At 43.3% G+C, this 106186-nt stretch overlaps 1 protein-coding gene across 3 annotated transcripts; it reads right to left on the reverse strand.

Moving 5' to 3' along the window:
* Positions 1-21058: 21058 nt before the first annotated feature.
* RBM27 (RNA binding motif protein 27) lies at positions 21059-81725 on the reverse strand. 3 transcript variants are annotated; one of them, XM_083181907.1, is made up of 21 exons: positions 81366-81725; positions 70234-70352; positions 68935-69071; positions 68144-68226; positions 66935-67107; positions 61694-61957; positions 57109-57339; positions 54680-54817; positions 50871-51020; positions 50217-50361; positions 44842-44995; positions 42435-42683; positions 40400-40540; positions 36568-36690; positions 32038-32112; positions 30367-30522; positions 29584-29688; positions 27983-28174; positions 27760-27846; positions 25597-25707; positions 21059-24266 (listed from the first exon to the last, which is right to left on the reverse strand). In XM_083181907.1, exons 1-21 carry the CDS (start codon positions 81422-81424, stop codon positions 24183-24185), a joined length of 2976 nt encoding a protein of 991 aa, XP_083038033.1. In that variant the 5' UTR covers positions 81425-81725; the 3' UTR covers positions 21059-24182. The 3 variants fall into 3 exon arrangements, with proteins under 3 accessions (XP_083038033.1, XP_083038032.1, XP_083038034.1); XM_083181906.1 differs by having other exon boundaries at positions 61694-61972; positions 81366-81724; XM_083181908.1 differs by lacking the exon at positions 54680-54817 and having other exon boundaries at positions 61694-61972.
* Between the last annotated feature and the right edge of the window lie 24461 nt (positions 81726-106186).

The following is a 106186-nucleotide window of genomic DNA, read 5'->3' on the forward strand; positions in this document are numbered from 1 at the left end:
AGTCACTAAGGTTTAATTTGAAAAAGTATTTATCAGTGCGGACATGTCACAATAATAAATTTTGCCTAATTTAGTTTGCATGATAAAATGTTATATTTACAATAATTTTGAAGACTTTGGGCCTAATTCAGACCTGATTGCACGACAAATTTGTTTTCAAAATATACAAATCTATGATGCACTGCAGGTGGGGTAGTGCAGAGAGAGTTAGATTTGGGTGAAATGTGTTTAAACTCAAATTTAAATTGCAGTGTAAGAATAAAGCAGCCAGTATTTACCCTGCACAGAAACAATAAAACTCATCCAAATCTACCTCTCTCTGCACATGTTACATTTTCCCCAGATGCAGGGGCAGATTGGGAACTGATAGTGGCCCTGTAAAATATTTTAGAAGTGGCAGAGCCAAATGCAATGTAGGCGGGTCCAACGGCAAAATAGCCAGAATTGAATCCATCTCTACCTGTGTGTAAGCTTTTGGTTTCAAATACACTTGGCAGTCTAGTGGCCCCAAACATTTAAGCTGCTGTGACAAACCACAATCCTACACATGTCACATTATATCCCCCTTCATTGTAAGCTCCTTAGATTGTAAGCTCCTTAGAGCAGGGCCCTCCTCCCTCCTGTTCTCACAGCACTCTTCTTGTATTTCAGCTATAGCTCTCTTACTCACCTACCATCTATACCCGCATCTATTCTCATTCACTTTCTTATATCTCAGCTGTATTGTGTACTAAGAATTGTGCTTTAATTGTGTTATGTCTAGTTCTGTGTACCCTGTACTGTTCTTTTGTGTTCTATATGTACAGTACTGATTGGTGCAATCACCATGTGGCGCCGCTGATTGGCTGCCTGGGTGCTGCACAGCTCAGTAATGATATGTTCTCCATATCTGTGTCCCTCATTAGAGTACATCTAGTATATATATCAGTACTGTTACTGGCTACCTAGCTGGCTGTGCAATCACCATGCGGCGCCGTTGATTGGCTGCCTGGGTGCTGCACAGCTCAGTAATTATATGTTCCCCATGCCTGTGTCCCTCATTAGAGTACATCTAGTATATATATATATATCAGTACTGTTACTGGCTGTGCAATCACCATGTGGCGCCACTGAATGGCTGCCTGGGTACTGCAAAGCTCGGTAAATATGTTCCCCATGTTCGTGTCCCTTTTTAGAATGCATCTTGTGCATATCTGTATGTGTGATGTACATCTGTACTGCCATTGTTCCTTGTACTGATAACCCTTTCTATTGCAGTATGTGCATTGTTATTTTTAATGTCTGTAAAGCGCCTTGAGTCCTGTTGGAGAAAGTGCGCTATATAAATAAAACTTACTTACTTACTTCATCCCACTGAGACTTAACACAGACCCCAAACCTCCATCAAGCAGACAATCAATTCATTACCATAATCCCCTAAATATCACAGATATCACCCAACCCTCCAACAGTGCAGCCCAGAAAGACCCTAGAGAATTTTATACCCCCAAATAGTGTCACTCCTGTCCCTTTAACAGATGTCAAAATGGATATAGATTGGCGCCAGATTTAGATGAGTATTTGCAGTGTTGGTTACTCTGCTCTGTGACTAGGCAAAGGTTACTTGTGTTAGGTGACGGAGCCAAAACTCTGGACAGGTGACCTCAGAGTTGCGTCGGCCTCCTGGAACTTTTCTCAGTGGCATTACACACCAGGGGCCTGGAGGCAAAATAACAATATTGCCCCTCCTTCCTTCAACACCAACAACACCCCTGCAGCTGGGCTAAATTAAGGATCTCACATGGCCACATATGAACACATGCATAGCCACATACACAGCCTCATATATACACACTAAGCCGCATATGCACAGGCAAACACTCCCCACACACTCAAAGTCCCATATGCAGTGGCGTAACTATAGCACCGCAGCCCCCGCGACCGGGGGGGGGGGGGGGGGGCGCTATGCATGTGCGGGCGCCGGGGGCTGCAGTGCTATAGTTACGTTACACCCCGCCGCCCGCCACACCAACCCCCGCAAACCCCCCCATCCCCAGTCTTTACCTGTGTTCAGTATGCGCTGGTCCCGTCTCCCTTCTTCTGCTGAGGACCACCACAAAATGGCCGCCCCCACATAGCACACAGTTCTCTGAAACTGTCTGCTGTATGGGGGCGGACATTTTGTGGTGGTCCTCATAGCAGAAGAAGGGAGCCGGGACCAGCGCATACTGAACCTAGGTAAGACTGCGGGGGTTGGTGCGGCGGGCGGCGGGCGGAGGGGCGGGTGAGTGGCTGGGCGCCCTCCCTTTAACAGCGGGGGGGCGCCCAAAATGTAGTTACGCAGCTGCCCATATGCACACACATACACTGAAAAGTGATCCTGGTGTGTGCCTTACTGTAACCGAACTCTGTAACAGAGCCCCTCTGTTAGCCTCTCTTCCAGTCTCAACCTGAGCAGCGGCAGCGCAGATGGAGGGAGGTTGTTCGAGCAGGAGACAGGCACGGACAGTAGGACCTTCTCTGTCAGGAGGCGGCGTTTGCCAGCAGTAACTGATGAGTCCTACTGTTTGATCAACTCCTGCTGCGCCTCCGCTGCAGCATTTCTTGATGTATGTGACTGGGCACTAGTGGCAATGGAGGCGGTCATGTGCCCCCTTAAGGTTAAACGCCCGGCGGCAACCGACTCCGTTGTCTCTGGTACTTCTGCCACTGCTGTAAGGTCTATGGCCAACCTACCCCTTCCCACCTGCAGTGCACATGGTTTTGCCTATTTTGAGAACAAATTTGTCCCGTGATTAGGTATGAATTAGGCCCTTTGAGTCTAATTCAGGGATTATTGGTGAGATGCACTAAACCAAAAATGTGGGGAATTTCCAAAGTAATGAATAATGAACTCTATCACTTCTGATGTCCCCAAAAGCTCTGGGTTTAGCCTTGCACAGCGTATTAACCTAATTAAAGACTTGGCTGTACCATCAAAAATGCCACTTTTTAGCTTGTCATGTCACGAGGCAACAAGTTGAAACATGTAACCTCTATTTGGGCTCAATCAGAGCAACAATCAGATTGCTCAATTGAACGCCATCTAGTGGCAGTCATGTGGAAAAACAATAGACTTCCCTCAATGTTGCTGGGGAAATGTAGGCATGCACATACAGACCATGCTAAATGGTATTTAAAAAAAACCCTCTAATCTACAAGTGTTAATGTTTTAGATCTTGGCTTTGCTTATTACAAGCACACAAAACAATAGTTCTCCTAAAGCTGTCTTTCAGCAGATGAGTTTTGATCACACAACAATGGGCTGTACAAAATAATTGCTGAGCTGCACCCGAGGGCAGTGGTTACCTGTGAATAGGACCATGTAAATTCATCCTCCAACGAGCCATCATAATAATAATAGTAGGACGTGACACAATCCACGCCATGAAGCCAGAATAAAATATAACCATATACAGATTGAGTATCCCTTATCCAAATTTCTGTTATGCAATTTATTCCAAAAACCATACATTCCAGAAAGTGGAGAAGAACATTTTTCTTGCTAGAAGCACTACTGGGAACCATCTGTAACAGCATAACTGAGGACATGATACGTAACTGGCACTACTGGGAACCATCTGTAACAGCACAACTGAGGACATGATATGTAACTGGCATTACTGGGGACATCTGTAACTGGCACTACTGAGGACATGATATGTAACTGGCACTATTGGGGACATGATATATAACTGGCACTACTGGGAACATCTGTAACAGCACAACCGAGGACATGATATGTAACTGGCACTATTGGGGACATAATATATAAACCAGAATAAGGACCTTTGTTTCATGTTTTAAAACCTTGTTTTATGCACAAATAGAATATATGTGTGTATTTCATGTGTTTGTACAACATAAATGCAAGATACCTCATTGAAAAATAAAACCATTTTGAAATACGGAATAATCCGTTAAATTCTTCTGGAGCATTTTTGATAAGTAATGCTCAACCTGAAATGAAAATAATAATAATAATAATAATAATAATAATAATATAATTAACCTTATTTTAGTTTCCAGATATAAATGTATTTGTGAAGATATTGCTACAGTAGAACTCTGTAAAAACAAGTACGTGTTTAGACATACATTAAAAGGCTGTTTTTTCTTATTAATAAATGTTGTTAACAGAAAAATATGTTAAATAATATGCAGATTTCTTTTTGGTCGAAAGTTACTAAAGAAATTATCTGGAATGTGTATATCTGGTTTGCAAATATGAACAATTAATGATGTCTGTATCCAGCTATACAGTATTTCTCTTCTGATTATCATTTTTTCCATTGCACTGAAAATTGTTATCATATCACAAGGCTTTGTTTTCTGTACAATGCTTTACTGTTTCATTGTTGCTGTGAACCTTAATAAACATACTTTTAAAAAAAAAGTGACCACAAGCACTTCCACCACAAAATGCAGGCCAGTGAATTTCAAATGTAGCCACATGATCCAGAGCTAGAGAATCTTCCTCTGCTGAATAGCAACTGAAACACGAAAATAAACTTTCTGAAGATCTATGGATGGGACCAAGCCTCCTTTGATGATAGCAGTAAAGATTTAATTCACTCAAACTCTCAGATTCCATTCTGAAAGTGTCACATTTCTAGTCTGTGATGTCCAGAGCAGTGCAATCCTCCCCAGAGCTTTTCTTGAGGTATTTTCCTTTAACTTCAATTAGGTGTGTAGACAGTTCTGCAGAAATTAATTTAATTTCAATATTAAATAAACAAACTTGTAACCTATGCTATGATGTCTAAAGGAGCCCATACACGCTCCGTTTTGAGACTCCGTTCTGTACTTTTAAAGTACACATAATTCGGATCGCATGCCTTGTGCATGCATTGTGCATGCACTGCGATCCAATACGATGTGTAGCTAGTACAAAAAGTATGTGCAGCACATTCTTTTTGTACTGTACTATGTGATGCGCGGGAGCGCGCATCGCATAGTACAGAACGGAGCCAGACACAACGGAGCGTGTATGGGCTGCTTAACACCCACTGGTCTTTAATAGAATATTAGAGCCTCTATAATGCACATACATAATGCCACATGGGGTTCAGAATGCTTTAAAAAGTCCTTTGAGTATGCTTTTCATTTTTTTTTTCATCTTAAAAAAGGCACAAAAAATACTGTCCTGATTAAACAAGAGAAACGTTTTATCTATTGCAGTGGTTCCCACGGATTCAGTATGAAATCCCGGCTGTCGGGATCCCGGCGTTCAAAATCCCGATGCCGGAATCCTGACCGCCGAAATCCCGACAAGGTGGGTACGTGGATCGCCCCCCCTTACGGGCTCGCTGCGCTCGCCACGCAGCGGGCCCATTGCCTCGCTATGCTCGACACACTAATTTATTCTCCCTCCAGGGGTGTCGTGGACACCCACGGGGGGAGAAAGTGTCGGGATTTCGGCGGTCGGGATTCCGGCGTCGGGATTCTGAACGCCGGGATCCCGGCATCGGGATTCTGAACGCCGGGATCCCGACCGCCGGGATTTAAACTGCATCCCGTTCCCACATTGGGTGCCACAAGCCTCTTCCAAATCAAGTTATTTATAGTCAGCGATAGGTACAATCAGTACAACTGTGTGCACATCACTACATAAATGAAAGGAAAGATGATAAGTAGGCGCAATTTACTTTAAAAAAATTCTCCAAATTTATCCATAGTAAAAAAAATAAACTTGGGGTACCAGGAGAATATTGCTGATACTCTATGTAATGTCTTTCTGGTGTATTGCTTCTTGGATCTTATGCAAAGGTGATGAAAATATTCTGACTTTTTCTCTTGTGGCAATTGGATAGAGTTCCCTCAAGGGTTTCAGTATCAGAGTCTAGTTTCTCTTTAAACATAAAAGTCCTTTGAAATGAGAAGTTATATTTAGATTGGGCACTGACTGCCGAGAAGGAAGCAGATGGGCTCTTCGGCCACTACCGTTGGTGCAGTATTTCATGCTGGTGTCCGTCAAGTCTACACATAGCATTCTATTCCTTTCTCATACTTAACAGATATTAACTGTTCATAGTCTCCTAGATTAACAAGTATCTGTCCTTCATCTTAAATCTCTAGCCACTGAGGATATAACGAAAGGCTTCATTTTGGTTAAATGAAGAATTATATATATATATATATTTTTTTTTTAAGTATTTTTCATTATCCCCTCTACTGGGTCTTGCACGTTGAAAACTAACAAAAGTTTTAGCAGACATGAAGTCTGCACAGGCATTTCAGTGTCATGAAATACATTAACATGTGCTACAATCTTTTACCAACAACTAGGAAACCTGTTCTTACTGCTGCCCCCATTTTGTTATTTGTTGATATGTGGAAACTTTGTTCAAAAATCACAATGGCTTTATGCTCTGCACTATACCCAAGGAACCAGTGAGTATATGAAAGCATCTATTACATATATGAAATAATACACACACTAATTTATTAAGTTGTTACACTATTTCACCTTGACAAAGGAGCGCTAAAAAGCTCTGAAACGTTGGTGTGTTCTTCTTCAATACATTATTTGAATAGTTTCCCTGGAGTGCCTTGAGTTCTTCCTCTACTGTACCATTACCGCTTCAATCATGTCCCATTGAGGCATAAGGCGCTGCAATGCATTCTACACTGTGGTAGATGAGGCACCGCCGTGTGCAATTGATCATGTTTTATATGCATCATTGACTTTTCTGAGGCACCATGTGCACTACGGCATATTGTGTTAATGTTGAATGCATTTATTGTGCCCTTTCATCACTATCACCATTTTCTGTGCCTAGCGGTCCACCTATGAGGCACCACCATGTGTACTCTGCAATTTGGCTTTAATGTCGCATGCCTCTGTTTCACTTACTCTAGCCATGGGACCAGCAGATTGGCCCCAGCGGTCTGCATGACTCCAATCCAATATCCGCTATCTGAGTCAGATACTCATTCCCCTTGGTGGATGTCTTTATCCTACAGACATCCACTGCCCTGTATGGTTCCCACTGACCAAATTGGCCATTCACACGTCAATTCCTTGCCCAGGCAATAGATGAGTCACCCCTAGCAACGCTGCCTCACTGCTCGGTACAGCGCCTGCCAGATCTGACACTCACCAGCTGGCACTGAGTCCCCTTTCCTGTGGGATAAGGTCATATTATCGACACAACTTAGGTCGACAGTCATTAGGTCAACACCGTTGGGTCGACAGGTGTCTAGGTCGACATGGGTCAAAGTCAACACAGTGTTAGGTCAATACGGGTTATGTCGACAGGTCGGAAGGTAGACATGGGTTTTTTTACTGTTTTTTTAACCGACATGTGCCGACAGGCGGTATTTTATGCCCTGCCATCCACTAGGGAGTGGTGGGAGGTCAAAAAAAAGTGTGTTGAGCGCAGCTAGACACCATGCCCGAAGCATTACGAGGGGCTGCGGTTGACTTCCAACTCTGTCCATGTAGACCTTCACCCATATCGACCTAGACACCTGCAGACCTTGCCACCTGTTGACCTAAGTGGTGTCAACAATACGATCCACACCCTCTAACGTCTATTCACTGCTTGTGTTATACAGCCTATGCACAGACCTTTCAGTGCATCACGCTGCACAGCGCTGCCAGCCCACGACACAAGAGATCCCCTGCTGATGCGACCCCCAGCCGCCCACATCGTTTCAGCAGTATTTTGCATGGTGCTGATTGACAGCTTCGGACGGACGGCCGCAGGCAGGGTTTTGCGCATTTTTCAGATGTTTTCATTTGTTAATGTCACTATTTAAGGCTGCCTGGCATTGCTGGACCTCACCCGTTGGAATCCAGTCGAAACGGCTGTTGGGTCAGCCACTGCACTGTCTTTAGTTATGATGTTGTAAATATTCATTACATTTTTTTTTACTTAATCCGTGTAGTGCTGGTCTGTTCCTGTCCTATCACCTAGGTTGGGTAAGTGTTATTTACTACTATTCTGGACCTTGCACCACCACAGATGTTAAGTACTGAGTGCTGCTGTTTTTCTAAACCTGAATATACATATATACACACACACACACACACATACATATATAAAATATATATATATAAATATATATATAGCTGTCGTGGTCGGCCTGGCACTCCCTCAGTTGGGTCCAATTCACCCTGGTGCCCTCCAGTTCAGGATTGTAGAGATCAGAAGAATCAAACAGCAACACTCACTCAGGAATTTTTAGCGTGTATATTTGTAAAAAGCAAACCAACGTTTCAAGGTCTTAGTCACCCCTTTGTCAAGGTACAAGTGCAATCAGATTAAAAAATCCCGATTGAGTGCCGCGCTTTGATTCTTCCGATATATATATATATATATATATATATATATATATATATCTATATAAAATTTTAAAGTCACTTACGAATTCCTTTTTTTTTTAAAAGAAAAGCACTGGGTTTTTTTTCAAAAAAAAATCTAATTAAATGAATCAGAAATACACTCTATACATTATTGATGTAAATTACTATACTAGCTGCAAACATTTGGTTTTTAAAGTGATGTCTATATAGGAGTTTAGAGACCTATTTTCAACAACCATCACTCAAGTGTTCCAATGGTACATTGTGTTTGCTAATCAAGTTAGAAGACTAATGGATGATTAGAAAACCCTTTTGTAATTATGTTAGCACAGCTGCAAACGGGTTTGCTCATTATGGGCCATACACACGGAGAGATCTGTGCCAGAGATTCATAATGGGAGATTCAGCATGAGAGATTTCAAATCTCTCACATAGGGCATGATGTATTAAAATACATCACCGCCCCTCACCACCCAGCCGCAGCGATGCTAGAGCATATGTATTAACAATACCTGTGAAGTGGTGTGCGGGAAGTTTCCGTCACATCCATGCACAGTGCGGCTGTCCCCGGTGCCGCTGCCGCCGCCTCCTCCTCCCCCTACAGCCGGAAGGACATCCGGCTGTGACACCGTATACTAGGGGGAGGAGGCATTTCACGGTGGACAGGGAGTGACTACAGGGGTGGATACTGCAGGGGGTGGCTGGCTACAGGGGAGCACACTATGGGGAGGGGGGGGGGGTATAGGGCTGGCTATAGGGGTGCATACTACAGGAGGGGGTATGGTGCTAGCTACAGGGGTGCTCACTGAGGGGGGGGGTGGCCACAGGGGAACACACCATAAGGAGGGGGTATGGGACTGGCTATAGGGGTGCACACTAAGGGGGGCTGGCCACAGACAAGCGCACTGAGGATGGCAGTATGGGACTGGCTATAGAGGTGCATACTATAGGGGTGTGTGAAAGATGGCTGTAGAGGTGTGTGGTTGGGGGCTGGCTACAGAAATTACTCCTGTGGGGGATGGGGTCATACTGCATCCAGGTCTGGGAGCGCAATGATATGGGGAGGGGGGGGGGGGGCGCAGCAGTCATGGACAAACAGAAGGTAACAATGATAGTTTAGAGTACAGGCAAGTGCTGACATACCTGCAGTCTGTGCCTGCAGATATCATATACCTGCAGGAATCACAACATGGCAACAGGAGCTGGGGAGTCACTGCCTTGGTGGACTTAAAGCCCTGCACATTGTCGGCAGCTTGTATGGAAGTACTGTAGTGGCTGGGATACCGCAGAATCACGGTCCGGGAGCTTGGAGGCTGCAGCAGGAAGTTATGGGAGCCGGAGGTGGTTAGAGCAGGTGGCCCCAGCATGTGAAGGTTTAGGAGATGGGCGGCCGATGCAGAAAGGTGCGGGGGGCCACCGGCGCACCACTGCCTGTCATATTGTGACAGGCAGCACGGGCAGCAGCAGTGTAATCAGTGCAGGTAGAGCACCTTCCTGCACTATGAAAGTTATTTAGCGGGTAGTGCCGGTGGAAGCTCTAATAGAAAGAAAATGAAGCTATTTATCATTTCAGAGGGTGCAGAGGATATGCAGCTCCGGCACCAGTCCAGACTTCCTCCTCGTGGTGCACTGTCGCTTAACGCTATTTCCAGGTGTTCCGCCACACTGACACACCACTGATCTGCTATGCTTACAGCGGCTGTCAGCTCTGCATGCTGACACGCCACTGAGGTCTCAGGCATGTCAGCTCAGCAGCAGGGAGCAGACAAAAAAACAGAGGCGAGTCGGGCGGCCGAGATCCAAGTGAGGCATAGTGATGACGGAGGTGGTTGTGTGACTGGCCAGGCTAGCAACTTCAGTGATCGCTAAGAACACAACCACACAGCAGAGATGTGCAGGGCCTTCTGAGCGACTTCTATGAATTTACCAACGGAGCTGTTATGCATTGGGGACCCACATTTATACCGCTGTGTGGGTTACACACACAGCGATTCGGCCACTTTGTGAGGGAGTTAGTAAAATCGCTCAGAAAGTGTCTGAATATTGCTGTGTGTAGGGCCCTTAAGAGAAGCTATAAAATTGGCCTTACCAGAGTATCTGTAGCATCACATTTGCGTTTCTGATTATACTCTCAAAATGGCCAGAAAAGAGAACTTTTATATAAAACTCGACAGTCTATTCTTGTTCTTTCGAAGTTAAGGCTATTCCATGCAAGAAATTGAACATTTCCAACAATGGTGTGTACTACTCCTTTCAGAAAACAGCACAAATGCACTAAACAGAGTAGAAAGATAAGTGGGAGGTCCCAGTGCACAACTGAGCAAGAAGTACATTAGAGGCTCTAGTTTGAGAAATAGATGCCTCACAAAATGCCAGTGTCAATGTCTACAGTGAAGAGGCAACTCCAGGATACTAGCCTTCTAGGCAGTGTGTCAAAGAAAAAGACATAGCTGACACTGGCCAATAAAAGGAAAAGATTAATATGGCCAAATGAACACTGACATTGGACAGAGGAATATTGGGGGAAAAAAAGGGTTATGGACATACAAATCGAAGTTTGAGGCATTTAAATCACACAGAACATTTGTGGGAGGCTGAAGTAAAAAGATGCTGGAAAAGTGGCCGACACCAACTGTCAAGCATGATGGAGGTAATGTGGTGGATTTGGGATGCTTTTGTACTGGTGGGAGATTTGTACAAGATCAAAGGGATTTTGAATAAGGAAGGCTATCACTCTATTTTGCATACCATGTGGACAGCACATAATTGGAGCTAATTTCCTCCTCCAACAGGATACTGACCCAAAGCACACCTCCAAATTATGCACAAAATGTTTAGTGAAGCTAGAATTCTGTCTGTAATGAAGTGGCCATTGCGGCCACAGATTTCAACCCTATTGAGCTTTTGTAGGAGATTTACCGTATGGTATGCAAGAAGTGCCCATCAAGCCAATCCAACTTGTGGCAGGTGCTTCAGGAAGCGTGGGATGAAATGTCTTCATATTACCTCAACAAATTGACAGCTAGAATGCCAAAGGTCTGCAGCTGCTGCAAAAAAGGTGCATTCTTTGAAAAATGCAAAGTTTGAAGGACAATTATCATTTCAAACAAAAATCATTATTCCTAACCTTCCAATGTCTTAACTAGATGTTCTATTTATTTTGCAACTCTCTTGAAAAAAAAAAAAAAAAATATAAAATATATATATATATATATATATATACACACACACACACACACACACACAGTGAAGTCATCTTAACTACAACCAAGACTTCTTTCGCACCCTAATCTTCGAAGACTTCAACCCAATCGAGTATTTTTGGGACTACCTCAGTTGTCATGTTTGCACTATATATCCTCCACAACACAGGCTCCAGCAGCTGTGGGAAGTCATGCAGTGAGCATAGATACTGCTACCTGTGCCAACCTACCAGCACCTTAATCAGTAACTCTTAGATCATTTTGCTGCACACAGAGATTATTCTGGCTATTAGCTGGAGATCATATTAATATGACTCAGTCATGTGTGTAAAATAACATATACACATACATATATATATATAACGTTTACACCATGTCCAGCAGTCTCTTTCCTAGTAACAAAGAACCTCTTGCTCAAACAAAATTTAAATAGATGTGATTGCTCAGCATTTTTCAGTTTGAGAATTGTAATCATCCATCCTCCCCAAAAAATAAAACCCCAATGGGGAAAAAAACATTTTATTTTGGACAATTCATTTTCCATTGTTAAATAACCTTTTTATCACCCATAAAGTTTATAAATGTACTGAAAACCACCATGTAGCATTCTGGTAAATCCACATCCCATATAGATTCATTCCAACTTAAGAGCTTATTTTAAGGTGTCTTGGAGCAGTTTGGTTCAGGCTCTGGCACCATATCCTCCATGTGCAAGAAAAAAGGGATTTTTGTAAGAACTTACCGTTCGAATCCCTTTCTCTGATATGGTCCTGGTGACACAGCTCAACATTGGGATTTAGGAGGGTCCGTAGGAGCCAGGCACCTATCCTAAAGCTTTTGGAGGGTAAGTTCCTCCCTTCTTCATCCCAGACTTTTCAGTTCAATCTTACAAAACCACTGGAATACATTAACTCAGTACAGACGCCTGCACATATTATATGCACAATTCCAAAAATAACTTTTCAACCATTTATAACATGAAACATCATGAACACTGGCATACTTACTGAGCGTAAGGGAGGGATCGCTGTGTCACCAGGACCATATCAGAGAAAGGGATTCAAATGGTAAGTTCTTACAAAAATCCCTTTTTCTCTTTCAATGGTCCTGGTGTCACAGCTCAACATTGGGACGTTCCAGAGCCGGTCCTTTGGGTGGGTACGCTCATGTCTGCAGCTCTCATCACTGCTCGCCCGAATGATGCGTCCTCCGACGCAAACTCATGGAACCTATAAAATTTGGCAAAAGTGTGAACAGATGACCAAGTGTCGGCCCTGCAAACTTGCTCAGCCGTGGCCCCATGTCGAACTGCCCAAGAGGTGGCAACCGACCTGGTGGTATGCGCATTAATCCTGGCCGGCACAGGCCTACCAACTTTAGTATATGCAAAAGGCAATGACGGGCCGCAACCACCTAGCAATGGTCTGCTTAGAAGCAGGCCAACCAATCTTGTGCACATCATACAAGACCAGCAAAGTGTCAGTCTTCCGGACACCCTTCACCCTTTCCACATAAATGCGCAAGGCGCGCACAACGTCCAAATTTCTCAATTTGTCACTTTTCCTTGAACCCTCTGGGGGTTGGAACACAGGCAGAACTATCTCCTGATTCAGATGAAAAGCAGAGACTACTTTTGGCAAAAATTGGGGTACGGTTCGAAGAACAGCCCTGTCATCATGAAATATCAGGAAAGGAGACTTGCATGACAATGCTCCCAACTCCGATACTCTCTTTGCTGACGCAACTGCCAACAAAAATACAAGTTTCCATGTAAGGAACTTAAGGTCAGCCGACCTCAACGGCTCAAAAGGTGCCTTTTGAAGACACTCCAGAACCAGCGATAAATCCCATGGAGCCACTGGTTGCTTGTAGAGAGGTTTTAAATCGAGAAACCCCTTGCAGGAAAGTTTGCACCTCCGGTAGCAATGCTATCCTTTTCTGGAAATAAATCGACAAGGCCGATATCTGTACCTTGAGTGACTGAAGGCTTAACCCAGATGAGAAACCATCCTGCAAAAACTCCAGCAATTTTGACAGTCGAAATCGCGATGTATGCGACTTCTGCCTTTCACACCACCTAATATAGGTCTTCCAGACCCTATAATAGTTAGCTGAAGACAATGACTTCCTAGCTTTCACCATGGTGTTAATCACAGCCTCTGAGAAACCCTTGTTCTTCAAGATGGCGGTTTCAATAGCCAAGCCGTCAAATTTAGCCGAGCTGAATCCATGTGTAAGAACAGCCCTTGGCTTAACAGATCTGACCTCAGAGGTAGACGCCACGAGTCCACAGACATTCTCTGAAGCCTCGAGTACCAGGACCTCCTTGGCCAATCTGGGGCCACTAGAATCACTGGGATTCCTTGGGACTGGACTCTTTTCAATACTCTCGCCAGCATTGGAAACGGCAGGAAGGCATAAAGCAGATTCCCCTCCCAGGGAATAGTTATTGCATCCACTGCTTCGGCCCGTGGATCTCTCGTCCTGGCATAGAACCTGGGCACCTGATGATTGAACCTTGATGCCATCAGGTCCACATCCGGAGTTCCCCACTTCAGTGTAATCTGTTGAAATACCTGTGGGTTCAGGCTCCGATTGCTGCGTGTGCCTGCCTGATGATTCAGGTACGCCACAGCTGTGGCGTTGTCGGTCTGAATCCTCAACGGAAGACCCTGCAATCTTTCTCCTGCCAGAGATATTACCTTCCACACAGCTGGCAGTTCCAGGATATTGATCGGCAAAGCAGACTCCTCCGAGGTCCATAAGCCCTGAAGGCGCAGGTCCAGAACCACTGCCCCTGAGACTGGCGTCGGAAGTGACTACCAGCCAGTCCCAGGACTGCAGGGACCGACCCCACTGCAGGGAATCCACCATTGCAGGGAAGACCGTGTCTCCAGAGACAACACAATGCGCTCTGACTTCATGGACTGAGTATTTCCTGACCAAGACGTCAGGATGTCCCACTGAAACACTCGAGAGTGGAACATGGCAAACTGTAGCATCTCGAAAGTCGCCACCATTTTCCCCAGCAGTTTGAGACACCTCCAAACCGATGGACTCTGAGGCCCGAGGATCTCCCGAACCAAGGTGGCTATGTCCCTGGCCTTTGTCTCTGGCAGAAATACCCGATGTAGATGGGTATCCAGGACAACCCCCAGGAACTGGATTCTCTGTGACGGCACAAGCGGAGACTTTTGTAAGTTTAAAAGCCAACCGTGAGTCTGCAAAAAACTGATGGCTTCTGCCAAGTGACTCTGCAACCTCTCCGCCGACTCTGCTTTGAACAGCAGGTCGTCCAAATACGGCATCACCGTGATTCCCTTCAGGCGGAGAACAGCCACCATTACAGACATAATTTTGGTGAATACCCTTGGCGCTGTGGCTAGACCAAAGGGCAACGCCTGGAATTGCAAATGCAGGTCTCCTATCGCAAACCTCAAGAGAGCCTGATGTTCCGGGTTGATAGGAACGTGAAGATATGCGTCCTGGACATCCATGGACGCCAAAATTCTCCCTGGTCCAAACTTAGCAGCACAGACCGTAGAGATTCCATCTTGAAATGGTCTACCCACAGATGGAGATTCAAGGACTTTAGATTTAAGATTGGTCTGAAAGACCTGTCTGGCTTGGGCACCAAAAACAGAGTGGAATAAAAACCTTTCTTCCACTCCGCTCGAGGGACCGGGATCACCACACCTTTCTCTACGAGAGATTGAGCCGCCCCCAGAAGAGCAGCACGGAGCCGAGACTCCTTTGGCAGTGGTGTAGGAATGAATCTTCTCGGAGGAAGACCTTTGAAGGGAATCCTGTAACCCTGGGATATAATGTCCAACACCCAAGGATCCCAGCCCAACAATGCCCAAGCGTCCCTGAACCTGCTCAGACCCCCCCCCCCCCACCTTGACCACAGTTGGGATATTTCCCAGGTAGTCATGCTGAGTGCTTGTCCTCACCTTTGGTGCTCGATTTCTTATGAAAGGAACCGAACATTGACTTTGGGGCCTTGCCCCTAAAGGATGTCCTCGAAAGGACGCAACCCCTCTAGGGGAGGGCAGAAAGGACGGCCTAAAAGCAGAAAACCTTGAGGCCTGTTTAGCTGCAGGAGCCGGCAGGAAAGTACTTTTGCCTCCCGTGGCCTGCTTAATAATCTCTTCCAGCTCTGAACCAAACAACAGCTTTCCTTGAAAAGCTAAAGCCTCGAAGGCCTTTTTAGATTCATTATCCGCCTCCCAGGCTTTAAGCCAAAGCACTCTCCTGGCATTGACGGACACTGTGGAAACTCTGGAAACCATTTTGAGAGCTTCCTCCTCAGCCTCAAGCACATACTGCTTGCTGAGAAGCTTAAAGCAGCTGCGGAGTAACACACCTGGATCAGCATGCAAAATTGTACACAGGTCATTGGCCCACACAATCATGGCCTTAGAAACCCAGGCTGATGCTATAAGAGGGCGTAAAGTGTAGCCCACCCCTTCAAATATTGCCTTGAGGTTACCTTCCAGCTTCTTGTCTACGGGGTCCTTAAAGGCTGCCCCACCCCTGGACAGGTAGCATCGTGGCTTTAGAAAGCCGTGCCACAGAAGCATCTACCACCGGAACTTTTTCCCAGAGGTCTGCATGAGCTTCAGGCATGGGGTATAAACTTAAAAATCTCTTAGGCATCTGCAGCCTTTTATCGGGCGTTTCCAAGCCCCTTCCAATAAATCCTGTAAACCTTCTTCCGCAGGGAAGGTAAGTTTCCTTCCACTGCCGTTTAAATACACCTTTCTCCCTCCTCTTCAGCAACAAGCAATGGCACTGAATAAGACCTTTTAGGGGTCCCCACAGTATCACCATCAAATCTAAATATCGAAAGTATATATACAGGATAGATTAAGTGCGCTGCAGCAGCTAGTTGAGTCCACACTACCCAAAAAAAGGTTCTCCTTTAAAACCTCCACCACAATCAGATATAACATACAAAATGGTAGTAGACTTATCCAGCGCTATGTATCAATCCCTCCTGAGAAATCTTCCGTCTCAGTGTGTACTCCACATGTAGGGAATATCAAAGAAAATATCTCATAGTGTAACACTGTTAGTTTATTACATACAAGACATTTAAAAAACATATATTCTTCACTGTCACAACCAGTGAGTACAATGAAGAGACTTTTCACATTAAACAGTTAAAAAGCATGTCCTCCGTTGCTAGTATGTAAAGGGGGTAATTACCGAGTCCAGGGGAACTGTTCGAAAAACAGTTCAATCAAGCGTGTTTAAGCACAATCCACAGGAGTCAGGATACCGGTTTCTCCTTTTCTCCCCGGCGCGCTGTTTCTGATTCCTGGATCGGTCCCTCTTATTCTACCGTGCAGCGGGTATTCAGGTGAAGCCCGCACCTGAATACCCGCTGCACGGTAGAATAAGAGGGACCGATCCAGGAACCAGAAACAGCGCGCCGGGGAGAAAAGGAGAAACCGGTATCCTGACTCCTGTGGATTGTGCTTAAACACGCTTGATTGAACTGCTTTTCGAACAGTTCCCCTGGACTCGGTAATTACCCCCTTTACATACTAGCAACGGAGGACATGCTTTTTAACTGTTTAATGTGAAAAGTCTCTTCATTGTACTCACTGGTTGTGACAGTGAAGAATATATGTTTTTTAAATGTCTTGTATGTAATAAACTAACAGTGTTACACTATGAGATATTTTCTTTGATATTCCCTACATGTGGAGTACACACTGAGACGGAAGATTTCTCAGGAGGGATTGATACATAGCGCTGGATAAGTCTACTACCATTTTGTATGTCACCATCAAATCTGTCTAACAAATCATTAAACCTGCTGATCCCCTTAGCAGTATCCTGCATGACCTGTAAGAAACCAGGATCTGCTTGGGTCAGAGGCAAGGAGCCCGAGGACTGCTGAGATGATGACATAGGTCTAGGGGAAGCTACCAACACATCACTCTGCCTGTCCAGCAATTGCACTAAGGCATTAACCAACCTGCCCAGGGCACTGGCCCACGCAGGCTCCGATTGCTCTACCCTCTGGGGTTCACTGCCCATGGGTCTCACAGCAGCGCAAGTAATACACAAGCCCCCCTTGGCCATCTGCTCAGGGACAATTTTCAGTGTACAAACACTGCAAGCGCTCAATGCATTAAGGGCTCCCTCCCCAAAGCCACAGACTGTTGCTCAGACATGATGTAAAAGTAACACTGTCACAGCGCACAATGTACAGGCGTTTTATACAGAGCCAATGTACTAGAGTCACTTATCTGTCTGAAGCTTTCACAGTGGGGAAAACGATGCCCAGTAAATCCAATCACTCTGCCAGGATCGGTCAGCTAGCTCAGCTGCAAGCGTTCCGAATGGCACCAAAACAGAGTGAGGGAAGAGACCAAGTCCCTGCTGCTGCGGGGTCCATGGCTTTTGGCGCCAACCACTCCCACTGCAGGATCTCCAAGTTCCAGTGTCTCCCCCTCTGCTGGGGACCACTTGGAACATGCCTGTAACACACTGCTGTCCTCTCATATAGGAGCTCAGTGTGTAAGCTCCGCAGAAAATGGCCGCAGCCATCATGGAGCGCCTGTCGCCCATGATCCCCACCTAGCGTGAAGCCGGTTTCAGAGCGCTCCAGAGCCCAGGCAGCTTCTCAATAGAAGCTGTAAGTGCTGCACAGGGAGACCAGAGTGTCTCGCCTGTGCACAGCGCTGTCAGTGTGAGGATTCAGTGAGAATCCTCACACTGTGCCTACCTAGCTAGTGTAAAAGTTAATTAAATAAAAAAACTCCTAACTAACTCTAATCCTTCGGCTACTCCAGCAGCCCTTTAGAATAGCACCCACTCCAGTGGGCACCTAACACAAACTGAAGAGTCTGGGATGAAGAAGAAAGGAGCCTACCCTCCAAAAGCTTTAGGATAGGTGCCTGGCTCCTACATCCCAATGTTGAGCTGTGTCACCAGGACCATTGAAAGAGAAATAGGATTTGCCTTGATAAAACCCTTTCTTAGAGTCCATAGGAGCACAGGACACTTTCCCTGACACAACTATGGACTCAAAGAAAGGCATTTATCAAGGTAAGACCATAAATTCTATTTTTCTCTTTTGTCCAGTAAGTGACACAGGACTTCATGGCCCCTCAAGGGCAGCGAAAGCTCCTGGTCTTTGGCAAGGACATTCCTACCAAATTGTGCATCAGCAGATGCGAAAGCATCAAATGCACAGAATTTGATAAAGGCTTGGGCAAAGAAACTGCTTTACATAACTGGTAAGCTGAAACACCACATCCACTGTAGCTTTCCAGGAAGCACCCACAGCCCTGGTAGAATGCGCCGTAACTTCACTTGGAGGAGTGATCTGTGCTGATAGCTAGCCCTGATGAATTTTCAGGTGGAGCCCATCTAGCCAAGGACTGTTTCCAATAAGCATGGTTGGCCCGCTTCCAATTATAAACCAACAAGGTATCCTATTTCCAAACTGCCTTAGTCCTGTGTAAATAATACACAAAGCTACGACCACATCAAAAGAAGCCTCAGAATCAGAGGCCCTAGAGAAGGAAGGAACTATAAGCTCCTGGTTAAGGTGGAACTTGGAGACCACTTTAGGCAAATAATCTAGTCTAATCTTTCATTTGGATAGGCTGGTACTTTGAACAGAGAGGGTAATTTCCATGATAAGATCTGAGACCCTGCAAATTAAGTAAATGGCCAAAAAATATCACACTCCAGGAAAGCGATTTGAGATCCACTTCTTCCAGTGGTTCAAAAGGAGGCATTTGAAGAGCCTTGAGAACCATTGAAAGATCCCATAGAGCCACCGGAGAAACCACTTGAGGCTGGACATGAAGAACGCCCTGAACAAAAAAAAAGTCAGATCATCAGACAAAAGAGCCAGTTTGCATTGGAAGAGGACCCCCAATGAATATAAGTGCAAGCCTAAGTCCAAACCTGCTTGAAGGAACACCAGCAGACGAGAAAAGGCCTGGGTTGGAAACATAAAGAGGGAAAAAAAGCTTTCCAAACTAGATAATAAATTCTTGCAGAAGAGTGTTTCCTGGTTGAATCATTGTATGAATGACCTGTGATGAAAGCCCTTATCTTTTAAAGGGGGGACACCTCAGGAACCATCCTTCTTCAAAGCTAGGCAACTTCTGCTGCTTTCACACCGCAAAACCTGCTCAGACCAGGTATTTTAAACAGGTCAGAACAAGTTTAACCCCTTTCACACTGCATGTAAATACCTGGTCTAAAACAGGTTTGCGGTGTGAAAGCAACAGTGTGAAAAGCGGTAAAGCCCCCCCTTCCAATGCTCGTAGAGACAGTCCGACACAGGCAGCAGCAGCGCAGGGTGTGCTGATGTTGGGAGAGACTGCAGTGGTCCAGCTGATGGAGAGCGGGCAGGGGGGCGCATGGTGAGGTGATTGGGGGCAACACCTCACCATTCGATCCCCTGCCCGCTCTCCATCAGCTGCACCGCTGGCTGCTCTCAGTCCCTCTCATCATCAGCACCCCCTGCGCTGCTGCTGCCTGTGTCAGACTGTCTCAGCGCCATCTCTCCCACCCCCACAGAGGGCGAGGAGGCAGCGTGACATCCACATCATGCTCCCGCTGCCCGCACTCCGCTGCTGCTCGGGAACCGGTGAGTCCAGGCAGACAGCCGCCTGCACCCCAGCCCGAGCTTCCTGTCCCCGCTCACTTCCTCGGCACAGAACTGCACCGTCAGCAGTAGTAGCAGCAGCAGCCCCCGCTCTCGCCGGGGCTGGACACACTGTGCTCCGGAGGACACTTGCAGAGACCCCCTGCCCCCAGCGCAAGAGGAATATATTCAAATTATCACAAGTGCCCTAATTAACCTCTCCGATATGACAATGCATTGTGTTGAGTTTTTTAATATGATCTGTATCCAGAAGTAGCAGAAAACAGACTTTTTTCTATAATAAGCTACCAGTTACTATTTGATCAAGGAAGAAGGGCTGCAATATTAACCGATGGGAAATTGCTGTAAATTGTTGTAAAAAATTTTTTGTATTATTATACACATAGCAAATTTATTTTTGTCTTGAGCTGGCCAGCACATATATTAAATCTATGATGACTATGCCACATTGTAAAATAGCAAGCTCTATATTAAATTAAAAATAGTGTTAAAGCCATGGCATTTATTTGGTTACAATCCATATTTAATGCAGAAGTATTAAAAATAAAATATAGAGAGGATTGTCAGTATAGCAAATCTTTATCTGTTTTATCTAGAAGATACTGGTTTTTTTTGGGGGGGGAGACAGTTCTCTTAATACCATAACAAAATAATCAAACGGATTTCAAAAAGACCAAATATTAGATTTGCAAAAATTTAAAATCCTCTTCACAAAATTAGTAAAATATAAACCATGTATATTCAAAACAAATTAACCCTGTATATAAAAAAAATGTACGTCAACCTATACAAAGCAGCATAAATGATAAAAATAAAAACCACACAAAAATAAAAAATAAAAGCCATTCTCTACCCAATCCCAATAAAATGACACAACACATGTTTAGCTGTAAACGTTTTGGAGTGGTTCTTTTAGTTTCGAATTCAGAGTTTATAGTATGTAGAGATGTATTATTTTTTTAGATTTTCTTTTCATTTTATTGTGTCTTTTGTTTTGAACCACTGAACCATGTTTCTTTATTGCAAAAGTAAACATGCTTTAAGAAATTCAGCTTGTAAATCAATAAAACAAACATTACATAGGATGATTTTTAAATGTATAAACAGTTAGAAATTCAACAATATTGCCTATTTTACTATGACACAAATTCACCATATTGTAAAAACTATAATACAAGTATACTGTACATCAGAAGAACCAAACCCTACCCCATGATCCTTTCACAAAATGTATATGGCTGATTTTTTGTGTTCATCGATTCTGCTCATGAGTATATTAAGTTCACACCAACGTTGTTATAAAGGAAAACCAAATCCTTCTATTTGTATTAAGTGAGGCCCTTTTATCGTTTTGCATATGCCAGTTTCTTAGATTTAGTCTTTACTCCTGATCATATGGATACCATCAAAAATGAATGTCAAGAAATGTCCCAATTACGTTATTTGTCATATAGTACCTTTATGTAAGTAAATATTAGTTGAAAGCTAGGGGCACCTCATAACGGGGTTTAATTCTAAATGTTATAAGAACAGTAGATTAACAAACCCTTTTAAAAGGCCAATATTTCCATCTGATTGGAAGATACCTAATGTCACTACTACAGGTACAACCTTTATATTATTCACACAGAATAGACAGTAAGATGAGCCAAGTTAGAAAATAGAGTTGCAAAATAGTGCATTTTAAATAAGGCACTCTAAATTGTAATAGTGCTAAACACAAATTGGTATGTGGCAGTCCAAGTCTGTTGTGGCCTATTTGCATGACTGGACTATATATATATATTTTTTTTTTCCCCTTTTAGAAAATAAGCCCATATATACCACAAAGTTTACTATATGATTTCTAAGCACACATTATATGTGTACCCATGTACAATACAGTTTGAGTTATAATCAAATTAGAATTTCCAATTATGCATTTAAAACCAGGAAGCTCTCTAAAATAGTGGAAATTGTAATTTTCATCATACAGACAATTTTATATATTTAAAAAAAAAAAACACTACAAAGTGAAAATCAAAATGCAGACTAGGAAAAAATATCTGAAAGCTAGGTGTACTTGAGTGTTAAGCAAGGATAAAATAAAAAAGATAAGTCTAGGTCTTACTGCCAAGCCTACAAACCTGCCACTTTAAAAAATATAAATAAAATATAGTAGGATGGTTTGGTTAGACCAAGCGAATGTGTGCTATATACGCACAATATCTATAGTGCAGAATACTGTACACACATGCTAGAGACCTTCTAGGTTTTGAAAACATTAAAACCAAATTATTCTAAATTACAAATCAAAAGAAGGTCCTATCGGAGTTCTCCATCAAAGCTGAAAATGCTGTATAATGCTTTGTGATAAAGCTTTAGTAACAGTCATATTTGCTGTTCTAGTCTTTCAAAATGTTTGGTCTTCTTTCTCGCCATCCATGGTACAAAAATAAAACATTTTCAGGCATCTATTCCATTGTAATCTTAGTACACAGAAAGGAGAAAGTTATGTACAAAATTATACACCTTAAGAAAACATCTGTACATAATATATAAATCATCGGTCCACCTTTCCTGGTCTTATATCATCTATAAAGATCTCAACATTGGCCACATTACAGATGAGGATCTGGCAGTGGGATAAACAAACAGTGTCCAAGCAAGCCCAATCCTAAAAATATTATAGGCATTAAAAGTGACTTTATGAGCATGAATGGACAAGACTGTAAGAAAAAGAATGGTCGACATTGTACACAGAAGGGAGCAATGGATAAGAATTTGAAACCGTTCTGTAACCAACAAATTCCATCACTACACTGCTGCAACGCACAATGCAGACCTTTTAAGCAGATTTGTTAAACAGTGAAGGCAAAAACAGTATTCCACCTCCCATCCAAAAATAATCAGGATAAACATGGCCAATTAAATAAAATGCTTCGGAATTCAGCATAATAATTCAATAGTATTACACGATGCATATTAAGACATATCTGCATACATCCAGTACTACGTAAAACCCATTCTCTATAATCCTGGCTATTGAATGTTACAGGCATTAACACTATTGGGCAAATTAGAAGATTCGCTGGGCTACGCAAATCTCAGAACACCCCTCTATCACACGTACATGAAAATAAATACATTCAAGTTATCTGGTCTAGTAGTTACACTGCCATACCATCAGTCCTCACCTCTTCCACTGATGCAGTGGCACATACACCAATGCAGACAGATGGCAAGGAGTAAGGTTTAAATGAGATTTTAAATACATATTTTTGGTTTGCTTATCTAACATGTATTTCATAACCAAAACCTAGTGTAAATGGAACACAGATTAATTATTATCCACTTGCTTCAATAGACTGGGTGGCTGATCATGCAAGCATTCCGTATAATGCTGAAAACTAGGTTTGGCACAAGTTGGTCTTAATCGTAGTTAGAACAAATGTGTTAATGTGTTCTTGACTTGGCTGCATGGGGAAACAATAATATGTGGGCATAATTTTTTATGGAAATCCTTTAATGTTTTCCAGTCAATGGATTGTTCATTTAAATAAGCACCCGAGCACAGATATAAATCCTAACAGTGGCCAGTTGATTTGCAGTGTTAAATTAGAAAACCTGGGTAACTATACAAGCAGTTTAACATAAATACTTGTGTAAGTGAGATTAAGTTGAAGCTGGGTACATTTCTAGAGATTTAAAAAATAAAACTATGAAATTTAAAGACTTTCCAAAAATATTTCTCACTACTTTCCATGTAGGACCGTGTTTTAAAAAACAAAAACACACTGGGGAAAAAAAAACAAGACACAAAAACAAAGTCTCTAGCCTTTGGCTTTCATAGAAAAGCATCAAATTCACGGATTTACACAAGGTATTTAATTCCTGTGACGAGGAGAGGAAAAAATTGGCTCATTGGTGTTTACATTTTCTTCCTTACTCATGTTACTATGGTACAAAAAGGTCAGTAAACACTCCTTAAAAATTAACTTCTATGTACAAATGTTTATTGGTATTTTCATCTTCGCCAGGAGCGAGATTCATCTTCATCCTCATCCTCATCATCGTCCTCATGAAGAAAAGGGTCTGAAGTTACTACCTCCTTAAAGACAAAAAAAAAATACATATACTTAAAATCAATCAATTGTCAGAATGGTGTCTTGGTTCTAAGCCAGACGGGACGAGAAACAATTCCTCTTAACAGCAAGGCAAGAACTAATAGCATGTTACTGCCTATCATACGCCCTTATATTAAGAAATCTCCTCTACATTAAACAATAACTGCTACACAAAAAATGGAACCAGACATTACTGTAACAAAAAAAAGACTGGTTCTAAAATGGCCCTTCCTTTGTTTTATTTGAGGCCTTTTTTTACTCAGGCCGGTAGTCTGATTGCTAATGCTGTTCTCCATTAATCTTATTTTGCATCTCTGTTTCTGAGAAGGTTAAAACGCTGAGGAATACATTTGAGAGGCTCCAGTAAACTTACTGTGCCGCAGGATGTAGTGCGGCCACCATCCATGGTTAGCTCCAGCACCTGCAGTACAGTGTGTGGCTATTTATGGTAAGGCTGGCTACTTATCTTGGAACAGCCCTGCACCCTTCTCACCATCCACTGCATGTGTAATTTCCCTTCTTCCCCCTTCATCCATTCTCTTCCCCACCTTGGGCCGAAACATTCTAGACACCTCCCTCGAAGCGCTGATACTGTAAATAGAGCCATCTATATATAGATTTGTCATCAGGTAGGTGGTGTGGTGGGAAACTTCCAGCTGTCCCTCAGAAGCATTGAATGATCTAGGGGCACCAAAATTAAGCTAATCTTGGCCACCCTACACCAACCTAAAAATGTTGTGGTGCCATTGAATAGAACCACTGTTACATATATATATTTATTATTATTATTTATATTTATTCAGTATGTAGGCCATTTAATAAAAATAAATTAGGAGTCTATATGGCAAAGAAAATTAGGATAGCAAAAACTAGTTACCTGCCCGTCAAAATGACATAAAATAACAGTAATGTCAGTGCCAGCAGCGGTACGCACCAATAAGGAGCAACATGAATTGTGTTCTAGTGAAAAATTTCCCCATAGTCGTGAGGAGCAGTGTTAGTCTTCTATTATATAGGATAATACGCATACTTTTTTAAACTAAATTAGGATAAAGTTACAATAAAACAAAATAATTAGGGAACTAAACCTCCACACCATGAGCACGCATATATATACACACACACACACACACACACACACACACACTACCAGCAGCGGAACCTTTAACGATCCTAAATATCACATGGTCTTGGTTGAAACTGAACTAGACTATCCAAATAAACGGTGGGGTCCATACTTCAGGAGGTTTAATATAAATAAATAATGCACACACACACAATCCCTACCCCCTTAAATAGTCACATTGCATATACCTCTTCCTTGGGTTCTTCCTCCTCATTTCCTGTGGAAATGGAAGGCGTCTTCGGTTTGTGCCAGCAAACTATAAGTTTTCGACCTTTAAATTTTGAACCTTGGTTAGCAGCCTAATTGAACAAGAAAAAAAAAAGTATTGCAATATGAATAACTGCTCCACTATCTGTGATAGGAATTGTAAGTACACAGAGGTTCAGCACTGGGAAATTTTTAATAGGAAGCACGGTAATGGGAAAAAAAATTTTTTTTTAACATCTGTGGTTAGACTTTTTTTTTTTTTTTAAGTACGGACTTGGCTTTATTTATTTATAGTTTCTTATATTGTGCATACATATTACACAGCGCTTTCCAGAATATAGTTGAACATTCACATCAGTCCCTGCCCCAGTGGAGCTTACAATCTATATTCCCTACCACATGCACACACACAGACATTCTAGGGTTAATTTTTGTTGGAAGCCAATTCACCTACCAGCATATTTTTGGATTGTGGGAGGAAACTGGAGTACCCGGAGGAAACCCACGCAAACACAGGGAGAATATACAAACTCCGCACAGTTAGGGCCATGGTGGGTAATGAACCCATGACCCCAGTGCTGTGAGGCAGTAATGCTAACCACTACACCATCCGTGATGGCTTTATTACTAAAAGCACCATGAGATCCTGGAGCACAATGAATAATAATATGCTCTTATATCAGAAAATACAGTAGTCTATTTAAAAGTGACGTTTCACAGGTACTTGACGGGACAGCTTTAGGTGTCTCCAAAAGGAAATTCGGTACTTGTGTAATATCTGGGCGCCCGATTTTTTCATTGTACTGCATTGCATCGCAACTCCATGCTTTGCGATTTTTCATTGTAAAGACCAGATTTTTAATTGTAGTCACCCATGGGTGATTTCATACCCCCACTATCCAACTACGCATGGAGTTGATTTTATATAGCATGGCGAGCGCAGCGAGCCACTGAGCCCGAAGCGTGACGATCGCAGAAAACATGTAAAGTAATCCGCGTGCGTTTGCCACGCTTCGGGCTCAGTGGCTAGCTGCACTATATAAAATCAACTCCATGCGTAGTTGGATAGTGGGGGTATGAAATCACCCATGGTTGACTATACAATAAAAAATCAGGTCTTTACAATGAAAAATCACATCGCATTGCATCGCATGCCTTAAGTAGTGGCATGCAATGAAAAAATTGGGAGCCCAGATAATACACAAGTACAGTAAATTCTACCTGCGCATGTGCAAAACCCTGTGCCAATGCCTTCGCTGAGTATAACACTCGCCTAGGTGTTCACACAGTAATGGGAGGGCCGGGTGGGCAGCAGGGGGAACGCTGGGCATGAGTTACTTTTCAGACCGAAGGCTGCAGAAATTCTGCAACCATCAAATGGATTTCTCTCCCGGGCGGCTGCATGTGAGGGGATGTGTTCGCATACACATCCCCTCACATAGTAGCGAGGCTGGTGGGGGTGGGGAGGCTGTTCAGCGCTTACCTGTTCTCTAGGCTGCGAGTATACGCAGCTTAGTGAACAGGTCTGAATTAGGCCCTATGTGTCATCTGCTTCCTGGAGAAATGATATTAGGGGGGTCATTCACAATGCTTCCTAACTTATAACTGTATTCAATATAACTGCACTCTACTTTCCCCCACTGTAGCCATATCAGCAGCACTGCAGGCTGCTCTAAAATAAATATTACTGATATTTGTGTAGAAACAATATATATGGTAATCTGTGTTACTAAATGGTTATAACATAGCAGAATGAGTGCGTATTTTGTATGCGAAGGACAAGAATTCCCCCGAGTGCACCTCACTACATGGTTTATAACTACATTCTTCAGTACAAATTCTACGTCTGCCCTCTAGTGCTCAAAACAACAGATCTTTCTCAGACCCATGTTACAAGTCTGTTACACATTAAAGAAAAAAACGTTTTCATTAACATTTTACCATATACAATACAGTTGGTATACATGTAATGCAGCAGGTAGATTGTGTTTATAGGTCTCATTACGAGGTATGTATGTGCTGTACATTACAAAGTACATAAATGTTGTCATGGGTTCATGTGAATGACTGAGCTAGACCGTATCACTCTAGGGAAACGTAAGAAAACAAAAGAGCCAGAGCTCTGTTCTAGAACCTTGGCTTACATTTTCAGCCTCCTGCCTCGTCTTGAACGTTAAAATGACAGTTGGTGGGAACTCCTCTTCCTTGAAGTCATCAACGTCACCAAATTTCTGTCAATGACACAAAAATAAAAATTCAGGGGATTTGAATATTTTAACTTTAAAAGAATAGACTTATTGCAGATGGCTAAAAGGATAATTTTTAAAAACCTTTATTCAAGTCACCACTTTATATATTTTCACTTACATAGAAATGTTGCAATAATTCTTCTTTTTCCATTTCATAAAAGCCAACAACAGATATCGTTTTAGGACGATGATCGACGACCATGTGATTTAACGAGCCTCTGCCCCTTCCTCCACGACCTCTTCCTCTACCTCTGCTCTGCATGGATAAAGTCTTCCCCCGGCCTGCAGGCAAGAGTCCTAAACGAGCAGCCTAGAACACAATCAGACTGGTTATAGACTGTTAGACTTAACACGCTCCCATCACCTCTCCATCAGCTTGTTTCATTAGAAGTGTCTAATGCAGGTAAAGTACAATGCTAAATTGGTTTACATTATATTCTGCTGTGCAACCTATGCAAGTTGTTTCATACACATCTTTACCGAGGACTAACTCATACCCATTAATGACACTGCATAGAAAACCCAGTGCTGCCCACCACTAGGCCACACAAAGTTTCAGGCTCTGCAGCGCTCTCCTGGCTTTCACATTAGTGATGGGATAGAATATAACAGATACTTACAAAGTGGCATACAAATAGACTACATTTTCCCACAAACAAGTAGTTCATTAATAACAACCACAATATTTGCTGTAGGTGCCCAGACTCCACCTATCACATTTAACCCAAAATTTCCCTTGTGAACCCTATGGGGTGTATTCAATGCCGGAGGGAGCTGTGACCGTGAGCAGGGCTGCCTGCTCGCGGTCACAGCTCACCCTGTCAGTATTCAATTGACCCCCCCCCCCCATATATGCGATTCCCCCTTGCTATGGTTTTGCAGCGAGGTGGAATCAGCGTATTCAGTCACAGAAAAAGAGAGACTCACGGCTAAATGCAGCCGGCTCCCTGCATTGGTCATGAACCTAGATGTTTGGGGGAATCCTCGCTGATTCCCCCGGAATGTAGAATAGGGTGAGCGGCCGGCGAGGGGTTAAACAGCGAGGATCACTTGTTTTCTGCGATCCCCACCGTTTAACCCCCTCGCTGGCTACATTGAATAGGGCCTATGTATCAAGAAGAAGAACTATGCTTTAACATGAGAGAAAAGCAAACAAATCAAAACCATCTACTTCTACTATGCAATTTTGCATCAATGTTAAATGCATTTAGTTGTTGCAGGATAATTTTAAAAATAAAATTAAGGGTGATATCCAATTAGCTGCGGCAAATTCCGGCAGATAATGGATTGGCACGGGGCTATCCAATTAGTTGATAATCTGGCACTTGCCACCTCAGGCACTCGAAGAATAAACCTTAATAATCAGCCAGCAGATCCATGATAAACACATGGGACTTAGACTGAATTCCATGTGTAATCACCCGAAAATGTACTCCTTTCTACTGGAAAAAAAAAAAAAGAAGCTCTAATTGGATAGCCCAGTAATGACCATAGGTCATTTATATCCCAGTCAGCCAGTTATTTCGGGCAACATAAAACATCAGGTCTAATTGGATACCACCCTGAGTACTTCACTGAAATGCTTTGTAAAATCTACTATGTATAATATTGAAGAGTCCTATGATTAGGTTTATGCAACTGCAATAAATTAACTGGATAGTTACCACTGAATGGATAAAATGGACATTTGTGGTATTCCATAACCAGACGCCAGCTTACCTCAACTTGTAACTGACTGAGCTTTTTCCTTAGCTCGGTTGTGTCCTCTCCTGAGGATAGCCGCTTGTGGAAGTCCATCTCTGCATCCAAAAGCTCCTTCTGTGCCTAAAACCAGAGGGGAAGCATGCAAGGTTCAGTGATAAAGTAAATTGGAAAAAGCTTGCTATGGTACTTGCTATGCGAGAGAAGAGAATACACCTAAATATGATCTACACAATCTTCTCAGCTTCTCTCGCTCATCCTGGTGACTATAGATTTGGGTGCTCCCTTGTTTGCAAGAGGGGAGCCCCTTTTAAAAAATATACATCCTAAGGCTGTTGGACCTACTGCTCCGCAAGGAGGCGTGTGTGGCCACAGGATCCGCCCACTCCAGACCATATTTCAAGCGTAGTAAATGTGTGGGGCGGCCGGTCAGGGGGAGGGAAGGTGCTATCGGGGCGTTACTTGTATTAGGGAAGCCAATTCCGGGATCCTGGGATTGAGCATTTTTCAGTCCCCAATCCTGTGATTGAAAAAATGTCCAGGAGTGGCATCCCTAATTCTAATCTGGGACAAATGTAATAGCATGCAAATTACAGGCATCTGCAGGTTCTTGGCAGGCTAGTGCAATGCCTTACAGGCAGAAATCATATAAAAAGACTAAACCAAACTGATTTTACCTTATAAATAATTGCCACTTTGAAACATCGGGCAGACTTGCCGGGAACTCGCAAATGCCTATTACATCTACCTTAATCTATTGTATTTTATACATACATCTATACACACACACTATGATCATACCTCTGTCTTAGACTTTACTTTAGATGGAGCAGAAAGCATCTTCAATTCATCTTTCACCTGAGAGATCTTCTCATCCAGTTCCTTCAGTGTTTTCATAATCTCAGTCCTCTCTTCAGCCTTCATGGTTTTATTTTTTTCTAGTCTTGATATCAACATCTAAAATCACAGATTAAAGTAATGTCATATTTAAAGGTCAAAACTGTAAGCTTTTGTTTGTCAGAGTGATGTATATATTGATGAAGTATATAAATCTGACAAAATCATAACCATGTTCAAACGGATGGAACAAGATGCTAATATGCTAAACCCATTTCTCAACATTCACGAAAGGACAACGATTTTACATAGAGATCCTACCAATAGTACACTGGACCAGAGGAACTAATTTAACTCCCTCCTTCCCAAGCCATTCTACAGAAGGAAACCGTGACCAATAGAACTGCTCTATACTGGCTTACTTTATGACTTGGTACAAACGTTAGCAACAGGTTCAATTTATGCTTTAAAACAAGTTTGTTTCATTGACCTGAAATCACCAGCATTACTACAGCATGCGCTGAAGGAGCATTAATATTTTATTTAAACAAGCCATCTTTAAGAATAAATAAAACCGGTAACAAATCGCAGACATGACCATATATGACTGCAGGTGATGGCATCCAAAATTGCCATGTGTCAGTCATTCCATGGAGGCTGTAACATTTTTGAAAGATATGCAAGGACCATGAAATCTAAAGGCACATGAAGGAAATACAAAAGGTATCTTCATACACCTAGGCTACCTATGCCATACGTAACAAGATGGAACGCTCTGCTTGTGTCGCACACAGGTATGCAAGTGTCACATGACATAGTGCAGTCTCCTGGTACATCTTCATTGCATCGTGACTAAAATGCATTTTTGGACCAAAAAAAAAAAAGATGGATGCAAGCAGAGATGCAGGATATGGTACACTGAGAGGGGAAATAGGGTTTAAATTCTGGTTCGCACACCATGTTGTGGCACCATGGTTTTCTAGGGCACTTGCAATGGTGCCCTGGGTGGGTAGTCTCAGACCAAGTTAAAAAAAAAATTAATTGCTGTGACTATCATTGTAGGTACGTTAATCGTTGCCATGCCACCTGCCAATACACATGATGATAGCCGCACTTTTTTTTTTTTTTATTCCCATGGCTAACAAACGCACTGAGCAGCGATGGCATGGCTTAGCTATTCCATATTGGCACACCAATCAAGCACTAGTGCTTCTAAGAAATTTAATTTCATTTATGGTGTGTACACACGGTCAGATGTGCCTTCAGATACTATCCACGATCCGATCAGATCTGATCGTGGATAGTATCTGAAGGCACATCCGATTTGCATACAATCTTGACTATATAGTGCAGCTCTGCACTATATAGTCAAGGCAGACAAGAATTTCTGCCTTGCGATACGTGAAAACGCATCGGAATCGGATCGGGATCTGAAGGGTTAAAACCCTGCGATCTGCATCCGATTCGATGTTGACTATATCGTCAACATCGGAAGGCAAAAAGTACCGTGTGTACACACTATAAGTCAATTTTACAATTCTGTGTGGCAAACACACTAGTATGCACATCCGTAACAAACATGACATTTAGGTCTAGCATGCTGCAGCATAGTCAACACAACCCAGCTACACATACCTTCTGATACTCAATTTGTTTTTCCAACATCTCTTGCTTTTTTTTTCTCATGTCCTGCTGGAGCTTCAGGGCTTCCTGAAAATGTACAAAGCAAATCAGTTATAACAAGTGAATGCATGGAGAAGCGCTGCTGTATACTTTTGCACTGTTCATCCGGCTGCAACCACAATCTGCTGAAGACACGAGGTTAAGGGAAGGCACTCCTGAACTTTCCGGGCGGGCCTAGAGTAGTTGTGTCTGCCTCCTTGTAAATACTGTAGAACAAGATGCTGCTATTAAACCCTTAAGTTTGAAGCCTGGGAGCAAGAAATAATCAAAATCAAACAAAAAGTTGAGGCTGCTTGACAGGAGCCCCCATAATAACTGTTCCCTCGCCTGCAGGGCAACAAATAAAAAACTGGCTGGTCTGGGGCTGCGGGCAGGATATAGTGGGGAGAGGGAGCTGCAGCTGCTGGGAGGAAGAATGTAACTGTCTGGACTCCTGCACAGCCTTATAACCCATTGTATTAGCTTGTGGAAGAAAACACTACAATGAAACCCTGATCGTACTATCCTTTTATTCTGGAAGTTTTATTAGACTCTGAATACATATTTTATGGATGTGGTTTCAAAGTAGGAATTATGTACTTCCTACTACATTAACTTCAGAATTCTTATGAGTACACAGGGGAACCGATAGTGGTGCAAGGATCCTCACATTTTAAAATTAAAATTTTTAAAAAAAAGGATACACCCCCAACCTCATACCCCTGCTGCCTCATAGCCTCAGTTATTTACTAACCTAGCACAAAAGACACAAGCAAGTACAGGGAGGGGAGTTGGGGGACACCATCAAGTTACACACAGAGTGAGCCTATTATTATTATCCTTTACTTCTATGGCGCCACAAGGTAATCAGTACATTAACTAATAAGCAAAACAGGGTACACTGTTTGCCCCGCTCGCAGATGCCGAACTCTCAACATAGTAACCAAGCTAAGCTCATAAATATCAAATGTCTCCCTTCACCCCCCACTGAAATGTGCGTTATATAATGCATGCTCTGTTGGCAACAAATTAACATTCACAATCTCGTCATTCAACCTTCTGGCTATAGCAGAAACATGGCTGACACAATCAGACAACGCTTCCCCTGCTACCCTGTCACATGGTGGTCTCCACGTCTCACACCTCCAGGCCTGGTAACTGTAAAGGTGGGGTAGGAATATTACTATCCCAATCCTTCACATACACAGCTCTTCCGCATGTTCCATTCACATAATTTGAAGTACATTCTATAAGAACTTACACTCCTTTCTCCCTGCTTGTTGCAGCTATCACTCACCTGGGAAACCAGCACAATTTCTGGAAGATGTTTCTGCCTGGCTCCCTCACTTCCTTTCCTCTGATATTTTTACCATCATGGGTGACTTCAACATCGCTATTGATAGCCCAAAATCTGCTGCTAATGCCTCTAAACTACTCTGTCTAACCTCCTATCTCAGCCTCTTCCAGTAGAATAAGTTAGTCACTCAGCAGGAGGGCCACGCCCATGACCTTTTATTCACTGAACTACGCTCAGTCTCAGAGTTTGAAGTAATAGAGCAGAGCATGCGTATTGGTGAGTTCAGAATTCAAACACAATGAAATCCCTCAATCCAACTCAAATCCGCAGAATTAATGATATTCCTTTTCAATAACTCACCTCTCTGCAACAACAGCTTGCACCTATTTCTGCATTAACTCCTCCTGAGATGGCAGTATCACACCTGACCAGACTCTTAAAAACAGCCCTTGACGAAGTGGCTCCAGTTACCCACCACACTCCACAAAAACCTAGACGCCAACCGTGACACAAACTCTCCCACAGAAAGTTGAACGTAAATGGTGTAAATCTCGCAGTCCAATGGACTTCCTCACATATAAGACTATCTACTAGTCCTATAGTATTTCCCTGGAAAATGCCAAACATACATATTTCCAAACTCTCATCTCTGCTCAAGCTTCTAACCCTAAATGTCCCTTTAATACATTTAAATCACAATTCAACCCTCCCTCAGCTTGCTTCCTACTTCAGGGACAAGATTGATAAGATTAGAGATGACTCGCGATCTGCTCAATTCCCTACCTAAACCCTCTGACACATTTACTTAATTTGATTCAACAAAATGAAGATGAAGTATCTGCACTTTTCTCTTTTTTCCACTACACTACCTTTCCTCTTGATTCTATCCACTACACTACCTTTCCTCTTGATTCTATACCCTCACAAATAAGTAAAGAGCTCAATTGTGCTCATCTCAACCTTAACTAAAATCTGTAACCTCTCTTTCTCTTCTGTTTTTTCCTTCATTGTTCAAACAAACAGCTATTACTCAGATTCTGAACAAAAAAAAACATAATTCTGACCCAAGCTCTCTCTCAAACTACCACACCATCTCTCAGCTTCCATGCACCTCCAAACTATTTGTGAGACTTGCCTACACTCCACAGATACAGCACTGACTAAAGTTGTGAATGATCTGGTCACTGCCAAGTCTGAAAACCACTACTCTACTTATTCCTCTAGATCCCTCTGCTGCTTTTGTCACCGTTGACCCCACTCTTCTCATACAAACACTACAATCCTTAAGTTTTAAAAGACACAGCCCTTTCTAGGTTGGCATCCTACCTATCTAACAGCTCCTTTAGTGTTTGTTTCTCTGATTCTACCTCCTCTTCCCTACCTCTATCACTTGGAGTACTTCAGGCTTAGCTCTTCTGCTTTTCTCAATCTATAACTCATCTCTTGGCAAACCAATCAGCTCTGTTAAGGTGGCCATACATCTACAGGTCGATTGTCAGATTGGCCTGGTTGGAACATAAACCTGGTAATATCTGAATGACAGTTTGGCAGTTTTCCAGCAATTCAAAGCAAATGGTCAACTGTCATTTGCTCTCATCCATTACCAGGATTTTGTTCCAACCAGCCCAATCTGACAATAAATCTGTTGATGTATGGCTAGCTTTAGATTTCAGTATCATCTGTATGCGGATGATACTACACGCTACCTATCTTCCCCGGACCTGTCTCCATATAGAGCAGTGCTATTGATCCGTATTGGGCTGTGAAACTGAATGCCTTTCATCTTGGATGTCATCTCGCCACCTCAAACTGAATATTTCAAAAACAGAATTAATTATATTTCCACCAATAAATAGTAGTTATCAACCAGCTATCTCTATCACTGCAGAGAATAGGACAATCACTCCTACCACTCAAGCTTGCTGCCTAGGTGGCATCCATGACTCAAAATCATGCCACATGTACCAAAAAGACATACAAAAAAATCACCCTTACCTTACACAAGACACTGCTAGAACTCTAATCCATGCTCTCATCTCCCCCATTGATTATTGCAATAATCTCCTTATTGTTTCTGAAAACTTGCTAGATCCTAACTAAGACATAGAAAACTAAAAGCCCCATACATTAGGAGCTGCAATACCATGGATTCCCCAACCCACCAGGCACCACAAACTGGATCAGTTAATCTGCAGCCAACAATGACTGGCAATTCAGCAGTAGAGCAGGAAAATTTATAAGGTTGAAATTAGCCAATACTCCAACCCCATAATACATCTATGATATATGGGGGCAATAAGTTAAAACGTACGACATGACAATTTAAGAAACACGAAGACGATGCAGACTAAGAACCGTTCCAATATTGGTGACCACATTTTTAAAGTCTGCATCTTTAAATTACTGTTTAGTGAATAATTGAGAATGGGCCACAAACTTCCATCTATAGTAAAATGATTTTGCCTGTAGAAACTGGAAGGTCACTCTAAAATATCAAGGCCTGAACAGCTCTTCGGGGACAGGTGCAGATTAAAATCTGAAGACCGACTAAAAGTTAACACAAGGCCAATCCAGTAACCAGCTAAAACCAGATTTCCCAAACCAGAATAGGATAGAATTGCAAACTGCATCAAAAAATAAAACAGTCTCTCACTGCAAAACCAAGGTCTGAGGAGCTGAGTAAAGTGATTCTTAACCATGAGTAACTGAGGCAATTTAGGGGGTGTGGCCTAAAAGCAGAAAGCATGGCCATATCACTAATAATACTTTAACAGGACAAGGGGACACCATTTTGCCCCTTAACCAGAAGCGGGTCCATTAGGGCCTTCCCTGTAGGCAGTGATTATGAAAAAAGCCTAGGTAATACTGGCCCGCTGGATTGATCCCTGTGAATCAGAGGGGATGTTTCGGGTGCTCAATCTCATGGAAAGTCATAGATCCATGAAATAGTCTATAAATTGGGATTAGCACCAATGAGTCAAGAAAGTTTGCGATGAACATGCTGCAATTAGTAAAACTTTGATGATAGTAGAAGGTAATAAAAACGCAAATAAATGCAACAATAAAATCATGCTAAAGTAAATGACCCATAGGTTAATTTCTGCTGTACAGTTAAAATTTGTATGGCAAAATCACAAGTGCCAAGACTTTTTACTTAACCAAAACTCCTTAGGAAGTACTGTACAAGATTCTAGACATTATTATACCTGCTTCTTTTTCACGGGATCCTGCACATCTGCAGGCTTTGTTACTGCTGGATTCTTATTGTCCATCTTTGATCCAGATGAGCTGTAAACCGATTTGGAAAGGCTTGGAGACTGTGGCAATGCCTATGGTTAAAAAAAAATAATAATAAAATGAAATTATTTTTATTTTTTAAGAAACATTCCATAAAAATAAAAAAATTTAAAATGCGTAAAAATTATTTCAAATTCGAATGCATACCAAGTGGGGAAGAACAAGAGTGGGTTTATCTAACCTCCATCACTACACTAAAAAAGGGATCTGCACAAGAAACAGAGAAATGCTTTAGCTTAGTGGTTCTCAAACTGTGGTTCCTGACCATCTCAGCATGGGGTCGTGACACCAAGTTGCTGGCCATCAATCAGGATGATGATTTCTGCTCTGATCTCTCAGTCAGTCTATTCATTCAGACTCCTCCCAACACTGGCTTAAACATCTGAGGAGTAATCAGGCAGGTATCCTGCCATACTCTGCCTCCCCCTGTCACCCACTGCCTCCCTGCCATCCCCAAAGCCTTTATAGTAGGTTAAAGAATATTCAAAAGTAAATATTAAAAAACACGTGCAGGACAAGGACTCCTAGAGGTCCTTGTCGCTGTAATTGCTATTGCGATCATTTCATTTTTACACAGTCACTTAACTTCTGTTTTGTGCCTTTGCCTCTCTGCTGACCACATGTGGGATCCTGCATTCATTTTTATTGTCTGACGGGGTCCCAGTGCAATAGAGTTTGAGAATACATGCTTTAGCTCATGCTCCTCTTACGCTTCCTTGTTTTGCTGGGACTGCTGTGGCATACATATGATATTTGTGCCCATCAGGATTTACATAACATTCTATTTTTGAACTGCCCATTATATTTGGTTCCCATGTGGTTCACGAAGGGCCAATGCTCTTGACAGCGACTATTTTATTTAGAAAGTCCAGGCTAGGCTGCAGCAATGTGAATTGAATATTTACAACTACAGTACTACAAATGATCACCTAACCAGTGTAATTAATCATGCAAAGGAAATACATTTCATACAATGCAGTCATATGTACAGATGTGTCCTTATACATATATATTACCGAAGACACATCTGTACACCAAGATGCCTGGCATGAGTGAGCATCAAGGTCCCTGGCTTAAACAGCAAGGTCTACTATCATCCAGCTTTTTGCCATAAATGCATCTTAATCGCAAAACAATGTGACTAGGATGCATGAGGAGATTGTGCAGATAATGCTGCTTTCCCACTGCAGACCCGTTCTAAGTACTGGTATTTTTAAACGGTATTTAAAACGGTATTAGCATTCCCACTGCAGCAGATTACCGTTTTAAATACCGTTTAAGTGCTATTCCCATCGCAGTGAACCATTTAAAAAAAAAAAAAAAAAGAGTGCCTGTCTTTCATAACCCCCCCCCCCCTCCCCTGGTACCTTTCCTGGACCCACCCTCCCTCCCTCCCTCCCCTGGTACCTGCCCTGCACCCCCCTCCCTCCCCTGGTACCTGCCCTGCACCCCCCTCCCTCCCCTGGCACTTACCTGCGTGGGGGATCCGGGCAGCGGGGTCCGTCATCATGGCATGGGCACAGCACTTCAGGTCCCTCCTTGTGGCTGGTGATGGATGCAGGGCAGTGGGGAGGCAGCGGGGTGGGGTCCATTTGGGATCCGGGCAATCCCTGGGGCTGATGGTAACTAGTAGTTTCCACTATACGCATGTATAATGAGTGCGTGCATATAAATGAGCCGCTCATTACATATGCGCATATGTAATGAGCGGATCATTTATATGCACGGCGCTCAATACACATGCGCATAGTGGGAACTACTAGTTACCATCAGCCCCACGGACTGCCCGGATCCCAAATGGACCCCACCCCGCTGCCCTGCATCCATCACCAGCCACAGGGAGGGACCTGAAGTGCTTGCCCATGCCATGATGTCGGACCCCGCTACCCGGATCCCCCACGCAGGTAAGGGCCAGGGGAGGGGGTGGGTGCGGTGCAGGTACCCTTCCAGGAAAGGTACCAGGGGAGGGGGAATTGGGGTGGGATTTTTAAATACCGTTTAAGAGGCATTCCCACTGCCTTTAAAACGGTATTTAAACGTGTAGGAACAGCTTTTAAAACGGGTTGAAATACCGGTTAACTTTAACCGGCATTCCCACTGCAGCCTTAAACGGTAAATTGCGGGGGAAAAAAGGCAATACACCGTTTAAGAGCTGCAGTGGGAAAGGGGCATTAATGTGCTATATGACCCTTTTAGATCTGTGCAATGGTGTGTACAGACGGTACTTTTTGCCTTCCGATGTTGACGATATAGTCAACATCGGGTAGGAATCGGATGCAGATCGCAAGGGTTTTAACCCTTCAGATCCCGATCCGATTCCGATGCGCGTTCACGTATCGTAAGGCAGAAAGTCTTGTCTGCCTTGACTATATAGTGCAGATTTGCACTATATAGTCAAGATTGTATGCAAATCGGATGTGCCTTCAGATACTATTCACGATCCGATCTGATCGTGGATAGTAACTAAAGGCACATCTGACCGTGTGTACACACCATTAGTCTCTCAGTCCGTACACAAAGTGCTACAATGTAGGAACAGAAGCTTTGGTACTTGTGTATTTTGGCGGCGCCCATCGCATCGCATACCATAACACATACGATGGTATGCGATGCGACGCGATATCGTACGATTTTGCACGATGGCATACAATTTTGAAATTGTATGCCATTGTACATGGCATACGATGCCATACGATGCGATGCGATTAAACATTGTATAAGCACCCTAATGGGTGCTTATACTATGTTAAGCACCCAAATGGGTGCTTACAATGTTAAATGCACCCCCACGCCACCCCTCACTATAAACGTGAACCCGAAGCGTGGCGAGCGCAGCGAGCCCGCGAGGGGCGGCGGTACGCGTCCTACGACCTTTTCATACCCCCACTATCCACGTCGGCGTGGAGTTGAGAATAGAATAGTGTGGCGAGCGCAGCGAGCCACCGAGCCCGAAGCGTGGCGAGCGCAGCGAGCCCCGCGAGGGGACGCGGATACCTTCACAGGTAAACGCGTCCCCTCGCGGGCTTCACAGGTGTCCGCGTCGCCACGGACACCTGTGAAGCCCGCGAGGGGACGCGTATAACTGTGAAGGTATCCGCGTCCCCTCGCTGCGCTCGCCACGCTTCGGGCTCGGTGGCTCGCTGCACTCGCCACACTATTCTATTCTCAACTCCACGCCGACGTGGATAGTGGGGGTATGAAAAGGTCATAGGACGCGTACCGCCGCCCCTCGCGGGCTCGCTGCGCTCGCCACGCTTTGGGTTCACGTTTATAGTGGGGGGTGGCGTGGGGGTGCATTTAACATTGTAAGCATCCATTTGGGTGCTCAAAAGCACCCTTTAGGGTGCTTATACGATTTTTGGTCGTATAGGGGGTCAAAATCGCGTCGCATCGCATGCCATCGGGTGCATGGCATGCGATGCGATATGTTCGTCGTACGACGGACATCGGGGGCGCCGCCAAAATACACAAGTACCGAAGCTTTTGCCCCACTACATGTTCTGTTCTGTTCTGCTCCCTATACTGTCTAAGGCACACACTATACAAGCGTCCTATCAAATTACTCCTAGCATCATAGTTGCATCGCATTGCAATTAAGACTTATTTTTGACCAAAAATGTATGCCAACGCTACAACATGGTGTGCCAAGAGGGGCTCTATGGCATGACTGCAGAAAAGTTGTATGAGGGTATCTCTGTATACAAGCTGTGCAAATTGTATATAAATGTTAAGGACACCTACCTGTGTTTCCTCCACTGAGCTATTCTGGTTAGGAGCCACATACACCGAATCAGACGGACTGCCGCCTACTGATACAATGCGGTGTTTTGCAGGCAATTTATTAATGACATAGGAACCTTGGGTGAGCGGCTTGGACATTCCCTGTACATTAAAAAGTGAGATAAATACATTATATTAATATTCTACTTCCTGAATTATAAAAGACCTGCATATACATTTTTTTTACTTAGGACTGAAGAAAAAAAAAAAAAAAAGTAAAAAAGGTACACCCTACAAATAGAGTATACTTGATGTATAAATAGAATAGATCAGGGGTAGCCAACTCCAGTCCTCAAGAGCTACCAACAGTTCACATTTTCCAGCTCACATCACAGTTACACAGCTGCACTCAATACTGACTAACACATTTTAAAAGATCCACAGATGGAGCTAAATACTACACTTGTGGTTCTGTGGAAAAAAAAAAACAGTAATTGTATTGGGTGCAGAGTATTTAGGAACATGCAAAACATCGAAAAACTTTTTTTGGGCAACCTCCAGACCCTCTTCATACCACCATGCAATCAGGGCCAATTTAATGCTGTGTACACACGGTCCGATTTCCTTTCCGATGTTGACGATAGTCAACATCGGATCGGCATCGGATCGGAATTGGATGCAGATCGCAAGGGTTTTAACCCTTGCAATCCCGATGCGCGTTCATGTATCGGAAGCCAGAAAGTCTTGGCTGCCTTGTCTATATAGTGCAGATCTGCACTATATAGTCAAGATAGGATGCAAATCGGATGTGCCTTAAGATCCTATCCTCGATCCTATCTGATCGGATCGTGGATAGGATCTTAAGGCACATCTACCGTGTGTACACACCATAAGCCTAACAAACTCATTGGAGAAAACACTTGAGCAAAAAAGTAAAAACAAAAAAAACCTCCTAACAATAGTCAGGCACCAAGGATGGGACAGCTGCGTGCCACCGATGGATTCAAAGAAACCTATATAACAGTGGGTCTTCTCTCATTCTGTTTGGGGGACATTAGCAAACAATGTTGGTGTTACAAAGATGCCCCAAGGGGGAGGGTATATGCTGCATTTCGGCATGCAAAACTTGGTATTCCTATAAAACAGAACAAGTAGGCCGACCGTTTCACCAAAACGATGTGCTAAACCGCCAAAGAGGAGCTTATTGATATGGAAAAATGAGCCAACAAGTCAGAAGGAACTAGAACCTTTTATTTGTCCAATAGTAGGTGTGATCTATCAAGCTGTGAAATGGGTAAAATTCTGAAGATGTCTGGTTAATAAAGCAATCCCCCCACCCCCACTTTGAAATTTGAGGTAAAGGGGCAGATGTATTACGCCCGGTGAAGAGAAAGTGGAGGTAAAGTGGAAAGTGATAACGCACCAACCAATCGGCTAGGTTTTAAAATACATCTGCCCCACTATTACTTCACAGAAAGGCTAGTGGATAAGTGAATAGACTGCTGTCAGATGTGGTAGAGGCTAAGACAGAAGAGCAATTAAAACATGCTTGAGATAGGCATATGAATACAATATGAATGAATAACAAAGAGTCAAATAAAAGATTTAAAAAAAAAAAAGGGGGCAGACTAGATGGGTCAAGTGGTTATCTACCTTGAAATTCTATGTTCATATTACAATGGTGCCGCTGCCTTTTTCCCACATGTGCGGGTAGAGAAAATCACTAGAAACACAATTGAGGGTGTCGTGTTTCCAGAGACCCATACAGTACACTTTGGCACAGAGACTGCACTATACTGACTGTCCAAAATCATGAGACTGCAGTCCACCCATTCATTAGACACCAGTCACGACAAACACAATACTTACGAGTCGTGACCAAATAAGCAAAGAATACTTTGCTGCTAATGAACGGAAAAGGCTGCATTCATGTTTATTGTATTAACTCACAAAACTTCTATTTCTACAGCCCGAAACAACAAAAGAGCTCTTTAGACAAGCGTAGCACCACATGCATCTATTGTATAAAATCCTCCAACATATGCTGTGACATTACCTTTGGCAGGTGCCCCTGTCCAGCAACTTGGATAGATGCTTGCGTGTTCTGAATATTGTGTGCTGTATGGTGGTGCGTCATATGCTGCTGAGGTTGCTGGGAGGGTTGTTGCTCATTATTTTCCCTGTGCCACAGCACCCGGATAAATCTGTTGTTTAAAACTGCTTCCGTACTGGATATTGCTCTCCTGGCTTCATCATTTGACAAGTACTGGATGAGTGCACCTTCAGGATCTCCATGGAAAGCAACCTTAAAATACAGATGAAAAAAATATACCAATTAGAGAACCTTAATTACTTATAGCCTTGTGAAAGACCTTGTTTATTAATGAAGCAACATATGTACATGTGGCAATCCTGGTACAAATAACAATGATATGCAGCACTCACATTTGAGCTTAAGCGTTTGAGCCAGGCTTTTCGCTAGGTGACTTTCCAGATAACAAAGTTTATCTACCTTAACATTCAGCTTTCAGCTACCTGAACTGGGATGCCAAGTAATAAATATTTAACACACAGATCTGCATTTTATGTGCTGATAACCGCATTCAATACATTATAAATTAAATCCACACTAAACAATTAGAAAAGAAGCATGTCAAATCTAAAGTCTATCATGTACAGGGCATATCTCAGACCCGCTCTCCATACAGGTGATTTCTGGTCCTTTCAAACTATATCCATATTCAATGTGACAGTACACTCACTAGTGACATCAAAGCCCCACAGACAAGTAGCCATCCAAGTTGTGCTGTCAAAGGATTATCATATATATAAACATAACTGCTACGGACAATACAAATGAGAGAGGACAAAGGAGAGAGGGCGTGCAGCAGGTAATAGGGGATGCCGTCAAGGGAAGTGGAAGAAGGGGGTAGACTGGATTAGGCTATGGCTTCATATCTAGAAACTGGAGAAAACAGTCACAAAAGGTAAAATGGATGGGATGTAGGCTGTGAAAGTAGGGGATGAGGTGCTGAGGTGGTAGAATATGATGTCCTGACATATGGACTCAATATTAGATGCGAAGTTGGTGAAAGAGCAGAAAGAGTGGAAAGTGGCATAGAGATGTCGCAGGTTGGAGAAGTCTTCAAATAGGGCTGTTTAGAGAGGGCAACACCATAGTTAAGAACATAAATTTGAAACAGTGGCGGAAATTGCACTTCAATGCATTATTCCTCTATTGATCAGGGGTTAGTGAACACCTTTGCAGTTTACTGGTATTTGCAATACCAAGGTTGAGACTGGATCTGTGTAAACAGTGATCACTGGAGAAACATAGCTCAAGTGAGACATTTTATAGGGAAATAGACTAGACAGGACAAGAGAAAGACAACCTGGGAGAAGCGAGTCGAGTAGGGTGGCTACAGATGTGATTCAATAGCCTCAAGGTTACACTTGGCGATTGCAGACTTGAGAGGCAGATATGGAAGAAGGAGTGAAGACCAGATAGTGTCCCCTCACATATTGGGGCAGGGGTGAGGGTCCTCAGAGATAAAATGAAGATGTTAAAATTAAGAAGCTTAGAGCCAGAGGGGTCAGTGTAGAAATCCATAGGGATATTCAAGTCACCTAAGAGCAAGGGAAGGTCAACAGAGTGAGGAATCAAGGAAGCAGAGTTTGTAGAAAGGAGAGGGGGGGGGGGGTTGTTTGATACAAGAAAGATAGATGAACAGTTTAGAAGAGGCTGATAGTATGCATCAGCAATGAAAAGAATAAAAAGTGTGATTTGGACAGTATGAGTTGGTAGGAACAGCAGCAGGATAGAAGGACTCCTACACCACCACAGTTGGCAGGGGTGGGAATAAGTTGTGTCTGTAGGTTGAATCCCTGTGAGGACTAGGAGATTCAGGGAGTTGGAGAGGAAGAGGTCATGGTTGGAGACCAGCTATTGAGACATATGTCACTCTAGAGAACACAGAGGTAATAGGAACATTATGAGGGTGGAAGGGAGATTACATTGAAGGACAAAAATAGAGTCTAGTGATTGTGCAGGCTCCTGAGCAAGGAAGGGGAAAGCTGGGTAAGGAGAGATTTCAGGGTGAAGTGACTTAAGCTGAGGAAAAGTGAAAGAAAGTGCAGAGAGGAAGCAGGGCTTAGTGCTGAGGTAGGACCAATGTTGGGTAGAAGGGAATGAAAATGAAGGCACCGAAAGGTAGTGGAGACTTGGGAAGTGGGGCATAGTGATGTGTAGGAGTCCTCCTACCCTGCTGCTGTTGTAGACCCTAAAAATGGGAGAAGTTGGAAAAAAAATAAAGTTAGCGGTTGAGGGATATATGTAAAGTGGAACTAGGAATGGAATATGTGTTCAGCAAAAAACTGTGAAATTAAATTGCCAAAAATGCACATAAACAATGATAGTAAAATAATGCTAAAATTATCAATGCAGCCATTGCTGAAAGACTCACCTGTATGTTAACAATGGTACCAAATTTACTGAAATGCTCATTCAATTTGGTTATGTTGTTTAGGTCCTGAGGAATTTTTCGAACTTCAAGTTTGGTATTTGTATAAAGAATCTTTTTCCCAAAGCCGAGCTTGTTATGAATGTTGTTTCCTTGCCTGTGAGAAAGAAGGGCAATAATGATAAGATGTGTAATTGTGAAGGTAAACAAATGATTTGATAAATATTTCTGGAGAACATCCACTACACACAACTCCCACCCGTGTACGCAGTCATACTGTCAATATTCACAATGTTGAGCCTAATGTGAAAGTACAATTATTTTCCAACATTATTTATTTATTAACAGTTTCTTATATAGTGCACACATATTCCGTAGCACTCTACAGAGAATATTTTAACATTCACATCAGTCCCTGACCCAGTGGAGCTTACAATCTATATCACCTGCCACATGTAAACAACGCAGTGTCATTCATTCTAGGGTTACTTTTGTTGGGAGCCAATTAGCCTACCGGTATATTTTTGGATTGTGGAAGGAAACCTGAGTACCCGGTGGAAACCCACGCAAGTACGAGGAGAATATACACACTCTGCACAGTTTGAGCCATGGCGGGAATCAAACCCATGGCCTCAATGCTGTGAGGCAGAAATGCTAACCATTAAACCATCCGTACTGCCCAAGGTCTACAATATGAACATTATCAAGTTTGGACTTTTTTTTTTTTATTCTTTTATATTGTTTTCAATGCAAAAAGACAGAAATTTTTTACAACACAACCACATACAACATATAAAATGCTTTACATTTATATTACATTCCAGGTAGATTACCATTGATGATCTAACATATTATTCACATTATCTACCTCTTTAGTACTCCCGTTAACCTACTACATAAAAAAAAAGAAAAGAAAAAAAAAAGAAGGACATCCAGTCCTAGTCCCTGGATACTATTTTTTTTTTCTTCCCCCCTTTGTCTACTCCAGGGGTTCCCAATCTTTTTTGATTCACGGCACCCTAGAGTATCAGAATTTTTTCACGGCACCCCTAGGCCAAATTTTTTTTTATTACAATTGGGTTTATATGTGATTCTTAGGGTCAGTTATGTGGGAAAGGGCAGGATTTGCTTCTGTTTGTACACATTTTATTATTGGCAGCCACCAGCACTGCTTTTGATCATAAATAATTAACCATTAATAATTTGAGTTGGTCCTGGACTACCAACCCACGGCACCCCTGCATGTGTCCCGAGGCACCCCAGGGAGCCACGGCACACAGTTTGGGAACCACTGGTCTACTCCATTGCCTAATTACTGGTCTGCTCGTGTTGACTTTTCGCTCATTACAGGTCATATTATCTCTGGATGTTGATTCTTATTTAAGGACATTTACTCCTAAGATTCTCTACTCGGGGCCTGTTTGCCAAAAGTCGCTTCTTTTATCTTGGTAAATATTTTAAGTATTTCCCTTTATCCCCTACTCATGTATTTCATTCATGTTTTCTATATACTTTTTTCTTGTGCTTTGTTATTTAAGTGTTGGAACCTTTTATCTCATATCTATTAGTGTATTTTTCTGTGTTTTTTCTTTTGTGTGTGTGCTTTTTATATATGTATATACTAAATATTTTGAACCAGTGAATGTGTATATTCATTAAGTTTGGACTTTTAGATAGTCAACATGCTCACTTTAACCATGCAAAAGATGTACAAATGTTGTACATGTCAAAAATAGGTCGGTGTTGAAATTGTGACTGTTAGCAAGTCAAATGTTGACATTCACAATGTCTACATGCAGACCCTTTACTATGGTTGCTTGGTATGACCGATTCCCAAGAAAGTCTACTGGTCTTACATCGAAGTTCAGCTAGTTTGAAAACAGAAGAGGGAGGGCCAAAGACAGGATTTTGGTACTTATCAATTAATCCCTTTCTCAGTTTCCTTTAGGAGACACCAGAGTTACAATAGGGTATAGACTGATGAGTAGAGCTCGCCACTTCAAAAATCTTTAGATTTGAAAGTTGTCCCCTCCCCCTCTAACACATTTGACCCAGTTAAGATTAACTAAGCACAAAATAAGACAAAGAGCAGAAACTAGCGAGAGGAAGAGTGAGCCAAAAAGATGGAGGGCCCAGCCAAAAATATTAGGAGCCAACCAAAAATCTTGTTGAAAGTCCAACTGACCAGAACAAAAATGCACTGAAGACCCCAAACATGCAGTCATAACATACAAAGAAACAAGGCAGGAAAGACCAGCGAAGGGAGGGCATCCAGTGTCCTATATGGAATTTGAGAAAGGGATTTATCGTAAGTACCTCAACCCTATTTTTTCCTTCGTCCACTAGGATAAACTGGAGTTATACCAGTGGACATACCAAAGCTTCCTTCCCAGGTGGGAGAGCACCAAGACACCTGAAAAATCCTGCATCCAAACTCTCAAAGTTAAAAAAATTATATAACTGTCTAACACATAAGGCATACCTCCCAACATGAAACTCTTCAGGAGGGACAAAAGCTCTTATTTTATAGATTACCATCACCTGTGTTGTAAAAACCTCTTACCAATTACCCGGTTTAAAATAGGTGATGGCAATCATAAATTAAGATGGAAGTCCAGAAACAGCGCATTCTGGCCCTCCTGGAGAAGGTCATGTTGGGAGGTATGCATAAGGACAGTGGATAAAGTGGTGCACGGCAAAGCAGAGACCCAGATGCACCTCTGCAAGTAGCCCAAGATGTAAATTTGAATACACAGAAATGAAAGTAGGCGGTAGTAAAGCACAGGCAATGCAAGCTCTACAAATAGAGGTCCACATGGCTAAAGGTCTGCTTGGAAGCAGGCCAACCACGTCTGGCTTTATCAAAGCACAAACAGGAAACCTGCTTTGCACAGGGAAGCCGTTTATGCAACATAGACCTGAAGAGGCCAACCCATATCAAGAAATGGGTAAAAAGTATAAATCAGCAAACATAGGAACCACAATAGTTTGATAAATGTGGACATCCGAGACCACCTTTGGAAAAAGGTTGGCTTTGTGTGAAGATCTATCATCGTTGAAGATAAGGAGAGAACCAGAACATGGCCACAAGCTTCAAAATCCTCAGAGTCTAAACCAAAAGCAGCAGTCTTTCACAACAGGTACCTAAGGTTCACCTCCTCCAGGGGCTCAAACAGCCAATTGTAGGAAGATCATCACTTTATTAAAATCCAAAAAGGTGAAGTAGGAGGCACAAAAGTTGGCTGGACTCAAAAGTACACAGTTTAGAAAATTTTGAAGCTCTGAAAGCAGTGCTAACAAGCACTAAAAAGAGATGGACGAGACTGCAACTTTTACCTTCATAGAACCCAGACAAATACCAAATTACCAAAAAACTCCTCCTGGAACCACCGGAGATCCTGAAAATGGCTGTCCAGCACCACTGAATCGCAGCCATGTAAATTGGCATCTGTATTAAAATAAATCCAATCCCAGATGCCAACGCAACGACCTGAAGCCACCAGAGCGAAAAAGGCATAGCCAAACAAGTCTGCATTTGAAGATGGGACTCTGACTACTGGGTCAAAAAGTCCATCTAAAATGGTCTGGAATTAAACCTGCCAAACAGAATGACCTTGAATGATGCCACTATCTTGCCTAGCAGTCGAATGCAAAAGGTGACTGGAAGCTTCCTATTGAGCAGCACTATCAGGATCAATTCCGGAAATAGACTGTGGCTTGTCCGATGGGAGAGGCATCTAGAATCACGAGCAGGAACTGGAGACATTGGGGCTGCACCAAATTGGACTTCTTGAAGTTCAAAATAACTTGATGTGTTCAATGAGACATGATTTAGGAGTCTATGTAAACAGAGCCTTGATGAGAAGGTTATCCAGGCATGATCCAGGTACATAGACACTCCCAGAGACAGTAGATTGACAACCATCAAAGCCTTCCCATGGGTAAATACCTGGGTGGGGAGTCAACAGGCTCAAGGGCAGAAACAAACTGGTAATGGATGTCTGATTGCAGAATGTAGAAATGATTGACATGGCTCCCAAATCAGAATATGGAGGTTAGAATATATGATGTCAAAGTACTCAAAACAGATTAAAAATTAGGACATACTGAACAGTCCGTCTTTGAAACCATAAACAACATTTCACTAAGTGCTCAGACCCTCAAGGCGCTGTAACATAGGGCTACTCACCCTCTTTATCCAGCAATAACCAAAGGACATACCATTGGGTAAAACACTTCTGTATCCCTCAATCAGCCCAGCGTGCGTCCCAAAGGCAAACATGCGTGTCACTGGCCGGAATGTATGTGCCAATGCGTCAATACTCCCTCCGGCGTGGAAAGCCCGTTTGTCCCTACGCGTGGAATGCATGCCGGGCTGTTCGAGGGATACAGAAGTGTTTTACCCAATGGTAGGTCCTATTATTATTGCTGGATATAGAGCATGGGTCTTCAAACTGTAGCCCTCCAGATGTTGTGCAACTACATGTACCAACATGCATTGCCACATATTTTCCTATAAGAGCATGCCAAAACTGTCAGGGCATGCTGGGACATGTAGTTCCATGGCATGTAGCATGGGGTAGTTGCACATGAAGGAGGCAGGAAAGGGGGGGGGGGGGGGGGGTCTTGAAAAAGGTCCATTGCAGGACTCAAATGTTGACCTATACCCACTGTCACACATTGTCAACGTTGATTGGTATGTAATTAAAAGCTGCTTCTGCAAGCAAGTCCGGTGAGTGCCCCCATTATTTATCCATAGCGTCCTCAGTAGCCATAGAAATGCCCCAGCTTGCGTGATGCTGGAAGATGACGTCAACACACTGGGGGGAGCCGCACCAGGACGACTGTGAGACGCCCTCTCTGAGCTTCACAGAAGGAGGAGGAACAACATGCACGGTATATAGGTATGTGTTTATTTCATGCACTTGTTGATTTTTTGGTCATGAGGACGGTCCGAAATGTTACATGTTTACACTGTTGTGTCTATTTGTATATGCCGACCGCCGAATCCAGAGCAACGTGGGAGTGCCGCTGTTACAGTATAAAAGGTATTAACATTTCACTGTTGGATATTGGTCTAGATAAAGGAGTGACACAAGGAGTGAAACGTCGACCAGACACTTCACACACACACACACACATATATATACACACACACATGGTTGCGCTACTCTTATTCCATCACCATTGCATAAAGTTAAATCATATTGATTGAGGTACTATTTCATGAAACCTGTGCTCAAGCATGGATATCCTGAAAACATGAATTGATAGGTTGTGTTTGGGAACTCCTGCTTCCTTGTTTTAGCGGCTACATCTGCTGTGCACAATGAAAGTAAATACAGAATTAAAAGCAAATGTTTTTGCAATGTTCTTACCTGTCTAACCAAGGTTTCTTTGCTAAAGGTCCATCATTCATGTTTCCAAGTACTCGTTTCCTTTCCGGTTCGACAACCACTCTGTTGAGGTTACTGTTTACAAGAGCTGGAGGAGATGGCTCGGTCTTTATGACAATGTTTGCAGCTAGAAATTCAATGAAAAGAACACCCCAAAAAAAAAAAATTATATTTAAAATATCAATAAAGTCAAACATTGACAACTAAAAACCTCAAAAAGGGGTTTATAGCGAACAATTCTAAAGAATTTACTGATAGTGGGAAAAGAACCAGCAAATAGTTAAAAGTGGGAAAAATTTATGAGGGGGTCGTCCCCCCCCCCCCCCTCTCTTTTTCAGTCACAAGACAAATCTACTTAAAAACCAAACAAATGTACTGTATAAATATGAATCCAGAAGCATTCTAGAAATATTACAGACTGGCAGCAGTATTTTAACCTCCCAAAGTACAAGCACCAACTTGTGATTTATAGTGCACACACATTTTGCAGCCAATCCATAGATCTTGCTTTGCACAACCTTAATTGGTCTGTTTGTACAGTGGGAAGCAAGACACATCACACAACTGTACTATATCATTTATACCAAGAACATTGATTTTGTAATAAGCAAGGCTAACCACTGATAGAAAACCCACCTCTTGGTGCAGTGTCCAAGTCAACTGATGTCAACCCAATCAAGTTTGGCCTTTGTGTCTGTGTCCGTGTAAAGAACTGCCGGTATCCCGTTCTACCAGTATTGGTTAGACTCGGAGCTTCAGGATTGTACCCATCAGGCTCATATGTATCTAAGAAAAAGATAAATACCAGCTATTGTTATTATGCTGAGCATTTTGCACCAATGCAGGTATGTGTTCCACATTCTTTCTACACTGTCAGTACATTCCTACTGTACGCCACAAAGTGATGTGCCTAATAAGAAACAGGTCCAATAAAATAACTTTTTTTTTAAACAAATTAAGTGCAATTAAGTGATCATGCCCTACTGACTACCCAACACACCCAAACCAACAAAGGCTTCATTACTTAGTCATACATACAGTATATAAAACTTAGTTATTGGCTATTTAGAAAAGTACTGAAGGGGAGGTGGCTAAAAACAGGATTAAATTATGAGGACAACCCACGGTAGTATTTACCAAGATATGAATTTCAGGCCACAGAAAATTAATCAAGTTATTACCAACAACAGGCTGCAACATTTAGCAGACACCACTGGGCACAATGGAAGACGTAACTCTTAAAGGCCCCCCCATACATCGAGGCAATTTGGTCAGATTTGGGCCGATTGCGACCAATCAGCCCGTTAAATCGGACCAAATCGCCTCTCCCTGACATGCCGTTGGGTCCGATGCGCGGTCCCGTGCTCTCGGGCCCGATTAGGTGGTCGGACCAGCAGGTCGCCCGACCACCCGTTCCTCCAGGCAGCGAGGCGGGCGGTAAGCAGGGACGCATGCGATCCATCACAACGGACCGCATGCGTTCCTGCCTGCGGGAAGGTTCCAGCGGCTCACAGGGTATCGGGTGTCCATACAAGGCTGTGAGACGCCGCAGGCAGTGTATGGGCACCTTTAGAACCACAAGCTGCAACACTGTTACAACAGAGCTGTTGGCATAATCGCTCTGTGATGGACCTCACTCCCAAATGGTCAAGTAGGCCAAATCAATACACATCAGGGACTAAACTGATCAGCCATGTAACCCGGTGTTTTTTTCAGGTACTCATGAGTGAACAGTGTATGTTTTCCAGGTCTCCTCACAGGAGGACCCTATTTAGCATGCTACTTATATTATTCAGATTTGTTTGTTATGGTTTAAGTAGCACAGCTACGAAGGAAAGGCTTTATGTTGAAGATAGCGCAATTATCTTACATTGTAGAGGGAAAAAAATCACTATCATATGCTTTTATTACATTAATAAATATTAGACATTTGTCCTTACAAGTGCAGACATAACTTCAGTGGCCAGCCCACCTCCCTGGCATTCACCACAACTGCCACCGTTACCAGAAGTTACAGTGAGTGGCAGGCAGGTGTGCCAAAGGGATGTGTTTGCACCTGTAAGTAAATATTTTCACCGTTAAACTGTAGATGTGTGTCTGGATGATGGGGCTTCAGACCTCAAAACATATCATATACACAGATCTTCTCTTGGCTTCGATGCCATAATGAGTTGCATTGGTGAGAGCATTCCATTGTTGGATTCTGAAGTTCCAATTATTTTCATGAAGACCTTTATCTCAATGATAAATACTCCTAATTTATGCATACAAGCCAAACTTTTTTTTTTCTCTGGTATGCATTTATTGCTTATGCACGATTGATTGTCACCACTAGAAGGTGCTATTCCTTATTCACAAACTATATCATGAATTAAAGGGACTACCACCCTATTATTTGATAAGCAGCAATCCACATCCCGGGGAGTGGTTCTCTTACGCAATACCAATTGGAAATCTTTTTGTGCATATTACTGTAGTTACATTGTACCGGGAGAGCCATAAAAACCTCAAGGATTGTAACTTAACCAGAAAGGCATAGTAGGTGTACACAAAACTAAAAGGTTTGCGTACAACTTAGATGGTGGGAGGACTGCACACACAGGCTGCAGCTGTTTGAGTGCGGGAAGATGGTGCTACCAGGAAGTATTGCTGAAAATGAAGATGTGTAGAGGCCAGAGTCAGTGTCTTCCCATGCAGATTTACTTATCTCAGCAGCACAGTTGAGGTGGCCAATCTAAAGCTGGCCACATACTAGTACATTTTTGCCATTTTACACCCCTGATTTTGATGGATCAGGCTGAGAAACAGGGTGAAACTTTGCCAAATCGCACGCGCATGACCATGGAGATCGGACCTGCTGCTCGATGGATCTGTGTGATTTGACAGCCTCTGGCAGGGGTGAATGGTATCACATGTAAAAGGACTGCATGCGATCCTACTGAACTATTATGTGACTTCTACCTCAGAGAGATTGCATAAGTGTAACAGGGCGTTAAGTGGTCTTATTTATTAAGGTGGCAGATGCTACAACAATCATGACCCATGTTACGTGATGATCATCCGATACTGCGTTTTCAGACACAAAAAACTCAGATCTGTGATGTAGGCGTATTTCACCCTCAGGAGCATCTTGCCGCATTAGCATATAACAAGCTTGGCAGGTCCAGGTGGCATCTTCCTCTAGGTCCAATTCTGCATGAGGACATTCTTTACAACAACACTTTTAAAAGGCTAAAGTTTTTCTTGGTTGGTAGTCTGTATTAGGTTGTTGGCTGGAAACCAATTTGTTCACTAAAAGGGAGGCGATTTTTCCATACCTTGTGGTAATTGCAGGACCAAAGGGTACGTACCTCCAAATTTTACCTCTGTTTCTTTTTTGGCCTTTTTGGAGGCTAAAGTGCAATTTTTGAACCAGTCAATTTATCTCCAGAGTTTAGCTTTTCTTTCAGAGGTTAAAACCTTTTAAAAAAGGGGGTGTTGCATATTCAGCCACCGTTTTGGCCATCAGTAACCATGAAGATCTTAATATAGTCTGCTCTGTTCTCAAACAAGCTCCATTTGAGCTTTTGTATTCATTGAATCTTCAGTTTGTTACTTGGTCATTGTCTCAGCTAGGCATGTTTTCTAGTTGGGGGCTTGGTCTTCCAGACATCCTTTTTTCCTAATTTATGATAGAGTGGTTCTCCGTACAGTTCCTACATTCCAGCCTAAAGTGGTTTCTACTTTGAAGGTATGGATAGTGAAGCCAAACAAACAATCTAGTAACGTTGTAGCATAGTATCACTTAACCTTGTTAATGACATTTTACACCTCAGGTGGCTGGTCAATATTACAATATTGCCATAAATAAAGACAAAGAACTACAAAGTACTCATAGCCCCCAAAACTATGCAGTTACTGAATGTAGAGATTCTAAGGAATTTAAAATGATCATGAATGTTTGTGTATGGCACACTAGGGTCCTTCAACAAAATGGCTCAACAGTAAAACAAGCTCTAACCGCTAAGCCCAACAAGATTATGTCTGCGAGCAACGTTGGTTAGCTTAAAGAGCTAGCATATGTTTAGAGTTCCACTCTGGGGCCACGAGACAAAACATTACTGACTGGGTACAAGTCCCCATATGCAGACAAAATTGCAGTGATGCTTTTCATTTCACACAAGTAAGACTGGATCATAAAAGAGCACCTTCTCAATGTTGGAAGGCGAACATAGGTTGTGCTTCAGTAGTGATGTGCTCTATAAGCAGCCTGAATTCCAGAGCAGCTATAAACAGCTCTTATTTCCAGGGCAGATACACAGATGAAAAGTTCAATTTCTTAACTTTAGGTTTCACAAATAGGTCCCTGAAGAACTTTCGCTTAATGTTGACACAATAACACAAATTTAATGATGGTTGCCAATTTAATGACCATGTGAAGGGGGAGGTGCGAGAGCTATGCTTACGTTCTGACACGGAGTAGAGCAGATTCTGAGGAGGTAATGGAGGAGGCAATCTTCCTCCCACTGGTGCAAGACTGGGCACAATACTTGTTCCTGGCTGTTCACGGTTATTTAGCAAGCAAGGATGCGTTAATGGAAGCCCTGCATGTTTGGAAGCAAAATATATATTTATACTTTAGGGTAGTTTTGTCTGGATGACATGGTCTTAAAAAAAAAAAGCAAGCAAAAATGGTGCCCACACACGGTGCGATTATCGGATGTGTATTGAACGCATTACACATAGTTCACATTGGAGAGTGCTTATTTTGGCTTGCGATGCACGCCCCTGCGTAGTTCACATCACAAGCCAAAAATGTGCAGGAAGTGCTTTTACTAGATCGCATCTAGTTCAAATCGCACGCTGTTGTAGTGCATCACATACGATGAACTAGATAAGATGCGATCTAGTACAAAACGCACCAACCACATGTCTGAACGTGTGTGGGCACCTTACGAACTACATAACCTTTCCCTTCATTGCATCATATTCTACTATTCCTCTTTCCTTACATACATTCCTATACAAAACACAGTTAGGCCCATATATATTTGGACACTGACATTTATGTCACTTTAGCTGTTTATCATCAAAACATTCAGACCACAGTTCTAGAATATGGTTTTTAGGTGCAGAATATCAGTTTTAAGCTGAGGGTATTCATATCCAGATTTGACAAAAGAGTTTAAGAATTACAACTGTTTCAATTTGTAGCCCCTCTTTTTCAAGGGCCAACAACTTATTGAACATTTGACTCAAAAGCGTTTTTTGAGTCAAATTGAGGTCTGGGTATTCCTTTGTTAGCTCTTTATCAATTAAGCAGGCAAAAGGTCTGGAGTTGATTTCAAGGGTGGCATTTAGGAGACGTTGCTGTGGACCCACAACATGTGGTTTAAAAAGGAGTCTAGTTCTGGAACAGCATTAATTGCATATATTAAAAAAAAAAAAAAGGTACCAGAAACATGGGGGAAAAAAAAAAGTGTAGAAGGCTTGGAATGGCTTATGATCTGAAGCATACCACATGTGTAAAATACAATGGAGGCATTTTGATGGCATGGATGTATATAGCTTTCCAATGGCACTAGGCAAAGTGTATAAGGATATACTGTTTGCTCAAATGCAGCCAAAATTTTGAAGAAATAAAAAAAAGTTGATTGTATTGTACTTCACAGATGACAATGACAAAAAACACAAACACAACAAAAAAAACATACTGCGAAAATAACCAAGGAGTTTTTAAATGGCCAGGAAGAGTGAAATACAGGTTGAGTATCCCTTATATAAATTATTCCAAAAACCATGCATTCCACAAAGTGAAAAAAAGTTTTGTTTTTTTCCCCTTACTAAAAACCTACTGGGGACATCTGTAACAGCACTGCATGTTAACTTGTACTAGATATGTGCAAGGAAATGATTCCTACGCATTCAAATTCAGTACCTGAGAGTACACAAACTTTGTTTCATGTTTTGAAACCTTGTTTTATGCAAAAATAAAATATATTTGTTTGTATTTCGTGTGTTGTTACAACATAAATTCAAGATACATCATTGAAATATAAAAATATTCCAAAACAGGAAATAATCCCATTATCCAAAATTAATCTGGTCTCGAACATTTTGGATAAGGGATACTCAACCTGTATTGTGCAATGGCTGAGTCAGTCACATGATCTTAACCCTCAACATGCCTTTCACTTGCTGAAAACAGGCAGAAGGACCCACAAACAAATAACTAAAAGACCTCTTCAGTAAAGGCCTGGCAAAGCATAGCAAAGGAGGAAACCCAGCATTTGGTGATGTTCATAGGTTCCAGAATTTAGTGGTTATTGCCTGCAAAGGATTCTCAAAAAACGACTGAACATTTTACTTATGATTGTTAATTTGTCAAATTACTTAATCCCCTGAAAACAGGAGACTGCACAGAAAAAATGGCTGCATTCCTAAATGTTGAAGATTATTTTTGTTCGATCGCTCGAATCAAAGCAGAAAATCTGCACTTCAATAGCATCTCCATAACCATTTCACATCCACTGTGATGACGTACAGAGCCAAAATGATGAATATTGTGTCAGTGTCTCCATCTACAGCATCCGGATCTAACTGTGTAGAATTGTACGTATTATGTATAAAACATCCTTAAACACTGGTAGGAAAAAAAAATGCACACAAGAACAAGTGCAGATTGTTACATATATACAGATCTGTGAAAAATGAAATTTGTTAGAGTTGCAAGACCAACAGAGAATTACATCTGCATATACTCATCCATACCTTTGAGTTGTATACATCAAGTGCTGTTATCTCATTTCTAAACTAAAACATTGCTATATATAGCCTGAAGACACCAAATCCGTTTACACACAGCACACAAATGATTTGTACAAAGCATCCTTACTTGGAGCTGGATGGACAGGAGGCGGCGGGGGTGGCTGGCTGAGTGGGCGAGGAACCGGCATTCTCATATTGTGAGCTGGAGCAGGGATTGGTGGCATCAAGATACCAGGTGGAGGAAGTCCAGGGGGAGGAGGAAAAGGAATCATACTGGGTAACGAAACCTCATCGACTACCAATGGATCGTTTCCATGATCATACTGGCAGAGATCACCAAGGACACAAAAACCCCGTTCTGGGAAAACCAACAGGACAAACGGAGAAACATTGTTTTCATTATTTACAGAGAACCAACACAAGATAGCACAAGACACATGGCAAGTGACAGAAAACACAAGCCAAAATAATGTAGAATGACTTAAGACAAATGGGACAATGCCCTGCCTAGAAGTGCTTTCAATCTAGTAGAAAACAAGGGAGCACAGCATCCGGCAACAATTCCATAGATAGCAAGTAACACTGCAGCCAGGGTGCTTCAAACAATGCCTAGGGGGGTATTCAATGTGTTGCCGCTATTTCCGATGGGGGAAATAGCGGCGGCTCACTATTCAATGCTGTCTTTAGTGACAGCATTGAAGCGGGATCACGGCAGAACGGGCCCGACTTCAGAAGCTGGCGGGCCCATTCTGCCGATAACGGACGTGGATTGTAGCAATCCCGGCCGCAGATCGACAATCCAGGCTGGTTTCGCGACCACGCCCCCTTTGCGCCGATCGGCAGGCAAGACATTGAATCCCAGCTGTCGCGCTGACCGCAAACGGGCCAGGATCATGGCTGTCGGCAGGGATCGACAGCCATGATCCTAGATTGAATACCCCCCTAAGTCTTTGATGTTCATGTTGTCTTTGAAATGCACCACACCGTATCCCATAATACTTTTACTGCCATAAGTAACATTCCATATAACAGCCACAGAATGGCTGCTGCCCAACTTTCAGGATGTTTGGTTGCCCTTTTATCAAGTGCGAAAACATGATTTTTGTATTCACTGGTGAAACCCCTTTCTCTGATTCCATGGGGCATTGGGTACATTTGGAGCTGGATAATTAAGGGCACTTAATAGTTATAGAGGAAAGAAGATTTTGTTTCCCTAGAAGAAAGCATTTTTTTTTTACAGTAAGAGCAGTGAAACTATGGAACTCTCTTCCTGGAGATGTGGCGTCAGCAGACACAATAAATAAGTTTAAAATAAGGTTGGACAAGCATCTGTTTGTTAACATCCAGGGGTACAAGCAATATTCATAATCTGTCCTTAAATATATTAATATACACTACGTAGAACAAGGGATGAAGCGAATACACCATGGTTGAACTGAATGGAAGAGTCTTTATTCAGCCTTAAATTCTATGTAACACTAGTTTAAAATCATCTGTATTCCATAACATTTGCACTAAAAATTTGAAAAGCCTTTACCATGCATTTGTTACCTTGTTTTTGCCTCACCCTGTATTTGTGCTTCCTTACGGATTGAGGTCTACCACAAGGTCTTAACTACAGCATTTAATTCAAGAACACAATCTGAAATGTGTCTTTTAATGAAGACCAGACTTTAAAAATTAATAAAAAAAAAAAAAAAACACCAAGCACCAAAGGCTGGTGTCCTTTATGGAGGCCAATCACAAACTATTTTTTCAGGAATCAAGAATAAAAAAAAAAATCTCAATCCAAAGATTCCCAAGGATTGGCCTCCGTATGCCATACTGGCAACTGTTGTGCAGCAGTCCTTAAGCAGATGGGCAATGCTGAAGTGGCGGCGAGGTGCATGACACCTAGCAAAGTCACCGCACAGCCTTGCAAACTGGTTGCCTGTTAGCGTTTGAGCCGAGTGCTGCTAGTGCTCATTGCTGCCCAGCATAAAATCACATGTGAAAATGGATTCCAAAATTCCAGGATTGGAGGCTCTAATCCTGGGATTGAAATCCCAGCAATTTGGGGGTTAAATCCTGGGATAGAGATCACAGGATTGGCATCCCTAGTGACAATCAACACAATTGCACAATTTAGCGCTTAAAGATGGCCCCTGTTGAGGTTATCATCTTTAGCCACCAGACAAGTGACCAATGCATTTTGGAAGACCAACTAAAGCGCAGTGCTTAAGGGGAAACCCTTATTAACACACACACACACACACACACACTGTGGCTTCTGATGCAGCAAGCCACATCTGCCCTCTGCACATATTATCGAATGATCTTAATGATTATATATACACATCGGTATACCCTCAGCACTGTTTATATATCCTATGCATGTTGCAGGCACTGCTTAAATGTAATTCCTATTGTCAGCGCAGTACTTAGCTCACATGGGGGTTTTGGGATCAGGGCAAATCCTGCAGCATTATGCAGATACACGGCTTTCAGTTCTGTGTTAGGAGAAAGCATTGCTAGCACACGAACACTCAGCCTTCACTGCATTGGAGTGGTGTTTAATAGCACCGTACTACACTGGGCCCAGAGTATCATGCATGCAAACTGATGCACCATAGCCTGGTTATCTGCCATCTGGACACTATTTAAACCTGGAAGTGGTACTAGCCCCAGAAAAAAATTATTCCAAATATTTTTTATAGAGTACCATATATTCTTGAGTATAAGCCTACTTTTTCAGAACATTTTTTATGCTGAAAAAGCCCCCCTCGAGTGAGGGTCCCACTTGATTCAATACGTTTTCCCAGTTTCTTGTTGTAAAATTAGGTGCCTTGGCTTATATTCGGGTCGACTTATACTCGAGTATATACGGGTATTTCAATTTTAAAATACCCCCAAGTCATTATCGGGGCCTAATTCAGACCTGATTGCAGGACAAATTTCTCAAAATGGGCAAGTCCATGTGCACTGCAGGTGGGGCAGATGTAAAGGCCCATACACACTGGGCGACGGAGTAGAAAGCAGCTCTATTTTGTCTTTTAAGCTGCTGTCAGTTCCAAAGCCACCCAGTGTGTACGGGACAGCGATGAGCGCTGATAGTCTACAGATTGTCAGATCTGGCTGGTTAGAACAAAAACCTGGTAATGGATGAGAGCAAATGACAGGCGACCATTTGCTTTGAAATGCTGGAAAACTGCCAAAAACTGTCATTCAGATATTACCAGTTTTTGTTCCAACCAGCCAGATCTGACAATCAATCTGTAGCTGTATGGCCAGCTTAAGGCTATGGAAAGTCAACCCCCAGAATTGGCTAAAACCGGCGCAAACCGCTCAGTGTGTAGGCACTGCGCATTTTTCAGCCCATCTATTTTCCCCATCATCAGCCAGCATACACACTGGGCAAAAATCACCCAGTGCCTAAGGACATTAACATGTACAGACAGCTAGATTTGGGTGAGGTGTGTTCCAACTGAAAACTAAATTGCAGTGCAACAATAAAGCAGCCAGTATTTACCCTGCACAGAAACAAAATAGCTCACCCAAATCTAACTCTCTGCACAGGTTACATCTGCCCTACCTGTAGTGCAGCATGGTTTTGCCCCTTTTGAGAACAAATTAGTCCCACATTCAGGTCTCAGTTAGGCCCTTGGTGTGAAGGAAAATAAAGAAACCCAGGGAATCCAATGGAGAGTAGGAGATAACCCAGTCACTGAAAGCGATGTAAAGTAGAAAAGCATGGTGTATGAAGATTTACCTTTAACTAGCTAAGGCTGACCAACTACAGATGTGTCCTCATACACATGGCCTCAACATGCCGAGGAGCCTCGCACGAGTGACCCGCACAAAGAGCCTTTCCGAACAGCTTATTTGTCGAAGTGTGTGTTAACAGCAATCTGATGCATCAAAACTACTTCCCAAAACTGGACTGACTAACTTTATATGTAACAATTGTATAGCTGTGCATGAGTCGGAATTCTATAAAAATGGAAGATAAAAAAAAAGCTGCAGAAGAACTCAGTCAAACAGAATTGTACAAGTTGCATTGCACTGCAACTGAGACACACATTTGACTAAAATAAAATGCTGGCTTGAGCAGAGTTGCACAGCACCAAACACGCAGAGGAGAGATGTTTAGTGCGAGTGCAGCAAAAGTGTATGAGGACACATCTGTAGCATGTGAAACATACACACTGTGTATTTGCACCCAACTAATCAAGTCTTCTAGAGTTATCCCAACAACCACCTCCCGCTGTTGTATACAGATACCAAATATAAGGTACTTTTGTGTTTGTCAAACATTTACAAGGAGGGCTGTCAAGCAAAGGAGATCACAGAAACTTATATATGTATGTAGAACTGATGGATGGTTATTGTAAATGCCACACAAAATAAATATAGTGGTTTAACATTGAGTGCTATACACACATAGAACAAATATATATATATATATATAAAAAATATATATATATATATATATATATATATAAAAAATATATATATATATATATATATATATATATATATATATATATATATATATATATATATATATATATATATACACATACATACATATATACACATACACACACACACACATATATATAAAATATAGATTGCACCCCCCCCCTCCACACACACACACACACAAATGTATATACTGTATACATTCACATACACAAGTCTGCAGAAGTGCAAATGAAATGGCTGACTCTTACCATCATAATCCCGACAGCGTCGTTTAGGGGGTGGGTTTCTGTTAAAGGAATTGGGAGGATTGTGGTTGTTATAGTAATTAGACCAGATCTCTGTTGTGCTCTCAGGGTGGTGAGCAGGTGCAATTACAGTCACAGTGCTGGGTATAGCTTGCCCACCAGAGGAATACTGCTGCACCGTGGTGCTGCTGACTGGCTGTAAGGCTGGGGTGTATGCAGGCTCCAAATCACTTCTTTCCGAGTCAAACTTTGGCCTCTCTCGATGCTCTGTGGAAGCACAAACTGTCCATGTAATTAATATATCTGTAAGTGTGTCACAAACATCATAAAAGATTTCAAATATCTAATATGGGAAACAAAAGAAAGACATTCAATGCTGACAACAGCAGCTGCGCTGTAGTTAAAGCATGGAAGGCTTGATTGTTCCGTGCAGACTCACAGCTGTGCCAAATAAGAGCCCAACCAAATCTTCAACATTGCGGTCTGTTCAAACTTGCAAACTAAGCATACATTTACAGCCAACTGCTAGGCAGGACACATCAAATCGCAAGTATGGGATAAAGGGAATGACATTACACATACGGTTTATCACATGCTCAATAGGAATAACTGTATGCATAATCGCAAGCCTATTCCATAGCTTCATGTGAACACAATATGAAAATAATTGAACAAAATATATGTAAGCTTATTCCACAAAGAAAATCTCTGTACTATACATTACTTCTCCATGCAACCACTTGGGTAACTTGATTCATTTGTAGGTAAGACCACCCGTAGCTGTGGTACCAGTGGTCCATCAGAAACCCATCTAGGCCCAGGGTGGATAACCAAAAGGCAAGAGAAGCGGCTCTCTATCTACTGGTGCAGGCAGCGCGGCTTCTCTCCTTAAGCAAACACTGACTAAATCACCCACACCTATGAAAATGCACACATTTGCTGGAATACACTAGTGAATAAATTAGACAAACTAGGTTATATTTGGACAAACTCCCTGAGCTGAAGCGCAGTGTGAAGGGTACCTAATTGCTGTAAAAGCAGAAACACCTTCAGCTTACAAAAGACATAAGTAACACATTGAAAGACACTTCTATAACATATGCCGATGGGAAAATATTAAGCTTAAGCTAGATCAAAAATCAATGGTGCAATAATAAATAAAATATGGTGGAAATAATTATGAACTGTCAATACAATGTGTAAAGCTTACATTCACTACACTGAAAACCCCACAGACATTTGTGATTGTAGCTGCCCCTTATTTTGGTTACATATAATGTGCACCACTAACCAGTGAGTACATGGTATTAGCCAACAGCAGGACAGTTTTTGCCTTATTTTCAACTTTAATAAAACTGCAAGTACAGTACAACGTTTTGTCAGGCTCCTGAAGATTTGGCACAAATAACAAAAAACCCATAGGGGTGTATTCAATGCGGCTGCGAGGGGAAATCGTTGAAAACAAGCAATCCTCGCCGTTTACCCCCACGCCGGCCAATCACCATATTTAACGTTCCGGTGGGATCCTCATTGTCATAGGACTGCAAGGATTCCCCCAAACAGCGAGGCTTGCGGCTAATGCAGAGAGCACGCTGCATTTAGCCGCAAGTCTCGCTGATTTAGCGACCGCACAGGCCATAGCCCTGTCGCTGCAAAAACCTAGCGAGGGGAAAACAGCGTGTGCAGGGGGATCAGTTTAATACTGACCCTGCGAGCTGTGACAGCCAGCAGTCAGCACTGCTCACTGTCACATAAAGCATTGAATACACCCCACAGTCTTCAAATCAACAGTAATCTCTGCTCACTCATCTAATGCTCAATAAATTATCATACTGCAGAGACAAGAGTGAAACAAAAGGGCAATAAAGAACTCGGGGACTGGGCTAATAACTCACCAAAAAGTGAAAGCCTTATTCATTTTGATGGAGGACATCAATATAGTAAAATACAATGGGACAGCTTTGGGGAAAGAAAAAAAAAAAATACAAAAATCTAGTTCCTATTCTTGGATAAAACGCTATGGGGTATCTGTGGCTTGGAGAACTGATAGCGCCCCCCCATGTTTTGAGGAGATGAAAACAGACTCTGCATACTCTTGCTCCGTGTACACCCAAACACTGAACTGCATAACAAGTGATGGAGCAAAATATTGTAATGACTATTACATATACTGTGATGCTAATATGCATTTCACGTTCACAAAAATATGCACAGAAAATCAAAATGTAATAAAAAACAGTCAAACATTATGCTCGCTTACTGAAATCAAACAGCAAGATGCTGGAAGTAAATTGTATATTTTCAGTCCCTGCAATCCTATGAATGGGGGGGGGGGGATGTGTGTGTGTGTGTGTGTGTGTGTATACACACATACATATATACAGACAAACCCCGGTTGCCTGTTTGCCATGGCAGTGTGTCCCAGCTCCTGCCTAATCCACCTCCTTTCACAACCCCCCGCGCACTCGCTTGCTGCACATGTAGCCAGAGAGTGCTCAGCTGTGTAATAGAGCAGAACATTGCGATTGCGGCGGGTAACTGATGTCTCTAGCATCGCTACGGCCGGGGAGGAGGAGACAGAGGTCCGGGGGAAGCTGCCGAGTGACACTGGGGGAAAGATGCACGAGAGCTACCAGCCCCAGACCAGCTAGGTCCCTGGCCTAGGGAATCATGGGACCCGCAGCCGTTTTTTTTTATCTTTTAGTGGTTGAAACTTTTGTTTCACTGCGGTATCCTGTCAGCCAGGACTGCGTACCTCCCCTCGGCGGGTCCGCACACGCCGCTGATGTTTAGGAGTCAGGCCGCCTGACCCCTGGGGATGCTGGAGGAAGCAGAAGTGAGCACAGTGCCTGCCAGGCCAGCCGCTGGAACAGAAGACAAATCGGTCCCAGCGGCAGCTTAGGGAGGGGGCGCAGCTCTGTCTGCATTTTAACTTATTCCCTTGCGGGACCTACATATTTGAATACCTCCTTATGGTGTGGGACACCCCAAATAAAAGCCCAGCCAAACCACCACAACGCATTACACTAGTAGTGCAATTGACTTGTTAAAAAGTGTTTGATAGATAATAGCAACTGCTGCATGTGTTAGGAGTTCTAGATACGCAAAGATATGCGAATAGTACACATGAATCTTTTTTCTCTTTGTGTATGTCACTGTAAGCCATCACCTATGGGGTGTGCAGTGTAGGGCCCTTCTCAATTGATTCTATGTTGCTTATTTACTCACTTGTTTCACAGCGCCACTTACGTAGTCAGAGTAGTGTCCCTATCAGCATCAGCGTAGTGTTCCCACGGCCAGCGTAGTCAGTGTGTAGTCAGCTTGCGTCTGCGACTGTGTACGTTCATGCCTACCCGGAACTTACTCAGTTAGCATAGTCAGTCAGCATTGTTTCAGCGCTTAATACATTGTGTAACCGTTGACCATTGACCATTTTTAAACTGCCTGAATGTGTTCCTGAAACACCCCCACTATCCACATCAGCCCTAAGTGTGCGAACGTCGGCAAGGAGTTGATTTTATAAAGTGTGACGAGCGCAACGAGCCCAAAACGTGGCAAGCCCAGCAAGGGGACACTTAAAGCGAGCCAGAAGCATGGCGAGCGGCAGTGGATTACTTGATGTGTATTCCGCATCTCAGGCAGATGGAGTACCTCTCTCTGCCGGCGCCCGCATGATCGCCTCTCCGCCAGTGCAGGGGATCTGGTGGTTACCGGCGCTGTGTGAGGTGCTCACTAGGCTTGCCAGGGACACAGGGGATAGAGCTGCAGCTCGCGGAGACAGTACGGTGACTATGCTGCCTGACAGGGACACTACGCAGGGCTGCCGCGGGCCTACGCTGACAGCATAGCATACGGTGATGCCGTGAAACTACACAAGTACCGCTTATTTATACATGCACTTTAAGGCACCTTTTTCCTAGAGTAGCACCTGTCCCTGATGATATTAACCAGGATTCCTAGCATTTTTAGACTGCATATTGAACAAGGCACATTTAAGACAAGTCCTACAGATTTATATAGTAAGTCAGTTGTGGGGTGATTTTTTTTTAGGAGTGGTGCCTGCTGAATTTCTGTGGCTGGGCTGCTTCAGTGCATAACAATAGAATGGTTACTTTAGCACTCCTATTTTTATATAGGATACTTGACGGCAGAACATATCAGATATGCCCCGTATGCACTAACTTCACTTGCTCCCCCTAGTGTGATGCCTTGGGGTAGGTTGGCTAGGCTGGTTTTATGGTTATTTCATGCCCTACATTTGAATTCTTACCTGCTGAGGTTACTGGGACTTGGAGGGTAAGCCAATAATCCTGGCTAAGCTTATGCAAAAAAAAACTTTTTATTGCAAAATGTATTTGAATTCTAATTAGATGTATGGATAGTGCACTTGCAGCTTTTTCTGTGTGGTACTAGTAGTCTCCATGAGGTTTCAACTCTAATTACATAGGGTTTTCAGTCTAGGACCCCTCCCTATAACAAGGTCTGATAGGCTGGATTCCATAATCAAGTACCATAGCATAACATGCTAAACATGTTTCATGGAATGCAGTCAAATAAAAAAAAAAAATAATAATAATAATCTAAATTTGTTGCTACTACTTCATTCACATCCAGGACATAACTCATATCAAGATAATTAGCTCAAGTATCTGACAACATTAGTGTACCCATTAGAAGGGTACCTTCATTATATCACAATTAGAGATTAACACTACTCATGCAGGAAAGCAACTGCCTAGATCGAGAACTGTAATATAACCACAGTACATGCTGACATTTTATATTTTTAGCTACTTGCAAATGAAAAGGGCCTTATTCAGACCTGCTTGCTGGGATGTAAGTGTTCTAAACCAGACGAGAAGGTATAAACGCCACCACACACCCTGTAGATGGCTGCGAACACGTATGCAGCAGTGCACACTGGGAAAAATCACTCACCATCAAATGATTTCCCCCCTGCACGCAGGACCGAGTAAGTCTAGACTCACTGGGCCCTGCGAAGGCCATGGAGAGAAGGACGTCATGATCCCTCCCAACTGGGGCACTCACAGATAACTCCAGTGGCATGCCCCAAATGCCCGCAGGGTGTGAATCGCCTTGCGAGCAAGCATTCGAACGGATGGCTCACGCATTGCACACCATGCGTGGTTGTTCGATAAACTCTCGGTTGCGAATTTGCTCTGAATCAGGCCCAAAGTGCTCTGCTGAACAAATAACAGAATAAATTGCCCTTGTTTTCACTACCTCTGCTCCTGGCAGCATCCCGCTCCCTGCTCCTTCCTCTGCTGTGGCTCCTACTCCGATTTGCAGCCTTGTTTTTGGGAGGACTCTTACTTCTGCCTCCTCGCCAGTCATACTTGTCTCGATGCCGGTCATATTCTCGCCACTTGCCATCATCTCTCTTTTTCTCTCTTATCCTTTAAACAATATATATAAAAAAAAAATTTATTTTTTTAAAGAAGTATTCTTAACCTGTAAACTAGGAGGTAACCTTAAAAGATTCAAATTGGAAAGAATTCAATTTTAATTTTTCCAGTTAACATGAGGTTCATTTAAAAATATATATATTTTTTTATTAAATAGAACAGCTGGGTAATCAGATAAACCTGGTTCTGAGAAAAGTAGAAAACAGGGAATGCATCGTTTAAGAAGCTTAGCAAAATTTTGAACTTCAACCCCTAATTAGAAGTTAAAAAGGCATGTTCGTTCTAACAACAAACATCCACCCACCCCGCAGCAGCTGGGTAAGAGAGGGATGGAGAGCCGCTGGGGATCCACTCACCCACCGTCGGTGGCTTCGCAATAAACAGCTCTTATCCCAAGAGCTGCCAGTTTCTATACGAATTGCATATGTGTACTGCATATATTGCGGTAGCCGATTGAGTGGGGGCGGTAACTGGCGGCGGCGGATAGTGCATCCCGCGCAAAGTTTGCCAGAAAACCGGATACCTTATAAATCCGCATTACAAAAGGGCCTGATTCTGGTTCACTCACAAAAGCAAATTCTCTCTTTAAGGGACAAAACCTGTGCAGAGCGAATTCGATTTGGATGGGATTTGTACTCCAAACTGATATCTATATTGCAGTGTAAAAATAGAGCAGCCAGTACTTGCTCTACACAGAAACAACACACCCAAATCTAACTCTGCACATGTTTATCAGCCTCACCTGCAGTACGCATGGTTTTGTCCATTAGGGAGAAATTTGGTTTTGCGAGGGAACCAGAATCAGGCCCAAAGTACATTGTAGCAGTGACAGATGTGCAATCTGTTTTGAGACTCCAGTCTTTAATAAACGCACTGTTGCTAGTAGCACCTGTATGGTCAATGCTGAAAACTTTTATAGGGTTTTTTTTTATTTTTATTAAGTTTGCATTCAAACATTCGTAAGTGCATATTCTTTTGTTTTCACGTGAAGTCACCCAATAATACATCTAAATAACACAACACTCACCTTCTCTCACTGGAATCAGAGCGGTTTCGTTGGGGACTTAGGTGCTTTTTTTTCCTGGCTTCTCTATCTTCTTCAAAGTTCTCCTGCAACAGGAAAGTTGGAGATAAGAGTATGGCAGGCAGCCAGTGCTATCCCCTTTCTATATGGAATAATGCACACTCCATGGATCTGAGAAGTCAACGAGTTCTGTGGCCACATAAAAGCATGAAACTGTAGGAACAATGCTTTATACAGTGCAAGTCAGTGAAATCCAATTACAGTTGATCAACTCTGCTATAGAATGAACTCCATTAGCCTCTACTATAAAATAGAATCCTTCACACACTGAATGTGGCGTTGTTCAATTTGTGGAACGGATTATTTGGTATGCTATGTAATTACAGAAATCTGATTCATCTGGATGCACTGGCGAGGCAGGGTTCATCCTATTAGCCAGGTTTTATTGCCTTTTCTAATGTAATAGGTTTAAAACTAAATAAGAACTCGGTTCTCAACTCAAAATCTTAAATGGGGGCTTGGTGATTGTGAGCGGAGCTACTCAATCATACAATAGTCACACCAACACACAACCCCCCAATATAGCAAACATACGCTAACTCCTAACATCAAATGGCACAGGTACAGGCAACCCTATGTAACTAATAAAACAATTAGTCATATATTCCTGGCTTAAACAATTGTAGTACATGGTTTTGAAGTACATTGTTCCCATGCTGTAAAGAGGAGATTAGTGTGCATTACAGATCTCCCCCAAGTGAAACGAGTTTAGGTCTCAATCAACAAACCCTTACCTGGCCAGTTCCTGACACTGTCAGATGGCACTTTTCAGAAGTATCCACCTTCTCCTCATCTTTCACCGTTTCATCAGAAGGAAGGTAATTTTTTGTGTGCAAACTTTCAAAAAGTTTATCAACAAACTCATTTGTTTCTGGGAAGAAAAAAAAAAAGTCTAAATATGCATATTCACCATGGGAGGTGCCACCAAGTGGATTGCAGAATGTTAGTATTTCTGGTCAGTTGTCCCCTCCATATGACAATAGTACAAAACCAATCTGAGAAAATGGCATCCTGAAAGTCAATTTTGGTTGGGCCCCATCTATTAAACCAGTGGTTCCCAACCCTGGCCCTTAAGTACCCCCAACAGTGCACATTTTCCAGGTCACCCAGCAGCTGCACTCATTATTCAGACACATTTTAAAAGATCCACAGGTGGAGCTAATTATTTTGCCCGTGATTCTGTGTTGAGACCTGGAAAATGTGCACTGTTGGGGGTACTTGAGGACCAGGGTTGGGAACCACTTTATTAAACCATTAACCAGACCAGAAGATGTAAGATCAAGAAACCAATGTGTGGAACAAAATGTAGCTTTAAATTTGCTAAGAAGACTTCAGGCTTGCACTCCTGAGATTTTTGTTTTTGCTTAAATGCCTACAAATATGAAAATGGCTGCCCAAGATTTAAAGATGGATGCCATTGAGCGAGTAAAAGAAAATTGTGATTCTAGTGTATTGGGGTGATCATGGACAATTAAGAACCAGAAAATGCCAAATTAGACAACTTGAGATGGACTGATCCATGTATTAGCACAGCAAACTTCTAACATTTCAGCTAAACAGGAGCCAATTCAAAACACATAAACCTTGCCAGGTTGGTTGCAAATCGTATGGCCACCCAAAGAAGATTGAACCCTGACAATTATTTGGGCATCTAACAAGTCCCATTTAGATGCCTCATAATATTTAATCACCCCAATAATGTTCACCAAAGGGAAAACTGTGGGCAAGGTGACACCACTTGGGGTAATTATTCCCCTGGCAGGACACTGAAGCCTGTAGATGGGGACGGTGGAGGGCATGCTGCTTCAATAGGGTACCACCATAAGGGCATGGCACGCTATGTCATTTAAAAAAAAAACGGATAGGGTGCAGCACTCCGCAAACAGCCTAGTGGGAACACTACTATAAAAAAATCAGAGCCGTCAGTCTTTTTGAAAAGGGACTTGGTAAAAATATATTGTTATATATCTATAGTATAAGGTAGAGAACCTTCTGATCAATGTTAGAGGCTAGGCTGCAGTCTAATAAAATACCTTTTTGTAGAAAAACATCCAGTTGGTCTGCACATATGGCCTTTAGTTCCTTTTCAGATTTGTCTTTCCTGACCAAAGCAATAACATAGTTTGCTAGAGCCGAAGGGTCAGCATCACATCTAATGAGAAAAAAAAAAATATATATATATATATATATTTTTTTAAAAAGAGTAGCACAACATAGTAAAATATGTAAAAATAATTGAATAATTCATTAAATGTAAATGCACACACGTTATTAACATAACTTTTGTATTTTGTTGATTTATTAGATAAGCAGGCTCCTTTCACTTGTTGTTAGATGGCTTTTAGTGTTGTGGCAGTTCATAGGGTGAGACAGCAGGCCTACCAGACTACTACTATACAACTGCTGCTGCGTGAATGTGCAGTCTAAACTGAGAAAAAGGACAGGACTCATGTTGTATTATTTTATACCCGGTACTGGATGTCTGAAATTTAGGAGCCCAGTTAGAGAAGCTGCAACAACCTACTGGTGAAGAGAATAATTGACATTTACTGCATTTGTTGCAAATAATACTAATATAAAGGAGGATATTCAATCTCCCGCAGCCATCCCCAATGGGGGAGATGGCTGCGGGTCTCTATTCAATCCGGTCTTCCTCAACAGCATTAAAACAGGGTATCTGGACAGAAGGAGTCCAACTTAAAAACCAGTCGGCCCATTCTACCGAGAACGGACAGAAATTGACTAGCTCCCGGCCACAGCTCGCCGATTCCCAGACACTTCTCGCGGCCAAGCCCCCTTCTCGGCAGACAGGACATTGAATCCCGCCTACGAGATGAGCGTCGAGAACGGGACAGGGTCATGGCTGTGACTACATTGAATACCCCCCTTAGGGAGAGATTCAATTGTTTTCCGCTGCCTATATTTAGTATCACACTTATTGCGCCAATAAAGGTCATGTTTACCCAGGTAAAGCAATTAAACCCAACCAAAGCAATGAGCATGATGTAAAAAGTACTATTTGAGCGCTCAAACAGGTCACTTTTCACTCATTTCAGCTCACTACTCCACTACCAGGATGTGCGAGTTGAAATTCCAGGTGCCAACAGCTGATCACTTATAGACGGAGCAACAATTGAATAGCTCAGTTGGGTGCTATCTACTGGCTGCAGGCAGCTTAAACTACTAAATCTTGCCCTTAGTTCCATGCGATTAATTTGCGGGTACAAATCATTGCGGTAGCACTTCACAACGAGATAACACATAAGTACTGGGTACACTATGAGGCACTGAACACTTTTGTATATACCGTAAGTGGGGCCAATTACAGACGGCAAATTGAGGTGCCATTACCAGTGTTAAAACACTGCAGCAATGGCCCTTTACATGGAATTGACCCTACTATGTAAAGTGATCAGCTGGGATATCACACATCACAGTGGTAATGAATACAATAAAAGGTAATTTTCCCAATATTTCTCAGATATTTAGTTCTGGTCAATTTGATTTGGTCACACATAAAAAAAAAAACATTTTCTCACAGACACACACAGGTTCAGTGAAAATTTGTGTGATTTTGCTGGCCACAGTGAGCTAGCTGCTTTCAAGATTTTGGTTTTGTCTGAAGCAGGTAAAAAAAAACTAAATCCAAAATTGTGGCTTGTATAGCTTGCTGTGAAATAAATTACCCACAGACTGCTGGTAACTGCATACCCATGGGGGGGAATAAATGTATATCTACAAATTATATAAGGATTGCCACCTACTCTGCATCATCAAGGGGAGAAACTAAACCTTTTACTATGGGTAAAGTTCAATTAGCAATCAGCTTGGTTTCTGCTTGCAGCTTTTATAAAAGGTGCCCATACATGGTACAATTATTGTATACAATATCTCATCGCATTGCATAAAGGTGCCCACAGACGCTACAATTGTACTGTGCTATGCGTTTTTGACTGTACAATGGTTCTATACAATTTTTCTTCCAGCTTGCTATGAGATGTGCACTTGGATGCATGTGATGAACCCATGTTTGTAATGTTAAATTTCAGATGTAGTCTAAAAAGTACGTGCAGCACGTACTTTTTTAGACATACAATATCGGGCTTATCGCATCGCACAAGCCCATAAACACCATCCAATAATTGTACATAAGATGCAATTTGTGCTTAAAAAGTACAAAACGCATTCGATAATTGATGCGTCTGTGGGCACCTTTAGTTTTGCAATGCAATGAGATGAGATCTAGTACAAAATGTATGTTCAGCACATACTTTTTGAGCTGTGCATTGAGATGTGTGACGGGAGCGCGCATCTCATCGCACATAACAATTGTAACGTGTATGGGCACCTTAAATACTGCTTCCAGCAAGATAAAGGTCCATACACACTGGGCTATTATGTCCAACGTGTATGGACATCGATGATAGCGGGGTGGGGGGACCACTCCGTGAATGCACACTGAGCCGCTTTACCCCTGCCTGGCGCCGTCAGCAGGGGTAGGACTGCTTTGCATAGAGCAACGCTATGCAAAGCCGCTCATCTGCTGGTAATACACGGCGAACATGCGGGACCGCAGCTCACCATCAGGCCATACAAACTGGGCAGCTTTGAGATGAAAGCCTCTCAAACTTGCGGTTTTGAGTGGCTTTCAGCTCAAAGCCACCCAGTGTGTATGAGCCTTAAGGCACTTTAATAAAGAACAAGTCACCTTAAGCTGGTTTCATGAACATAAACATGACAAGGTCGGTGTAAACAGGTGTAACCAACTGTATTAGCCTGAGTTCGGAGGTCGTGCGGAAGGCCGGCAAAACTTTGAGGTTTTCTTTTTTGTAAAGGGGCAATCATTTACAAGGCAAAACCATGGCTTGTAAATAAATGCTCCTTTAGAAAAAAGAAAAAAAACTATCACAATTGGCCATTGGTCTCGATATGCACAAGATCGCTATAAAGCACATTTATGATGTGGTGGAATAGAATACAATGTAGAAATATGCAGAACCTACAGTATGTGATACTACCATGCACAATATGCATTTACTATAGAAAATTAACGCGTAACCTGTTTGGTTCAATTTCTATTAGAGTGGTTATAATAAACTGCACCCAGGTAGGGGGTCACAATTATATTTTCCTCTGCTAGATAAAATATTTATTATTATTAAAGAATTATTTTATCCACAGGAGTGTGTGTAAATCAACAAAATGTCAAATGAAAAAACCTCCTGAGGAAGCCGCTGAGCACTGAGAAGGCGGGGATCTCGATTGGCAGCACATAGACCAGAACCAGTGGACATGCTCTGACAAGACCGCAAGTATAGGACTGTGCCAGCGGTCAGAGTAGCCCACCGGGGACTGGAAGCCAGAATCCTCATCCTATTGCTGGGACTCACTTAAGTATCAAACCACTGAAATACGCACACATAGGTGGGGACTGAGCATGGCTATTATCCTAAATTAATATACTAACCGGTTCTAAAAGTTACAGGATTGGTTTGAAAAATGACAGGTATGAGCTGATTGGCCGGTGATAAAAACCAGACACTTTATCACTTCACCCACCAAGCTTAATAAATCTACCCAGTATATGGACTGAAAGACAAAACTAACAAAAACAGCTCTTTAGAAACCTGCAGTGTTATCACTGATTTTACACACCAGCGATTGTGGTTATGCTGCAGGATTAATAAGTAGCCATTCGAGAGGTCAAATCCTGTAAAGTTCTGCCATTATTACTGGGTTAGAGAGTGGTCTGATTGCAGCAGGTGGCAAATGCTTGCCTGGCACCATCACTCTGTGTTATGTCAACAGTTCTGCAAAGTGCAGCTGCTCATTCCTCCATATTTGCATAATACGAGGGGCTTCGTTTAAGCAGCACAGCCAGTTTTCATTGCGAGTGTAGATAATCAGTCTCATGCTTGCATGGTGTCAGGTATGACTTTAAAAAGGACCCATGACCAAGAGTATCATTGTTTTAACATTTTGCAAGGTTACTAAACCAAAATTAGAATGTTGATTCAATACAAACAGTCATCTTGAGCAATTCAAGTTCTTATGCCAACACATCAGGCTCACAATAGCAGATAAATGGAACATTGCAGCTGGAGTAAGTTTTAGAAGTGATTTTAATGACTAAATCAAATGCATGTTTTTTCAACATCTAGTAATTCTGCCGCATGCCCCCTTTTAGTCATGTATAGTATTGGGTATGAATCGAAGGTATTCAATTGTTGCGCTGATCGGACAAACCTTAGCATTTTTGCAGCTGACAGCTTTAGGTTTATCCATGCAAAGCGACTAAACCAGTCTCTAAGCTCCCTGGTTTTTGCACTACAGACGTTGAATAAAAAATAAATAATAATTCTTGCACCTCTGGAGGCTGCGAGGTAAAAATGTGTGTGTTGCGGGTAATAGGGGTCTCCCCGGAGCACTATTACCCGCAAAGGTAATATTATAAAGGGCCAGCTGAGTAAAGATGGGTACACACTATATATGTGGTGCTGCCAAACGAAATGGCCTTTAAATAATGACTATCATCTTTCTGGGATGTCACCGGAACCCAGCTGAACATGCAGTCTCTGACTATAGGGTCATAATTGAATGTATGTTCAGACACTGGGGGAGCAAGGGGTGCAGGGGCAGACACCTGTTGTAGCACGTATTGTAAGAAATATAGTGGGTACACACTATCATTGAGAAGCATGAAAATATATTGTTATGGTGCATATCATTAGCTAAAATGGCATAGTGTGTACCCAGCTTAGTTGTCTGCTCTTGTCTAGGATTAATAGATCTTTATAGTGTTCTTTTTATGGTAATTTGAAACAAGAAGAAGAATTATGGAACTCCTCTCCACCTTCTTAATCTATATCAAAAACCTTCAGGTTTGGGAAGATACATTTAAAAAGCTTCACAAGATACAGAAATGTAAGCACCAGTGCAGGTTCATATTAAAACATTATATATAGCGCCATCCATCACTAAACTAGAAATATACATTTGCTATCTATTGCAGGCAATGAAAACAGCTGTGACTTTCTGCGCAACTCAGGGGCCACAGAAAAGGTAATGACGGCCTTACCCACTGGCACACACAAGAACAGCTAACTATTAGCATGCAATGGAGTAAGATAATGATACCCAGTGGTTCCAATAATGCCATTGCCACTTGCCGTTAAGGAGCATTTGAGGCTTGCTGCCATTTTCCAGGATCTCCCTGCTCAATTTTTATTGTAACATTCACTGTAGTGTCCGTCACTACTCTCTCCCGATCATAAAAGCTGGTTACCAGTGTTTTACGGGACACACACGCCCTATTTCTAAGCGATCCGACTTAGAAATGTGCACAGATCGCTCAATGTGTAGGCACCCGAACGATCCGAGATTCAGGGTCCCACGCGTTGCCATCGCTGAGCTAGTATGGGGCATATGTCAAAGGTCTATTATTGCTTTTACCCTCTATTTTTTACGTACAAAGCATTACTCAGATTGTTTGAAGGAAGCCTGCAAATCAATATTTTTACTTTATAAAAGATAAAGCACATATTTGTGTACTTTCTGATATATAGCTACCCAAAAGTACAGATGCAGTGGAAACATTTTAAAGACGCTATTTCCAAACATTTTATACTAGCAAACAAAAACGAAAGAGACCAGAGACGGGATGCAGTTCAAATCCCGGCGGTTGGAATCCCGGCTTCCAAAATCCAGACGCCGAAATCCTGACACATTTTCAGTCCGTGGGTGTCCATGACACCCATAGAGGGAGAATATATTAGTGTGCCGAGCACAGCGAGGCACCGGGCCCGCTGCGTGGCGAGCCTGGAAGGGGGGTGGCGTTCCACATCCCCCTTGTCGGGATTTCGGCGGCCAGGATTTTGAACGCCGGGTTTTCATATCAATCCCCCAGAGACAGCTCCTTCGTATGCACAGACAACTTTTGCTTGAGTGACGTTTAAAACAAAATTACAATTACAGAAGGTAGAAAGTGGTTTAACGTGCCAATTTGGAGCTTATTATAAATATCCCAATTAGATAATAATTGTATGAACGATTGTATATAAAAAGAGAGTCAGGGACATTATGTGGGTTTATGTAGTTCATCGACATGGAAATGTCAATATGAGTGTTTTTGGGGTGTCAATTTTTATCTTGTAGCACATGAACCCCCAACTAGTGTAGCACTTTACTTGCCTTGTTCCCAATCATAGTCTATTTGGATGGTAAAGTACAGAAACTTTTTTATTTTAAACTCATGTCGACCATAATACTATGTCGACCTATACCCATCTATGTATGCTACATTTCAGAAACAGATTTGCTGAACAACACCAGAACAAACAGGCCCAACTCTTCATGGTGGGGAGGAGATAAAAAAATAAAAATATATAATAATAATAATAACAATAATAATAATAATAAGTGTGTGGTATTCAAATTTTTTATCTATCGCTTATCAAACTAAAGGGACGGGAGATACTGGGTCAATATTTAATTGATTTTGTTTTGCACATGGTTTATGGTGATTAGGTCAATGTGCACTGGCTCGACCACTGAATGTCGACAGGGCTGTATGGGTGACACAAGCATTAGGTCGACAATGGCAAAGTCGACAGTCAAAAAGTCGACATGAGCTTTTTACTTTTTCTTGAGCAGACATGTCCCGACAGGCAGTATTTCATGCCCCACCATCAACTAGGACATGGAGGGAGAATAGATAGCCAAAGGCAGCGAGGCCCTGTGCCCGAAGCATGGCGAGTGCAACAAGCCATGTGAGGTGATGCATTTCACTGGCAGTGTCCATGTCGACATTTGGGACACACAAAAAAGTGAAAACCTCATGTCGATCTTTTGACTGTCAACTAGACTCATTATGGTTGGCTAAACACAACCAAACTAACAGGTGCACCGCGAAAGTTCCAGTGTGGGTGCTCAACATGTGCCTTTCACATTTTAAGCTCATTACCCTAGGAGAACACAAGCTAAAATGCTGGCAGCCAATCACACCCAAACAGACCAACAACTGAATAGCTCTGTGGGGGACATCATCTAAACCAGTGGTAGCCAACCCTAGCCCTCGAGAGCTACCAACAGTTCACATTTTCAAGACAACCTAGCTGCTGCACTCATTAATCACCAACACATTTTAAAAGATACACAGATGGAGCTAATTAGCTCACTTGTGATTCTGTGAGGAGACCTGCAAAACATGCACTGTTGGTGGCACTTGAGGACTAGGGTTGGCTACCACAGATCTAGAGGCACCGTGCAGGAAAAATAATTGAATACCACCGTAACCATCTGCAGAGGGTCACATAACCATTCTCTTCAACTGAAACAAACCGGGAACAGAAATCCATAATATCACCAAATCAGTGCTGCCATAGCAGTATTGTAAATCAGTGTATCAGTGTAGTAAATCAAAACAAGAATAACTAAAGTAAAGATATTGAGTTTACACACTGGACGATATAGTGAAAAATATCCTCTAGTGCAGTGGTTCCCAAACATTTTTGAATCACAGCACCCTAGAGCATCAAAATATTTTCAAGGCACCCCTAGGCCAAATGCTTCTTATTGAGAAATTCAGAAAAAAAAATTTTTTTTAATTAAGTGCATTGTGTTTATAGGTCACAGTTATCTGGTGAGGGACTTGCTCCTGTTTGTCCACATATATTATGATTGACAGCCACCAGCACTGGTTTTGCCTGACCATAAATAATATGAATTGATCTTGGTCCACCAAGCCAAGGCACCCCTGCAAGTGTCCTGAGGCACTCCAGGGTGCCTAGGCACACAGTTTGGGAACCACTGCTCTAGTATGTATGGCAGTGGTCGCCAAACCGTCGCTCGCGAGCTACTGGTACCCATCTCTTGTCTGCCGCTTCCCCTGAGGCTGAGACAGACACTAGAGGTCATTTTTCACCTCTATTGTCTGACAGGGAGCGCAGCATTGCCCTGAAGTTCTGGGTAACCTGCAGCGCTGCGCTCCCTTGTCATGATGCTAAAGGTGAAATATAACCTCTAGCATCGGTCTTCGGAAAGGACTTCAGTGCAGTGAGGGAAGGCGCTGGTGGTACTATCTCTGACTGCAATAACACCTGACAGTGTGGTCAGTTCTTTTATTACACTTCCATAGGGGTAAATAAGTATTTCCTACCCCTCTGGTATACATTATTTATGTGACTATGTATGTATGTATGTATGTATGTATGTTCAATATTTTAACCTATTGGCAATAAAAGCTACATTTGAATTCCTCTACTCAACATAATTGACTTTATCCCAGGACCTCATCACATGATTACCCAACCGCAAATAAGATTAGAAGGGGTTGTGTGGGAGAAAGAAGGTTGCAGGTGGGGATGTGTAGATGAAAGGCTGGCATGGAATGATGAAAGGGGAAAGGCTGGCATGGATTTTGGGATGTGTGTGTGTGTGTGTGTGTGTGTGTGGGGGCTGGCATGGAGTTGGGGGATGTGTGGGTGGGGGGGGGGGGATGGCATGGAATTTGGGATTTGTTAGAAAGAAGGCTGGCATGCAGGTAGGAAGTAAGGGGAAGGCTTGCATGGAGTTGGGGATGTGTGGAGGGGAAAGGCTGGCATGGAGATGGGGGATATGTGGGGGGAAAGGCTGGCATGGAGATGGGGGATATGTGGGGGGGAAAGGCTGGCATGGAGTTGGGGGATATGTGGGGGGGAAAGGCTGGCATGGAGTTGGGGGGAAAGGCTGGCATGGAGTTGGGGTATATGTGGGGGGGAAAGGCTGGCATGGAGTTGGGGGATATGTGGGGGGGGAAAGGCTGGCATGGAGTTGGGGGATATGTGGGGGGGAAAGGCTGGCATGGAGTTGGGGATATGTGGGGGGAAAGGCTGGCATGGAGTTTGATGTGTGGGGGAAAGGCTGGCATGGGTGGCAGCGGGCAGGAAGGAAGTGGAGTTGTTAAATGCAGGCAGGAGAGGCAGCTGCAAGCAGTCAGCCGAAGAGAGCACCTGCTATGAGCATCAGGGAGAGGCTGGAACCTCGGAGCAGCGTCTGCTGTGCACCAGGAGGATGCCTGTGGAGGAGGCTGCTGGCTATCAGTTAAGACCCCCATGCAGAAGTCCCGGCATATGTAAAGACTTGTTAACTTTGTGTCTATGCCGGGAACCAACTCTAGCACTCCAAATCTGCGGTATAGCAGCAGTGAATAGACTGTGTGCACATGCACACAGCATCTATTCAGAGAGGCTGGGGGCATGGCCAGCAGCTCTCAGAGCACTGGCCATGCCCCATAGCAAAAAAAATGGGGGACATGGCCTCGCAGGAGTACCACGATAGTAGGTCATGCCCCCTAATTTCAGGCGTGTGCCTGCGGCATGCGCAGATGTCCTTCTGTGTTAGGGGCATTACAGTGTGTGACAATGTGTAAAGGGCATTTTTCAGTTATTAAGCAGATTTATTTATTTTTTATTTTAAATGAGTAGCTCTTCAGGCGGTTTATTTTGTCTCAAGTAGCTCAGGCCAAAAAAAAAAAGTTTGGAGACCACTGGGGTATGGGGCTTTAATTTATCACAAAGTAATGCTGCACATATAATGAAGTTTGTTTCTATTACCAATTCATTCAGAAAATGTGGCATTTGGGGTAAGTTTATATAGGCTTGTGTTAGTACGGGTTCTAATCATGATGATGCATATGGTATAGGGGTACATGCAAACTTAAGGATAAACATAATGGGTCTTGAAGGCATAAGCGAGATGCTAGTAAAGCTACCCGATGTTTTAAAGAGGTTATTTAAAAAGGCAATACCAACTGGGTTTTGCCTTTTAAATATATCAGGTTTTGCCTTTTAAATGATTTCCCCATTAAAACATTGGCCAGACTTATAGGAAACTCATCAATGCCTCCAAGTTGTAACCTATTGTACAGTGGTCAGGTGATTCTAAAGCCCAGTACAGATGGTGCGATTCTAGCAAGAGCATGCGTACAGGGCAACTGTCCCCAGGAGCGCACGCCCGCGAACTGCGGCTTCCCCCGGCAATGTCTCCTTTTCATCAATGATCATCTTTGGTCACTGATGAAAACAGGACACTGAGCAATATGATTGCTCAGCGATCATATAGCTCCATGTATACGGAGCTTAAGAGTATTCTAAGAATAGTGGCCATGTTTTCTCAAATCACTAAAAACTTCTACACTAGATCCCATCAGAGAACTGTAACTACTAGCTAAAACTTACGCTATCCAAGTTGGTGGTAATCCTATGTAGCAGTAGTGAATCCACGATGCACACATGTCCCTGAGTCCCAGGGAGGCCCACACTGCACCCCTTTTTAATACTTATCCCTCCGGAGTCATGCTTACCCCTCTTTTGACCCCCGGGATCACACCCGCCGCCGAGATGTCACAGGTACCCCTACGTATGCACCGACTCTGCAGTATGTTTGTTTATTGTGTGCTGTAAATTTTGGTTCTGTATGAACTTTTTGAAGTATGTAAAGATTCCTGAGGGAGAACAGTGCTATATAAAAGTTATTAGAACTTAGGCAACTGCTCTGCGCACAACGGGGTTCTTGTCTTCCCCTGACTACTGAGGAACCACAACACTGACAGTAATACATCTTTCTATAAACTTCCAGCAGCCAAGGTAACCCCAGCAGCCATCGTTGTGACCCCTGCACCCAGTTGGCAAAATGAATTAAGTGATAAAATTGAAGGCGATAAAGAGAAATAGAGTACTAGCCAATCAGATCCTGAGGTGCTACAGGCTGGGTTTAGGAGCTGATTGGCTAGTACTTTGTCACTCTCCACTTTATCACTTGTTAAGGCTTGATACATTTAGCCCAGTCTCCAATATCAAGCATCCCAGGTTAGTAAAGCGGGAGGGTAACGGGTAGTTTAAACTTGATATAAAGGACTACCCCACCCCCCCCCCAACACACACATACATACATACTAGTAATCACCCACAGCCCCAGTACCCCCTCCAACGGCCAGTGCTGCCCCTCTTCCTACGCCCATAGATGTGTCTGGGTTGTCAGGTTGTGTTAGCAGCATGTCATGGGATCACAGCTGCCCGGCAGCGCTGACAGGGGATCACTGCGAGCACATCTGTCACCCCGGTGGGCACCGGGCCTGCACTCCCTGCACACAAGGCCCGCAGCAGGACGGGCACATGCCGCTACTCACATGGGCTCCAGTAACTTGGCCAGCCACGTCTTGAAGGCCTCCACATTCTCTATCAGCATGTCGGCGGCTGGGGCAGGCCTGGGGGGCGTGAGGGGGGAAGCACTATCGCTCCAGCGCCGCGGCAGCAACACTCATCCTCCTCTTCGGCGCCGAGTCGCCCTGTGTGATGCCGCCACTCCAGGGAAAAACTGCCACTTCCGGACCGTTCTCTGCTCTCCACATACAGCGCGACCGTCACCACAAGCCTGGGCTCAGTCAGCAGCAGCTCCAAAGCCAGCAACGCCGCACTATCCGCCAGCAAGCAGAGTAGCAGCAGCAGGGCCTACGCTGAGACCGGAAGACAGACAGCTGCGGACAGCCAATCACGGGGCTGGACGTGACGTCTTCCAGCCAAAAAAGGGCGCACGGGGGAGGGACTCGGCGCACACGCAGTAGTGCCGCATGTTGTGGGGCTACTGGCAGCGCCGGCGGCGCACTGTGGTAGCGGTGTAATGCTAATGCATCGTGTGGTTCTCCAGGGTGACTGTAGTGTGTAACATAATGAAGGGAAAGGTGACTAAATACAGTATAAGGACGGATTCAACTGTTAATCTGTAATATATGTAGTGTAGCGCAAATTGTGCGTAAATAACTATTCCAGAAGACATGTTCTCAGGGCCGGTGTAAGGCTTCACAGCACCCTAAGCAAAATTTCAACTTACTGCAAACCTATGTCCTACCTCCTACCTTTTAACTGTCTGTGAATACCCTGTTTGTTGTATTATTGTCTCCTTTTGTAAAGCGCAACAGAATATGCTGCGCTATATAAGAAACTTAATAAATAAATAAATGTTTTCCATCAGGTCTTTTTTGTTGTTTGTTAGATGTGTGCACTGAGATGGGAAATTAGATGTCACTGTAATAGATACAGAAATGCTTACACATCAATTGTAGGTTGCCGATCAAGAGAACCAATGCCACCTACCAACACAACCTGCAGTCACAGAAGTTGAGCGCAAAAGACTTTGCATCCGAAGCTAGTTAATTGTATGATTACACCATGCATAGTGTTAACTACTCCACAAGCTCCTCCGACCTCTCTCTCTCCCCCCCCCCCCCCCCCCACACTTACCCCTCAGACCTGCCCATGTGCTTCTCAGACCTTCCCATTTGCCTAGGGCGCTGGCCACTGTAGGGCGGTACTGTGCAGTAGAAGAGGGCAGCAGCGGCAAAGAAGAAGAAAGGAGCTGGGAGCAGGTGAGTGACCCACGCCCCCCCCCCCCCCCCCCCCGGAGCCCGCCCGGTGCCGCATCCGCCTCCCCCGCCGGAGCAATCCAATTTGTCACTTAATCCTATCAAAGAGATAGATGGCAGTGGCTCCATCTGTACCCTTCAGACATGCCCAGTGCCCACATGCTCCTCAGACCTCCCCACTTGCTCCTCAGACCTTTCCACGTGCTCCTCAAACTGCTGGATCAGGCTAAGCAGGTGTTAGACTGCTCTGTGCAGCAGTGGGCCCTTTAGGCTGACCCCCAGACATTTAAGGAGCTGGCAGTGGTGATTGAGTGTCACCTGACTCTGGGTAAGCTGAATAAAGCCATGTCAGGAGACGTACCAGTACTAAAGCCCAGAACTGAGGTCCCAGTGGTTAAACCACAGGCTCTGCCTCCCATGCTGTGCTACGAATGCAGAAAGCCTGGTCATGTGTGGTGGGACTGCTCAAAACAAGGAGAGCCGATGGATTGCACTACAGGCAAAGCAGCTCGGCCGATGGTCAGCATAGCTGCTGCAGGGGTAACCCTTGCGGAATCCATCCTGTTCCAGATGCTGGTGCAGTTGGAAGGCCAGGAGATCTGGATACTGTTAGTGAGCTCACCATTGTCGCTGCCAATATGGTTCCTCCTGTCAGGGTGTTGTGTATTCATGGCGATGTTGAGGAGTGTCGATGGGTGGTAGCTGCGGTGACCTCCAGTCCACCTAATCCATAAATCCTGGGCTGTGAATTCCCACTGCTGCAGGAGCTGTTTACCTGGCATGACTCTGACATACAGTCAGCCACCAAAGCCAGGGACCATAGCATACGATAGACTTGGCATCCGGGAGAGCTACTGAAGATAACGAACCACCCCAGGAGACCGAGTCTGAGGCCCAATGGAACCCTGTAGGTGACACAATATCATTACAGGACTTTAGGCGAGACCAACGCGATGACAGCAATCTGATGCATGCATGCACTGTTAAAGCTGTCAATGGTAGGGTGATTGCTGCATTACCATCAGAAGGTGTGCTATAATTTATGCTAAAGAATGATTTGCTGTATTGTGTTACTACTTTACAGGGGAAAAGAGTGGAACAGCTATTATTTCCCCGAAAGATTGTGTGGTTGGTGTTGGAAGCCGCACATACACATTTGTGGGGAGGCCATTTAGGGGAGGAGAAGACTCTGCAACGTATATATTTAAGGTTCTTTTGGCCAGGCATCTATGCCTCAGTCAAAATGTATTGTCAGGAATGCCCAGTGTACCAGCTGGGGGGCACCAATACATACTAGTAGTTGATTATGCCATCAGGTATCCAGATGTTATACAACTGCATAATATGAAATCTGGAACTATTGCCAGAGAGCTACTAAACATGTATACCTACTTGGGAATGCCAAAGGCGTTCGTAACGGACCAAGATACCGCGTTTGTCTCTTAACTGATGAAAGATTTATGCCGATTGTTAAAGGTAGACAGGATTACCACCTCAGTCTACCACCCACAAACAGATGGCCTGTTAAAAAGGGTTAACCAGACCCTTAAACAAATCATAAAGAGGGCAGTGTCTCAAGAAAAATTAGACTGAGATCTGCTATTACCTTATTTAATGTTTACGGTCAGAGAGGTACCCCAATCCTCTACCGGGTTTTCTCCCTTTGAGCTCCTCTATCTCCTCGATCTATTGAAAGAGGGGTGGGAAGAACAACCTTGTCAGGAGCTTAACATCGATCAGGTGGTGTCCCAATTGTACGACCGTTTAAGGCAGTTTGCGCCACTCCTGAACAAACGTATGGAAAGGGCTCACCAGCATCCGAAGCAGAGTTACGTCTTTCCATATGTCATGTTATTTCTTGCCAACCAGTCCTTTAAACCGGGAGACAAGGTGCTGGTGCTCGTGCCAACTGCAGAGAGTAAAATTTCTGCTCAATGGCGGAGCCCATATGAGATCATAGAGGCAGCGGGATCAGTCAATTACAAGGCTCGACAGGAGGGTAGAAGGAGGGAGGTCCAAATCTACCTGCTAAAACCTTAGAAGGAAAGTGCCAGCCCTCTGGTAGCTATAAATGTTCCAGAATACCAGGTACCCAAGTCACGCTTACTCCTGGATAGAAAAAGGAAGTGGCGAACTTGGTGAAACGGTACCAAGACGTGTTTTCTGCCATTCCAGAAAAGACACAGATCATCCAACATGATGATCATTAAACATAGACCATATTGCATACCCGATGCAAACATGCATCCATACACAGGCAGCGGTAAAGCAAGAGGTGGAAGAGATGCTACGCCTTTTGGTTATGGAGGAGTCAATCAGCGAGTGGGATAATCCCATTGTCTTAGTACCTAAGCCTTCGGGTGCTTTAAGATTCTATAATGACTTCTGTAAATTAAATCAAGTCTATTGATTTGTCTCTTGCTTCGATACATACCCTATGCCCTGGGTTGATGAGTTGGTAGGAAATTTAGCCAAGAGTTAGTACCTTACCACTCATGAATTAACAAATGGTTATTGGCTGATTCCCTTGACAGAAGCTGCTTAGGCAAAAACAACCTTCTATACCTTAGAGGTCTTATTTCAGTACAAAGTGCAGCTGTTTGGTTTACATGGTGCCCCAGAAACATTCCAGAGAGCTATGAATAAGTTGCTGAGGCCCCACAGTGAATATGCAGCTGCATATTTAGACAACATTGTTATCAGGGGCAGATCGGGCCACCGGGAAACCGGGTCATTTCCCGGTGGGCCGGTCCAGACGTTTTTTGACGCGGGCCGCGCTACTACAGCAGTTAGCTGCCACGGCGTCCGTCCCCCACCTGGCTGCTGCTTATCTCCACCAGCCGGGACCAGCGCTACATGCGCTGCCAGGAAGGGGATTAAGCTCTGAGTCACAGAGCTGACACGGCCGGCGCACCTGCACGCCGGGGTGAGCACCACTACAAGCGTCCTCTCCTCTGTGATGCCCAGTGAACTACGTTGAATCTATCCCTCTGCCTACACAGACCGTGGGCCACACTCCTGGCCCCTGTACACAGTAACTCCGGAAGGCACTGTGCAGCAACCAGGTAGTAGGGGAACTAGGTCTACCCGTCACAGACTACTATGCACCCTTACAGTGGATACATACAAACAAAGAGGTGAATGCTTGTGTGACCCGTTGCTTTTTGTCCTTACAGCCAGGTGCTGCATGCTCTGGGAAAACAGCATCTCAATGACTAGGCCCTTTCCAGGAGGTTTGTAGGTTCCAATCCTCCAAGCAACTCTATGGTGAAGCTAGGGGAGGAGGAAGAAGGTGAGGTGGGTGACCTCTGGAAAGTGGTGGAGAGCTGTATACCTTGGCAGATGACACAAGTAGAGGTGGATGAGGCAGAGAGTTTGCCTGAAAATTTAGTAGCTTCACCAAGGTGGTTGAAGCTAAGGGGGGAGGAGTGTGGCAGAGACAGCATCTCTCCAAATGAGAGTTATGTGGAGGATCCAGGTTCTTCTGTAATCAGCAGCACCTGTGCTCTCTTGATTGATGTGTTTCCAGGGCAGTAAGAAAATGCTCTTGATGGTGGATTAGCTGCCCAAGTAATAGTTCAGGGTGTGGACTACGGTAGGGACCACTGGAGCTTCCTGAAGAACTTGTATTATGTTGTGACCTGTTTGTCACAAATGCTGTAACCATCATTACTGTGCTGATTATGTGGTATGCTGTTCAACTGCTATAAAAAGTAAATGACCAAGACTTTTTCTGATCCAATGTATAGGCTGAATACATCACAATATATACTGGTAGTAGTACATTTATGGCACAGAACCAAAGAGAATTTTAGGAAATAATCTTATGTTAAGTACTGGCAGTAGGCAAGGGGTAACTGTCATCTACCAAGAGCCAGGAAAGGCAGCAGACTAGTTAATTTGGTACATGGTCCTGGGTCAGGGCAGACAGTGGACAAAAGAGTACTCAGATAACCAGTGGCGTAACTAGATACATGTGGGCCCCATAGCAAAAGTTTGTAAGGGCCCCTAATCATCACCTAATGCTGAAAAATTTATATAGCACATGATACTTTGACAGGCAAAGTGGGCCCCTCTCAGCTCTGGGCCCCATAGCAGCTGCACCCCCTGCACCTATAGTAGTTACACCCTTGCAGATAACAGACCAAGATCAGGGCAATGGAATATTGACATACTAGAAAACAGTCCACATCATCAACAGGTATACTACATAAGAATGTAGTTATAGTTTGTCAGGATAACAGGCATTTCAACTAACTATGTGGCAGACTATCCATACCCTGGTAAATGGGATATAAATGAGAAGTCCAATCCCTACTCATAATCACCCGGCGGCTGGGTGGTCTGATAAAGCATTAGGACATACCTCCCAACCGTCCCGGATTCGGCGGGACATTCACGATTTACGGCCGATGTCCCGTTGTCCCGGTACTGCTTACCGCAGTCCCGGCTTCCCGAGACGGTTGGGAGATATAAACCACGATAATATTACGTTGAGCGGCGAAAACGGGTGCGTGGCCAGATTTCGCGTCACCCCGTGAGGCCACGCCCCCTTTTCTCGAGGCCACGCCCCCTTTTCGTCCCGACCTCCCAACTTCAACAGTTGGGAGGTATGATTAGGATGCGCTTCAGCATAAACATTGAGATAATTTGGGAAGCCGGTCACAAAGAAGACAGAAGTCAGCAGCCATTGGCAAGCAACAACCTTTAGTAATGCAATATACACAGCTTCTCCTTCTATTTATAAGTGATCTCTTCCTCGGAGTCTTTTCTTGTCTATAGCTAAGAAGTGGGCAGGTAGTGATTTTTATATTCTGCTGAGGAAAGTGGGGTTTATGATCTTAGCATTAAATGGTGTGTCCCCATTATCTGCAAATGGATCCATGGACAGGTTGGCTATCCAGGTGCTACATGCTGCCAGTCACTGTTAACAAAACATTATCAAATATCCGTAAGGTACAGGCGTGACCGAATGTTATTACAAGGATGTATCAGCTGGCTCCAATAAAGGTATCGTAAATACTGCTCCATTCTGATCCAGGTGAATAGATCTGCACCAACAGAGGCAACAAGACAGCCAGAACCATAATCCAAACATTGAAAGAGACTCAAGGTAAGGTAAGGTAAGCCCTAATGCTGTGTACACATGCTTCAATTCAGGGTCATTTTTTATTCAATTTGGACTATATAGTCGAACAGTGTTTATCTGCATAAGATGAAGATTCCATCCCGATGCTCGGCCCTGCAACATTGGGATTGAAAGCAGAAATAGACTTGCCTGGCAAGTCTATTTCTGCTTCAATATAGCAGATCAAATGCAGTCCCATGATGCTCAAAGGCCGGGTCCCGGCGGCTGTTGATTTCGAATCAGTATTGATGGCCACCAGATCCAAAGCGTGTGTACACACCTTATTTATTAACAGTTTCTTATATAGCGCATACATATTCCGCAGCACTTTACAGAGTATAGTTGAACATTCACAACATCAGTGGAGCTTACAATGTATATTCCCTACCACATGCACACGCGCAGACATTATAGGGTTAATTTTGTTGAGAGCCAATTAACCTACCAGTATATTTTTGGATTGTGGGAGGAAACCGGAGTACCCGGAGGAAACCCAGGCAAGTACAGGGAGAATATACAAACTCCGCACAGTTAGAGCCATGACGGGAGTCAAACCCATGACCTCAGTGCTGTGAGGCAGTAATGCTAACCATTACACCATCCGTGCTGCCCAAGTACCTTAAGTTAGATATTAAAAGTAGGAACTCAAGTCAGACACCTCAGCAATTGCAGGATTGCCACAAACAGCAGATTTACGTATACTCCTGTAATGGGGAAACAGGAAGGGGTAGACTGCGCTAAAATGACATCATTAATATTATAATACAATAGGTGATTATTAGTGAAAATAACACTAAAAATAAGTGATCAGGTGTGCAGAAATAGATAATAGAAATTGTATTTATTAAAGATTAAAAAATAAAACAATAGCAAATAACCAGACCGATATTCTAATAGTGAAAAATAGTCACCCTTATTCCATTTGCCAGTCCACAGCAAGACCTGATTGAAGTCCACCCATTTGTGGGAAAGTACAAGGAATTACTGTTGGACATTTGTAGTCCTCATCCACTGGCAGTATCCAAGCTTTTAAGGAGGTGGTGGGCCTCCAAGGAAATCCTGTGCCACAGAAAAGGTGGGGGACAAAATCTCACGTTTCAGGAAATTGTATTCCAGGTTTTGAAGGAATGTCCGGTTGGTACAAGGTCTCCCTTATTCCCTTGGTGGGTCATGGGAAAGGTCTCCAGGCAAAAGGTATGGGTGAACAAGATGCTGCTGTCTGGTAGTAAAATGAAACACATTACGCGTTACGCCGCTGTCTGCAGCTTTTTCACTCCGGTAATGGGTTTCTAAATATTAGTGTTACTGACAGGCATACTTACTTACCCATATAGAATGACTTTCCCCACCAGCCTCCTGCACCCCAGTTGGCCCTTAATTTAGGAAAGGGTGACATGATTTGCACTGAATCGCATCATAGCACTTTGGCCCCAGCTATAGAATGCCTTTTTCTTTGCACTGTATGGGAGAGCCACACTGCTGCAATTTATGCACATGCACACCCCACCTCCATGCAAGCCACCAGAGCCGGCCCTAGCCTAAATGACGCCCTAGGCAAGATTTTGGCAGATGCCCCCTAGCACCGCCACTAGTTCCGCCTCTGACCCTGCTCCCCTTTCCCTTTCCCAGCACCATCAACCCTCATCATAGCAGAAAAAAAACACAGAGTAGAACTGCGCAATAAAGGGGGAAATAGTACATGCAATTTATTTATGTACCAATAAAAAACACATATGAAACATACACAGAAAATTAAAACACAATTAAAAAAAGGAAAAATTTATACAATGATGTTACATAAAGGGGGGGTTATATAAAAGATTATTGCACAACCGGTCGTGTCGGATTAATAGGTTTAAAACCAAATAGATTTTGCTTCCCTTTAGCTTGTCACGGTCACATTAGTATGTTAGTTGTAGTTAGAACACTGGTTAGGTAACAGTCTTTGTATGGATTAGTAAATATAACTGTCCAGGTTTTAATGTCTGGCCAGACAATATTGCATTTGGGGTACCTTACAGCTGCCACCTGTAATTCCTCCAGTCTCCCAGTGGATGGTGCTGAATCACCTGTCTTGGTCCAACTATATCTGGAGTCACCTTTGGGCTGGTGGGCTGATGGTAAGCCTGTATGGTATCCCCTGTGGTGCAGAAAGAATTTGTAAATAACCAACGCGTTTCCCCGCCTCCGGTAATGGTCTGAGCGGCTTTTTTAAGGAAAGAAAGGAAGAGTAGCAAGTGAATGTCCATTTACCAGGTCTTATATTTATACCTCAGGATGGTCTGAGCGGCGTGGCTTAGCGCCGTCTTGCCGTTTCCGGCTATGCGGCGGCTTTTCGTTGTTTGTTACTCTGTTTCCGGTCCGTGCGTTCCACTGGACCGGAAACGCGTCATTTTGCGTTCCATTTGGCTGTCATTGAGGTGTCCGTCTTTTGTATTCCCTCTGTTTCGGCTTCATAAGTTGTTTTGGATATCTGGAGGATATCATTTGTGGCGGCCATTTTCACTAAGGGAATATGCCATTTCTATAAGTGATTATATCTGCTTGATACATTACAGAGTCCGCAGCGGCCATTTTTATTTAGGGAAGTCAAGGAAGCAATCTCTATTCATTTAATAAGCGTGCTTTTGGCATTATGTATTCTAAGTATTATTATGCGAATCAAGTCCATTTTGGATACATCGTGCCTTATATGTAGCTATTATGCAATGTGCTGCAGATATTTTTACACACTTTATCCCAACCGCATTTTATCACAATATAGATGTATCGATAGACACTCAATGGGCATTTTATCCCAATAGTAGCAATATAAATATATCATATATCACTGGACACTCATTTTGCATCTTCCTATTAGTACATATGGAGGAGTCTATATCTCGAGGGCAAGATCATTAGATATATATTATTGATTAATCGCAGAACCTTTTTTATGGAAGAAAAGGAAAATGAAAAGGAAAAGAACAAACCAATTACAATAAAGTATACATATATATATATATCTCTTTTTTACGTCTTTTTCTTATATTATTTATTTTTATATATTTTTTATTATCATAGCAGTCATCATTTTGGTGCTCCTACCTGCAATATTTTAAATAAAAATAGTGCACACATTTGGTGTGCAGCCCAAACAAGGGTGTGTTCTTACTGGGAAGGGGCATGGCCACACACTTTTACCCCCAATTCAAATTATGCCACACAGTAGTGCAATTTTATTCACATTATATCATGCGATGGTGTCCCTTATTCAAGTTACATCACACAGTAGTACCATTTTACCTTATGTACATTACTCCTCACATTATTCACATTATACCCTTAGAAAAAAATCCTGAGAAAATATTGTATTTTAACCACCTCCATGGCCACACTGCAACCCAGCACAAAGCAGTGTGTGCTGGGCAGAGGAGAAGAGCTGCAGCTGCTGCTGTCACTTAAGGGGAGGGGGCCCGGGGCCCCCACTGGGCCCTCCCATCAGACTTTGGCCTGGGTAATTTGTACCCCCTACCCCTTTCTCTCGGCACCCCTGATAATACCACACAGTAATGCCCCTTACACACGACATACATTATTAATGTCCTTATAACCATACTGCCCCTTACACATTATGCCAACCTTTATTAATGCCCTTCATACACATAATGACACACATAATTCCCCTTACACATATGTTGCACATTATTAATGCCTTTATACATATGACACATATAATGCCCATTACACATATGTCGCACATTATTAATGCATTTATAAATGACACACATAATGCCCCTTACACATATGCCGAACACTATTGCACAACCAACCCACCCGCAGACAGCACTCACACAGCCGCTAACACTGTGACCTCTGCCTCTGCTTGGATACAGATGTTTCCTCATACATCTTGTCTCAATAGGCCATGCAGCTCCAGGCCAGTTCTGCTAACGTTTGGTGCCTTTTGTTGCTGAAAATTCATCTTATTTGCATTGTTATGGCCAGCACACACAAGGAGCTTCCAATGATTAAAATGATATGCGGCATGCATATATATTCTGTGCGACTGTGGCTGTACCTGAATACGGAATGCTATGTTATAGTGATTTCCATATGCAGATACAGCCTCACTCACACACAGAATATAGGCGTGCCGCATATCATTTTAATCAGCAGAAGCTGCTGATGCCCCTAGGCATACCAAATGCCCTAGGCAATTGCCTAGTTTGCCTATGCCTAAGGCCGGCCCTGCAAGCCACGGCTCTCCTGGAGGGGGGCTGGGACAACAAATTGTGAACTATGCTAACACGTACAGGAGTTAGGGGTGTAGACTAATTACCTAACAATTACTATTCAGTAAAGTGCTATTAATACGGTCAAACAGCCTGCCCCGATCACTACTCATCTGCTTATTTCATGCCAGCAGTTGGAAACAAGGGTGCCTCTGAATGCCACATGTGCAGCATGTGATAATAGTATACTTTTAGAAAAGGATGAAAATGTAATCCTTGGCATTGGCATTGCCAAACAAATTAAGATCAAGAACAACTGAAGGAGCTCATGACAATGACTGGATATAGCAGGGAAGAACAAAAATCAAAATGGGGGTTAACAATTACACAGGAGTAAATTTACTAAAGGCTGATTTCAATCTAATGTAATCACATATTTACTTTTAGACTGTTAGGTGTTATTAATTGTGCAATTTAGCCCCTAAAACCCAACATAGAGATGTTGATAGATTTAGATCCATTTGAAAATAGTTCCCAGCACACATTCACTATCAACAGCCGAACCCCAGCACCTCTCAAACACAAACAGTCCTCCTTACACCATTACTACCAACACCCCAGCAGCACCCAGACACGTCAATACTAACATTTACAAGTAGCACCCAAGCAGCACCCAGACTTACATCTCTTATCCACCTGCTTTCACTACCTGCACCACAGCAGCACCCAGACACGTCAATACTTACATTTAAGGTGCCCATACACTAGTAAGATTTATCTTCAGATCTGGCTGGTTGGAACAAAAACATGGTTATGGATGAGTGACACATACCTCCCAACTGTCACGATTCCGTCGGGACAGTCCCGATTTTCGGGTCCTGTCCCGACGTCCCACCCGCGGCAGGCATTGTCCCGCTGCGGGGGGTGGCAGTTGGGAGACCCCCCAATGTAGTAGAATAGACGCTGTGCGCATGCGCACAGCGTCTATTCTCGTATGAAAATGAGGTCGCGGCTAATTAGCATAAGCCGCGCCCTCATTTGCATACGCCACGCCCCCTTTTCGGGCGCTCGCGCGGCTTCGCCGCGCGAGTGTCCCTATTTCTTCACATGAAAAGTTGGGAGGTATGGTGACAGTTTGTCAGTTTTCCAGCATTTCCAAGCAAATGGTCAACTGTCATTTGCTCTCATCCATAACTATGTTTTTGTTCCAACCAGCCAGATCTGAAGATAAATGTGCGTGTGTATGGCCACCTTTACTACTAGCACCCAGAATTACATCTCTTACCCACCTGCTTTAACACCCTAGCAGCACCCAAACATGTCAACTCTCACATTTACTACTAGCACCCAGACTTCCATTACTTACCCACCTGCTTTCACTACCAACACCCCAGCAGCACCCAAACACATCAATACTTACATTTACTACCAGCACCCCAGCAGCACCCCCCAGCAGAGCCAGATTTATAGGGCTAACACACATGCTGATATTAAGGCATTTTCTAAGCGACTTTGCTTAGTTTGACAAAGTCGCTTACAAAATGCCTCATCGGTGTGTGTATATAGGGGCTATAGCGACAGAAATGTGTGTCCCCGCGCTTGCTCTGTGTGCGGGCTGTCATCTCTGTGTGCTGAGCGACATCGGTGCAGCACTGCCTGACCTACAGATGTAGCGCCGCTCATCCTTGGCAGACGCTCCCCAGATCCCTTTCACTGGCGAGCACTGGCGATAGAGACTGGGACGCGCGTGCATCTCACACGCACGTGCGTCCCAGTATCGCGGCAGCTGGGCAGCATCTCCCTGCCCGTCTCCGCTTTAAGGAGATGTTGCTCAGTTCGGGGAGTGGTCGGGCGGAGGGGTACCAGTGGCGATGGCGGAGGAGGCAGCGGGGACCCCCGCCAAGCTCCTTTGCCACGGGGTGTCTCGTGCGTGCGCGCCCCTGGTGGTAGATGCAAAGATGTGGCCGGCTACATCTGTAGCATAGTTAGGTCGCCCTACACATATCGCTATGTGTGTACGGCCTCTAAGGTGGCCCAGGGCACTTAAGAATTGAGAAACCCTGAAGAGCAAAATTTGAGGCATGGGGGTTGTGCGGCAAGCCTTCAGCGCATACATAAAATGGGTAATCATCAACCATCACATCAACCATCACATGCCCATTTCATGTCACACAGGCTGAATGTACTGTACATCGATTCCCCAGTGACTGGGCTGCCCCATGCCTTGCACACAAAGCAGGTGAGAGTGTTTTCTCCACATGGGACACTGCAGCCCAAATTGGGAACTGAAAATCCAGACTGTCTCACCAAAACCAGGATAGTTGGAGTATATGCATCTATACATAGCCAGAATCCCACTCTGTGGCAGATAAAGCAGGACCTAGAAGAACAGAGGAAGTCAGGGTGCCCACTCCAGACCTGGAGCCCAGAAGCAACCATCTTACATTGTCTCTTGTATTTACACCCCTGATTTACCTCGTAGACTTTTCGCACAGGCAGAGGTGGAAGATTGAGATTTTTATTCAAAAGTGAATTCTGTAGACACTGATGTCAGTGTTACTGGGGAGATCTATGAGATTTATATATTAAACATATACTGTATAAACTTTACATTTATAAGTTAAAGTTTCAACCATGTCTTGGAAAGAACCCGATTTTAGGAACTTACTATGTTCTGCATATCTTTTAGTTAGAGATTTCGTCTTTAAAAAATGGACATACTGTAAGACCTGAATCATAGGAGGACTCAGGAGTGATTGGTGCTGCATCATTGATAGCAATGGATCTGAGAAGGTATTTAAATTATGCAGGTGTCATCTTTTGAATTGAGAAGCCCATCTGTGCCTTCTCGGATCCTCTGCATGCGTCTGAAGACACAGCATCAGATTCCCCATCACGTTCATTAGGCTGGGCATTTCACTACAACTACTCTGGCATGGTAAGTGAATATGGGCCAGATGCACTAAGCTTCAAAAGTGATAAAATGGAGAGTGATAAACAGCCAGCCAATCAGCTCCTGCCTGCTGTGTCACATACTGTGTTTGAAACATGTCAGACAGGAATTGATTGGCTGGCCTTTTTATCACTCTACATTTTATCACTTTTGAAGCTTAGTGCATCTGGCCCTATGTATCTGATGACTCAGCCACTGGCTTTGCATACCTTACACCAGGGACGTGCGGTGAGGCAAATGGCTGAGGAGTCCCTGGGGAGTTCCAGAGCCAGATTTGCACACAATACATGAGCCCAGGGGTACATGCTGGCATTATACACATAGGACAATATGCTACTGCTTTGTGAAACACTTGGCACCCCCACCCCAAATGGGTCCAGTGTGTCAATTACACTGAAAGCCATTTCACAACGTGATCAGAGCTGCACAACGCTGTACATAGTTTTTCTGGTGCATCCGCAAAAGAAAAACATTGGCCACTTGTGTCCAAATCCTGATATTGTACAGGCTGAATCAGGCCCAAAGTTGGAGGAATGTATCCATTTACTAAAAAAGACATTAAGAAATCAAGTAAAGCCCCCTAGTACAGATGAAACCATAAATAGCATATATAGCATTATATCACTTCTACTTGAAAATGTGAATTTTGTTACTATAGTCAGGGCCGGTGCTAGGGGGTTCGGCGCCCTCCTGCAAACTATAAATTTGCGCCCACCCAAACTTTACAAAGGGAGGGTGTGGCCACACAATAATGCTCCCACTCCAAATTACACCACACAGTAGCACAATCTTATTCTGCTAACACAGCAGCAGTGCTGTAACTAGCCATTTTGGTGCCATGCGTAAAAAAACAGGGACAGTGCGCGCCGAAGGCGCGTGCAAAATTGTAGAAGCGAGGCTTCATGGGGAATTGGCGTGGTCACATAAAAGTACCAATAACACCATAATCCCCATAACACATTATGCTTCACCTCAAAGCCCATAACACATTATACCACACACAGTAATGCACATTATTCGTAATGTCACACATCATGATGCCCCTTGCACAATATGCAGAACACCATAATGCCCATTACACATTATGCCACACACTGTAATTCCTCTTACATAATATGCCATGCACTAAAATGCCCATATGACATTGACACACATTATGCTACACATAATGCCCCGAGTACTCCTGCATATGCCCACATTTGTAGCGTTGCTTATTCATAACACCCACACCAGTTGCGAAAAGTAGTTGCTCTGCTTACAAGTAGTGCCCACACCAGTTGCCGACAGTAGTACCTCTGATTATACGTAGTGCCCACACCAGTTGCCGACAGTAGTAGCACTGTGTAACCATATGCCCACACCAGTTGCCGACATTAATAGCGCTGCCTATACACGTGCCCACACCAGTTGCCGACATTAGTAGTCCTACCTATACACATGCCTACACCAGTTGCCGACATTAGTAGCACTGCCTCTACACGTGCCCACACCAGTTGCCGACATTAGTAGTGCTGCCTCTACACGTGCCTACACCAGTTGCCGACATTAGTAGTGCTGCCTCTACACGTGCCCACACCAGTTGCCGACATTAGTAGCGCTGCCTACACATGTGCCCACACCAGTTGCCAACATTAGCAGCGCTGCCTATATACGTGCCCACACCAGTTGCCGACATTAGTAGCGCTGCCTACACATGTGCCCACACCAGTTGCCGTCATTAGCAGCGCTGCCTATATACGTGCCCACACCAGTTGCTGACATTAGTAGCGCTGCCTACACATGTGCCCACACCAGTTGCCGACATTAGTAGTGCTGCCTACACATGTGCCCACACCAGTTGCTGACATTAGTAGTGCTGCCTACACACGTGCCCACATCAGTTGCCGACATTAGTACACTCACACTTTACAATGGTGACAGCTCATCCTCTCCTGTTTCCTGGTGTCTTCAGTCAGTCTTGCTCCCTTGTAGCCCCGCCCCTTCTGGTCCATGTAGCCACGCCCCTCTGCCGGTGTAGCTCCGCCCCTTTCGGCCCCTGCTGATAATGAACCAGGAGGGATCTCTGTGCCTCCGGCGCTGCTGCCTGTGATGAAGTGTTACAGGCGCAGCAGCCGGCAGGCACGGAGGACAGCAGAGGATGTACAGCAGGGAGGGCGCCTCTCCTGCCCGACGCCTACCTGCTTTGCATCCTCTGCTGAGTGGGTAGCGCCGGCCCTGACTATAGTGACCCTGTATGTCTAGTTACACCCCTGTGTCATGTTATGAATTGGGGGCATTTCTGTGTTTTCTCAGGGGGCAGCAATTTTCTCCCCACTACTTATTACGCACAAACATAGGGCCTTATTCTAGTTCACTCTTTCTGACAAAATCTTTGTTAGATGGACAAAACCATGTGCACTGCAGGTGGGGCAGATATAAAATGTGCAGAGAGAATTAGATTTGGGTGAATTATTTTGTTTCTGTGCAGGGTAAATAATGGCTGCTTTATTTTTACACTGCAATATAGATCTCACTTTGAAGTAAAACCCTACCCAAGTCTAATTCTCTCTGCACAAGTTACTTCTGCCCCACCTGCAGTGCACATGGTTGTGTCCATCTAAGAAGGATTTTGACAGAAAGAGTGAACTAGAATAAGGCCCATAGTAATTCAATTACTCTGTCGGCACCATCTAGTGGCAGAGGCAGGGTAAAACAATTGAATTATCCTCTATAGTCTTGATTTGTGGTATTTTCTGACTGATTTCCATGTATGAGTTGTGTGGCCCTGTGACTTCACTGCTTTATTGCTCCTCGTGTATCCTGCTGATATCCATTTGCTGACACTTCACATTCCTGACTCCATTGTGTGTATCTAGTAGTCTGCTAAGTTTATCCGCTATGTAAATCCTCTTCCTCCCTGTGTCCAAATCCATAGTTGGACTGTTGCTGTCATCATTCTCAGGACTTGGACACTCCACATTTCATTGGTTGGTTATATTATGTATTTGGGGACACAGATCTGTGGTATATTATCAATTGAGGGCATCAAGGTGTGTTATATTATGACTTGCGTGCACAGATGTGTGGCATAATATCATTACCTGCATTATACATGGCATATTTTCAATTGGAGCATTAAATATAAATGTATTTCCTAGAATATTAACTACTCAACAAAGACTTAAATGAGTAGCTGGGAGGCCCAGGGTGTGAAGGTCCCCCCACCCCCCATTCAAAAAAGTTTGGAAGCCCCTGGAATTCACTAGACCTTATGAAAACAATCACACAGGGGCAAGTGTATCAAGCTTCAAAAAGTGATAAGATGGAGAGTAAGAGCCAGCCAATCAGCTCCTAACTGTCATGTTACCAGCTGGTTTTGAAAAATGGTGGGTAAGAGCTAATTGGCTGGTTGACCAGGGTTTTAATTGGTATTTTACTCCCGGGACTAATACCCGTGTTATGACTGAATGGTATTACCAGGTTTTTCCGTTTTAATCATGTGTTTTGGCTTTATTTTTGCTGCTGAGACGGCTTCTGATGAGGTAATCAGCAGCAGCGGGGAAGGCACAATTGCGGAGGTGCTTGCAGAGGCAGTGGCTGCATGGTGCTCCCTTTGCAGCAACAGAGTGCAGAGTCAAGTGCCATGGCACATCATTGGAAGGAAGAGGAGATCAAATCTCAAATCCAGGCACTGTGAAGGATGACAGAGTGTATGCAAATATTGAAAAGGTCCTTTCTAGCACAGGTGTTTGGAAGACACAACAGCAGGTACTAAACAAGCTGAAATCCCTGAAAAAACAGTACCTAGAGTTCCATGACTAGAATCGCAATAGCAGTGGAGCTGGACGCATGGAGTGGCCATTGTACGATCTATGCATTGTGATTTTTGTGCATACAGCACCAGTGGCGTAAGTTCGTTCCACTTGCCCGGAGGCAAGATATATATTGGTCCTCCCCCCCCACACACACACACACAATCCTATATAACCTTATATAAAATATATTTTTCTGTTCAGAAATATAGATAGATAGAGATAATATTTCAGAACTCAGCCACAAAAGCTATATCGTTGTCTTTTAACCCCTTCCTGACACAGCCAGTTTTTGCCTTCCTGACAGAGCCCTTTTTTTCAAATCTGACATGTATCATTTAAGTGGGGATAACTTTTTTTTGCTTTTACTTATCCCAGTGATTTTGAGATTGTTTTCTCGTGACACATTGTACTTCAAATTAGTGGTAAATTTGGGTCGATACAGTCTGTGTTTTTTTGTGAAAAATACCAAAATGTCGTAAAAAAATGGAAAATTTAGCAATTTGCAAAATGTTAAATTTTCTGCTTGTGAGACAAATAATCATACCACTCAAAATAGTTAATAACTAACATAGACCATATGTCTACTTTATGTTTCCATCATTATTTCAACTTCCTTTTAATTTTTTTGGACACTAGGAGGCTTACAATATGAATAGCAAATTCTCAAATTTTCAAGAAATTTCAAACACTGATTTTTTTAGGGACCAGTTCAGTTCTGATGTGACTTTGAGGGACTTGTATGTGAGACACCCCCATAAATGATGCCATTTCAAAAACTGCACCCCTCACAGTATTCAAAACAGCATTTTGGAAGTTTGTTAACCCTTTAGGTGTTTCACAGGAATTAAATCAAAGTGTAGGTGAAATTTCAAAATTTCAATTTTTTTGCAGATTTGCAATTTTTATAAATTTTTCTAAGGAACACAGTAGATTTTACTAGAGAAATGTGACTAAAAATTGATTCCCCCAATTCTTTTGTTTTCATAAATATCCTATATGTGGCCCTAGTGTGCACGTTGACCAAACCACAGGCTTCATAATAGAAGGAGCACCTACTTGATTTTGGAGCCTCCTTTTTATGAGATTATTTTTTAGGCACCATGTAGGTTTCTAGGCACCATAAGATGCTAAAATTTAGGAACCCCCCCACAAGTGACCCCATTTTGCAAACTATACCCCTCAGGGAATTCATCTAGGGGTATAGTGTACATTTCAAACCCCCAGGGGTTTCACCAATTGTGGTACAACTGGGCAGTGAAAATGAAAAATTAAATTTTTTACACAAAAATGCAGTTCTGGCTCAAAATTTTTCATTTTCACAAGGAATGAAGGAGACAAAGCACCCCAAAATATGTGCCCCAATTTCTCCCGAGTACGGCAATGCCTCACATGTGACCAAAAAATACCATTTTGGTGCATGGCAGGACTCAGAAGGGAAGGAGTGATTTTTGGATTTTGCAGCTCAGATTCTGGTGGAATGTTGGTGGGTGCTATGTTGCATTAGCAAGACCCCCCAAGCACCAATACAGTGGAACCCCCCCACAAGTGACCCCATTTTGCAAACTACACCCCTCAGGGAATTCATCTAGGGGTATAGTGTACATTTCAAACCCCCAGGGGTTTCACCAATTTTGATACAACTGGGCAGTGAAAATGAAAAATTACATTTTTTTACACAAAAATGCAGTTCTGGCTCAAAATTTTTCATTTTCAGAAGGTATGAAGGAGAAAAAGCACCCGAAAATCTGTGCCCCAATTTCTCCCGAGTACGGCAATGCCTCACATGTGACCAAAAAATACCATTTGGGTGCATGGCAGGACTCAGAAGGGAAGGAGTGATTTTTGGATTTTGCAGCTCAGATTCTGGTGGAATGTTGGTGGGTGCTATGTCGCATTAGCAAGACCCCCCAAGCACCAATACAGTGGAACCCCCCCACAAGTGACCCCATTTTGCAAACTACACCCCTCAGGGAATTCATCTAGGGGTATAGTGTACATTTCAAACCCCCAGGGGTTTCACCAATTTTGATACAACTGGGCAGTGCAAATGAAAAATTACATTTTTTACACAAAAATGCAGTTCTGGCTCAAAATTTTTCATTTTCACAAGGAATGAAGGAGACAAAGCACCCCAAAATCTGTGCCCCAATTTCTCCCGAGTACGGCAATGCCTCACATGTGACCAAAAATACCATTTGGGTGCATGGCAGGACTCAGAAGGGAAGGAGTGATTTTTGGATTTTGCAGCACAGATTCTGGTGGAATGTTGGTGGGTGCTATGTCGCATTAGCAAGACCCCCCAAGCACCAATACAGTGGAACCCCCCCACAAGTGACCCCATTTTGCAAACTACACCCCTCAGGGAATTCATCTAGGGGTATAGTGTACATTTCAAACCGCCAGGGGTTTCACCAATTTTGATACAACTGGGCAGTGAAAATGAAAAATTACATTTTTTTTACACAAAAATGCAGTTCTGGCTCAAAATTTTTCATTTTCAGAAGGTATGAAGGAGAAAAAGCACCCCAAAATCTGTGCCCCAATTTCTCCCGAGTACGGCAATGCCTCATGTGTGACCAAAAAGTGGCAGGACTCAGAAGGGAAGGAGTGATATTTGGATTTTGCAGCACAGATTCTGGTGGAATGTTGGTGGGTGCTATGTCGCATTAGCAAGACCCCCAAAGCACCAATACAGTGGAACCCCCCCACAAGTGACCCCATTTTGCAAACTACACCCCTCAGGGAATTCATCTAGGGGTATAGTGTACATTTCAAACCCCCAGGGGTTTCACCAATTTTGATACAACTGGGCAGTGAAAATGAAAAATTACATTTTTTTACACAAAAATGCAGTTCTGGCTCAAAATTTTTCATTTTCAGAAGGTATGAAGGAGAAAAAGCACCCCAAAATCTGTGCCCCAATTTCTCCCGAGTACGGCAATGCCTCATGTGTGACCAAAAAGTGGCAGGACTCAGAAGGGAAGGAGTGATATTTGGATTTTGCAGCACAGATTCTGGTGGAATGTTGGTGGGTGCTATGTCGCATTAGCAAGACCCCCAAAGCACCAATACAGTGGAACCCCCCCACAAGTGACCCCATTTTGCAAACTACACCCCTCAGGGAATTCATCTAGGGGTATAGTGTACATTTTAAACCCCCAGGGGTTTCACCAATTTTGATACAACTGGGCAGTGAAAATGAAAAATTAAATTTTTTTACACAAAAATGCAGTTCTGGCTCAAAATTTTTCATTTTCAGAAGGTATGAAGGAGAAAAAGCACCCCAAAATCTGTGCCCCAATTTCTCCCGAGTACGGCAATGCCTCATGTGTGACCAAAAAGTGGCAGGACTCAGAAGGGAAGGAGTGATATTTGGATTTTGCAGCACAGATTCTGGTGGAATGTTGGTGGGTGCTATGTCGCATTAGCAAGACCCCCAAAGCACCAATACAGTGGAACCCCCCCACAAGTGACCCCATTTTGCAAACTACACCCCTCAGGGAATTCATCTAGGGGTATAGTGTACATTTCAAACCCCCAGGGGTTTCACCAATTTTGATACAACTGGGCAGTGAAAATGAAAAATTACATTTTTTTACACAAAAATGCAGTTCTGGCTCAAAATTTTTCATTTTCAGAAGGTATGAAGGAGAAAAAGCACCCCAAAATCTGTGCCCTAATTTCTCCCGAGTACGGCAATGCCTCATGTGTGACCAAAAAGTGGCAGGACTCAGAAGGGAAGTAGTGATATTTGGATTTTGCAGCACAGATTCTGGTGGAATGTTGGTGGGTGCTATGTCGCATTAGCAAGACCCCCCAAGCACCAATACAGTGGAACCCCCCCACAAGTGACCCCATTTAGCAAACTACACCCCTCAGGGAATTCATCTAGGGGTATAGTGTACATTTCAAACCCCCAGGGGTTTCACCAATTTTGATACAACTGGGCAGTGAAAATGAAAAATTACATTTTTTTACACAAAAATGCAGTTCTGGCTCAAAATTTTTCATTTTCAGAAGGTATGAAGGAGAAAAAGCACCCCAAAATCTGTGCCCCAATTTCTCCCGAGTACGGCAATGCCTCATTTGTGACCAAAAAGTGGCAGGACTCAGAAGGGAAGGAGTGATATTTGGATTTTGCAGCACAGATTCTGGTGGAATGTTGGTGGGTGCTATGTCGCATTAGCAAGACCCCCAAAGCACCAATACAGTGGAACCCCCCCACAAGTGACCCCATTTTGCAAACTACACCCCTCAGGGAATTCATCTAGGGGTATAGTGTACATTTTAAACCCCCAGGGGTTTCACCAATTTTGATACAACTGGGCAGTGAAAATGAAAAATTACATTTTTTTACACAAAAATGCAGTTCTGGCTCAAAATTTTTCATTTTCAGAAGGTATGAAGGAGAAAAAGCACCCCAAAATCTGTGCCCCAATTTCTCCCGAGTACGGCAATGCCTCATGTGTGACCAAAAAGTGGCAGGACTCAGAAGGGAAGGAGTGATATTTGGATTTTGCAGCACAGATTCTGGTGGAATGTTGGTGGGTGCTATGTCGCATTAGCAAGACCCCCAAAGCACCAATACAGTGGAACCCCCCCACAAGTGACCCCATTTTGCAAACTACACCCCTCAGGGAATTCATCTAGGGGTATAGTGTACATTTCAAACCCCCAGGGGTTTCACCAATTTTGATACAACTGGGCAGTGAAAATGAAAAATTACATTTTTTTACACAAAAATGCAGTTCTGGCTCAAAATTTTTCATTTTCAGAAGGTATGAAGGAGAAAAAGCACCCCAAAATCTGTGCCCCAATTTCTCCCGAGTATGGCAATGCCTCATATGTGACCAAAAAATACCAGTTGGGTGCATGGCAGGACTCAGAAGGGAAGGAGTGATTTTTGGATTTTGCAGTGGAATGAATGGTGGGTGCTATGTGGCATTAGCAAGACCCCCGAAGCACGGTGAAATGATGAACCTAATAATCCATAGATGTGTGGAATATTTTAAAACACTCCTTTATACATAGGCCGGGTTTGTCGGGGCAAGTTTCACAGTGGAAAATAGTTTCCTTTCTTATTCCCTTTTTATAGCAAACTTTGCACCTTTTTTGTGTCCTGCCCTTTCTTGCAGTGGAGGGGATTTCGTTAGGAAAATGCTGCCCTGGTACAATACGGGGGCCAGTACTAGAAGTACTGGGGCCCTCTGCCTGCTGGTTCCCAAATATTAGGCCCTTTATGACTTCCTCTTGAAAGTGCATAAATGTCCCCCTCTGGCTGGTAGAACGGAATAGCACGTAAGCGTTATACAGTGCCATCTGGATGATATACACGGCCAGCTTCTTGTACCAGAATTTTGTTTTCCGCAGGGCACTGTACGGCTTCAGTACCTGATCTGAAAGAGCCACTCCGCCCATGTACCTATTGTAATCTAGGATACAATTAGGTTTTGAGGTGTGGGTACTGGTACCTCGTACAGGGATGGAGGTGGTACTGTCTTCATGAATTGTTGTCAGTATAAGGACATCCCTCTTGTCCTTATATTTGACCAACAACATATTTTCGGTGCATATTCCCCTGCTTTCACCCCTTCTCATTACTTGGGCAATGTGCGTTTTTGGGAGGCCTCTTTGGTTCTTACGCACAGTACCGCATGCTGCTGTACCTCTTGAACCAAGGGCCTTAAACAGGGGGATGCTAGTGTAAAAGTTATCCACATAGAGGTGATAACCTTTATCCAGGAAGGGGTGCACTAAATCCCAGACAATTTTTCCACTAACACCTACGAGGGAGGGGGGGCATTCTGGCGGTTCAATTCTTGAATCCTTCCCTTCATATACCCTAAACCTGTGGGTGTACCCTGAGGTGCTTTCACACAGCTTATACATTTTTATGCCATACCTTGCCCTCTTACTGGGAAGGTACTGGCGGAATTTAACCCTTCCTTTAAAATGTATAAGGGACTCGTCGATACAAATAAATTTTTCAGGGATGTACATCTCTGCAAATTTGGCACTGAAATGATCAATGACCGGCCTGACTTTGAATAGCCGGTCAAAGGTGGGATCATCTCTGGATGGGCACTGTGCATTATCGTTGTAATGCAAAAATTTAAGGATTAACTCAAAACGAGTCCGGGTCATGGCCATACGGTAAAGTGGGGTGCTGTACAGAACATCTGTACTCCAATATTGCCTAATTTCTGGCTTTTTTACTATGCCCATATGTAACACCAGACCCCAAAACGTCATCATCTCTACTGCATCTACAGGGGTCCACCTAGCAAATGATGACGTGGGGTTTTGAGCAATAAACTGCTGGGCATATAAATTACTTTGGTCCACCATTAAATTTATAAAATCATCAGAGAAAAATAATTTGAAAAAGTCAATTTCTCTGAGACCTGCTGAATCAAATTGGATTCCTGGGATGGCCAAAAACTCAGGAACCTGGGGCTCAAAATTGTCTGGTGGTGGGGTCCATACGGGATCAATCATTTGGGGGGGGGGGTCTCAGCTGCTCTACGGGGGCGTCTTTAAGGGGGTCCCTCATCAGCAGAGGAGGAAGAGGAGCTTAAGGCGAATCCTTCAAATTCCCCGCTTGCATCACTGGCTGTGTCAGAGTCAGAGTCAGAGGCAAGCATGGCATATGCCTCCTCCGCTGAATACATTCTTCTGGATGACTGGGATGACATTTGGGATGACATTTGGGATGCCATTTTTATTTTTGTGTTTCTGTAAGTGTAATGTTTCAACACGTGTATAGTGTAGGGGGGGGTACAAACTTTATTTCAACACGGGGGGTATGTAGTGTGTATGTAGTGCAGAAAAAAAAAATACTTTATACAGGAATTTGATCCCAATAATAAAAAAAAAAATTGAAGGGGTTAAAAAAAAAAAAAAAAAAGGTCCTGCGCCAAAAATTGAGCACAGATGTTGGTCAGTAACGTCCGTCACTGAACAGCGCTCAAAGGCAACAGGACACCCACAAAAACAACGTGGGTGTAAAAAAAAAAAAAAACAATTTAAAAAAAACTGCAGAAAAAAAATGATATCAACCTGTGCCAAAAATGCTGTTCAGTGATTGTACGTCACTGATCAGCGGCCACAGGACACCCACAAAAGCAACGTGGGCGTAAAAACAATTAAAAAAAAATTTCCACAGCACTCTCCAAAAAAAAAAACAATTTAAAAAAACGGCAGAAAAAAAAATGATATCAACCCTGTGCCAAAAATGCTGTTCAGTGATTGTACGTCACTGATCAGCGCTCAGCGGCCACAGGACACCCACACAAGCAACGTGGGTGTAAAAACAAAACCCCACTGCACTCTCCAAAAAAAACAAAACTGCAGATCAGTGATGCAGTGATGCACCACTGATTAGCAGTGAGGGGCAGCAGACACACAACCTGACAGGGTATATATATATAAAAAAAACCCTGGACCCCCAAAAAGTTGCTGATTAATTAATTTAAACTGACCAGCACAAAAGGGGGGGC

Source organism: Crinia signifera, chromosome 4 (assembly GCF_055691185.1).
Source record: "Crinia signifera chromosome 4, ASM5569118v1, whole genome shotgun sequence".
Classification (NCBI taxonomy): Eukaryota; Metazoa; Chordata; class Amphibia; order Anura; family Myobatrachidae; genus Crinia; species Crinia signifera.

Coding starts and splice junctions, on each gene's coding strand:
- RBM27 (XM_083181906.1), bottom strand. CDS start 81,424: ATGCTGATAGAGAATGTGGAGGCCTTCAAGACGTGGCTGGCCAAGTTA. Junction 57,340..61,693: donor ACGCTGTCGGGATTATGATG/GTAAGAGTCAGC, acceptor TGGTTTTCCCAG/AACGGGGTTTTTGTGTCCTT. Junction 50,362..50,870: donor CTTGGACACTGCACCAAGAG/GTGGGTTTTCTA, acceptor TTGAATTTCTAG/CTGCAAACATTGTCATAAAG.